This window comes from Scatophagus argus, chromosome 11 (genome assembly GCF_020382885.2).
Source record: "Scatophagus argus isolate fScaArg1 chromosome 11, fScaArg1.pri, whole genome shotgun sequence".
Lineage (NCBI taxonomy): Eukaryota > Metazoa > Chordata > Actinopteri > Scatophagidae > Scatophagus > Scatophagus argus.
This window is the reverse complement of record NC_058503.1, coordinates 7,736,952-7,860,401: the sequence shown is the minus strand read 5'-3', so window position 1 is coordinate 7,860,401 and position 123,450 is coordinate 7,736,952. Positions and strand designations below refer to the sequence as shown.

The window sequence follows — 123,450 nt, the reverse complement described above, 5'->3', positions numbered from 1 at the left end:
AGTGGGGATGGAGACGCAGATGGACCAACATTGACGTAGTTTGTTTCTTTGAAAACCACCTTTGTGGTAAGTAACCTTTGATTGCATAAATTAATTTGCATGCAGTACAAAGTATGTGCATTTTCCTATCATCAGCTGTGTTTTTCTAATGTAGCGACGAGCACTATGGTGGAGGACTGGTGTAGGAACGCGCACACACATACACATGCACAGGCACTTAACAGCGTGAGTCAGTCAGTGTGATAAGTTACATTGAGGAAGACATCAGGTATGTGTCCAAATTATAAACATATTGCACATATTCATATTCATTTTATACTGATGTTGATGAACTGTAGAAATTGTTTTCATTATTTTACAAGTAGGGTCTATCTATGTTAGAATAATTTAGCTGCTCAAAATGTGTCAACTAGCTGTTGTTACTACTGATACTTTTTTCTAGTAATGTGGTCAAGTTCTCTGCATGTCCCTTGTTTGTTGTTAACATGCCACTGAGCTCAATCTGAACTACAAATCTGACATTTTCCCGCACTTGGTTGCTAATAAAAATTATCTCTACAGCCAGGCCCCCATCCATTTTATGCCACTTATCTGAGATCTGAGGGTATTCCAGATGTCCCTCTCACTTATTGTACATGCCCAGAAAAAAAAGCTCAATCCCAATCCCGTTTTCTGAGATCTTCACCATATCTCTAAGGCTGTACATGGACACCCTGCAGTGGAAACTCATTTGAGTAGCTTGCATCCATGACCCCAGTTTATACAAGTCCTTCAAAGCTTCAAGAACCTTTATGAATGCTTTTGGAGAAGGATGAAGGATTTCAAACCGAATATGCACTTTAATAAAATACTGTGAGATAGTCTTATGTGTTTTTAACAATCTTCAAGAGCTGGTTGAACCATAAATCTAAATTCATTGATGTGAATTCTATTTCTGAGCTGTACTTTATCATGTCTATTCTAGTCCTTGACATGTATAAGACAGGGTTTGACAGCGTTTGCTGAGGCCAGATGAGGAGAAAATAGCAAAGACATCCAGGTCTAATTGTGAGCAGGTGACCAGCAGGCAAACAGTGGACAGATTGAGAAAACTGTCCCATCCTCCAAATGCCAAAGTCACCCCAACTGGCCCTTTTCCCTCACAGGCCCTTTTAATTTTCCATAACATTCCTTAATCCACCTGGCAGGCTCACATACAGTACCAAGACAGATGCAAACATACACACATTTTGCCTCATACTTTCATTATATTACCAGCAGATGGACATGTGTGGGCAGCTTCCACTGAAACATGATGCATACTACCCACAGCCAGTGTCAACAAACAATGGACAAAGATCAGCAACAATGAGAGAGTGAAGGACAACCAGACTACAAGTTCTAAGTAACTTTGTGCTACGCTATGCATGATAGAGCATACAAGACAATGTTGTTTATCTTCCACTGGAGGGTTGGTGTGTAAATCACAATCTCTTGATTCCAGTCACTGCTCAAAGCTTGGAAGATTTGTTTGGGCAAAGACCGTCTGGTTTCCAGATGTCTGTCAGAAATAGCCCTTACTATTGGCTGAAAACCAGAAAATATGAGAGATCCCAAAATCAGCAATTGGCTGAGGGATTTGTCACTTCCTGAAGAGAACAGAGAGCTCTCTGATTTATCAAAAACACAGCGCTGGGCTTAAAAATTATACATTTTGCAATATATGTTTTTACAGGTAACTTCTAGTGAATATGGTAACCCTGTGCAACATCTCGAATGAAAAGCATATAGGGAAAATGATCCTTTTCCTGTATTTATTACATTCTTGAGGGGTTTTTTTTACCGAGAGAATTATTGCATCTCTCATATCTGTCCATCTAACAAGAAGCTACAGCCAGCAGCCAGTCTGCATGGCTTAGAAGACAGAAGCAAAGGGAAAACTGCTAGCCTACAATCCACCTTTCAACACCTCTAATGCCCATTAATATTAATTAATGGATGTTGTTTACTTACTTCATATAAAAAATAAAGTCTACCAAGAGCACATTCTGGTTTTAAGGGGGATTATGTGCTGTTGTGTGTCATGTATTGGAGGCTGTGCTGGTTTCCTGGCGAACCAGGAAGTCACTGCACCCAGCCAAGAAAGTCTGACACATAATTCCTAGTGAAACCACTTTTCTACATTTCGATGGGTGGATTTTGACTTTATTTCCAAAAAATGTCCAAAAATGTCAGACTACTCCTTTAAATATGTCAAAAATTATGTGTCTTAATGGTGATATAATCTGAACTGCAAATTAAAGCTGCTTCAACGAAAATGATAGTTTTGACAGTTGAGAGGTCTTATTAAGTTCTGTGACGGAAATTATTTTAATGTATTATGCCTCATTTCAATATATCTCTTAAAATAAAAGATTAATTGAAACCAGGTAACTAATAAAATCACCAAAGGGTAAGACCTAGCCAGATCTGCCCTTTAAGTTATCTCGGGGCCCATCAGCTTAGAGATTTCAATTCACTGTGCCAGTTGGACTCGAATACAGTGAGGAATGTGCCAAGCTACAATATCCTCTCAGATTTTTAATCCACTGGAGGAAATTAAGCAGATAGAGAGGTTACAACAAAAATATGAGGTAGAAAAATAGAGGGATCAGGTTAGACAGAGTGAAAAGAAAACATGGGGATCTGGGAGGAAACAGCTAAGTGGATCAAGAGCTTCTTTAATCAGAGATGATTTAATACATCATCTCCTGTTAAAGCTCAGAGTGTTTTTCCTGCTTAGACTGGTTGGCAAGCAAAGCTTTCCTCCTCACAGCACCACGTATCTAAAACATTATCACACAGATATGATGAGAAATACCTCATGAGAAGGGTCAAATAAACCAAGTGACGGAAACACAGTAGGACGGATACAGAAACAGTTGTACAAAATCTGATCTCTGCTTGCTTCAGGATGCTTCCTTCGCTTGGCCTTCTGCTCCGCATCCTAACAGACATCAAACCCTTCCTCACCTTATAGGAGAGATTGCTGTGATCAATCACCTGAAAGTCTGAATGTCTTCTCATTGTTCAATACGCTGCTGTGTAATGCTCAGCACTTTTGGAAAGAGGATTATTCAATTTCTCATTGATAAGACCACTCTGGCTGTGTAGTAGTTATGCTGGAGCCAGCAGGATTCATAGGATATACTGGCACTGGCATGTATGTCAGCTATTAAGTTACAAGAAATCTTAGTATGTATGGCCTTTTTTTCTGTGTCTTCTGTGAATTGTTTGTAACAAGATAAGAGTGTATGGGGCTATGGGGTTTCAACCAAAAAGTTGCAGCCTTTTTTCAGAGCGCTCCACCGTTTTAAGCACTTTGACATGAAAGCATCTTAACTTTTCAGAAAGGCACGGGATTGTCACTGTTGTTCCTTTTCAGACAATGTACATTGGCTTGCAAAAATATTCATACCCCTGGAAGATGTTCAAAGAGTGGGAAATCTTTTTATAACCTAACCCTGCTTTAAACTTCTCCACAACTTTAGCCCTGACCTGTCTGGTGTGATCCTTGAACCTCATAACGCTGTAGCCTTCACAGAATAGCTTTTTTTATTTTCTCACCACACAAGCACTTCATTCCAGCGCTCACCAGATCCTTGTGAACATTTCTCTGCCAGAATAGAATGCTTTGAGGAGATAGTGCCTAATGTGTTTATTTAAAAACCAATCACATCAGATTTTTCCCAGGCATCGCTATCATTTTCGTCTCAAAAATCCTGAATCAGTTGAATTTGTGGTGTCTCTTCTGTTTTCCAAAAACTTTATGGCTCCATATTGATGTATATAGCAAGAAAAAATGTTTCCTTTTTGTAAGAATACTTCATACATTTTAAAATAATCTGTTTGAATCTCCATTAGCATAAATAAAGTAAGACATGCCACAATATTTTACTCCAGAAAGTTTCATGGTGGTATTAGCCAGCATCACTGCAGTAGCCCATGTTGGTTGTTTCCATGTGATCTTTGACTGCATTTTACAGACGGCCCCACAGGTTTTATGGCTCTGAGGGCCGGGAAAGCAGCTTGTCCCAAGAGGAAGAGAGAGGAGCACGATGTGACTGACAGAACTGAACTGTCTGCTCCTCATCTGTTAAACAACACAGTATTTCAACATGACACACACTGAGCAGTCCTTTCCCCATCTTTTATGTCCAGGAAAAGTGGCATAGATGTTCAGAAAAGATAATAATTGTCATGCCGGATGTCCAACCTTAGTTACGTTCTTATAGTTGATTGAATTTAGAAAAACCAAGCAGGATCATTAGTAATGGCACAGTTGAACAGCCTGGGGGATGTAGGATCAGACTTCAGCCAAACATTAAAGTTGCATGAAGAGTAGTTTTGTTGCTCTTTTGTTCCTGCTGTTTTTAGTGAACATACCAGTGGTTTTCTTGTTTTCGTCCACTAAGAGTTGTGTATATTTTACTCTAAATTCATCCAAGTTTTTGATTGACTTCCTGTCTTCAGGCACCCACTGTTGTCCATTAATTTCAGCATGAAAAGTTTAGCTGAGATAGCCAATCGATCAGAGTGAACATTTAACTGGCTTCATATTTTGCCAAAGTTTCATTGCAAGCTAAGAGTGCTTTGGAAAATCTTTCTTAAAGGTGCGTTCAACACCACATTCACAAACACCAACCTTTTTTAATGCAAAAAAAAGCACCAAGCTCACATTATCCTTTACCTGACATCCATGTTTGGCCAAGTATGAATTTTCAAATAAATCACTAATGCAAGCTGCAGTATTGTGGCTTAAAAAATTGGACTCCATTTTCACTGTGATGGATTATGTTGTGCAAGATTCTGCTCTCCACAAGTTAATTATCATCCTGTAGTCAAATTTCCAGAAACCCATGGCTAGCGCTCAGGCAGGAAAGAAGCAAAAAACAAAGCACACTTTAAATGCACTGTCATACATCAAGCTGTATAATTATAGCACTGAGATTACAGAGCAATTCATAAATAATAATTTTTCCCAACGGGAATACCATTAATACCACGCACGCAGAACCAATGTTGTAAACATATTGAGGCTCTGACCTGAAAGGATATGTGCTTGGTTCAGCTTGATGATGACTTGATGAACAGTGTGATGCTTCTGCTATTGTCTGCTGTTTACAGACTTGAGTTAGACACTCCAGATTCTCTGAGGGCTTTTGGTCTTCTCTGGTTTCTATACCCACACACTGCCTAAAACTAATTTCCTTTTCCACAGTGTCTTTCTTTTGCTGCCTTGACGCTCCTGCCAGCAGGTCAAGAGTCTCTCTCTCTCTCTCTCTCTCTCTCTCACACACACACACACACACACACACACACACACACACACACACTAGACACATGTGTAAATGAACAGAGCAGCAGACAATCACAACTGCCAATTTTGACATTATTCAGGGGCCTCATGAAATAGAGCAGAGGTGAAACTGGAACTGCTGGGTTTTGTTCCTAAAGCAAGCAAACCTCATTCAAAATCAAAGAGACAATAACTAAAAGTCCAGCCTTAGTGCACCACCTTCAACAACACTGTTTCAATATAGATCTAGATATATATGATGATAATAAAAGAAAACTATCTATGATCATTGTCTGTTCTCACTTTAACAAACACTATTTCCCATGAGTCCAAAGACAACTGCAGGTTAAATCTTATAGCTATAGACAAAAGAAGCAAGTCAAGGGGCAGCTCTTAGCTCAGACAGGTCTGTAACAACAGCAGGACAGATAGGACAGATTAGTGTAAAATTTTGTAGATGGCAGATATTATAACTAAAAAGTTGGTTACTTTGAGAGTGTTGTGACTTTTATATGGATAACATCAAGCTACTGCCACACTTTGCTACTGCCAATTTGGCTACTGCCAAATTTTCAGGGGAGCTGTATTTTTTTTATGGTAAGTTCACAAATGATTTAACTTAGCATCACAACATTTCCAGTTTCTATCAGCAAGAGCTGCAGTGGTTGACACTTTGTCGTAGAAGGTGGAAAGTAAACCCCAGAAACACAATTCATTTTTCTTACATGGTGTTTCGTTATGTTAAAGGGACCCTTTGAGGTCAAGAGGTGGATATAGTAGTAGATTTCTGTTTTGCATGAGAAGTGTTAAGCAGACAGAAACACGTGTCCAATACAGCTGAGGAATCAAACTCACGTACGTCAGAGAAATTCATACCTCACAGAAAGATGACCAAAGAAAATAATAAAGATCTCACAAGAGCAGTACTGTAAAATGATGAGTCTCATAAACAGGGAGCATTTATTTATCAAGTTATTAATGTGACTGTGAGCCCAGGGGCATATGAGCAGCTTGTTCCCAATCCAGGAAAGAAATACCTGTGCCTCACTATAAGCTGATGTTTTGATGGGCCAGAAGTGATTTTCCCTGCAATAGCCATTCACTGTGATTGTTTGTTCCCACCCTCCCTTGCTGAGGTCTCTGCTGACAGAAAGTCTGGAACAAAACAGCTGAGATCATGTTCTTTACACTCTTGATTTAGCAGTTCCAGTACAGTTATAAATAACGGACTAAATGTTCCATTACGCCCATAGAATTGCAAAGGGAAATAATTGGAAAGGGGAAGAAAACAGATATTCATTTTGGAATTTTAATATCAGAGGGGACAAATGCCTCATCGCATCAAAGGAGTGTTTTACACAGGCTGTCCCAGCATGTTACTGTGGGTGATTGTTTGTACGACACAACAGCTAAACAGACGGCTAACCGGTATCAAAGATCCAGCTGATACTCGATGATAAATAGCCATCTAGTGAGTGTTGCTGCCAAAGGACCTGTTCTGAATCGACCCTATGCTGTTTTTGACTTAAAGTCGCAATTTGTAGTAAAGAAGCTCACATTTTATCTTAAAACATGCGTTCCTGCATGGAAATTTAAAATATCAATCAATTTGATGAAGGACAGAACTTCATGCAAGGTAATATATATCATATATGTGGCTGCTTATTGTCTGTATACACATAGAGGTTATTCCCAACCAGCAGTGAACTTGAAACAAACCCCACCTAACATTGAGTGTTCAACTGTATTAGTATAAATTTGTGTGTAATTAATGTATTTGCATACTTTTGGAACGTGGTCTTGAGTTCATCTGAGACTATGGAGTGTACGTCAGACAGAAAAAAAGCTTCGCCAATCTTCCTGTTCTGACTGTGATAACTAAGTGGTGAACCTCGCCCCATCCATGCTTGTGAACGACTGAACCTTTTGTCTGTGCCTCTTTCATCCCAGTCATGATACTATCACCTGTTACCAGATGATCATATTCTGTTTTAATTATGTTTTACACAGCATCTCAACTTGATAGGAATCAGGGTAGCAGACAAGCCTTTTTCATTGCAGTGCTATAAGTGTTTGCCCTTAAGGCTACCACAGCTCTGTATCACAGCTAAGGGCGTTAAACTCATCACACAGACACGCACACTCGGGTTCCCAACAGGATAACAGCTCATCCCAGAACATCTGTGTGGTGTAAATCACACTCAGAGAGGTTACCTCACATACCAACAGGCCTCAGAGTGAAAAAGAGAAAACCCCTTGGCAGCAACCACCAAGCAAGAAAAAAGGAATTTAACTTTCACAAACTGCAATGCATCATTTTTTTCATTGCCAAAATACTGAAATTATGCATGAAGTGGGATTTGGGATGTGAAATAGAAACAGGCTGAAAAATGGGGTGATGCAATAGCAGATTGAAATCAACACCCCATCATGCTGAATGTATCTCCAGAGGTTCCGATTGCTGTGTAGATGTTAATCTATCTGCCTTGGAAGCTACTATACTACTATGAATTGTATGACATACAATAGGAAGTTCAAGTACTCAGATTTACTGGGAACTGGGTTAAACTCATCTATACCATATGATTTGGGGCCAAAATTATTAAACCTTACAAGAACTACACTTTAGAATTCTCTAAAAAGGTGATGGGATTGAGAAAACTTTTCTCTCTCTTAAGAGAGAATAGACAACGACCAATACATTTCTTTGCTAGATTCTTTAGTTTAATGATTCCCCTTATTTTTTGTATACATTCATCACGATACCAAGTTCTTCATCAATGCAGATGGAGAATTTGTTTAAATACAGCCAACCACATGTTGCTGAGAGTAGTAAGACCATCATTCTATCATAGGCTCAACAGACAAGAGCCTGCTACACAACAAGAGTCACAGACTTTGAACAACAACCCACGTTAGCTTTGCTGCTGAAGTCTTCTTATCTTATTCCTCTTTCACACTGGACGAAAAACCCACTAACACCCACTCACATCTGGCTTTTGTCTTCAGTGGAAAAAAGTGCAATTGGCATTCATTTCTGGGTCAAATGACTCTGCTGTAGTCTATTTACTGGCTCCAGTGCTGATCGGCAGTGATGGAATCATGAAAGGCAGGTGGATGTGCTCATTTTTTCTGTCCTTCTACTCCTTGATGCTGTGAAGTTCTGGTGAAGTTCCTGATGTTGGAACACAAATAGATTTCCATCCTTCTCTGTTCCAACAGTGTTCGAACATGCTGATGTTGTCCTTATTCTTCAGCCTCTTTGCGAAAACAACCTACTGTTTTCCTATGACTGGTTAGCGACAGCCCATGTTTTTTACATTGTCTCTTGTTTGTTGCCGGAGCTCAGCCTGCCAATTGTCAATCAGACATGAACAACATGTTCCTCCAGTCACAGAGACAAAAAGGAGCATTTACGATATTTCCCCATTCCAAAAAACATCCTTTTTACTGGGAAATGTAATATGATTTCAGCTTTAGATTTAAAGAGCATCTCTCAGACCAAAGAATTTACCCGACATCTGCCATATTGTTCAGGTTTGCATTTAATTGCACTTCACTCAGCGCCACAACACATTTCATTGTGTGACATTGTTAAACCTACGTCAATTGAGTTTTTTGGTTGCTCAGTGACACTACATGAAGCTGTATACATGACACAGACATATCATCACCACCACCTTAAAAAGTAGATGTGTTAGCTAACAGTTTCATATTTACAGGTAAGAGCAACTTTAGCATTTATTTGGAGTTTGTATCCACCCAAGGAATATAAGAACAATATTAACTCCCCCTCTGTCCCTGTCTCTGGTTCCTGTGCTAAATGCTCCACTGTGTTCACCAGGTCATCTCTAACTTTGTCAGTTGTATGGCGTTGAGCAGGTTTCGCACACAGTGGGTGGCTGAAGCTCTCCCAGAGCTTCTGAAGTTTCTGTCCAGAAAAACAAAACAAAACAGAGACTCATAATTGCTAATTCATTTAAAGTAATTTGATAAATAGGGGCCATGGTCTGAGTGTTTAATAATGGGTAGATTTGGCCCATGGCAATGACCAGTAGGATTTGGGAAAAGCTAATGATGACTTGTGTACTCCTATGAGCAAGTGAACTCTTGGTCACCTATTACATGCACTACACTGCTGGTGAGGCACGTGGGCTAAAAAGAGAGCAGTAATCCAGCCACGTGCCTTTTCGGATTCTTTCTCCGGATTTGTTCTCCTCCCCTGTCCATCTCCCTCTGACACACACCCACAGAAAACATACTGGAGACATTAATAGGTCAACACCAAACTAGAAAAGAAAACACACAATCATAAGATATAAAAGGAAATGACAAGATGAGGAACTGCAGCAACAACAGAGTGAAGGAGAAAGGAGAAAACGTTTTTAAATTACAGAAAGACGTGATATTGATCATAATGGTCCTTAGACAGTCTTAGATGATTTCCATTTTTTTTAAAAAAACTGCCAAAAAACTGTATTTATTAAACCAGATTTGACAAAGTCTCAAAAACCTTCCTGTGTACAAAGGCTCATATTCAGAGGTACCAGCTTGTCAGTAGCAAATGACTGCAACGATGGAAAACTCCATAGTTTCTGTGCTGGGTTTCACACTCAGCTGGGGAGGGCCAGCGCTGCACTTCCCACTAACTCTGTCATTTATCTGCTCATAAATCAGCAGACTTTTATAAGACACTTCACAAGAGTCCACACAGACACGGGGGAATGGGCTGAAGACTTATTGAGATATCAAATAACACCTCTGCAGGCTTATCAGGACAATTACAGGCAGGAGGCAGGAGGACAGGACAAGATGTGCTCACTTACAGAATCCTGATGGATTACTCAAAGTGCCTGTTCAAAAAGTGGGATTACACAGTCAGGTGTCAGGTATCACATCTAAAGCTAATTCATCTCCATACCACAGTGGGACATAGTTCTCTTTTATCTTTAAATAACACTTTCACACACATTCACAATCTCTGGTATACATTGTACAGTATATTTAAACCAAAATTTAAAAAAGATGTATTTTATGAAGTTAAGACAAATGCAGCTGTCATCTTAGTGTAAAAAAGCACATATATGGCCCCCTTGTGGTTGCAAAGGGTTGGGGAAATCCAAACACCACAGACCCTAACTTCCTGTGAGTAGATTTCACAACCAACTTATGTTTTAAGTATAAAAGCATCCTTATTGTTAAACGCTGAGCCCGAGCTTCCTCCTGATAGTCAGGTAAGCACAATTTGTGGTAGCTTGCTGCATGAGCAGCAAAAGTCTTGTAGAGTACACTGATTGTAGCCATCCTCACTGTGACAGACATCAGTAATCGCTGTAGTAGTTGTAGTTTCAACATCTGTGTCTGACCACAGACACTGCCTTACTTCTACCAGCTGTTATAATCCAGAGGAGCTGTTCCACTCATTTGAGAAAACTCAATGAAAATAGCAAGACATGGCTGTCAGTTATGTGAGGATAATGTTTAGTTTCTTTCCTTTTTTCAATTCACCAGAAAAAAGGATTGGCAACAATTTTGATAGCTAATTGAAAGTTTCAGAGGCCATGTGGGGGTGGGAGGCTTGTTGTAACATGGGTACCGCCACCCACCTGGCACTGACCAAGAACCACCAGAAAAGAAAAGCAATATTCAGATATAAAAACGGTTTATTTTGTTATTTTGATTAATAGTTCTTAACTTAACTTTTTCCCAGGCACTGGCTGCACATGATTATGTTGTCATAAATTACACACCTAGCAACTTGAGTGAGCATCTGATGCAGGAGCCTTTTTTCACAAAGCCAAACATCGACCCACCTTGTCAGAAACATCCTCCACCAATGGAACGTTTCACGTGTTGCTCACTCCTCTTCCCAAACTATCCTTCAGCATGAAAAGATTACACATCAGTCTGTCAGCACTTAGTAATGACTTCCACCAGCACTTAATGTTTTTCATTTTTCACCTCCTAACCAGCACTGTGGTGACACTGACTTCATGCAGGTGAAACATCCAAACTGAGCCAATACAGAGATACTTGTTGCTGACGTGACTCTTTGTCTATCACTAAATTTCAGCATGAAAAGACATAAAGCAGACATACCCTTCTGCTCCATCACCATGGTGATTTTGATTTTCTAATATTTAATCAAATTCAGTGATGACATCACTGGCCACCAACACACCCACTGACCTCACCAAACCACACCAAATAAAATCCAAACCTCTGGAACAATGCTCATACTAAAACATACAAAAACAGCAGCTGGATCCAATTGTTTCTCCATGCAGCACAATGACACACAGTTCAGAGGTTGTATTGTTTCACCAGGCCAATGCTATGTTTATACAATGTCCTTTACTTGTGCATAGGCATGAAATTCCACAGCCAAATCCTGGCACATGCGTATAAGTGTGTGGCCCAGCCTGATTACTGCTATACGCTCTTTTAGAAACTGTCATGGCCACAGAGAAGCACATAATCCATACCTGCTGAGGCTAATCTTCTCTTCGGATTATCCAAAAGCAGCTAAACACCTGGTCCAACGGCCTAGTGGAAAAGGTCAATATATCAGCGACTCAGAGAAAGACTTTTCTCTCTTTTTTGTTTGCTAGACAATGACAAGAGCAATAGTAGAAGTACTCACATCCTGTGAGTAAAAGTATCAGTGCCGCAGTTTAAACTTACTCTGTTAAGAAATGGCCATATGTTCAGAATTTTTTAAAGGAATAGTTATGGACATTTATACGCATTTTGGGAAATACATATATTTTTTTTAGCTGCTGAAAGTTAGATGTTGAAGATTGATAAAAGTCCCATGTCTGTGTGGAATATGAAACTGCTAGCAGGAGACAATTAGTTTCGCCCAGCATAAAGACTGAAGCTAAGTGGAAAAGCTATGTCATGATGCCCTCCTGGTGTCCTGACATGAGGGTGCCTGCCAGGCAACTCAGCTGAGACTCCAGAAGGTCACCACCTCTGATCAAGAACTAGTCCCACACATAATTCCCCATAAAGATGCATGGTAATCAATGCATTTTAGAGGATGCTGGTAGGAAGATTTTGCTACAAGAAAGCCTATTTCTTTAATTGAGCATAAATATTATAATATTATCAGTAACATTCTCTTAGAGGGAAAAAACTTGACTTGTTTTGTAGAAAAGCTTCTTGAAATGCTGCGATACGACGGCCATTTTTGATTATTATTGCAGAAGCATTAACATGAAAGCAGCAATTTCATCAAGATGGAGTTACTGCTGGGCAGTTTTTAATTCATTAACTAATTATCATATTTTGCACACTGTGTACATGTTTTGTAAATAAAATCTTAATTTGAAAAGTAACAGCTGAGTTGTATAGTTACATAGTTACAAAGTCGCATAAAATGGAAGTACCTCAAAATTGTGCATAAGTAAGCACAGTAAGTAAATATACCACATTCCAGCATTGGACCTGAGTCTGCATTTTATATAAAACATTTTATTTTTATATATGATACAATTTGTTATCAGTAATTTACACAGCTGCACAGGATGATAACACTGTTAAAATGGTGAAACGGTTATCAGTATAAAAAGAAGATGTTCATATATTGAAACACTTGAGACACACGTGATTTACAGCCTACAATTGTTAATAGTATCTTCGGTGTTATTGACATGACAGAACATTGTGTGGGATGATTGGCTGTTTGTCCAGGTGGCAGATTCACACAAAAAGTACGCATACAAAAAAATTCAATATGCTGATTGCAAAAGGCATGACACTGTCAAAAGAGTCTGCTTCACCAGTGTTTTTTGCTTGTGTGGACCTCTGGATGAGAAGCATGTAATGTAAACAAGAACCTAGAACATGATCCAGTCTGATTCAGACCTCGTAACTGATGGTTACTCTAGCCGACAGCTAACGAAAACCTACAGATCATAATGAGCCACAGCTGTGAAGGTCCACTCAAGGGACAACACAGATCAGGCCAACAAGTCCAGGAAGGAAAATCATATGACAATACCTAAGAAAACACTGGAATTAGTCTGTCGGGTGGGTTCACAGGGCAGATCATTTCTGAAGAATTTCTGGTTTTTGGGGGGGTTTTTTCACCAGGAGACACAGCTTGAGGTCGTCTTCACAAAGAACGCATGTCGTTTGTCAGCCTGCTGTTCCTATTCTCTCAGTTGCATTACCTATCAAATCTGAAATCAGACCATTTGATCGAATCCCCGGGCTGCTTGCTCTGCAGCCTTTTTCCACTGAAATGTGTTTTCATTTATTTCTGGATCCCACAGTTGTAGAGGGTTCATGCTCTCTGTCTTTCTCCTATCACCACTGTTTTCACTTTGTCATGTCTACCAGCCATACATTTGCAAACATAACACCAAATCTGTTGATTGACAGTTGAGTTGTTAAAAAAGGCAGAAAAATCACCTGCCAGAAGAAAAATAGGTCGAATAAGACTCCACTCAACATTCAGTGAAAAGCTCCTTTTACACTGAACAGTACAAGTCACAAGACTAAATTTGGCCACCTTAAGGGAATAGTTTGACATTTTAGGAAAAACACTTATCTGCTTTCTGGCAGAGATTGAGATGGGAAGATCAATACCACTTTCATATTTGTCCATTATATGTAAGGCTACAACAAGCAGCCATTTAGCTTAGTTCAGCTTTGAGAATGGAACCACTGAGAAAGAGCCAGCCCAGCTCCATCCATAGGTGACAAAATCCACCTATCAGCACCTCTAAAGTTTCATTAATACATTAACTCATTTGTTTATATTTTACACTCTTACATGGGCAGATTTTGTTACCTTTGAACAGCGTCAGTCCAGCCATCCCCTCGTGTTTCCAGTCCCCTTATAGCTAAGCTAAAAGCTGCTGGCTTTAGCTTCATATTTAACAGACAGATATGAGAGTTCAGTTGATGTACACATCTAACGTTGTGTCAGAAGGGGAATATATATATTTTCCAAAATGTCAAAATATTCCTTCAACGTACAGTTGTATATACAGAGTTGACCCATTGGTGTTTCTTTTAAATTGTAAAAGTTAGTCATCACAGAGTATTTTAAAGTAAGATAGCACCATCGACTAAAAAAAGATCAGCTCTGACTGTGTCTCAGTAAGAAGACCTAAAGAGTATATTTGAGCTTCAAAAAATATAGAAAGCTTTTTAGAATAATATTTTAACTAGCAAACAACAGTCACACTAAATACAAATTCATAGTTTCATGTTCTTCCGTTTAAGAATATGTAGATATGCCATTACGAAACAAAACTGATTATTCCACTAATCAGAAGTAGTACTGTAGACAGTATTGTGATGTGTCTGACAACATTTCAAGTAAAAGGATGTGGTCCAGTTTTTCCAAAAGGGAAACGTCCAGTAGATGAGCAGCAAACACATCCCTTGATGTCGCAGCTAGCTCACTCAGTCAAGAGAAGGCACCAAGGAAGAAGGAAAAACAGTCAGCATCGTCTGCCCACACAAGCAGGCAGACACAGAGCAGTCGCTGGTCGGGAAACAACCCAAATTCTGTGCCACGGTGAGCAAGTGGAGAGTCTTGACTGGGAGCTTTGCTTTTCTACCATAGAAGCGTCTTTCTGTATCACAGATGTAGAAGGTCAGTATGCAGGATCCACATTTTTTTCTTTTTAAACATTAAACACTACCTAATATACATATTACACATTCTTCTGCTATCATGTTTTTTTGTCAATATCATCTTGATTTATGAGGTTGCAATATGCTGTAAGCCCACTAATGATCCAGCCTTTTAAAGAAAAACTTGACATTTTGGGAAATATGCTAATTTGCTTCCTTGCTGAGAGTTAAGAGAGACTGATGTTTGTACTGTAAATATGAAACTGCAGTCAGCAGCCGTTTAGCTTAGCTTAGCCTAAATAGTGGACACAGGATGAAACAGCCTGCCCGGCTTTGTCCAAAGGTAACAAAATTTGTGTAAAAACAGTGAGATGTCGTTTCAACAGCGTTGTTTTTCTATTGAGCGCAGGTATCGACTGCAAAATGTGTAGGACCCTTTTATTCATTAGCCTTATATTTTAAAAATCTGAGATGCTTTCCTTATTAAGAGCTCCATATTAACTTCTGCTCATCTTGCTAAATCTCTGGGATATACATATCCTCACTTAATATTTGACAAGGATTTTGAGAGGAATCATAACTGAAACTAACATTCTTCAAATGTAGAAAAAAAAAAGAAATACCTTGTTGTTCACAGGAGAGTTTCATGTCTACGTAGTGGAGCTCTCTCTGCGGGTATCCAGGACACTATAGTGCATACAAACATACACAAATACATTAGCTTCTACCCTTGTAGGTGAATTAGTCACTTCCTAGAGTTTATAAACAAGTACCCACAATTTAACTCAAGTTTACATGGCACGAAGGATCTCCATGGCACACAGAGTGGTGATCTACAGCCAGTAACGACTTAAAAACAATCACCACTGTTTAACACAGACATAGCTACTGGCAGACTGTTATCAGACAAGGGAATATCTGGTGTTAAAATGGTTTCTGTCTCGCTGTATCAGCTCCGGGCCTGAGTGGTGAAGATTTAAGAATGATAAATCTGTTTCCACACTGGTTTGGCTTGGCTTGGACTACTCATCTCTTCCAGTGAACAGACTAATCCTTTTGCAGTACAATCTTGCCAGACCTCTGTATCTCAAACTCATTTCCCCTTTCTCTCATATCCTGGCTTGTTGGCCCATGTGTTTATCTCATTGCAGTATAAAAGGGAAAACAAGAGGGGCACTCACGCTTGATGCTGCCGTACAAAATCTGCAAACTGCCGGTCCTTAGCATAGAGCTCAATAATGCGTATCCTGTCTTGGATTTCCTGCAGGCACACATGATATCAGTTGAGAAGGAACATGACGTCATAGGCAGATAAAGAGTAAACTGAACAGGCTCTGGCTCAATCAAAACTAGACATTTTATGCAAAAAGAATCCAGTGATGTCTCCCTTCAGACCGCTGGCAGGTAAGATTTGGATCTGGATCTAGGTCATTATCCAGCATCTCCCACATGCACTTCAGTCCAGCTGTGTGAATTTTTGTATGAGAAATGTGTGAAATTTTCAAAAAGGCACTCAGACTACCTACACATCAGGTTGGTTAAATTAAAAAATGTTTCTTTTTTTCTAACTTTCAGCCATACATGCATAAGTCAGGTCCTCACAATGTGACTGTGTAAATAGACTTTTGTCCCCATAACTACTCTACTGGAATACACATCCACACACACACACCTCCTTCGTCAGTTCACTGTTCTCATAGATGTGTCGCATCTCCTCACTGCTGAAGTCAGTGGAGGCCTCAGCACTGGCACTGCTGTACACAGGAGCTTCAGGATAGCGGCGGTAGTAGTGGCTGTAGCCTGTGGTGGCCTCACTCTCATACATGGGGTTGTACTTAGTCGCCCTCTCCAGAGACGGGAGGCTCTCCGCCCGCCTGTCAAGCAACGTGCAAACCAAGAAATCAGTCACAATGTAAAGGCAAGTTGATAAACAAAGAAGAAACACTTGGGAAGCCTAAAAAAAGAACATCAAGCAGCAGTGAATAAGATTTGAGCCTTAATGAAGCTTTATTAACCGTAGATAAGTCCTTTCATTTGTGCCCGAGTCTGACTCCAGACTGTCAGAAAGCCTATTGTGTTAGGTGGTTAAGGCTTTTTGGAAACAGATCAGCAACATATCTGATCAGTTAATTGGCTAAGGTGAACACAGTGTTTTTTTGCATGCTTCTCTGGAAGGCATGCCAAACACACACACACACACACACACACACACACACATACACACAGGTAGTGAACAAATACTCTGTGTCTTTGCATTTGCTGCAAAGAGAGAATAAAGGAAGCATAAAAGTAGGACAGGGAGAGGGATGACCTCACTGCTGTAAATCGAGGAGTAAATGAATGGTTGCAGTGGATAATTTTGGCTGCCTTAAATGAGGATACAAGCAAGAGATGTCACAACTTATTCAACTTATTCTGCCCCCTCAAGAACGTAACCAGGCTCTCTTACTCTAAAGAGGATTATGGACAGAAGACTTCATATGCAACAAATTTAAGTGTTTCTGTTCACTAACAAGCACAAGTAAGGTTTGTTCATCAGAGTCAAGCTAACCTCTTTTGCAGGCTGAAAAACTCCGACTGGTTAGTTTGTCATATACCGTTCATGTTACTAAGCATTGAAAGAAATTTAATATCAATAGCATAAGAAATATTTTGTGTATTAGCATTAAACACATACATTTTAATTTCAGCCATTTAAGATGTCCACTCCAGTGTGGATACACAAGATGAAGGGAAAAGAAGGGGAATTTCAGTGTCCTTATTTGTTTCTTAAAATCACCTTTACACCCCTTTTTGCTCACCATTGTGTCACTGTCTCACTGATAACTAAACATACAAAATCTAAATCTAAAACCTATGGATCTAATTCATGTTGCATCATTCACAAGCAAGGACGACTGCTGAAAAGTTTGGCCATCCAGTGTGTGTGAGTGGTTTTCCTCACCGTATGGGGTCCTCTGACTCATCCTTGTCATACTGATCACGTAACGTCCTGGCGAGGAAGAAGATGATTCCAGAGGCTACCAATAGGAATCCAGCTACAGAGGCAATTGCTATGCCAACCACCAGAGGCTCAGATACGTACTCCTCACAGTGCTCTCCTCTGTACCACCAGTTCTCCCCAACACGACACCTGAGATGACGACAGGAATTTATGAGCAATGAATTCCAATCAGAACTGGTACAATGAACAAAAACAGACGTTCCTTTTCCGAAACTCTTTAAGGATTCAACAGAGGAACAAAATGTTACAGAGCATACCCTTTTTTAATTCTGTGTTGAATTATTTAAAAAAAATCACAAATGAATGACTTGACGTCATTAATAACAATCTACAATAAGAACAATCTGTGTGTGCCATTGAATTATTAATGCTATGCTTTGAAACATTTTCTAAATGTTTGTTTCCTGTCTCCATGGAGCAATGCAATACTTTTGGTTGGACAGCAGAGCTAAACAACAGTCCAAAAGCATCTGGAGCCGCCTGTATGTTTAATGCTGTAGTGGTGGGTGTGCAACAAAGGTTAAGAGTCACCTTGGCGCACAGTCTCCTGTCTGTCTGTTCACAATCACAGAGCCGGAGTACATGTTTCTGTCACTGATTTGGATCACTGGTGTGTCATCTTACTCACATTAATCCATGTGAATGTGTGTTTGCACATGAGAAACACACGAGCAAACATGCTGCGACACCAACACACACAGCAAAATTGTGTTCAAATAACCCTTAGAAATGTTGAATATAATAAATAGAGTAAAATAGGCCTGTAATACCATGCAATGAACAATATTTCACTGAATAAAAATGTGATAACTTGAACTCTGGGGCTTAAAAAATGAATCAGAATATTGATTCAGTTTCAGCAATTATGCTTCACCCACATGGTACTTATTGTTTTCATTTAAGTATGGTACGTTTAATGCCAGACAGCACAATTACATTTGAGTAAACTGCCAAAGGTTTAAGTGCTGACTAAAAAAGTTGATTTTCCTTAAAAAAATCATGATCTAGGCCACCAATATAAATGTTTGAAGATTGTGTTTGAAGCCAGCGAGGTTGTAAAATAAGATCTTTACTCCACATAGCTGGTTATGATTATAATTCATTAGCCTAGCGCACATGTTTACCAAATATGAGGAGCCAAATAACAAGAAAATCTTTAAACAAATGTTTGGAGTGCATTGGATGTCTCTTGTCTGCACATGATCAACACCTAGCCAAGCAAAGCAACTTTAAACCTAGAACCAAAGAATCAGGCCTCCCACAGCTGCAACTGTGATAACGTCTTTGAAAAGTTGTTTTGTTTCTGTGATGAAGCACTGGCCTCACAAACCTGTCAACTCAGATCACTTCCCCTAATCCCAGCCTACCTGCAGATGGCTCCCTGGCCGGGAATGATGTCACACTTGCCATCATTGAGGCAAAAGTCAGTCTGTAGCTCACAGATACTCTGACAGGGCAGGCCGTCCACGCTGAAGTAGCCAGCATTGCAGACACACTCCGCTTCCCCAGACCACTTGTTTACCTTACACTCTGCATACTCGTTACATGCTTGGAACTTACAGGGGTCAGCCTGGTCTCCTGGAAATGAAAGAACCATGAGTGTTGACTCTATGGTATTAAGAAAAACTGTAACAAGCAGGTTTGCTACAGGTTGTCCCACCTTTCTAATGCAGCACTATAATGTACGCTGGGATTTAGCATTGTGTGTTGGCTGTGACTTAGACAGATTATGACACCTGAGTCATGATTATAAACACAGGCACGGATCACTGATATTATAAATGGCCAATGACAAGTTGATCGATGGTGTCAGATACAAACACCTGGAGGTCAATGCCACATGAGGAAAAATAAAGAGCACAGTCAGTCCCAACTGACATTGGTCATCATATGTGCTAACTTGGCTACTGTCCAGGGAAGCCCTGATTATCTCATCCCAGCTGACAGGATCATGATATTTGCCTCTTGAGATCAAAAGGTATCACGACACAGACTCAACACCTGCTTTCCCAGGCCTTTTTCACACACTAACAAATTTTCTAATACTGACTCACTGTGGTTATTTTTACAAAACAATGTTCTGAGATCACACACTTTAAGGGAATATATCAGAACTTTGGGAAATATGATTTCTTGCAGAGAGTTAGAGCAGATGAACGAAGCCACTTTCATATCTGTACTTTCAATATGAAGTTGGATACAGCAGCTGTTTAGCTTGGACTGGAAACAGAAGAAAACAGCTAGCATCACTAGAACTGTGGTCAAATTTGCCCACCAACACCTTTGAAACTCACTAATTAACAAGTCATATCAACAGTTTATCTGTGGTACAATTTCTAAGGCAGCCCTAAGGCAGCCTGATCAGCAGATGCTGTTAACTCCAGCTTTATGTTTTATGCACTGATACGTGAATGGTATCAATCCAGCGAATAAGCAATTATCATAAAATGTTCAACAAATCCTTTAAGAAACCTCTGAAACACTCAGAAAAACATAAATGAGAACCTACCTGACTCAACGTCCAGTGAGTACTTATCAATGGCCAGGTTCATGGTCTGGTAAGCTGTGTTGCAGAAGTCCTCGAGGATCAGATAGACTGTGGTGGTTACACCTTGTTGTACAGGCTTGCCAAATTTCATCCGGCTATTGACCACAATGCTGCCATTCCTGAAGTTCAGGATCTCCAGGTTCTCAAAGTTACTAAGGTTGGACTGGAGGTAGGGCACAAGCTGGTGAAAGTTTGAAAAATGTACAGTTTGATGTTAGAAAACAGAATCGTCTGGAATCAGTACTGACAACCACAAGTCCAATAAATGTGACGAGTACCAGCTCTAGGAAGCGTTGCTCCAAAGCCTTGTACTCTGGGGAGCTCTTGTTAAAGAGGTCATCTGAGAAGATCATGTTGGTCACTCTCAGGCTGAAGAACACCATCAGAGCTCGTCCAGGGTTCACAGGCATGGCAATACTTGCTTGATCTGTCCCATGTGCCACACTAAATGGAAAGCCAGTGCTGCCCTCCTCTGAGTGGTTAATGAGACCAAAACCATAATTGATCACATCAAAGCCCTGGTCTCCAATGGTGGCATCATCCAAGCCCTCATTTGTGTTCTGGATCTGAGAAAAAAGAATTGACTGATTTTACAGTTTTTATTTCTAACTGGGGGAGTACATCACAGTGGTGCAGTGATTAGCACTGTCGCCTCACAACAAGAGAGTTCCAGATTCGAATCCTGGGAGTTTGTACATTCTCCCTGTGTCTGCATGGATTTTTTTCCAGGTACTCTGGCTTCCTCCCACAGTTCAAAAACATGCACATTAAGTTAATTGGCTATAGGTTCCTAGGTGTGAGGGTGTGTGTGTGTGTGTGTGTGGTTGTCTTTCTTTGTGTGTCAGCTCTGCAATTGACTGGCGACCTGTATAGGGTGTACCCCACCTCTCGCCTGTAGTCAGTTGGGAATAGGCTCAAGACCCCGACAGATAAGTGGTATATAAATTTCTAACTGGGTTAAAGCAATGTTTACTTTGCCTATAGGTCAATTCCTTAGAAATTCAAAGTCAAACTAACAGAAATCAATATATATCATGTTGTTTGTACTGTACTTAATGAAAACTATCAAAACTGTCATTACCAAAAAGAACAAATTAGTTTGTCATATATTGTCTGCTATCACCACATCTGGAGCAGCAATACACAAATACATCCCTTCTTCTGCATAATGCAGGACCAATACAACATTGAGAGTGCCGATGACTCAACAGTAATATACAGTAGGAATCAATTATAAAATTGGCAAATTAAGCTAACTAGTTTCCACTTGTCATATGGAAGACAAACTTATCTTGTTATTAAGTGTGAATGTTGTGAGATCCCAGACAGGTTAAATCACAGTACATAATCAGCACTATGTGGATTTGAAAATGGAAAAAAAAAGCCTTCCTGTATTAACATTCGCTTCATGCTGTAGGTCAGGCATGTCAAACCGGTCCACAGGAGGGCCGGTGTGGCTGCAGGTTTTCTTTCCAACCAAGTAGCAGCACACCAGACTTGACTCATTTAATCAACTGATCTCCGTCTTCAGACAGTTGATTGGTCAAACGGTGTGCTCTTGGTTGGTTGGCACAAAAACCTGCAGCCACACCGGCCCTCCTGTGGACCGGTTTGACACATGTGCTGTAGGTAGTGCATACACAGCTTTTGCTTTACCTCCAACAGTGTAGGGTTGATGATGTGAGGTTGCCCCTCAGTGGTAGGGTTAACATCAGAGATAAGGGTAAAAGGTGACTCCCTCTCTGGAAATAGAACAGTTGGTTGGACAGGGCTCAGGAAATCTGTCACTGGTGGCTCTGGTGCATCTTTGTTGACCAAAAAAATCTTATCTTCTGTAAGATCCTCAGTTGAGATCTCAGGAGTTTCTGGGTCTTTCTCTGCAGCCGGAGTTTCCACACTACCTTCTTCAAGTACAGATTCCTCGGGGTAGGTCAACACTACATTAACGTCTGTGCCTTCTGCAGGCTGCTCAACATTAACTTCCTCATCTGTACCTGTGAGGTTGGACTCTTCTTCTGTGCCTTCCTCCAAATCTTCACCAACAGGAAGCAGACCTGTTTCTGTTGCCGGCTTTGGTGCTTCACTAGCTACATCCACAGCCTCAGGAGGTGAGACTATGGCAGACAGGCCCTCCTCTTCTATGACTTCAGTTGCAATTGTGGAGATCTCAAGCTCCTCTGCAATCACAGCAGCCTCATCCAGATGCTCCTCTTCCAGGGTAACACTAGTAGGTTCTTCTCCCACTGCAGTAACCTCAACAGCCTCTGTTTCAGCTTCAGAGATGGCATCTGCATTTATGGTGACATCCTCTGTTATGATCCTGTCTTCTGATCCAGTCCCCTCATGAGAAACTTCATCTGCTTCAGTGGGTGTAGTCGGACTGAGCAGGTCCTCCATATCATCTGTGCTTGAACCAGAGGCCTCGACCTCCACTGGTGGTTCAGGCAGTGTGACACCCTCTGGAAGCTCAGGTGAGGGAAGCTCAGCTGGGAGCTCCTCTGGTAGGGAGGTTTCTACAAGAGTCTGCTCAGTGTCTTCTAGCAACAGACCCTCCTCCTCAAAGCCTGGAAAAACAAACATAAGAAGAAAATGCTCTCTGCTGATCTACTTCCATAAAACCTGGTTACTGTTTTTAGAGCCCCACAGATCTAACCTTCAAACCAGACATAACATTTTATTTAAGTCTGACAAAATTGGATCTGTAACATACAACAAATCATCCATCCCCTTCCTGATAAGTAAGTTTTTATGTTATGTGCTGGTATGTGTACTTTCATACAGCCATTTCTATAAATTCCCATGCAAACTGCAAATAATAATATAAAATGTAGATGGCACCACAGGGGGATGAATTGCATGAGTAAATGTATGCTTGTGTTTAGCATTAACACTCACTTCCAGCTTCAGGAGCACCAGTGGTTGGGACTGGAGCTGGAGACACAACTACACTCTCCTCCAGAACAATGACGTCATTTTCCTCTGGTTTTTCTTCTGGACTTCTGGTTTCAAAGACTTCATTCGGGATGTCATCTTTATTGACACCTTCAGCATCCTCTTCTAGGATTGTGACTTCTGGTAGCTCATCTGCAATCTGTACCAAAACAGCCTTTATTATCTAATCCTTTTGACACTTGTTTTTGTAACAGGAGTACATCTGTACTTCTAATGTCAACTTAAAGAAATCAGTTGAATCTAAAAATTTCCCAAATGCAAATCAGGGAAGCAATGTGTTTCAGTGGCACAGTAGCTGTGTGCTCTCTGCCTGTAAATCAATTACTGCTGAGAAGTTTGCCAAACTTTCCCAACTCATGTCATGAGTCAAATTAATCACTTAGTGAGCAGAGGTATAAAGCGAACCAGCAGACACATATAGTGCAACTCAAACTCTGATTACCATCAAGCAAAGCAAAGGAAGACAGCACAAATAAAGACAGACTTTAGATGACATTACTTGTCTGAATAAACTAATGAAACTGTCTCATCTATCCTTGCAGTGCTGTGGTATACTGTAGCCTTTGCCCCAAAATAGCAGTGGATTATTGTAGGAAGAGCCAAGCTAATCCTCAAAGCCTCACTTGATCCTTGCTGGTGAGCTCATCCCCTACCTGCACTGGTGTGGTCTGGACAACATCACAAGCCAGTCAGAGGTTATCGCAACGTCAGTCATACTACAGCTGTCAGCTTCCTTAAACAAAGGTGATTTATCAATTTTGTGGAGTTCTAAGCAGCTGGATGGCCCAGAGGGAGATTGCTGTCATGACAGCTGTGGAGGTAACGTGTTACTCACCGTTTCTCCATCTGCAGCATCAACAGACTCAGGGACCTCAGACACTGTGGAACCAGTGGTGAAACAAATATTAATACTAACTGACACAAAAAAGGCAAACGTGCCAAATAGCTAAAATATAAAATAATCATGCCTGCAGGAGTCTACAACATCTTTTTAACTGTAATCATTTCAGCATAGCCTTCATTTTGACAGCATTACCTTCAGGGATAAATATCTACAAATCAGTGGTAAAATCTGGAGTGAATATCAGACACTGTGGGCCAAGGCTATTACTGCATCACCACCAAGGCAGGAAAAACAACACCATGCTGTGCCTTAAAGTACCCCAGCCACACATGTCAGCCATATGAATGAGTTTAACCATCACCTCACATGTCCAAGGATATAATTAATGTGTGCATCAGACATTCATCTCCAGGGGAGCTCGCTAACACAGTAAACAAATGACATGCATTCTCTCAAAAACATGAGCAGGGAGAAATCTTACATGGGGGGAAATGCTATCAGCATACTTCTGGAGAAGGGATCTCATTAGAAGAAGCAGATAGCTAACCTACTTACTGACTGACTGTATCTAAGAGATGCAGAGGTTTAGATCTCGCTGTGTGAGCAACTGCATATGTGAAAAACATAAAGCCTTTTGTTGTTCCAGAGAGAACAGACTCAAGTGGTGTCACTTGAGTCAGCATCGAGGCTGAAGAATAAAAGTCTGAAAATGTAAAAATTCTGGGCCTGTGGAGTGAGACATGAGCTTAGCAGAACTCTGTGGCCTGCTTCCCATCTCTGCAATGCTGTTAGATACTTAGAGACTACAGCAGTATGGGCATTAAACTGGGTGTGAGCACCAATTGTGGTAGCTGGAACTCTGATTAAGTGGTGGAAACCGAATCAGATAGTAGAATTAAGCATCAATAACTGACCTGAAATGCTTACGTTCATCACAAACATGCAGACAACGTCCTCACAACTTTACTGCTTGTAGCTGACAGCAACTAGCGGAATAGCAGAATCTCTCAAATAGCATTTGGCACTGAGATAATTGAGGTAACTGTCAGCAGCTCTTCCTACTGTTCACACAGTGGACAGTATATGTATGGGTGTCTGAGGGATTTCTCAACGGAGCTACTGGATGTAAAACTAAAATAAAGGACTGAAGTAAAGCAAAAAAGAGAGTTCAGATTTCAAAAATCCTGTTTGCTTAGTTCTGTTCTGCAGAGCATTTAATGACAATGATTTAACTGTAGCACAGAATAAATACACAGCTGCTATAACTGATGACTCTGTTATTTGTTCATTAAAAATGGCCCACTTTTGAGCTGAAAACTTTTATAAGTGTGTCTCCGTCGCCTTTGACAGAAAGAGCAGACAAATAAGAAACAGATGAGACTATTAAAACCCTGGAATGTTTTCTCAAGTGGTGTAGCGTATGTTGTAATATCGATGCTGGGTCTACTATGTCTCTATTTGATATGACATTTGGAGGTTTGCCCTGCACTGCATGCACTACTTCTGCCAGTGTATTCCCAGTGATTTCACTTCCATGCCAATTAAATAGCCATAATGGTGGCATGTGTGTTCTGTTTGAGTGCAGGGAATATCTTTATGGAGCTCAGCAGTCATGCATTGGCAGTCATCTCACCACTCTCCAGCTCGTCGTTATGCAGGGCTTCAGTGACAAAGTTTTTGACTTCACTGATGGTGTGGACCACCGTAGGGTGCTCCATGACCTCACGGTATGAGTTCTCCACCAGGTTTGACTGCAAGGTTAGGTAGTCCAGTTGTTCAGTGCTCACTCCTGCTCCGTCCACCACCACTGTGACAGCGTAGTCCACCACCACGCCATCCAGCCTGATGACACAAATATGTAGTATGATGTAAATGTTTATTGCATTAAACATCTAAGTCTTTAACATGTACTTTTGCAAATATTTTGCAGATAGGTCAGGATTTTTCATATCATATGATAATTATAATTAACACATATAATTAATACATTAGTAACAACACACACATTTCTCTCCTCTAAAGCCCTTATCATGTCAGCTTTCAATACTCTTTTTCCTGGCTACATCTTCTGCTTGGGGCCATTGTGCAGCTCCACAAGACAACAATACACTCATATTGGTACCAATACACCAATACAATAGCAACTAAACCCCATTTTCCACTCATCTTATGCACACATTGCAATAAGAAAGCATAAAATAATGTCTCTTGGATGAGAGAGCAGCTCTCTAAGAGGATGAAAATCACTGAGGCATTAGCGTGATTTAACTTCAAACCTGTTAAAAGAGTTGTAGAGTGCTCACAGATGACTGATGACTGAAGTGATTTACTCATGCTTGGAATGCAGGAGAGCCACAGTATAGGCCAAAAAACAGCATATTCAGCAAAATGATCAATATCATCATAACAAACATGGAAACCTCACAAGAGATTCCAGTCCCTGGAAAAAGTCATCTATCAGCCTTCATTTGACTACAGAAAGGCCTCCACTCTGACCTAGTTTATTGGGTTTCTGGCAGACAGCTGAGCACGTGCCAGCCCACAGTCGGCCACATTTAGAAGAAGGTCCAGTTATTCCCTTTTTAGTTTCACATATACACACAGAGGAAGGCAGACAGAGCTGTACTCCTGCCGTGCCACATGTCACATACTGCATATATACTTATTGTATATGTGTTTGCACTATTTTGGCACCGTTTTAAGTACAATTAGCAAGGAAACAAGAGGGAGACGTGTATAAAAGTCTTTACTTTTTGTTTGTAGCATGCAGTAGTTGTAACTAACACTGAGTACATTTACTCAAGAACTGTATTTGAGTATGTATATAATGTACTTTACTTTAGTATTTCAGTTGCCTTACATTTCTATGCACTATATATTTCAGGGAAAAGATCTTGTACTTTTAATCCTACAACATTTACCTGATGGCCGTGGGTACCAGTAACTTCTCAAACTGAGAAGTTACATAGAAAACAGCTGCAATCATCTAATAAAATATGATAAAAAGTTAAGATTTAGTTGCTCAGTAGTATATAAAGCTAGTCAAATTGGCCCCGTCTGGATCATCCACAACATTAATTGCTTTAGAGGAGATGGTGGTTGGGTTTTGTTACTTTTGGACAGAGCCAGATTGGGTGCTTCCTTACGTTACCAGTCTTTATGCTAAGCTAAGCTAAGTTAGCAAGCTGGCTGCAGCCTTATTCTACTGTATAAATGTGAGAGTGGCATTTCCCAGCAAGTCAAACTATTTATTTAAATCAAAATTCAATTTTTTTTACACTGCAATATTACTTCTTTTATTTAAGAAAAAGACCTGACTATGTTTTCCAGCCTGGTAAAATAGCAATAGCAAGAAAAACACATCACTGCCCTCTATGAACTCTCCCTCCATTTATTCTGTTATAATTCCCCTCTTTTGCTCTTTTTCCCCTTCACCTTCCTGAAGCATACAATATATTTCCTTTTAACCGTCCTCCTTTACATTCCTCTACCAGAAACTGATTGGAGAGGGCATAAAGCCCTGTTAATCGCCTCTATGGAAGAGCACCTGCTCACTCATTTGGGCCCATCTCGATCCCACTTAACAGGTGAGTGACCCAACTAAGACCATTAACACAGGCAACTAGTGACACATCTCAACACGTGCCCACGCTCACAGGTAAACACAGCGTGAGATGAAGGTGACACCACACACACTCACATAGATCTAGCTAAGGAATGGTTGATTGGGATCTGTGGGCTTAAATACATGACAGGATGGGAAGAACTATTCAAGGTCATGCTACTAGAGTCTGTGCTGATGACTCACCCGTGGGTGTCTTTCTGGGGTCTGCATAAAACAAAAAGAGTAAAACTCTGTTAATGGTACAAGTTGGGGCAATTTTGGCCATATTGTAAGGACAAATCTTTTGGCCAGTCACAGGATTAAACCACAGCAGAGAGACTGACCTGAAGTCCAGCACAGACACGCTCTTAAACCCTGGAAGCCCCTCCAGAGCATCCTCTATCTGCAAGGACAAAAATAATGCAGTGTCATAAACTTGAGTTTGTTGCTTATTTTGATGTGGCTACAATGAACTTTGGAACTTGGAAAAAATCAATTAAACTTAATTTGTTCAAAGTAGTTGAATGTCCTTGAGTCTTTTGTTCTTTGTTTTTGTTTTGCAGTCCACGTTATTATCCTCAGGAGTAAGACTACTGTAATGTGGTCCACCTTTTTTTTATTTGTCTACAAGGTCTTGTTTCTACATCTTAAAAAACACTACACATAGTGAATACATACGCATGTGCAAAAGTTCTATCTATCCACAAGACACATCAAAACTGGAGATTTCCAACACATAGTTGTTCCACCAAAGCCAAATGTGTACCATAACATCTGTGCTTTTGAACACCAGCTTAACAGTTCGGGTTTAACCGCTGGTGCTGTTAAAGGGCATGTTATTAAAACTAACAATGCATCCATCACAGATCATAAACCTGGACATATAGTGAATCCAGTCCAGAGCCAAGATACAGTAGCACTAAGGGGAGTGATAAAGAGAGACAGGCAGAGGGAGTAGGAGCCCGGTACCAACCCTTTCAGCAAGCTGTCTGCTGAGTGTCTGGTACTGGAGGCTGGCTGGATCTTTGAGATTGTCACTGTACACCTCTCCAGTCAGGAGGATACTGAGTTCCACCACCTGCTCCAACGCAGCGGGGGTGGGAGGCTCCAAGGCAATGTCATTGTCCAGCTGTGCCATAGAGAACAATAATATGGTAGTTAAGTGTGCACATTACAACATTATGAATCCCAATCTGTAAGCAGTCTGTGTGAGTACGTATTGGACTCTCCTCTACCTCTTGGCCAGGGACAGCTGTTTCCACCACCTCCTCTCCTTTGGGTGTGTCCACTGGGTGCACAAGAAAAGTGAATGTGAGCTTAAACCTTTAGCATGTGCTGTGATTCGTGATGGCTGTATGGATTAGACAGGCCTGACACAGAGTACTTTGGAAATCAAAAAATAAAAAAACACAGAGAAAGATCCACTAACTTAGTAACTTAGTCCATGCAGGATAGATAGAAGATATGGCAGGATGCTTATATGACAATGGAAACAGCAGGTGATCAAAGACACACGTCACATTGCTAACCTAGCTCAGGAGCCTCAGGAGCCTCAGGTGTGCCTGGTGTGTCTGGTGTTGGAGTGCTGTGGAACAGTACAAGATTGTTTCAACAGTCACATTAAGTCTCACATTACCTAATCAAAAATAAAAAGGACAAACAGTAGAGAGTGATGCACACAATGGGTAGGAGATACAAGTAGGATTTAAGGATAAGGCTAGTGTTATTTTATTTTTTTTTAATCAACAAATCCTCTAAACATGCCAAAATCAATAATTGTTTAGTTTCTTAACAAGTACCGTATAGTCTCAGTCAAGCCTGACATAGTTGCCACCATGTCATTAATGTTTTTCTTAAACTATTATCACACATAATTGAACAGTTAGACATTTTGGGAAACATTTCTTGCCAAGAATTAGATTGATACCACTCTAAAACATGCAGGTTGTTGTGTTCTAGTCAAACTCTAGGCACATGAACAATCACATTTCCCAAGATCAAGCTGCTGCTTCAAGACATCCACACTGTTGCAGTGGATGACATATTATGGCATTACAGTCATCATGGAAACAATTTATTCTGAGCTTCTCCACAACTTCACATCAGTTTGTGGAGAGCAGCATCATGCTGGGCTGTCATCACTGAGCATGCCACTATTCACTATTAACACAATGAAGGAGAACAGACAACACTGACCAATGTGATGGAAGAATGTTTAACCTCAGGCTAAGGGGATAAGCTTCTTTGTGTGTTTTAATAATGACAATGACATGAAGGCATAAACTGTATCAGACTGTGGCTTCACAGACAATAGTTACTAGCAGGATGAATTCATTGTTGTTGTTATTGTTGTTTTAGTTATTGGATTTGTTGAAAATCATAAAAAAGATAAAATAATGCAAGTACATCTTTACAGTAGAGTCATCTGTGCAGTAGAGCTTGGATGTTACTATCCAAGTCAAAGAAAATAGGAAACAAATCAAGCACAAACAAATGAATGTGAGACATCTGAAGTCACGTGTGGTAAATGATGAGTGGGAATATGAACAGGTAAGGTTGAAGAGCTTTGACAACCGTACCTGCACATATGTTGCCAGGACCTGGTGGGCTCACTACACATAATGGGAAGAATAACACATTTACAAAACACAGACTTAATGATGAAATCATGAATTCTTGCTTGAAATGGTGGGCTAACACTGGGGAAAAGAGGAGGCGAGTTTCTCTTACCTATTCACACCTGGCCTTGACATTCTCTGGAAACAGAAAAAAAAATGTTGTAGGCTTCAGTATCAGCCACCTGTTGAGTTTTATATTATGTTCTGTACTGCTCATAGATAATTCTTTATTAAACTATTACTCATGCACAAACCTTTTTCACCAGGGCCTGGTGCTCCTCTGATTGGCTAAAGTAGTTGCCAATATCTTGTGCTGTGACTGTGCCCTCCTGGCATTGGCTCATCCAGATTTGGTACTCTTCTTGTTCTGGGAGGCGATCCCAGAAGATCTTGAACGCCTCCCATATGGTTTCCTGGCACACTGTTCAGAAGAGAGAAAAACACAATCCACTTAAAAAAAAAAAAAAGCTTCTGTAGTGCTGATATATTTATTTCGTAACAAATTACTTTGATTAAGTTGTAGACGCACAAATTCAATTGCAAAGTTGCAATGTTGTCTTCTAAGTAACCAAGACGACTAAATAAGTTTGGTTCATTTGCAGGGAAATAAATAAAATTGTCTTGATTAATTCAAACAATGACAGACATAAATATTATGAGCTAGAAGCTCTGAGACCCAAATGTGTCTCCACTGTCATGTTAACTTCATGACATAACTGGCTAATGTGACTCAGTGATGGCCCAGTGTGACTGGGCACCGATCCAAAGTCAGTGAACAGGCATATGCTCCAATCTTCTTCCCTAATCAATGCTGTCTGTGAGGCCTGAGACATCAGTGGTCACCCCCAAAGCTAAATCTAGCTTACATAACAAACCTCAACTTTTCAGAGTCACAGACTGGCTCTTGGCATCAACAAGCCTGCATTCGTCTAAATCTAGCTGCCCAGTTCACTGACAGGAATTACACCTTGATCTTTACACCCACTGTTCCCACTCAAATGCTTTACAGAACGACCTCAGAGGTATCAATCAGTGGGAGAGGGAGTATTCAGATTCTTTACTTGAGTAAAAGTGATACAGTTGTGGTTTTGTCTGTTAAAAGAGATAAAAGATTTTGTTTTACAGGTAAAGTGTGTAGAATTTAGGGGGATCTACAGGCAGAAATGAAATATAAGATTCAGAATTATTGTCAATAAGTATTGAGTTCTCTTACTTTAGAACACTAACATTTAGAAAGACAGGCGACAAGTCCACACTCCCTCTCACTGTGCACAAGTGAAGCGAAAATATTCTATATATGAGCGCTGCCATCTTGTACTGATGATCAGTTGTAGCCAGAGTGGTGAAGTCCAGTTCTCAATCTCAAGCAGTGCTCAGCTGTTAGCCATGATGCTTCACCCCCTTTTTATTCCATCAAATAACTAATTAAAACCCAAATTATCAGGATAATGAACAACTCAGCAGCATGATAAGAACAGACAGAAACCATCTTTGGGAAAAATTCTACTTGACGTCTACTTTGAGTTTTTAGTTTGGTCAAAGTTCCCTCTGTCAAAATGGAAGTGAAGCAGTTTATGACCTGTACTGGCGTCTGACACCGGAGCACAGTCCAGATGTTTTGGCGTCACATGTTTTCAGGAGCTTCCATTTCCTCCATCTTTATACACAATCAGTGCCTTACAATAAGACTCTCATACCAACAGCGGGAGCAGGTCATTGCACCACCATGAACAGACAAACCAAACAAATTGCTTTTGAAAAGGCCTTTAGCATTTGGAAAGGGAAAGTGAGTGAAGGGAGTGTTTAGTTGGTTGCACTTTGCATCCTCATCGCTAGATGCCACTAAACCCTGCACACAGGACAATCCTATATGAGTAGATATCAAAAAGGTGAGTAAATATTTTTTGTTTGTAATTTGGGAGGTACATCTATCTGAAATAGACCCATCTGTTTGAATGCAAATCCCATAAGGCCTAATTGCAACTGGCGTCAATGCGGATGTCGACTGACATTCCTCTGCTTGACAGTGGGGACAATCTCACAAAATCAGTCAAGGTTTTTTTTTGGTGTTGCAGACAGCACTTCCCATTTGATCCAGTTACATCTGCAGTGTACAGTGATCTATTCTAATTTATACTCAGTCTTACCTCTGAGATGAAAGTAGCTCAGATGGTTTGCGACAACCTGCTGGACTGTCTCTTGTGCACAGAGTTTGACTCCACTTGGGAAAAGGATGTTTCGTTTCCGTCGAGAGATAACTGCATGACTACCATGAGATACCTTGGCATCAGATACACGAACGAGGCCTGGAAACACCGCAGGCTCCTGACTATGACGCAGGCTCAGGTAACCCATAGAGGAACCTTCCAGTGTTGCACCTGAGGTACCATAAAAAAACAGCACATTTATTTTTTTTGACTTATTTTGGGTGAATAGTGAGCAAGAAATTTACAAGTTACCAATAAAGTTAACTATAACACATACCTGTCCTTATGTCCACAAATATGTGCACAGAAATAAACAAAACAAAGCAGAAAACACATCTCCAAGATACGATGTTCATGTTAAATCCGTGAGTGTTCTTAACTCCGTGGGCTTCGAAAAGGATCAAGTAGATATATACTTTTTCTCAAGTCATGGAACAGCAATGTGAACAGCTTCGTACAAGTTTGCATAGTTCAGAAGTCTCCAGATGCAGAAAAATAACAGAATTTCATACAGAAATCTTCTGATGACACTTGACACACTGGTTTTCCTTCGCAGCTGAAGAGAGGTGTGTCCCATGGTACCGGGAGGACAGCTCCTGGATCAAGTAGATAGGCAGATGGCTCTTGGAGAGAGGAGGATTTTTTAATTCTCTCTAATCCTGTTTACTCTAAGCCTTTTAGAGGAGCTCGCCAAGAAGTTACTGGAGCAACACCGGGAAGGGAGGGCACTTGGTGTTGAGGAAACGTAGACAGACACGAGGTAACAAATGCCACAGTATCAACACCAAGTCGAGATGCGTCACTACATACGTATTGCGATAGTTTACTGATTCTTGCAGGAAATTTGTTTGGGGTTTAATGTCAGCAAAAGAATGCAAATGCTTGATCCTAGTTGATGGTTGTTAAAGCTCCCTGCCACCCAACCAAGCAAATGGCTTTAAACAAATCCAGTCTTTGAAGATCAGAATGGCTGTTAGGCATCTGCTACATTAAATATATATATGAAAACCACAATCCAAAGCCAACAGTACAAAGCACTGACCTGGCAGTTGCGGTTTGTAGTTAAAAAGTTGCATAACTTCAGATAACTTTCTATAATCTAGGAATAAGAAGCTCCTAACAAATAATCCCCCACAAAAATAAAATGATTATGTGTCAATTTGGTCTAGCCACTAAGGAGCGGCAACTGAAATCCTCCCAGTATGTATATACTGACAGAAGAGAGAGTCATGGGCTTAATCTGGAGTCGACCTTTAACCCCAAACTCATCCTTTGGAGTTTATCCTGTTTTTAAAAGGGAAATCTTCCTCTCCTAATCTTTTAGCAGCTGATTTACGTATGTGAAAAGAAAAAAAGAAGAAAGGAGAAGGAAACTCAGAAATTCTTGTCTCTCCTCACGGTGGAAGCACCTGGCTAAATACCTGGCCATAGCAGTTGGCTGAACAATGCTTTACTTTGTAAGCTCCAAAGAGTGCTTGATCCTGTATCCTGAGATCATGGACAACTAGCAGGGAAGCCAAGTAGGCCTAGAAGGCAGTGGTATTAGTCCTACTATTCACTTGCAGTACATTCCTGTTGGAGAGATTTCACTTATGCTATGTGAAGCATTCCTCAGCTTCTAATGGTACAATGTCAAAGACTGAGTATAAACATTATTGTGTGCGCACACAGTGGACAGGACTTACTATGCATTTAAATTTGGTAATAAAGTGATAAACCAGCAGTGTGTACGCGTGCACTGGAGTGTAAATGTTGTGCACCATACAAAATGCAAGGGGGATTACACAGACTGAGACAGTAAATACACTTAAGCTGACCATGTAACCCTCTGAACAGATTACACTGCAAAGCATTGCAATGTACTGGACAGGCACTTCCAAATGAAGCCTTATGGCCTGAAAAGAAAAAGTTGGCTTCTCTGGTAAAAAGAAAAAAAAAAAAGAATTATTAACAGTAATAGAAAAAGGGGTTTTCAGAAGAGGAGCCAAAGAAAACTTCTCATACATCAAAAGAAATAAATCATCTGATTACAACACAGACACTGAGTCTCTGTCTCAGTTACCAACCTCTAATCATCTTCTTATTCTAAAAACAATAGAGAGCAAGAGGTCAAGAATCAGGAAAACACCCAAAGTATTGTCCAGTTGGCATTTGGCATGTTATATGTCAGAAAACAAAAACATACTGGGCTTGTGGTTTCAGATAAAAATAAACACAGTTTAAAACACACACAAAACAGGATAAAAGTGTGATTTGGTCTAGGAGTTTTAATACACAAACTGAAACCAGAGACATTTTGAAATCAGCTTCTGTACTTCCAGTCAATGAACTGTCTAAACAAACGTCTTTGAGGACATCACTAAGTGTTAAACGAGACAAACACCTGAATCAAAAGGGGAAAACTACAAGACTATCAAGACTGATGTCTCTGAGAAGAACTTTGGTAACAGTGTTGGACTGCCATGATTTCAGTAGGTTTCCTGTTTGAAAGCTCAACGCTGCACATGCTAATCTATGTGCACCCCTGAACAGTGTGTCAAAGGTGGATAAAAAACACCTTCAATGCCACATGAGTATCTGAACAATGATTTATGTTCTAACATATGATATAGTGTACAGCATATATATACTATACATATGATTTAGATGCAAAAAACCCCAATATGCAGCAGTATGCACTGATAGCCTGACATCACAATCTGGTCTAATTCTGTCAATTTTATTACAGTAAATGCTGGTATCTGCCACCATCACTGTGTTCCAAAATAAGTCATGTGTCCATTATGGATTGCACTGCAGTGTGTCACAGAAAAATGGTAGCATACAACAGTTGAACTCTGCTCCAAAGAAAGGTGTCATCTGCAGACACCGATAACTGAGTGAGGCACTGAGCTGCTGAAACAGATCATTTTTTTGTTTCATGTATCCAACAAGGGGCAAAAGACTGAACTACTGTTTCATGGTGGGTTTCCAGTTCCTGAGGCTTCACTGGCATGTCATCTTAGAATGACACTGAGAAAAGAAACTGCAACATAGTTCATATCCTGACCAATAATCAGGGGAATTCAGATCCAGTAAAAGCATAATTAAAGAGTGCACAGTTAGAAAACCTGTGACTGAAGTAGGAAGTCACACATGAAATCAGCAAAGCAAGTAAACCAAACCGAAACTGCTTACAAATTGCTGCACAAACTAGTTTTTATCATCATTGTATTTCTCAGTTTCTTATTTTATTTTTGAGTCTACAAAGAATAGTCAATAAAAAATGTATTTAAAAAATATCTTACTGCAGCATAAAAACAATCAGAAAAGTCATGTGCTGTTCAATCATCTCTATGTTTAAATGCAATTTAATCTCTTTTTGGTTGTTTATTTTAAATTAAGTGATGCCCTCATGTTCACCCACAGACAGTCAAAGGTTTTTGTTCAAGTTAAAGCATAAAACATTTACACCATCTAATTTAAAGGAAATATTTTCAGTTCACACTAAAATGTCATTCGCTCAGTATGAGCAGTGATAAATAAAGGCTACAGGAATGTGACACACAAAGCAGCAGAGCTGCTTCACATGTTTATCTGATGCTGTCCAAGTTTTGACGTCGGTAAAGATTTAGAACCAAATCTCTGATTTCATCTCGTTTCCTCCAGACCTGCTGCCGTGGAAACCAATGTTCTAGCTGTAGAGGGAGGTCAAAGTGCACCACAGGGTCCTAAGAGCAGATACACAAGCAATTTCCCATTACTGTGTAAATGGCTTTAAAAAGTTTTAAATCTGACAATTTAATGCTTTTGCTGAACCAATATTACAGTCACCATTTTTAAACATGTGTAAACCCTAGACAAAGAGAAGCTGACAAGTTCTTTACCTCCAAAAAACTCTCAACATATTGCAGCAGGTAGAGGCCACAGTCGCTGCTGTTGTCCTGAAGGGGAACTCGGCAGTGTGAGCTTTGCATCTGATCAGGACCAAAGTCCCTTTCTGAACCACGACGGACCTCCCATTCTGACTCCAAGTAGCTGAAGGATCAACACACCTTATCTTACATACATTTATAAACACACATACAGCCACACACAGACTGGTTAAAGGTGACATACTTACTCCCGTAAGAGTTTGAAGACTCGCTCATGGAGAGAACGTTTGAGGGAATCCATGACAAGAATACACGGCCTACAGAGAGGACATGCAGGCGTGTCATTCAATGTTTAAATCCACATCACACACATTTTTTTTCTGAGCATCTTTGAAAATAATGACCACAGTCCTTGTCCTCAGCTACATGGATGAACTTAACTTGGCACTTTATCAGTTTAACAGCAGTTGCAGAGCCCACACATTTAATAAAGTGTGCACACAGAAATGAAATCCAGTCTGAAGCGACCATTCAAGATGACAACCTGAATGTACTCAGTCTGTATTCAAGATATTAAATCTGAACGTGCCTTCAAACTGCGTGTATCCAGTGTCTAAGATAAAAACTTACAGGGTGCCCAGTTGGTCACGCAATTGCATTTGAGGGGTTTACTTAGATCAATATTTAACCAAGAGTCATGACACCTAAATATAGAAGTATACTAAATAATTCTTCTCTTATATTATTCAGTCACTGTTGCACTGTTACTCACTTTTTGCAAACAGTTTTCTTCTGGTAGGTTCGCTCTGTGCAGCTCTACAAACAAAGACAAAATCATGCTGAGCAAACTGGAAGAACAAATAAAGACAAAACTGCCCAATAATATGGTTACAAGATAAAAGAAAAAAAATTCTAAGTGAGTACATCGCAGAATTTGTTCTTACCACTGGACCAGGTTTTGTGTCTTTAGTGGATTCTTCTTGAGCGTCTTCTAAAACAAATGAAAACATCTATTACCTTCAGCTTTACGACAACAACATAAACAAATCTAGTGTTTGAAAAATACACCAGAAGTATCAGACAGTTGCAATGAAAAGCCAACACATGCTGATGTTTGATCTGACAAACGAAGCATCCATCTAGTCAAACATACCTGTGTGTGTGTCCGAATTGTCACTGTGGTTTAATGTGGATGATGTAGGCACTGACTCTGTGTCATCATTTGAGCTTTTAGATCTCTGAATCACCTCTTCAACCTGTAGCTTACTTGTTCCTCTTTGACTGTATCCCATCTGTGATATTGGACCATTCCAGGCCTCATGTTTTTGCTCATGCAGTCCAGGAAAGCAAATGACAACTAAATACCAATGAGCCCTAAACAGACAACAGAGATGTGACATATCAGTGTGTTATACCATAAAAACCTAAAAATGCACCTCTTTACTTGTATACTTAACTCACTCTTGATTGACAGGAACAAAAAGGAAGTCCTTTTTGAAGATGTCCACATGGCGTGTCCATGTCTTCACCCGTTGGTGCCGCCTCTGCCTCTGACAGCTGAGGGCAAAAATAAAAACAGACACACAAGATTATTCACCTGACCTCACAAACACACAAATACCCGTACATGCTTACTGTAAGAGTAGGGCAGGGAAGCTCTGATATATACCAGGACTGTTCATGTAAATATGTCAAACCTTCCAGTTTTAGGAAATCTTGAGTTTTATGCTCTAAGAGCATCGGGCCTAAAGATAAAGAAATAAAGCAATTCATGCTTCAATACATTAAAATCATATGAGGGTCTGGGCAGCAAGTATGCAAAGCAAGGTAAGGCTCTGTAGGTTAAAATGGGCAGTAACTGCAAAACTCCGCGTAAAAGATTTGTTTTACATTCATTTTTTGCTGGCACTACTTACGAATCCTTGGTGCTGCCTTCACTGGCGTTGTCCCTCCTTGTTAGCTGCTTATAGAAGAAGCTGCTGAAGATGTGGGAGCGCTCAGCCACAGCAGCAGAGGCCTTATGGAGGAGGTATCTGGTTAAAAAAAAAAACATCAACACAGTCGTCTTACATGTGGATCTCGATCTCTTCTCCATAAAATTGTGAGGAGCCTTTTGTTTGAATGTATGTGTATGTCTTACTTGAGGTAAAAATCAATGATAACATCATTGAGAAAATGTCCACTGTCAAGGCACTGCAGGTCCTCCATTGTAACTGTTATCCCCCCTTTCAATGGAGGGGGAGGAAACTGGATCAATCTAAGCAGAGGCAGCAGAGAGAAAGATCTGAACCTGATCATCTGCAGGTGTAGGCAGATTGCAATAGTTATAACTTTAAGCAGATCTGGCACTGACGGCCAAATTAAAAGCAGCTGCTTCATTAAGGCCAATAGAAAATTCTGCGTTTGATCATTCAGTCGCACATGGGTGAAGTTTCAGCTTTTAGTGCCAGACTACTCTCTGGTTTCTCAATGAATTCCACACAGTGAGAGATACAAGTTTTGAATTGGGAGCACTCATACCAGATCAATCTAAAGATATGGAATTATCTTGGGTTGAGGTGTCGAAATCCAGACACAAAACTTTGGATCAGATTGGATACTTGCCTGTGAGCCAGGCCCTGATGCTTATATTTAGTCCAGCTGGAGTCAGGTTTACACAGGGACACACAGTAGGATCCCCTGGTTCTCCGATGGCACAGTGTGTATACAGGAATGGGTTCGTCCTTTTTCTGTGGAAGAAATTTATACTATGGGAGCAAAATTTACATTGTAATCGTTTACCTTTAGCAGATCACATAGAGAAAATTAATGGTTCCCATCCACAGGCAAACACAAACTAAATCTGAGGGGTCAGGAGATGATTAAAAGGAGAAGAAAGAAGAAAAAACATTTCTGCCACTCAAAGGTATGCTGATTTTTCCAGACTTCCATTTTGCAAATTAGCAAAAATTTTATTTTTTTGGGACTCAAATAAATAAATTATTTAAATAATGTAATGTAGCTGGATGCTATCATTAAGCATAAGCATCCTCTATGAGGTAGATGCTGTTGCATCATAAGCCATAAAAGTTGGGAATAACTTACCTCAGAGGGATGATCAAGCTCTTGCTCTTTGTGATCATACTCTGGTTTGAGTTGTGTCTCTGTTTCTTGTTCTATCTCTGCCTCCAGCTGCAGTACTGTCTCTTTTTGTGAATCAACATCCAGTTGGATGAGTGGTGCAGCGTTTTTGTCTGTATCAGAATGCAGACCATCATGGTCAGGGGTGAGTCTAGGGTCAGTGCTCTCCAGGCCCAGCAGAGACAGAAGGTGAGAGTCCAGTCTACTTGTTCTAATCATCTCTATGCTATCATCCAGAGAAAGAACAGGAGTTTTGAAATCTTCCAAATAATGAACTCCATCAGCATCACGGGGAACAATGGATTGCTCATCTGCAAGACTGCTGAGACAGTCAATTTCCAGGAGGGAGCGAAATAAAGTCCCCTCCATTCCCTCCAGAGGAGCTCTAAGAGTCATCAGGATGAAGGGGCTCGCCTTACCTGTTGAAACAAAAAGTCACATTATTAAACAATATTGAAATTTAGAAAATTTGCAGTACTTGTAAATTTAAACCACAAAAATATCAACACTTGACAAAGCTGCCAACAGTTCTGTGCAGGTCAAGTCTGCAGCCATTTAAGTTTAGTAACAATCATGTCTGCAATGACTTGACTGTTATCAGAATAGAAGTTCTGTTTTCCATCTTTGCTTTGTTCTTCATAAACAAACTAAATTTCACAAAAATACAGTCAATGGCACAAAAAAACATTTAGAAATGTGAAATTGAACAACTGACTCCAAGTAAACTCTGAACCTCAGATGGGAGAATTCTCACCGGTGTTCGTGGTTTCATCATGTTTGGCACACAGCTTGAGCAGGTCCTTCTGTACAGCAGCTGCAGCAGTTTCTGACACACATAACAGAAGGAACGCAGGAGGGGAGGGCTCCTCATTCCAATTTAAGTGAAGCTCTTGGTCCTCCAGTTCCTGCTGCTCCCATACACTGTACTTCCGCAGCTCTTTGCGCTCAAAGGTCAATATCACCTCCACCTGTTCATTAATGTCTGGAGACAAGAGGTTATCAGCTTAGCTTTGCAGCTCACAGTATTGGTATCGTACTGTGAACACAGGTCCACCTCAGCACCGTGAGAATCGACGGGGCTTACACCTGTCCACATGGCCGTCATCTGTTCATTCCAATTACTTTCTTAATTTAGTATTACAGACAACACAAAAACAAGACAAAGCAACTCATCATGGTACATTTAAGTAGCAAAACTAAAAGTTACAAAGTTTACAAGAAAGAGGTAGCTCCACAGAGGAAACAAAATTAAACTTTCAGTTTCTGATATAAATGTATGTATTTTAGACAGTTCTGATGGAGCTCAGGATTTATCAGAACTGTGGCTGCTTTATTCTGTGCTTCTTCACTGTACTTCACTGTACGTACCTGGGTTGTGTGTGTGTGTGTGTGTGTGTGTGTGTGTATGTGCAATATTCCTGTCAGTGTGTCAGGAGATTTAAGCTGCTGTGCCTCATGCATAAATGCACGCAGCAACGGAGAGATACATATATACTTATTGTATCAGGATGGATATTGATGTCAAACCACCAAACAGTTTTTTGAAATATTACAGTCTGGACCAAAGTGGTGAATTGACCGACCAACCAACCAACGGACAGACACTGTCACCCTTAAAGCCACACTATTAGCAATTTTTAAAAAAAATCTAAATTTTCCTGTATAAAACAGAATTGGATTGCAGAACTCTGCTGACTGCACCCTGAAAATTCTTAGGATGTTTTCTGAAGGCTAGGATCAAAGCCGAAGCTATGCTTTATTTCAAGGTTATTCAGTGGTCATTTGTTTTTCAGAAACTGAATACACAGTATATTGTTACAAGAATGTTGTTCAGTTTGTCCAAAGCTTTTTAAACAACTAATATGCAAAATATTTTGTTTAACAAAATATTTTCTTACACACACAGGGCCAAGATCAAATCTCAAGGAATACACATCTTAGCCCCCTGGAGGGGATAGTTCACAGGCTCAAGTGTGCACGAGAGCCTTGAGGGTCTAATCCAGAGACACACGTATACTTCAGCATCTGAAATAGACCACTAAGCTGTGAGTGGGTGGCGTGCAGACAACACGAACAAAACAAGATGAGATGAGTTCCTCTTCTAGACTAAAGGTCACAGCCAGGCCACATCAGCTACATAAATGCTATGATTATACAGTTAAAAATTAAAAGCTATTCACAACATTACCTGTCAATGGGATGAACATTTTTTGGTCTTCTATCTGTGAAAAGAGAGTAGAAGAGTGTCACACACACTGAATGGGTTTGCTATCAGCAAAATGCATGCATTTGTGGGTTGTGCACGTTACCACAATGTTGCCATTCGATTTCCCTTGGTAACCTCCACAGTGCAGGGTAGAAAAGCCCAAGGCCATGCCGGTGTAGTCCACACTGGGGATGAGAGAAACTGCCATCGGAGGAAGATCTACAACTATACGCAACAGCTGCAACAGACAAAAATACATACACATTTAGGAGAAAACGCAAACAAGGTGGTAGGTAAGATAAATAAGACTGGTACACATAACAATACAAAAACACTACACAAACACTTCAATGGGACTGAGCTATAAGGACAAGTAATATGACTAAAACCAATAATACAACAGCAGTTACATTATTTGACCGGTTTCAACATTTTAAAGCCAATATGCGCAGGATAGGGAAAAGTCCTTACTTTGGCGCCATCTGATGGTGATAAAAAGAATGACATAGCAAGCTGCTGATTTTCTGTACAATATTACAAAGTTTTTTTGTTATCCTGAATTGTTTAACTTGTGGCTAAAATTTGGGGTTTCAGGGGGCACTATCCTGCAAACATGAAGGCAAATGAAAAAATGGAAACTATCTACCATTTTTTAATATAACCAATCACCTTAGTGGTAAATACTAGCAGAGAATAACTTGAATTTTCCTCTTACTACCTCAAAAAATCCCAGTCTGCTCTCATCACACAAGTACAAGCCTAAGTTGTCACACAGGAACACTGATCTTGATCTTTTATGAAACGTGTGTCGTTATTACTTAACCAGTGTGGATCAAATACAATACAGGGACACATTCTGCCAACCTGCAAGTCCTCTGTGTGGGAAGCTTTCTGCTCTTTGGTCACAGCTTCTTGTGGGGACTGTCCCTGTACTGCTGTGTCTTCCACAGTGACCAGCGCTGGGCTGCAGTGCTGAGAGTCGTCACAGCTCTCCTCATCGTCACTGGACAGCACAACTGAAATACAAGCATGAAGAACACATGAGCCCCAGAGTGAATTTGGACAAGCTACATTACTGCTTTTAAAGACATGCACATTTCCAAGCACAGTGCTCCCTTTAGTAGTGGTAATCCTGGAAAAGACATATGGGTTGGATTAAAAAAAAAAACAAAAACACGTTAGCTGATAAAATGCAGGAATGCAGGGCACACACAGGCAACAAAAACGTGAAGTTCAAAACAAAACAAAACAATAACTTATTAAGAACATGCTTGAACCAGGTGACAGAGGAAAATACACTCAGCTGCCAGCTTATTAGGTACACACAACGCAACAATCCTCCGATAAATTCTACCTTCATTGTGTTGTTTGTTTTATTTTGTTTATCGACTGATATAAGGATCAAACACTCAAACTGCTAAGTTATATCAAGCTGCTTGAGAAACCGTTTCCTGCTCTGTTTTAAATAAATTTTAATTAAGCAGAATTCCACGGAGGCATCACTCATCCTGTGTTGGTGGCACTCACTGGGTTCAGAGGGGCTAGCTTTGGTTGTGTTGTCATGGCTAGACAATACACTTTGTTTGGGGGTATCAATAAAGTCTCCAGCCTCCAAATTCGGGTTGATGATTGGGACCAGAGCACCTGCTGGATCATCTGCTCCCACAGTGAACTGTACAATGCTACGATCCAGGCTCTCCAAATCACCATCTTCTCCACTTTCTCCTACACAAATACGTGTTGTAGCCGGTGCTCCATCTCTTTTGTTTTCCCCTGAGAGGCGAAGCACACTCTCACGATGGCGTTTGGGACTGCCAGTTCCATTGCACTGGGACCCTGCATCCTTTCTTTTCCTTTTCTGCTGAGAGAGAGCACAGAATAGATCAAGTCAAAGTTGGTGTGAGACAACTACAGCAAAGAATAGAGCCACGTCCCATGTTCAAGTGCAAGACAAGAAGACTTGAGAGAAAAGTCATCAGAGATCTCATGATGTGACATGAAGTGGTTTATTCAAACCACACACACCATTACACAAAGAGCCACCATGTTCACACAATATTTGCTACTTAGTCCAAGATGGTGCAGAACAACAGTGAGTCTCATACTAATGTTAAGAAATCACATTCTCAGTATAGGGTTTAAAACTTTTTTTAAATTAATGTATATCACCCCGAGAATTTTACTGGTGATCACCCAGATTTTCCTTCATCAGTTTTATCATGAAAAAAGACACAAAGGATAATGGTGCTAAGTGTTCACTATTTTCTCACTAGCTGAATATAAACCTCGTTTCAAACCTTTCTCTTTCTCTGTGACCCTGTATTGAACTCACCAAACTGTGTTGTACTTCTTTTTCTGGATCAGTCCACCTGTCCTTGATGCTCGCTGGAGAGAATTCATCACATCCTCCTCTATCCTCAGTAGGCTCCCAGCTCACTGACAACCCACAGTCTGTATGAGACAGACAAAGTCTGATCAAGCTAATCCAAAAATATGCAAAACAACATCACTACTATTTTTGAAAATAGCAAAAAAACAATATCTGAATCGCAACTTGAAATGTCTTTAAAGGGAAAAGTTTCTGCTGTGTTTTATTTTACAGAACTATAAAGTGCAGCATCTGTTTTAGTCTGGAGAAGAAGTGAAGAGAATCAATAAATGTTTTCATTTGGAAGAATGCTTAAATTAGGAGCACCACATCAGCAACCATGTGTGTCTGAATTTCTTCATGTTTACACACCAACAAAGTCTTCTTCACAGTCCTTGCCTATTATCACCTCCTGGATATCTTTTTCCTTTTTGTCCACGTTGTCTTCAGCATTTTGTAACCTTCTCCGGAGTCGTGATCTGAAGACATCAGGACAACAATTAAAACCGTGTGCTCTATATGCTTTCCCACTTTTAGCATGGCGTTGTGCACTAAAATTGTATCTAACCAGAAAATCTCTCAGATTTAACACAAACAACTGGAGAAACATATTGTGAAATCTTTCTGTGTGGAATTATTGCATATAAAATCACCACATTTTCTGCCTGGAAAAAACACAGAGCCAAGGATGCAGCTGACTGAGCCAAACTCCATTAAAAGGTCATTTCTCTAATAAAGAATACTGAATACTGTTTAATGAGTATTTTTGTATTATTCACCACCACACTATCCTGACTTTTGAAGTATATTTCTTGTACAAATACCAATGCAATATCATAGAGTATAAAAAGAAAATGCACTTTTTAGAAGAAAATGACCACACAAGCTTTTCATGCAAATGGGTCCCATTTTCTGATTGATCATTCACAGTCAGGTCCTTAAGATGCGAGTCTCCCTTTCTCTTCTGCAACTATGGTGTTATTATCATTAGTGTTATTATTGTTATTGTTACTGCCAAAATGCTGCAAAATCCCAGGAATAACAGTGTGCTGTGCAGAAGCCACAGGAGGAACTGGCAGGCACTTGACACCCAGGGACCCACAGAGATTCTATGCCTTCTTCATAAGAGAGGATTGCAAAGATTCCCGAGCACCACTGACATTCAAAAAGACTCTGCAGTCAGTAATGACAATTTAAAACAAAAACAGCAATAGTAAAATTATCAAAACATTTTGTGTTATTCGTGTATGCAGATGTTTATTATCACTCTAGTACAATGTGGGAGAAAAATGTTTTTCCAATCTACTGCGTGAGCAGCTACCACTGGAGTGAACAGGCTGCAACAATGAAGGGTGTGGGAGGAAAATGCAGGAGGAGACTTATGTGTTGGTCTATCTCCTAGCCGGAAGAAAAAAAAAAGCATGTTTTCCTGAGATGCCTAACCTTTTCTTTGACAGTGACTTCCTACCTTTGAGAGGGAGAGAAGGTGGTCTTCTGGTTGCATGTAGGAGTTACACTCTGGTTTTTATCATTCCTAGCTACCCTCTGACTGGACCTCCTGTCTCTGCAGACTGGGCGTTCCTCTTGGTGTTGACCACATTCCCTCCGCGCACTTAAAACTTGTCCCCCATTTCCCATGGTACAATTCTGTTTTATCCTTTCCATATAAGCCTTGCCCAGTTCTGTCTTTAGGATGTCTGTCAGGATCAGACAGGGCTTCCTCCTACAGGATGAAACAGAGAAGGAGTTATTCACAGCCTTCCTAGAGCAGCATCTTCTCTGCAACATTGTGCCCCCTTGAAGTATCCTAACTTTTAGACCATCTACCATTGCAGGTCAGGCTTTATGCATATCAGATGATGAAGAGGGAGGGGTAGGCAATTTGACTGGCACAGATAAGCCATGTGCACATTCATGATAAGCTGGGCCTTGACTCATGGTGCTTATAAGCAATGTTTGCTTTGAACAGTATAACTTGGAGTGCAAAATTAATAACGTACACAGAAGAGAAAGATCCCTGACAATCTTGAAAATTTTGAATGTTAACATTAAAAGTAATACCATCTTAACTCAAAAGGCCAAAAAGGTTGTAACTGCTTAATCACTGACCCACTTATATAAAACATAGAAAAAGGTTTCTGTATAATCTGTTGAAACAGCAAGCTGCATCTTAAACAAATATCAATTATGTGTAAAAACTATTAAACTACTAACAATATTGCTTTGATTAAACATAAATGCTATAAGTTCAACAGATAATTGGGATAGGACAATTACACTGCAGATTCTAAAAACAAATGCAGCATTACAAAAGTGTTATGTCACAGTACAAGGAATAATATCAATCCCAAATACTTTCCCATATAACACTGACAAAAAGATAATGTCAGTGTTGCTTAAAAATGACTAGCTTCTGCTGCAATACATCTACCTGAGTTTCAAACATTTGTACAGTTCTGAATAAAGCTAGCCAATTAAAATCATACCAGTCAAAGGAAAATCAGCACATTTACATATACAAAGCATGCATGCACACAGTCATATTTGAAATTTATTATTTGAATCAATGACTATAGGCTGGACTACAGGATTACAGTTGCAGTTACTACAGACAAAGTTGTAGCCTATAGTCCTGCTTTAGATGTTCAACTGCTTCCGAAATAACACTGCTGGAAATAACCTGTATACGGCTCTTTAATATTTAGGGTGAGTGCTCCATCTTGTGGAAGTTTAAAAAAATTGCAATGAATTCCACAAGCAAGTCAAGTTTATTTGTATAGTACCTCTAAAAACATAATATGATTAAACAAATGATGAAATTAAATAAATAAATTGAAGTGAGAGAGCAACCCTGAGGTGGCTGTCAACACGCTGACATCGAGGATCTGATGTTTTGTCTTTGTGGCACAGAGAGGCTGCTGCTGTGTGTCAGGATGCGTCATGCTAGATTTGGTTCTTGAGTACTTTAACTCCAGATCTGCTTGGGTGAAGGCCTGAAAACACTGAAGTTGTCACTGTAATTGATCCCTCTCAGACTGCAGCTTTTGATGAGCCATGTGCTGAGTCTTGAGAGTCTGCTGACCACTGGCTGTCTCTGTGACGTCACCCACAACAAGAGCTCAGTTATCTCATTTGAGATTTTTTTTTTTGCTGTTGTTGTTGTTGTCATTGTTGTCCTTTTGCTCCAGGAGACTGTTCTGCTTCTAGCATAGGCTGGCACTCTTCATAACCCACCATGAAAGTTGTTGTTTACAGATAGCTTTCCATTAAAATGCTGCCCAGTGGAACTCTGATGAACTAAATCACTTTTAGAAAACACTGGCAGAGTGTTGTGTAGTTCAGATGACTTCCCCAGTGAAAAATATCACTGTGGGAATATACTTGTCCAGGATGGCCTTGGCCCAAACCCTGGAAGAGTTTGTTTGTGGTATGTAAGCAAATGAATCAACCATTGGATTTTATGATAGCAGATATGAGACTTTAGCACAATTTCAAAAGATGAACTACGGGTAGATCGATCTGCTGATCGTGAAATCTGTTCAGGAGGTGATCTTGAAATTTATATGTATAAGCTATGTGTATATTTATGCAAATCATTTGGTAATCATGTCAACATATATGCATGTCAGCACAGGTATACTCATGATTAACAGGTCAAACGCTGTTAACACTGCTGTGCTTGTATCCTACATGGTGTACTTTGTGAACAGCGTATGACAGACAATCCTACAGTACTAAGCCATAAATCATTATTTGTAAAAGAAAACTGTTTTTTGACCTATCTCTGTATGAACAAATTCCAAAATCAGTCACTGTTCGTCACCACATGAGTTTGATTTCCCCTGATGCTGATGATGCAGGATGACAACCTGTCTAAAAACTGTCCAGTCAACGGGTTATCTGTCTGTAATGTGTCATATTTAGCCGTCTTGGTTTGTTTCTTAAAAGTCAACAGGAACAGGAACCATACCAAAAGTAAAATGAATAAATGTGTAAGTTTGTACCTTAGTCTGCAACAAAACATTTGAAAACACCCTAAACCTGAATTAGCTTGAGACGAGGCAAAAAATATGAAAAGTAACAGCTTAGAAGAGTCTTACCCGGCCATTTCCAATGGACCCTTGGCTGCATGGTTGGGACCGAACAGCACAGATCCGTTTTTATGCTGTGAATCACAATGTATGCTTTTGCAACCTGCAATTTCTGTCCAAGAAACCTATCCAACAGACAGAAACAGTATGAGTTTCAAGAACAATCCACAATAGCCATGTCACCAACATTTGTTAACATGGACAGACAGAGAGCAAAGATATGAATGTACCTGTTTTTCAGGCTTCCCACACTCTGATGAAACACATGTCATGGGGATTCTGAATGGGTTTTCCATCTAAAAATTACAGGTCTTTTAGTTAACATGCTTGCATAAAATGAATGACATATAACAGCTTGAAACTTGTGAAAATTTCCCTCTATGTGTAAACACAGCAAGTGCAAATGAATGAAGCTTGTGACTTTGATCTGTTATCCATTATTCTGGTAATTATTTTTCTATGTTGCAAGCCTCTGGTCACAGCCAATAAGCCAAGCTGGTAATAAGCAACTTACATAAATTGCCACCATATTCTAAATGTGCCCATGGGTAGGGCAGGTTAGAGCCTAAAAAATAGTCATTTAATTGATTTGTCCATTAACAGGTGATAAATTGGCTGGCTTTGGGTTTCCAAGAGTTTTCAATAACACGTTAACTACAAATGTTTCACAATAAAAGCCTTGTTAAGAACTTAAGTGTTTGTGTCCACTAAAATGCTAGAAGGCTTTTATTATGAAATGGACACAGGAAGTGATGAGTTTGTATTACAAGTAACATAATGCAATAAAAATTGAAGAAGATCAAAATGAGGCTCCAAATACCCACTTTTATAATCCTAAAAACAACCAAAATCAGAACAGAACAAGAGGACATTGAGTTCGGCTGCTGCACAAGTGTGCCACACCTGCTCCATCTGATTAATCTTCAAGTCATTTATCAATTATTACAACTTGCTGCTTCTCTCTTGTGCGATGGTAAATTGACTTTATAATTTTGGACAAGCAAATTAAAAACATAAACTTTGCCTTACGTCTTAACAAGCATCACTTCCTGGTACTTTAGAGACTGCACGATTAACCAGGTAATCAGGAAAAAAAATAGGCAGAGAAAATCATAATAACAATAACTTAAATGCAGTCATAGAACAGCTTATTGTGGAGGCTGTAGGCTAGCGGCAGGATGGTTCCACTTTACTAGCAGCTTAGGTTAGGCAAAATTATGCTGATTGCAGCTGGTCATTGTTGAGCTGTCAAGTGTTATGCCCTCACTGTGATTCAGATGACAGAATTTGGCAATATGGCAATGAAGAGCCATCACAGAGTAGAGCAATTAAACATTCCCAGATCAGACAGTGAGCTTGTAATCAACAGGTAATTAGCATAATTTATGATGGCAGTAATAAAACAGGCATCATTTTAGTATCTTGCTAGGATGAAGCTATTTAAGTTGTGCTCTAAAAGCTCACAAGTTATCATGTATGTCATGAAAACTGGATATTTCAAAAACATGACTCATCATACCAATTTGTCCTTGTCAATAGTGAATGGTATTGTTAAGGCTTTTCTTCGCTCCATCATGGTCCACAGTTTGGTAAGGCACAGCAAGAACACTGCAAGAAACATATGCAAAAACAAATATAAGTCTGTTTCTGTCACAACAGGCTAATCCAGAACTGTAACATGTAAAATCTAAAAAAAGATCTATTCACCAAGGTAAAAGTGCTGCACCCACAGTGTAAGAAAGAGCGCTACTGAAGGTCCTTTGTCCCCACAGCAGGCAGAGTGTAAAACAGCAGCATATCCTAGGACTGCTGCTGTCATTCTTCCACTCCTGCAGGACCACCTACATCCTTAGGATAACATCTTTCACTCATTATTTTTTTATTGTAAATGTTTGCATTACTACACAAAATGTCAGACACTTTATTTTCCCATCTGTGAAATATTTTCCCCCAACAATGCAAAACCCCTATTTGATGACATTCGTGATGGTTATACAACTTCAACCACCATCCCCTCTACCTCAGTTGTGTATATCTTACAGTACATACCATACATTTTCTGTACTTTTTTGTACTATCTTGTCTTCCTGTAATGACTGAATTTCCCCTCTCGGATCAATAAGTTCTCATCTTATCTAAAACTTTTTGCCAACTAAAAAGGTAGTTTTTTAGGTGACTCAATCAGTAACCAACATGGATTCATATGTTGATGTTCTTCTTGAGCTCTATGGAAAGAGACAAAATGTTTAAAAAAACACTTGCAGGACTAACTGTATGTAAATTGAAAATTCCCTAAAGATCAATTCTTCTCTCCTCACCCTGTCAAATTTTCATAAAGTAAACAGAAACTCTGCATGTCTGTATTGCCCTGCAGCAGAGACATTGTAAGCACAAGCAAATGTACATGATTACAGAAGTGCATTCAATTGCTTCACATACACAACTGTGTATGGCAGTGGTACCTCTTATTGATCTTAGCAGACTGATTTCAGACAAAGCTCCGCTGCATCTGAGCTTCAAAAGAACTTAAAAAAGTAGTCTGTGTGTACGCTACCACACCAAAAGATCAATAAAAGAGTTGAGCTACTGAAAAACTGGCACAACCAACATGCTACTGAGAAATGTAGTTAAACTAGTGACACAAAACTGGCCGGTGACTATTTGGCAACCTGGAAGAGAGACTGGTGTGTTTAAAAACAGCAAGTGTCAAATGCTGCATATTATTCCTTTAAGAAATGTATTTTATAACATTTTAAGTTTTAAAGGATAACCTGTGTTCTAAAGCAAGGTGGATTAGATTCATTATGATACATGAAGGCACAAGGTAAGAGTAGGTAAGAGTTTGAGGTAAGCAGTATACATGGAAGGCATGTATAGGTGGCTGATGGGGATATCCTGGACAAAGGGCTCTCAAAATGAAAAAGCCAACATTAAAGTCTGCACTCAAGGCTTAGTAACTTCTAGTTAACCTTTAACTAATCTGAATACTAAAATTGGCTGCACTAATACAGACGTCCATCATCACAGTTACCCCACACATTGGCCTTCTGGCTGACATGAGCCACTTGGCATTGTAGCATATCATCAGTACTGACATACGATATCAAAGAATTAGGTCTGGTTAGGGTGATATCACCAAATTCTGAAAACGCCCAGTGCAATGACTCCAAACAGGAGACCTGCTGTTACTTGGGGATACATGAAGAGTAGGATTGTGGAGTAGTTCAACTAATGTGACAAAATTCAATGGGATAAATAATTGGAATAGTTAATGGACAACTGCTGAAATAAGTAATAAGGCAATGACTAAAAGTCATTACTAAATGACTGGAACGTCCAACCTTTGTCGCTGAAGCAATGCAAAATTAACGAAACCACCAGTTCCATTATATTAAAATATTGCAACATCCACTATTACATGATTAACAGTTTAATAACACCGAGCTTAAAAATAATTATAATGGACACATTTGGAGCATAACCGCTGGTGTTGACGAAGGGGTAGTTGAAGCTCTAAGGGTACGTCTAAAACAAAAGGTTGGCAAACACCGGCCTAGGCACAAAAATGGCAAGAGCCAATATTGATAAAATCCCTTAAACACATGCATTCGTGCAGAGAGGGGAAACTGAGGGTAAAAAAACTGGGTGGTTCAGTAAGGCTGACAACTGAATTGAAACCATTTAGTTTCTTTGTTGAAAAATAAACTACTCATTGACACTTTATGAAGATAGCATTGCAAAGATAGCACGTGTAACGCTACTTAATAACAATAGACTATCCTATTATAGTTATTTTCATGCAAACCCCCGCAACAACCACGCGTTTATTTTAAAGTTGTTTTTCTCCAAAAGCCTGGACACAAAGTGAAAGTTAACACTACTAGCAAGCGATAGTGTTAGTCCACAGAGGTAGGCAAATTATTGCTACCTTGTGCAATATGGTAGCTAAAAGTAAGAGAGTTATAGCTTACCCTAAGCCAGGGCTTCATTTGATGTTAACAGAGAATATAAAGAGAATGTAAACAACTATTTTTCGAACAGCGTTTCCACCTGCACCTTGTAAACACAGTAGGTACACATCTTGCTGGGTTTGTTTCTGTAACGCTAGCTGCTTCACAGTCATTACAGTGTTCCTTAGCAACATCCGGTGAACACCGGAAGTGAATCGGGGGGGGGGAAAAGGCGAGGAGCACGAACAGAGATATAATAAAGAGTAGACGCCATAGACGCCGCATCGACCGCTACTGCCTATTGGCGCTGATGAGCCGTGGGGCCGCCATCTTGGACCGGTCACTCGCTTCAGTCAGTGTAATGTGTTTTGCAGGCGCAGTGAAGTATCAGCGTGTGCATTCAATCATAACTCGCTGAATACTTGACTGATTTTCACTAGTTTTTTTTTTTTTTCTGCAAACCTCATACATTACATGTAGCTATGATACAGGACACATGGTTTGGCCTTTATTAATATTCATACTGGCCTTAACAGTAATAGAATATTCTTTAAAAATCACATTTATTTATAAAAATAACATTTATTTATTGGACTTTTATTCCACTATGCACCTTACCTTATATTGTTTTGCACAATCAACCTGCACTTTCTGAGTAGCAATCCGTTTACATATGTTCACACTGTGGCTCTTTGTCTCTTGTTTTATATACAGAGTTAATCTTGTCGACCTGCTTTCTCTGCACTCTATTGTACTTTATGTAGTATATGTTAGTTTATTTAGTATGTTTAGTCTGTTTTTCCCACTAACAGTTAGGCCTTGTTTGGTTGTTTGCTTACTTTTCACTAACCTATACTGCTGTATTGGGCTACTGGATGCTTGAATTGTCCTCGGGATCAATAAAGTATCTATCTATCTATCTATCTATCTATTCTGATATATGTGATGTATGATAGGTATTTTGCAAAATTCAATTTTCAAGAGTCTTTATTGTCATTATGCAAGCATAACGAAATTTTGTGCAGATTCTTGGCTTAAAAACACACTTATAAATAGTCAGCAGAAAATTAAAATTGCACACTTAAGAAAAAATATAAAAATATAAAATACAAAATACAAAATGAGGTAGATAAAGTGCACTTAGTGCCAGTCTATGGTATGCTGTGTGTGTGTATGCAGATAGACGGGGCAGGGTGTATGTGTGAAGTCCTGTAGGGGGGTGGGATGTGAATGTGTCACTGTATGGGGGTTATTGCTTTAACAGCTCTGGGGAAGAAGCTGTCCCTGAGTCTGTTGGTGCTGGTTTTAATGTTCCTGTACCGCTTTCCTGATGGAAGCGGTACAAACAGTTCGTTGCCCGGGTGGGTGGGGTCTGTGGCAATGCGTCTTGCCTTCTTCTGGACTCGGGCAGTGTAAACTGAGTCCAGATCTGGTAGACTGCAGCCCACAATCCCCTGTGCTGTCCTCACCACCCGGGCTAAGTCCTTCCTGTCCTGTGCTGTGCAACTGCCATACCACAAAGTCACACTGAGACACACAATGCAGAAGCAGATAGTGGCAGTAAAAGTACTACTCAGCAAGGAAGTGGAAATGCCTCTACACACTCTTATCTTGCGTTTCAGACTTGCATAACAAAGCAGAGATAGAATCAAAATGTAGCTTCTCAAGTTAAACACAACAAATTGACACTGCCTCACCCCAAACCATATTTACATATGTACAAAGTTGCTAATGAAAGTTTTCGTTTTTAATTTTTTAAATCATTTTTTAATTTTTCAAAAATTTTCCACAAATCCCCCAAAAGACTCTTTACTGAGGTCTTTGCCCACTTTTCTCTTGCCATTGAAATAACAGTTTTCTGTCATTGTTTAAAAAAAAGGAAGAAAGCAGACACACACACCACCTCAGACAGCTTGTTGAAAAGGCTTCTTTTTTGAGAGGTTGATGTCATACTGATGTCACTGTATACTGAATGTCATTGAACAGGGAGGACAAGAGCAAGACGCAGCATTTGCCCGTTACACTTACAGCAGCAGTTATTGGTCAAGAACACCAACAAATTACACCAAGGTTTGCTTGAAAACAGTCAAGTAAATACAAAAGGAACCTGTCCTGTTCTCATGTCATCATGTTGGCAAATGACCACCAGTCTCACTGCTGTCAGTATGCATGCAAAATTTATTTGTGTTACATAATTTGCACTCTTTTATCGTATTACAAATCTTGCCCCCCCTGCAAATGCCCTTTGTGCAATGCAGAGCCCCAAAGCCAAGTTTTTATGGACTGGATGACATCTGCAGTATCATCAAACCTTTTGCCATAGCAGCAACGGTTCATCATCCTGTAAAATATGTTTAAGCCAAATCAAGAGCACAAATAATTATATTGTGTGCAAAATTTAAATTTTATATTCTTTTCTCCTGGGTTAGTGCCCTTTTTATTTGACATTGTCTAGTGGGCATGAATTTTTGGTACCAGCCAGTGTTAATGTTGTAATGTGACTGGTGCAATATCAGTGCGAGCAGACACTAAAATAGTTTGTTACATCACTGTTGGGAGCACAATACTGCCCCATCTGTGACCTGCGCACTGCACACGCTATTCAAATCACAGAGTAAGGATCAGGGTGCTGAGGCCACAGCACCACTCACTGCTGCAAGTTCGCCATCTGCACATTTGGACCCACGTAAAAGAGACTAGACCCCCTCTTTAAAATAAAAGTATAAAGAAGGACAAACACTGTGCTGAGTGTGCGAGAGCTGCCAATGACTCAGCAGACAAATACAAACAGACAAATAATAATGAATTAAGATTAACATCTAGTGGGAAGTCAGAGGAGGCACAGACACAAATCTTGGTAACCGCGTTGGCACCATGGAAGCTTCACCTGCTTGGATGAACGAATGGCATGCTGGGAAGGCGGAGATGGCGTTAGGCGTACATTAGGAGTATTCTTATCCAAACTGATTATTTTACAGTTGATCGTCATCGGAGCATTCAGAGACATGAATGTCAATAATTCTAGCAAATAACTTCAGTATTTTACATTTGTGGGTCACTTTTGGAAGGAAATTTGTGGAATTGCACGGCACAAAAAAACAGTTAGAGGACGCTGTTCTTCCAAAGCGAGCGATGGTAAAGTTCTCACAGCTTCTGCTGAACTGAGTGAGAGATCATCATATCACATCAAACATGGCTATCCTCTTTCAAGAAGGGTAAGCAGTGAGGCTGATGGGAAATGTGGTCTTAATATAAAGAAACACCATCAGTATCAGTACTGCTGCACTGAGGGAAAAGCAACCAGGCAATGGCTTTCCTGCTTCGGATCAGTGGAATCAGTAGTTTCAGTGAAAATGAATCAGTAGCCCTTCGTTGACGAACTTCATTAAGGCTGCTCAGTTTAACGTCAGTGATCCATTAGCAGTCCTGTGTAGCCCTCTCTAAGTCTTCATCCTGTTGCGCCGCTTCCTCTTCGTCCTCCTCATCTTGCTCCTCTTTCTCGCTCAGTTCCTCTCCAATCATGTCCAGTCGTGCCTCCTGCCCATTTATCACCTCCTCCTCATCCTTATTATGAAGTCTCGCCTTTGATACCCTCTGCTGCTGTTGTTGTTTCACTCAGACTCCCAAAGTACTGCTCACTCCTGAGACAACATCAATTCAAGTTAGAAGTTTTTGTGTATATGTGTGTTTGTGTGCGCGTTGTACAGCGCGGAGACAAATCTGTCCGTTATTCTTCTGTTTTCAGAATGATTTCATCCTTTGTTGTTTCTTGAAGCTCATAGTTTTTTAATTAACTGTACCTGTGGTACAGACTTAGATACCACTGAGGACAGTTTAATGTTTATATGTAGTCATTTCTCGCACTCATTATCCAGAAGTAAAATGGTGTTGATGTGAAATGCTATTTAAAGCTACTCTTATCAGCATTTTGACATTAACAATAAATCAAATTACTCTGAGTCATATTACAGTGTCTCACCTGAGCAACGTCCACAAACTTCCTGTGTTTGTCCAACATGTTCCTGGTCTCCTGAGCATTGTCGCCCAGTCTGACATGAGTCTTCAACAGGGTGTCCAACAACTCACCAGGTCACTTTACTGCCTGAACACACACACACACACACACAGATCATCATCTCATAAATGCAGGAAGTATTGCTATGTGTGTTTTCTGTGTTGTTTCTGTTGTGTGTCCTACCTGTAAAGCATCTTCTTCACATTTGAACAACTGAACCATCTGCAGCATCTTCAGCCTCCTCACATCCACCATGTCCTCACACCTGCAGCACACACACACACACACACAGACTTCATCCACATAACCCTCAGCATCACTGTCAGAAAGACTGATAAAAGAAACCTGAGGCGGCTCCCTGCTGAAGCCTGCAGTGAAAAGACAGAGAAGAAGAGGGTCACCTCTGCTTGCGGAGCTGCATCTCCTCCATCACACCCTGGATGTGCTGAACATTGTCCTGCTGTTCTCCGGCTGGACTCTCGGTTTCCTCCAGAGACCATGACGGCTGGCTGCACATCTGCTCAAGCAACAGCCCCCCCTTCTGACGCAGAGAAGCCAGACCTGCCTCTGTGTGGAGTGGAGACGGTTAATGACACAGAGGAACTTTACTACCCCCATCACTTAACAATGTTTCACCGTAGATGCACCCACTTAATAAACATCACAATAAGTGCTATCATTTTAGAGGAAAAGATTTATCTTTCAGAGCACAAACCAACAGTCTGCAGCTTCTCCTCCAACAGTTTGAGGTTTTGTTGAATTGAAGCGCCATCAGCTGGAGCCACGTCAGCACAGAGCATGCCCAGTAGACCGTCCAACTGCTGGGACAACTGCAGAGATGGACACAGAGCTTTTTATTTTTCCACAATAAATCACAGACACTTTCACACTTTTATTTTCTTGCCACGTGCCCATTTAGGCTTCATCCTGGAAACTTCTGGTTTTAATTTTTAGACCAGACCAACAGTTCATCCATAAGTTTACCTCCTGAAGAGCTGCTAAAATTACGAGAAACTGTTTATGGGCAAAGCTAGCAGTTTCCCCCTGCCTGCAGTCTTTGTGCTAAGCTAACCCTTTACAGGACACACAAAGATGAAACTTCCAGTCTGAACATTCAGCACAAACATCAGCTGATACGGTGTGTGTGTGTGTGTGTGTGTGTGTGTGTTACCTCCTGTGTGGTGCTGTGGAAGCTGTGTGCTGCCTGAAGGATGTTCTGTCGGCCCTCCAGCTGAGCCGCCTGCCGGCAGCAGACATCACTCAGCTGCTGCTGCAGCGCCTTCAGCTCCACTACTTCCTCCTCCTCCCCGGCACTGAGCAGGGCAGCAATCTGCTGGTTCAGCTCCACGTACACTGCAAACCACTCCTGCACGCACATACACACACCATCAGTCCAATGCTCACATTTACCATCAGTGTAACTAAAATGGCTTTACCTTGCGTAGTGCACTGACACAAAATTTGTAAAATGTAATTTTCCATTGACACAGAAGCTGAGATAATAGTTATTAATCCTTCATAAACCCATAGTTCTTTTCAAAACAGATCAGATGTGGCCCCCGTTGCCCTGTGTGATGCTCTGAGTGTGATCACAACATTTAAGTGTCATGTGAAATGCCGTAAGAGTTCATTAGTTTCTGCGATCTTCCAATCTTTTCACAGTAAAGCTACAAACAGCAGAATGGTGGCATCAAAAGACAAACTTCACTGTGATCTGTTTTTAACTTCACATCTGTTCATCAGTTTGTCTTTGTGACACGATCATGTGTACGTGTGTGTGTGTGTGTGTTCAGCGTGTTGCATTACACTGTGCTGGCTCTCAATCTCCTCGTGTTTCTGCTGCAGGGACTGAGCAGCTCGCATTGAGTCTCTGATCTCGTGTTGGGTCTTCAACAGCTCTGAAACTGGACCCTGAAGCCAGGTGACCACCTGAGATACAGACAGATAAATCCAAAAAAATAGTGATCACATGCAGAGGGAAAAGTGGGGAGTACTGGTTCTACGAGTGGAAAGTCCCCATTCATCTTCTCTCCAGACGGTGTTACAGATTAGACAACAAGAATTTATTCAGCCATAATTAACTTCATTTTTGTACACTCTCGCTTCTCCTTCTGTGGCTTGCCAAATGTCTGCTGTGAAATATGCCTTCTGGGAGACACTTTGTGGCTTTTTAGGACCTTCATCACTACAGATTAAGTTTCTGAGTTGCAGTGCAGTTGAGCCACCAATAGGAGGCTCCAAGACTCTACTTGCCTCTCATGGAGGTCTCACGTCCATCAATATTTTCTTTCACAGTTACAATCCATAAATCTTTAACTACAGAATAAATAAATCTCTTTTACTTTTTATTTTCCTTGGTATGCTTTGGCAACACAAATATATTTACAACTAATATAGAAAAAATGAAACTGAAAATTGATGTCTAAAATCAGAATCAGGTACAGTACATTGTACTACATCCTCATCAGCCACTGCAATGAAAACACAACACATTCATTTACTGTGTGGGTAGTGTGTTTAGGCTGCGGCTCTGTGAACCAAAGGGGTTACAGAAAAGAAAACACATAGCCCAGCAGTGAAAAGTTAAAACAGAATGGACTCAAGAGAAACACAACCCAGCATCACGCTGCAACGCCCAATCACACAAGGCAGCAACACCGGCTGGTCATCAGCAATGTTGTTCAAGTCAGGTACACTAAACTAGTGAACTGACACTAGAACACTGGTTCCTACATTTCCCACACACACATCAGAGGAGTGTCGCTCTGAGGAAGAATTCCCTTCACTTTTATGATCACTTATTTTATCAAAATACTTGTTGGTACCAGTAACAACTCACAGTTAATTAAACAATTTCAACTCATTCTATGTCAAAAGTCCTATCTCTCATAGTATATATTAAAGCTGCAAAGGACTGCAAAGCCCTGACCCTGTGGATGTGCGACTCTTCACATCACTTATATCATGCCACAGCTACAATATAAACAAGAAAGAACATATCAGCTCATAGAACATAGCAACGAATGTGTTCTATCGAAAACAACTAGTAGCATCAGAATGTTGGTGTTTGGTTCTGGTCAAACTGAAAAATCACAGAATTCTCGCCTCATTCCCTTGGCAGTCCTTGGAGAGGTAAGACCTTTTTACTGCTCTGAGGAGACTTATTTCACTTTTCCTGTTTAGTAGGAACTGGTTTATGTTTAAGAAGAAGTCATTTAGTTTCTCTGCAATGTTTTCTATCAGTTAAATTGCTTTTTAGATGAATTTACGATCCAAATAGCACCACAGTAACGTGCACTCTTTGGTGCAGGAGAGGAGTTGCAAACATACATTTTGTCTTACAAAACACAATTTAAACATGTCAACTTTGCTTGCTGGTTGCCTCAATTGATTGTGTGCGAAATGGACTGCATTTGTAGTGTTCCTCTGCACCACAGGAAATTTCATGCTGTCTGAAAGGTTTGCAGTCCTTGAACTTGTATCTTGCTGTAGTTTCATTTGCAGATGTCATGCAAATTAAAGACTGTTCAGTGGATATTTCATTATATATATATCTGTTCCAGTCTTTAGTTAGTACTGTGTGCAGTTTACTGATAAAAAGAGGATTTCTTGTCACGTTACCCAAAGAGATTGTCTTTAAGTTTGGGAATAGTGCTTTCATTGCATTATGATTTATGTTCTCCTTTGAATTTTCAAATCATAATCACCACAACTGGTTTCATAATTATTATTATTATTGAGTTCAGTGTGATTTGTTGCATTAACTGCCTGATTTGCAGCAGCTATTATTTTACTATTGTAATGAATATATGAATTAAGCTATGATATTTGATATATCAAACAATAGATAATGTGTCCATTACAAATGTACATCTTGCATAGTTGAATTTACTTTAAAACTGCATTGCAAGTCTTTAGTCATTTCATGGCACTGGAATGATATTTTTACATGCCTTTATTCTAAAACTGAGCTATCACTTTCTTATCTGTATGCACCGACAAGTAGTGACCAGAGATACACCGCTTAGTCAATTTCAGTTCGGAGAGAAAATGTAGTGAAGTTAGACAGTCAGTTAAATAAGAAATAATTTGCTCAGTGTGTTAATGTGTGAAAATATACTCTGATTACCAGTGAAATCACTGCTGTGTGTGTTTGTGTCTGCAGTTCAGCAAGTAAAAACTTACGGAAACAAAGCACTGAGAGAATGTCTGCATCCATGTTAGGAAAAACTTTCTTTAAAAGTCCTCGGACTTCAGGAGATAAACCAAGGGGTTTGGGACCTTCATCACCTGAAGGCTTTGACCCTCCTACGATCTGGAAGGAGCCCAGAAGAAGAGGTGAGAGACCTTCATTTTGTGGCGACACTGACTTTCCCAGAAACGGGGACAAGCATGGACGAAAGGGTCAGAGACCTGCGTCACGTGGAGGCTCCAACCTTTCAAAAATCCTGACGGAGACCAGACGAAGGGGTGAGGGTCCGTCATTCTGTGAAGACACGAGGCCCTCTACAAGCCGGAAAGATCACAGACAAAAGGGTAAGAGACCTTTGTCATGTGAAGACACAAAGACAGATGAACTGGAGGATGAGGAGACAGAGATGGACGAGACAGATTGAAAGAGACTGGCAAAATTAATTGTGAAGAAATGGCAGAGGAGAATGGAGAAAAGGGAAGAACAGTATAAGAAAGAGAAAGAAATACAGGAGCTAGAGGAAAGAGAGAGGCAGATAAAGGAGAGAGAAAAGCAAGAGTGGCTGGAAAAACAGTGGAAGGAGTGGGAGTTGATGGAGAGAAAAATATGGGAGAAGGAGCAGAAGAAAAGAGAGAAGCTGGAGAAAAAGGAGCGAGAAAAACTGGTGAAGGAGGAGAAGGAGGAACTGAAGAGGCAGAAAAAGGAGAGAGAAAAGCAGGAGAAGGAGGAGAAGAAACGAGAGCAAAGGGAAATGAAGGAGAGAAAAAAACAAGAGAAAGAGGAAAAAGGAAAAGAAAGAGAGGGAGAAGCAGGAAAAGGAGGAGGAAAAAAGACACAAGAAGGAAGAGAAAGAAATGCTGAAGAGAGAGAAAAAATAGAGAGAAAGACAAGTGAAGGAAGAGAAGGAAGAACATAAGAGGCAGAAAAAGGAGAGAGAAAAGGAGAAGGAAGAGAAGAAACGAGAGGAAAGGGAAAGGAAGGAGAGAAAAAACAAGAAAAAGAGGAAAGAGAAAAAGAGGAAAAGGAAAAGAAAGAGAGGAAAAGGCAGGAAAAAGAAGAGGAAAAAGGACAGAAGGAGAGGAAGAATGAGAAAAAACAGGAAAAGGAGGAGAGGAAAACAAAGTAAATGAAAGAGACTCAGGAGAGTGATGGAGTAAGTGAGGAGACAGAAGTACATGTGTTGGACAAGAAGGAGGGGAAAAGACAGGAGAAGGAGGAAAAAGAACAAAAGAAAAAGGAGAAGATGGAGAGGAGAAATCAGGCAAAAGAGGAGAATGAACAGAAAGAAACAAGAAAGAGAAAGGAGAGAGAGAAAGAGAGAGAAAGGAGACAGACAGAGAAATTCGGGAGAAAGAAAAGGAGGATGAGAAAGAGAACAGAATAAGTCAAAGGACAAAGAGGAGACAGACAGAAAGGAGGCCTCCTCAAAAGGTGGACTGTATTACAGACTCCTCCGCCGTCATCAAAGCCATCAACAGGAGCTACGAGGCCGAGTGGTTCATCACACTAGACAGTAAGAAAATCAATATTCCTGCTTTCACATTATGTTTCATAGAAATATTCACTGCCTCCCAGAGACACACGCTCAGTTTCAGTTGTTAACAATCATGTCTGATATGTTCGAACAATTGGCAGTTTGTTTTAAATAATATAATTGATTCACACTGTTTATATGACTCCTATACACTGCAAAATTCACAAACTTACAGAAACACTTAAACATGTTGAAAAATGCTCTCTTTCTTGCCACAAATGACATTTTAAGACCAATACCACTCTCATATCTATGCATTAAAGGACAGGTTGAGGTTGACATTTTTAAAGATGGAAAGTAACTAAATACATTTACTCAAGTACTACACTTAAGTGCAAAACTCATGTACTTGTAAGCCTGTTTTACTTGAATATTTCCATTTTGTGCTATTCTGTATTTCCAATATAATTTCATATAATTTTCACTTCAAATATTTATCTACTACATTTAGCCTTTAGTAACCTTTGGTCACTTGTTATGAATAAATTATAATAATAATACAAAATATAATCAACAAAAAATAAAAGATTGTGTATTATGATAAATTCTGTCATTATTATAGTAGTTCAAATTGCCCATACTGCAACATTTATGTGAATTTTGCACATTTACAAAGAAATCATTAGAATCCACTTGTATCATATGTATGTAAAAAAAAACTGCATTTATAATATAATAGTGTCTAGTGTACAATAACTGGATAATCCACTAACCTCACTGCATGTATTCTGTGACAACACAACAAATGATACTGATGGGATCTGTTGGGAAGGGTGCAGGTGAACAGTTGAACCGCAGACTCAACCTTTTATGTGTTGTCAGTTTCAGGAGATACGGCACAGCAGAAAGAGCTGAAAATAAGGAGGGAGAATTACAGAAGGAGGCACCTGTACTCGCTACAGGGACTCATAGAACAGGACATGGAGAGACTAGAGGAGAGGCGAAGATGGAAGGCAGCGAGAAAGGCCAAGAGGAAGTGTCTGGAGGAAGGCCATCAAACCAGCGGCCCAGGGGGAAGGTCCAGCACTCGTAAGTCCCAAAAGAGGACACGTAACATACTGAGGTCACACAAACGCATCCATACAGAACACAATTTTGAATTTCAAGTGACTAAAATAAAATAAAACAATTAAAATGTAACAAAAAAGAAATGCAACCCTTAACAAAATAATAATAAGTAACAATGACGCAAGCAACCTAACCTAACCTAAAATAACCTAAGCTAACTAAACTAACTAGTAATGTGAAACCTCTTCACTTACATGGCAATAAAGTCTTTTCTGATTCTGATTCTGATTCTGATTCTAAAATAACTTAACCTAACCAAAAAGTAGTGTCTGGAAGGGGAAGAACATGTAATAAACATGTAAAATGCATTCCCGAGCACACAGCTGTAACACAGTGTTCAGAAGAAAGTGAATGAGTCATTTGGGGAGAAGTCCCATAAGTCTTCACCAGTCATGAAAACAGGATCATGTCACACATGAGAAAGGGTCAAGTATGGAAGACTGTTAACCTATGACAGGTAAGATCCCCCTGTGAAACCTTGGGACAACCTAAGACAGGTACAGCCACGAGTACTTGACCCCAGCGCCACTGTGAGCAGGCACAGTGTGCGAGGACATTGTGTTGAGGACACTTGTGTTTCTGTACCATGCGCAGGAACACAGGACCTGGTCTGACAACACATTAAATAAAAAAAAAAAACAGGCAAGTATGGAAGGCTGGTTCGCCAATGACGGGTAAGATCCCCCTGCAGAACCCTGGGACAACCTAAGGCAGGCACAGTCACGATTACTTGGCCTATTTGCCACTGTGAGCAGGCACAGTGTGCAACGCCACATCTCGTCTAGACTCAACTCATGTTTCGTAGTGTTGAAGAGGTGTGTGCTTTGTCCTTGATACCTGGGACTGGAAGGGACACCCAAACAATGATCTCAAACACACTTTCTTTGTGGTCTAATGTCCCCCTGAATGGAGGGGATAAGGATATTGATAAAGACTGGACCCGAGACTGAACAACTGAGCAAATACAGGCTGTGTTGCAAAGGCATGTGCATCTACAAATCGCAATAGCAGAGGAGCTATATTTGAACAACATATCATTCCCCCTGAAATAACAACATGCGGCCATTCCTCAAAACTCCATTCAAGTTGATTGGCTTTTTTTTTTTTAATAATTAAAAAAAAAAAAAAAAAAAACATTTAAGCAGCGTCATAAGGGAGACATCCTGAAAACAACAATTTGAATCAGGTTAGAGTTAAAAGAAGCCAGTGCTGACTGTTTTCAGGAGATGAATTATAATAACAATCACTCTGGCATCAAAGCCAGACATTTTGTATGCTCAACCACCATTCATCCCAACATCCCCCCAAAGAGGCTTTAGGGTTGATTTGAAAATGTCAGACTACAGGTTGCTTGTCAGGAAAACACACAAATGGGTTGTTTTACACTACATGTATGTATGCATGCTGACGGAGTAAAAGCAACTTTTCAGTTGTGCGATTCAGCCAGGGGGGTTCAAGTGGTTGCCATGTAGTTGTTAGGTTGTTTCTACATTCAGGTCTTGGACATACTGCTACATACATACTTCTACATACAGGTATTGGAAATAATCGTTTAAAGTTGTTGGTTGGTTTCTAAGGTAGCGGTAGCTGTATGGCTTGTAAAACACTCAGCTTCTGTGCACTACCTCAGTGTCCTCTGCGGGACGAAGGGTAAAGCCTCCCCTGAGTCCTCCAGCATTTCCACCTCCCCAGAGAGCATATTGATTGTGAAAGTCTGTGATGAATCTCAGCATAGACAGAGCTCTGCCTCTCCTGCCTCTCCGCTCTATCATCCTGCTGTCCGCCAGTTCAAGTCCATCCCCTTCTTCCTCTGTTACCACAAGAGCTCCAGCACCTCAAGTCTGCCGATTCCTAATTCATCCTCACAGCTAACCTGTGACTCAGCGTGGTCTAATATGCTCAACATGTCTCCATTGCACCTGAAAGTCAGTGCTGATCAATCAAGTCCTGATTATCAACTTCCTTCTCCTTCTCTTAAAAATCTGCAAATTATTATATTTAAGTGAAATGATCATCCACAGACAGGTAACAAATAATAACTAAAAAAACCCAAGAAACTCAAAGATATATATTTAGATGCTTCCATGCAGGTTTGACAAATATCAACATGATATGAATTACATGTTGAGGCCTTTACAGATGATCAGGGGGTGAGTTCAGGGATGGAAAAGGACATGGGGATTTAGTAGGGGAGACAGTCATTGAATCTGAGACCGCAGCTGTCCTGTTCCCCTGAGAAGATGTCGAGGGCATAGGGCACTGACGAGGACGTTCATCACCTCTGTATGAGGCCAACCTGTCTCTGTGAAGGACCACCCGTCTCCCCTTAGGCGGCAGCTGGACCCTATACACCACCTCACCCAGCTTCTCCAAAACCCTACGAGGCCCCACCCAGTGGCTGTCTAACTTGGGGCATCGGCCCTTCTTCCTCTTTGGGCTATACACCCACACCAGGTCCCTAGCCACAAAGTCCACTGATGAGGACGTGCATCACCTCTGTATGAGGCCAACCTGTCTCTGTGAAGGACCACCCGTCTCCCCTTAGGCGGCAGCTGGACCCTATACACCACCTCACCCAGCTTCTCCAAAACCCTACGAGGCCCCACCCAGTGGCTGTCTAACTTGGGGCATCGGCCCTTCTTCCTCTTTGGGCTATACACCCACACCAGGTCCCTAGCCACAAAGTCCCTCCCTCTGGCCCTCATGTCATAGTTTATTTTCTGTCTCATGCTCACTTTCTGCAGCTGGTCACGTGCAAAGACATGTCCTGACTCCATTCGGTCCTGGAGCATTCTGCCGTATTCTGGTGCCGGTGGCACAGCTGGAGCATCTGGGGGTCTCCCAAACGCCATTTCTGCCGGCCCCACACCCCAACATGAGCAGGGCAGGTGTGCATGAGGTAGAATCTTGCACAGCTGATCTGTAGACCAATAACACGAGAGGGAAGTGCATGTCCCAATCACAATGATGTTCTGCAGTGAGGATGGCAAGTTGTTTTGCCAGGGTTCTGTTGAATCGCTCGACGAGGCTATCACTCTGTGGATGTAAAGGAGTAGTTCCAGTCTTTTTCATGCACATGCACTCGCACATAGCAGAAAACTTGCCTGACTCGAAGTTCCTCCCTAGTCGCTGTGAATGACCTTGGCTGCTTCAAACATGCCCTCCTGACCCAGTAGCACCATGAGAGGCGTTTAACACCATCTCTCTCAGTGCTCTGGGAACCACCACCTGCCACCTCTCTTCTCCTGTAGCTGGCTCCTTCCAGGCTCTCTGTAGCACCTCATAGAGCCCCAAACTTTGCAAAGTTTCCTTTAGTGGCAGGAGAGCATCCAGCAACCTGTGGCTGTTGTCCCGACTTCACCCACTGCAAAACTGGATGCAGATCAGCATCCTGTCCTTGCTGCGCTCTCCATTCAGGTGCATCGACAACCTGTATCTCTCTGTAGACAGGCCCTTCTCTTTCATGCATGGAGCACGGAGCTCTTTCTCTCTGACCAATGTACAGGGGAGGAAGGGGGACATGTCTTCCCCTTCTGAAGTCCACGATCATCTCCTTGGACTTTTTCACATTGATGCAGAGGTTGTTCTCACTGCACCAACCCTCCAGGCGCTCCACCTCCTGCCTGTAGTCAGACTCATCGCTGTTGGCGATGCGGGCAACCACAGCTGTATCATCCGCAAACTTCACCATCAGGCAGCTCGGATGTTGCGCTGAGCAGTCATGTGTTAGCAGGGTGAACAGAAGGGGGCTCAGCACACAGCCCTGGGGAGAGCCGGTGCTGAGGGTGATGGGGGAGGAGGAGTTGTCGTGGATCTTCATGGCCTGCAGCCTGACCGTCAGTCCAGGACCCAGTTGCAGAGGGTGGAGCTCAGTCCAAGAGTGCTGAGTTTGTGGATCAGTGTCTGCGGAATGATTGTATTGAAGGCCGATGTAAAATCCACGAAGAGCAGGCGGACATAAGAGTCCTTATTTTCTAGGTGGGTGAGAGCTGTGCGGACCACAGAAGATATGGCATCCTCTGTGGATCGGTTCTTCCTATAAGCGTACTGGTGTGGGTCCACAGTGACGTCTATGCAGTCTCTGATGCAGGCCATGACCAGTCTCTCAAAGCACTTCATGACTATCGGGGTGAGGGCTACTGGCCGATAGTCATTCAGGCTTGTCACTGTGGAGGTCTTGGGGAGGGGGATGATCATGGCGGTCTTCAGACAGGTGGGGACCGCCGCCTGTTGGAGAGAGGTGTTGAAGAAGTCCGTCAGCACCTCTGTGAGCTGATGTGCACAGCCCCTCAGCACCCACCCCGGGATGTTATCGGGACCAGCAGCTTTGTGTGGGTTTATCCTCTGGAGGGTCCTCCTCACTTCTGCTGGGGTCACACTGAGGGGCTCTTCACCAGGTGGGGGGGTGAGTCTGGTGCTGAGGGGGGCGTCCAGGTCCTCAAAACGGGCAAAGAAGTTGTTGAGAGCATCAGGCAAAGAGGGGTCCGTGGGGCATTGTGTATCTTTGGTGTTATAGTCTGTGATGCACCTTATGCTCCTCCACATGCTCCGTGGATCGTTGGATGTAAAGTGTCCCTGGATCCTCTGGGCGTATGCAGTCTTGGCCCTCTTCACTCCTGCAGTCAGCTCTGTTCTTGCCGCCCTGAGTGCCAGTCTGTCACCTGACCTAAACACAGCATCCCTGGCTTTCAGCTGAGACCGGACCTCTGCGTTCAGCCAGGGTTTCTGGTTTGGGTGGGTGGTTACTGTCCTGGTACTGGTGACATCCTCTGTACACTTGTGGATGTAACTGAGGACAGCAGATGTATAGTCCTCCAGGTCCACCTCTCCCTCACGGACAGCTGCTTCCCTGAAGACCTGCTAATGCACCGGAAACAGTCCTGTAGTACGGGGACTGCATCGCTGGACCACACGGTGATGGTCCTGTGTTGGCGTGTGGCGTTTGAGCAGCGGACGGTAGGACAAAGCACCGCACAGTTCCTCATCTCACGTGAAACCCCCAGCCTCAGCACTGTTAAAGTAGCACTGTTTAAGGGCTTCCTTAAACTAATTTCTAGCACCAACAAAGTTAGAACCTTGTTCGCAGTGTAGTTGTTGGACAGCTCCTCTGAGACTGATAAAGCATCTCAATGCGTTAATGAATGAATCTGTCGACAAATCTTCGAGCATCTCAATATGAACAGCTCTAGAATACAGACATGTAAAAATGAGGCCATATCGTTTGTGTTCTTTGCGAGCCTTCTTTACAATGAACAGACCAAAATAGTCCATGCCGCTATATGTGAAAGGTGCTGAGGCTTCAAGGTGTTCTTCAGGAAGTTGAGCCATTCACTGTCGGCCGGCGAAGTTTGCTGCAAAGCACACAGGTGTGTATCAGCTTAGCAACCAGCTCCCACCAACGACCCAGAATCCATTGGTTCTAAGCTCCATTTGTGTCTGACTTCTACCCTGATGGCATGTCTTAGCGTGGTAGTGGGACACAATCAGCTTAGTAATATGACTGTTGTTTGGTAAGATGACAGGGTGCTTGACTGTGTGACAGAGAGAAGATTGTTTTAATCTCCCACCAACACGGAGTAGTCCTTCAGACCAGATGGGATCGAGACTAAAGAGAGAGCTCAAGTTAGGAAGGTCTTTATCACCTTCAAGTATCTTTATCTCACGGTGGAAGGCTTGCTGATGTACAATCACTTCATCAGCAGCCTTCTCACGCTCCTCGACAGTCACGTGTTCACTGTGTTGTTTTTGTTTAGACTTTAGTCTTTTAATTCTTGCAACCACCTTTACAAGTGTTGTCCAAGAGGAAAACTGACTCAGACGCACAATGAGGTCATTGCAGTTATTGGTTTCGGTTGCATGTACCTGAATTGTCTTGACTTCAGGATCACCAACGAGCAATTCTGTTGGAGTGCTGGGTGTTAGATGTAATTCACGCTCCCAGAGAAACTTTGGTCCTTCAAGCTGATGTTAAAGCTGAAAGCGTCATCTTTTATCGACCATTTAATGCAAAGAGCACGTTCTGATGGGGCTGAATCAAAACCTAGAGGATCAATGTTTGCTGCTCTTTCAGAGTCTAGGGGGTTGGGTGGACTGTTGCCTTTGAAAGGAAGAGGCATCTCATAATGCCCATTCTCCTTCTGTGTGATGTGGTTACTGAGGAGTTGTATGAAATGGACATCGTCTTGGGACACTCATAAGTTCTCTCAGTGAAATCCGATTCCAGGGCCTTTAGAACATCTGTTGCTGATGGAATTGGCAGTTCTCTTACTGTTAGCTGTTGCACAAAGCTTTGATTTCCTTGTCTGTCTAGGTGGTGGTTTCTGTGCAAATGGTTGATTTTTGTCACCTAAGATAACTTCAAGCGGAGCTAGTGCTGATGGAGAGTCATATCCTATTAGGAGCCCTACATCACAATCTTGAAGGGGTTGTAACTTGTCTGCCAAGTTTCGGAGATGAGGCCACAGTAATGCTGTTTCCTTAGTTGGAATGTAAGACTTGTCCACCGGGATAAAGTCACAGCTGTAGGCCTGCTGTAGCTGAATGCATTTCTCAGAATGGAGTTATCGAACCTGCAGACCATGAACACTCTTGCTTGATATGATTGTGTCAATGGCTGTCATAGCAAGTTTCAGTTTTACCGGTTGGACATCCACATTCAGTTTGTCAAGTACATTTTCTAACACAAATGTTGAGTCACTCTGTGTGTCCAGTATTGCGTATGTAAGTATTTCCCTGTGTGGTTCTTGTGCTGAAGGCACAAAGGCTGGGACAATACTTTAGGTAGCAGAAGCGCTTCGTGTTGATGTATGGGACACAACCTTGTGTGTTTCCTGACTTGCATGTTCTTCTGCGACAGTGGAGTTATTCTTTATTGCTTCCACAGGTCTTTGCGTCCTGTCTTTGTGCAAGCAGGTTGGGTGATGATGGTTGCATATGTTGCATGTGTGTCGCCTCTTACAATCCTTGGTCATATGACCCTTTCCCAAGCATCCAAAGCAGAGCCGATTTTGATGGATGAATGCCTTTTTATCCTCACCACTCTTTTCTGTGAAGGTGGGACACTTTGTTATGCCATGAGCTTCACTTTTACAGACAGAACAAGGAGATTTGGGTTTACTGCTGTTTGTCTCTTGTTTCTCCTGAGCGAAACTCTTTGGTTGTGTATTTGTGTTGAAAGCTTTGGCTCTCTTTGGGGTTCTATCATCTGCTGGTTTAAAATTTATCAACAGCGGAGAAGCAATAGGGTTACAAGCTATGCGTGCTTCCTTGCTCGGAACTCTGTGAAGCATGCAAGATCTGATGTGTCAAGTTCATCCACAACAATTCGACTCCATTTGCCCACAATCCATTCTGGCAGTTTTTTGAGCAGCTTATGGTTTTCCTCACAGTCGTTAAGGATAGCTAGTTCCTTTGACATGTGGGATCACCTCAGTGCAGCTCTGGAGGAAGTCAGCAAACTCTCTTAGTGCTGATCTTTGAAAATTTCATTTTGAAACCTTCTACGGCATTGCATGCCTCTCTAGCAAGATAATTTTTGAGATAAAACACCTTCTCACTCGCTGAGAGTGGTTTTGTGTCAAAGTCATAAATGATATCTTCCAATCTGTAAACCTTAAAGGGTCACCACTAAACATGGTGAGCTCAGGGACTGGCAAGCGATTCATACTTAATGAGCTGGCGATTGCTTGAGCTAGACTGACAGAATCTTGGGTCATTGTCACTTCAGAAGCTGCTTGGTGAGGTCGGAATGGAGCAGCGTCTCGATTCAGTTGAGGTTCAGTTTGTATTCTGTAGCAAGCAGAGCTAGTTTTGTCACTAATTTCTTCATTGTGGTTCTCAAAACCTTCAAAACTGTCATATGCTCTCACGCGAGCTGCTGCTATAGCGACCTCTTTTGATGCTCGTAACTGCTGCAGTTTTGCTCTCTCCTGCTCCAACCATTGTTGCATTTCCACCTCCTTTTGTTTCATTTCTGGAAGGATTGTAGCCTCCTTCCATTCACTTTCCAACTTGTGAAGAAGTGCTTGCTGTGCTTGAATTTCTTCGATGGCCTTTGATTGTTCCAGCTTAGCAGCAAGCTCTGCCTTTGCGTCTACTCTACTGCCATGGGTACTGGCTGAGCCGGAGTGCTCGATCTCTCTCTCTGATGAGCTTACAGTTTCAGTTTTGGTGTGGCCAAAGACAGACCCATATTCATTTTTGTTTAACATTTCTCTTACTCTTTTCTTTTCAAGTTGATCATTATAATTTTCATTAATAGTCTCTAGATGGTTGCTTATGAGGTCACGAATTTCCTTTGTCAGCATAACACAGGCGTCCATTTTTTTGACAATTTTTGGTGTAGTGCTACTGTTACGCAGAATAGGTTCATACTGCAGATTTTGTCAGGATCAGCGGCATCGCTGACACAGAAATGAGCTGAACCCCAATGCAGAGTCAAAAAGGTTGGCAGGCGAGGCAGAGGTCCAATACCAATAGTCTTTATTTAATTAAGCAAAGAAACTCAAAAAGCTCACCTACTGTGACAAAACTGTGGCAAAATTCCTGGCAAAAACAAGGCAAAATGATCCTGGCATGAAACAGACATTCGTAGAAAGACGCTAACGCTCTGACAAACAGTGACTGGGAAGACAAGGACTAAATAGACATGATAACGAGACACAGGTGACACACATCAGGAGGGAGAAAGTAATCAAGAAAACCAAAAGCAAAGTCACATGGAAACAGGGCACACAGGCTTTTCAAAATAAAACAGGACACACACGGAACATGACACATAGACTCAAAAATAAAACATGGAAACACAAGAAACGTGACTGAATCCTGAACTTAAAACATGAAAAAACACATGGGAGACAAACATGGAACATGGCACATGACCGGAAATGAAAAGACAAAGCATAACAAAAAACCAGGCATGACAGATTTACAGAATCATACTTTGCTTGAATATATTTATGTAATTTATTGAGGTCTTCCAATGAACAGAGGGTTTTTACTTTTGTCCGAGTTTCTCTTGCTACTAGCTTCCAAGAGTCATAGACCTTGTTAAATGCTTTTTCACGTTTTTTGATGTCTCGGTCATGCATTTCTTGGCCTCTCTCTGTTAGCTTTCTCTCACGTGAGCTGGACCTGAATGGTGTGTCTGTATGATCGTCTGTGTTCTCTGTTGGGAGTGACATCTTGTTTGTTTGTGCAACTGCTTTAAGTCTGGAACCCAATGTCTCTTTCAGCATCCGTAGTTGTACCATATACTCTATCCCTTTTTAATCTTGCCTGTGCAGGATGCGGTTGCAAGCGAAGTCAGTTGACTTGTATCAAGTTGGTAGCTGGATCTTGGTGTGGTGTGAGATGGTGTCAACTTCTCTGCAGAGAACGGCATACCGGCATAAGCAGTGTCTATCCACTCCTCTTTGACCTTTGGATGAGTGTCGCCATGCTGCGCACTGAATTAGCCAGGTCTGGGTTAGTCACAGCAACGGAAATCGGCAGGTCAAACTTAAGTAGTCTTACTTCTGGCACCAATGTAACGTCTGACCGGACGTGTAAAGAATGATGAGGAGTTGTTCTCTCTCTCTCTCTCTCTCCCTCTCTCTGAACCCAACCGGTCAAGGCAGATGGCCGCCCATCTTGAGCCGGGGTCTGCTCCGAGGTTTCTGCCTTCTAAAAGGCAGTTTTTCCTCGCCACTGTCGCCAAGTGCTTGGCGACAGTGGCGAGGAAAGTGTCATGAGATAACTTTTGTTGTGAATTGACTCTATATAAATAAACTGAATTGAATTGAATTGAAAATTCAGCAAACGTTCATTTATTGAAGAACATTTTGGTTACTGTCGCCCGTAACCACGCCATACAACAAACACAGAGTCCCAAAAAACAACAGTCTGTCTCTCTCATCTCTTTTTCCTACACCTCCCGCACACCGGCACACTCTCTCTCTCTCAGCTCCCCTGCCCCCTCGCTCTCACATCCAACCACACATGCATTCACAGACCGTAGGAAACCACAAAACTCCTAGCTCTCAACTCCAATTGATCTGACTCTAACATTAACATCAACATTCATTAACATTAACTTAAGTTAACTGGTCAGTGTTTCGAGGGAATATAGGATATATAAGACATTGTAGAGGGCTTGAAGCTTAAAATTCTATACCAGAATGTCCTGACATTGTTCCAATGACATCTCTGAGGTGGTTTTTGGAGAACTATTCTTTATTATAAAGTTTGACTAATTATTTTCACAATTTGAAGGACAAAATTTGTTTATTAATATTATTTAATATTGATTATTGTGTATTTATTGTTTATTTTTAACTGATTTATTGAGTGAATGTGAAATCACACTCTCATCCTACCACATTTATAGGACTATTTATTTTGATATAAGATCTAATACCCTTTTGTCGTAAATGCCGTCTATGTACATGTGCTTGAAAACAATGTGGGGCATAGTTAAACCTTGTATTTTTAAGTAGATGCTAGCTTGGTTAGAGTAGAAATATTCAGTGGGTTCTCATGGAATTTTGCACAGACGTTCATGGTCAGTCCTCAGACATTGTCCTCAGGGCATGAATTCTACTGGTTTTGGAAAGCTGTGTGCTGCAGTCCAGCCCACCCAAGTAACACCTTCATCAAATTTGCTGTTGACACAACCCATGGTGAGACTGATTTCAGGGAGACACGAGTCTGCCTACACAGATGGGATCCTGAGACTAACAACATGGCGTTCAAAACACAACCTGACACTGAACACAAAAACGACTCAGGAGATCATCATTGATTTCAGGAAAAACACAGCAGCCCCACCCCCCTATACATCAATAGCGTCTGTGCAGAGAGAGTACACACCTTGGCACTCTCATATCAACTGGCCTCTGGCAGCGACTCCACTTCCTGAGGGTTCTAAGGAAGACCCATTTGGACAGGAAGCCGCTGGTGACCTACAGATCTTCCATTGAGAGCCTGCTAACATACTGCTTCACAGTGTGATACGCCAGCTGCATTGAAACCGACAGGAAGAGGATCCAGAAAGTCATTCACACTGCACAGAGGATCTGAGGCTGCCCTCTACAATCCCTGAAGGACATCTACACCTTCCGCTCCTTCAGATGAGCAAAAAACACTGTGATGGACAGTTCTCACCCTGAATCCCACCTGTTTGACTTGTTACCCTCCGGAAGACCCCCGACAACACAGACCTGCACTAAAAACACTTTACACCTACAAGTGCAATACCACAAGTGCAATACGGACTTCTTTCCTGGATTACCTCACACTAGCACACACTTGCACATGCATATTTATGCTGCACATGCTAAAACTGGCTTCTTTATTTATTTATTTCTCAGAATGTTTAGTTTTTTATATTGTATTTGTCCTTAGCTTATATATTCTATTATTTATTCAACTTTTCATTTCATATTTTTTTATATTCTACCTATTGCTCCCGGGACCTGAGTCCTAATTTCGTACCATAAGCATGTAAATGTGAGCAGGTATGACAATAAAAGTTCCTTGATCCTTGATACATCAGTCACGGGAACATTTTTCTGCAGAACAAACACTTCTTATTCGCTTTCTATTTATATTCTTCTTATTTATACATACGGTATATTGACAGTGTTACACTGCTAATAACCATTTCTATGACATTGCAAATAGCTTCACCCTTGTATTTTTTCAGTTTTCCTGAATGTTTTGATAAGAAAGGGGAAGAAACTCAACGGACAGCTGCTTCAGAACTTTGTGTATTATTTGCTACGAGGATCAAAAAATGGGGCTACATTTGGTCGGTGGGAAAATTCCTCTATGACATGATGACAAAATTACGGACCAGTAAATGTGACCAAACCATTATGATTAACTGTGAGCCCACTGCAGAACGATTCTGACCGTCTTAATCATAGACATACACAATTATTATTAATAACATTCATTATTATCATTAATTAGTATTATTAATAATTATTATTGTCGTCAATTATTATTATTATTATTACCAATTATTATCATGTATTATTATTACTATTATTATTTATTAAATTAGTATGTCTATGGTCTCGATCCTCTTTTCAGTGGATATTTTCCATGCATCACATTATGACATCATCCTTTGCCAGTTCAACCAATCAGCATACAGGTGGAAAGGCTGTAAGTCCTGCCCCCGGTATTATCTCCTATATGTAACTTCCGGTGTGCTTTTGTAACAATTCGGCTATTAATATTGGAAGGCGCAGAGCAGCGTATACCTGCAACCGACGAGCTTAAAACAGGGACAGGAGAAGCCATTAAAACAGGAAACAAACATGGTCTGACTGCTAATAAAAGGTAGGGTTTGTTCATCTGGTCTTTAGCTAATTATTTGCATAGTTTTGTTTTCCTGTGTAATGCCATACGAAAACATCGCAAACATATACGGTGGTGAAATGTAATTGTGAGGCGACTGTATTTTGATTTATTAATACCATTTTATGTTACTTGATATTTTTATATTTTAACTTTAGGTAGATAATTTACATTTCAAATTTTCAGATTACAAACGGAAAATATCAAATTTATATACATAATAAACATTATATACATTATATACAAATACATAAGCGTGTGATATGATACAGAGATTAATGAATAAGTAATTATAATCCAATAATCTTATATATTATGCTGAAATTGTATATTCTGCATAGTTTTGTTTTCAAATGTTTATGAAATGCAACAGCCTTGCTTATATGCAAAACATCATAATGATCCTCTGAATCTTTAGTGCTGTTATTTTTTTTTTACTTATTTACAATATATCTTCCTTTTTTTTATTTCACATCCCAGCAAGCATCTACGTGGTTAGGAAGATTCGGGCTTCCATTGCTGAGGGAGAGCAAGTGGAAAAACCCATTATAACACCATGTAGTGCTATTGGTAAGATAATGACATCAGGAGGAAGTCAGAGTTCAAAGAAGAAGAAAAAGTAGAAAAGAATTATCACTGCATGTAGACTCAGAAGAACATAATTAACTGTTTTCTTAAACTGCATGATCCCTAAAGCTGTTTTGGCTATTTTAATGTCTACTCTTCTGAGAACATCAGACTTTTGTTCCCCGTGTTACTCAGTGTGACATTATAATGAGTCTCTGTTTTCTGTCAAACAATCCAAATTGAATTTTTTTTGATAATATATGCTAATCTTGAACAGCTCATTCTGTAACCTGCTCAGATATCATTGTTCTTAATTTGTCTTCCCATTATGTCATGCTGCATGTCCATGAGATTATAAGGGTATTACAGTTAGGGAAAGAGAGTGCACATAGGCTTATGGAGGAGCTTTATACTGTACATGTCACTGACTCACATAGGTTTCTCTTTTCTACTTAGCTGAAATGAGAGCGGGATGTGTGTCGAGAGGAAATGCTCCGGCGACCATGCTGAACTCTGGACCTGATGAGGGTGTCAGTAGAGCAGCAGGTTCGGGGACGTCCTCAGAGACAACTGTGCAGAAGTGTGGCTCCTGACGTTAAACATCACCCTGGACGTGGAGACTGCGGTCACCTCAGCTGGAAAATACCATTTGTCGTCTTTGTATTTTTGCATCACAGTACAATAATACACTACTCTGCTGGATGATCTCATGCATACATAGAACCATCTACATACAACGGTCAACATCAATTTTGTTAAAGCAAAAAGTTTATGGAATACAATACAAAGAACATTATTTCACTTCTTTCAAGTGTCCATGCTGTACTCAGTGGCCAATGTCCAGCTCCTAGTGATACACATGTAGGCCTTTTTCATCTGAGACATTTTGACTTACCATAGGGAAGAAATTTAGAAAGTTTGCTTGTGAACTACACACAATGTTATAGGCACCTGAAGATAACGGAGACATTTACGTTATTAAATATGCTTGGTTAGTCAACATATCATCTGTGAGAAAGGTCTGTATTTTTGTACTGCAGTGTTTGAAGGCCAACTCACCAACCTCTCTCCAGGGGCTGAGCAGGCTTGATGTTTCTGCTGCTGTATCAATAAAATAGAAGAAATAAAACGCTACTTGTGTTCGTGCATAAGGTCATGTTTATTAAGCTGACTGTGAATTTAACCCTGTGTTTATAATGACATTTTGTCTTGTCATAATAGGAAAGGCACAGGAGGAACTGTAATCATCAATGATGGCAATAGCGGGAGACACCTAAATGCCATTCAGCCATCATTAATGTTTTGCTGCTATAATAAGTCAAATTATCCACTGACAAAACAAATAGTATATTGGTGCCGATGCTGACCACTTAGTTATTTAAAAATATCGGTATATATATCAATATAAAATATGATATTTACAATATGGATATGTGTGCAAAACAGGTAAAGGTTTTCAGACATGCCTATTCAATAGCAATAGACCCTGATATTTAAAAATTGTGAATAACTTAACAGATATACAGACCCTCACGAACTACTATGTTGTTTAAGTCTATGCTTCCTACATAACTATTAAAAATCTGTAATTGTACATTTATGCAAAGAACATTGCAAGTATTTGGTATATTGGTATCTTCTCCCAAGATAGTGTGAAGTTTAGTTCTGAACAATATCATCTGTTATCTGACTATCATACTAGTCTATATCGTAGTTTAATATGTTAGCATGCTAACACTTGTAAATAAGCACTACAAATAAAGCATGGCTGGATAAACCTGTTCGAGGCACACTGCTCCCTCCAAATTCCCATGAAGTACCACACATACAACTACATACAGAAAGCAGATACAGGCAGGACAGCTGCTTTGCCTAGTAATCCAACCGACCCAAAATACAGCTGAGGCTGAAAATGAAACGCTATTAATTTTTGTGTACAAGCAAGCCATCTATAGACTGTACATACTAGAGACTTAAATAATAACAAATTGGGGTGATCCATGTAATAATTTATTGTCAGGCATTTTATTGCAATTTACAGAGCTTCATTTATCCTTATTTAATCCTAACAAACAACATTATGATCAAGTATTTGTGTAATCCAGTATGCATTTACCATTTGCAATTGAAGCTGGATGAAACCCACCCTGAATAAACACTGCAAATATTTTCACAATAAGGGTACAGCAGTTTCTCATACATTTGTATATTCAATATATACACATAGATTTCATTTAACTTAAAACAGTTTCACACAGTGAGACAAGCACAACTTCACACAGAAACCAGACAAATCTCATTCTTCCATAACAACAATTGGGTTTTTTTACAATACAAAAAATACAATTGCAATCACAATGGGAACAAAAGAAACAGTTAGTGAGGAGTTAAAGTCATAAGGAATGATGATGTGAGATTGAAAGGAGGAAGCCTGAATTAGTTCAGTGCATACAACAGCGGAGTAAGATATTAAACGGCTTTGTGTAGGCAAGAACCTTTAACAACCACTACTCTTATGTTGATTTTTTTGTCTGATATCATACTAGTGTTGTAAACAAAGAGGTGATTCAGCATTTTGCCCTTCCTCCATTCATACGATTTTTTTCCACTAAACAAGATCTCTCACAAAACACAAATATTCACTAGAGGGATCTAAGAGGACAGCAGTGCCCATGGTCAGGACTTAGTCCATCCTGATCTTCTGATTGGTCATCCTGTAGATGATGCTGTCATATCCTGGGTCCATGTTCCACAGGTTGTAAGCGATGGCGATGACCGCAAGGGCCAGAGCGATCATCAGCCACAGCACAATGTTAAAGACCACAGCATACTGAAAGTTGTACTTGTAGGCCAGGTTGTAAGGACTGCCAGGATTACTCTGCAAAAAGGATTCAAATCCATGTGTCAAATCCAGTGCATTAGTTAAAAAATTCTTGTAGCATAGGCCTGCTTTTCCCTGCTCCCAAAGCCAGGCCTCTGATCTTTTCACATCTATCAGTATGCATGATTTGAGTACCCAACAGGATGCCAGGGTCATGGAAGGAGGGCAACATCTGATAAAATGCATTATCAGGACTATTAGGACAGTCTGTATACGACGCTCCACCCCCACACACACCGGAAATTCTCCCTCATCTCATTTTTATTAAGAGTGGGTGATCAAAGCATTCACTGGCTCCAGATCCAAGTCATAAAAACAAGGAGCATGGACCGGAAAGTGGTTTACTGGCCTACTTCACACGAGGGGTTACTGTAAGTACCAAGGCGTAGGTTTTGATTTTTAGTTCAGTGTCAGACTTCACTCGGGATACCACCACCACAACACTGCACATGTATATTGTGCCTGATCAGGCCATATTATACTTTTAACAGTAATTCTGTTTACATTCTCTCAGCTACTGCGTGATACAGAGGGTACTTAATGTAGAATTGGAGTTACATGTTGGTAACTTCTATTTTGTCATGTCTCATTACTGAGTAGGAGACTACTAGAGCTTTTGCATGCATTTGTGCTGGTTTGACTTGATTCAGTTTGACTCTGTGCATCAGTTTGGCACAGCAGGGGCATCTCTATTGCAACTGGGCTAAGCGATAATGGGCTGCAGCTCCTCTACAGTGCTAAAATGACATGCCAAAATTCCTGCTGTGTAAAGTAAAAAGGTACATAAAGGCATATAGTTTTTTTCTGTAAAAGGGGAAATGAATTTTACTAAAGTGTCATTCACCAAAGGGGTGGCTCACAAGATACTACTTACATTATATACAGAAGCAGTTTAGAAAGGATGCAAGCAATATAAGTATAATAAGTATAATATAACAGCCCTGGAATAAACTTTGTTTTAATGATGGTTATACTTTTCAGTGTTTGTTGAAACTATTATAGAGGGGTGCTGATTAAGTTTCATTTTTCATCCTGCAACTTGCGGTGCTGTGAAATGTATTGCACTATATTGAGGTGTTTCTAATATTGAACTAACTCATTTATAATGCACTGCAATTTACAGTTAAAGCCTGAACTGCATAATAATTTTTCACACTGCACACTTAAGTAACCATTAAAGTTAAAGTTTGACAACAACAGTCAACAAATGGGTCTGCTTCAGACTTACAATCTGTTTGGATTCCAGGATTGAACGGGACTTCCTGGTCAAAGGAGCCTCAAAGGTCTTAACTGTAACAACTTCTACCACAGCACTGTTGCCATAGAGACCATACACATCCTCTCCAAACTATAAAGAAAAAGACACAAGTATTATTATATACAGAAGTTCAATTAAAAACTGAGGAGATTCTGTTAATAAGGCCAATTAAGACCGTCTCCTTACTTTCTGCAGGACAGAGGCAAGAATGGCAGTGGCATCGCGGTACTGGGGAGAATCCTTGCCATAGAGCCTGCTGAGCTCCTCCAGGCCAGACAGCTCCAAGGAGTACATGTCAGGAGAGTGGTCTTTTGCCAAATGTCTGTGTCTCTGCAGCTACAAGAGGGGCATAAAGACAAAGACATCTGAGCCATAATGCAAAGACGACTTTCACGTTCAGGAGGGAGTTTCAGCACACCCAAATTACTTACCAGAGCTGTGATATCATGCAGTACTTGTACCTCAGACAGGAAGAGCAAATCAGCCTAGAAAGCAAAAAAAGTAAAGAGGTAAGAAAGGGGAAAAATGACTTCTCACTTAATGAATATCAAGAAATCAAGTTGACTAGGGATCCAGGGTATATATTTTTTAAGGGTACAAACACCATATGGTAAATACTATGCGTTACCTACACAGGATTATGCATTTTAACGCCCTATATTGGAAATAAAGCAACGGTGCCACAAGGAAGTATTGTCTCACAGTTCAAATCAGCCATCATGTCATGTTACTCATCACACGTTTGTCATTCACAACTACATCTAATAGAATGGCAGATGGGTGGAAGTTCGGCTATGCCATCGTATTGCTCTCTAAATATGTCATATTTAAAGCCACAAGTGTTGGTGGGTACAATGTTGCTGTTTAAAACTTACCTCTGCATTTCTGCTGAGGGAGTTGAGCGGCAGTGAAGCCAGCACAGAGCCATCCTGGGACAGACGGGCACGAATCTGCTGCAAGGTGACTGGTAGGTCTTCAAACACAGCATTGGCCTTTCCCAGCATATACAACCTCTGAGAGAGACAACAGATGAGCCTCTGAAGAGTGATGTCACAGATGGTATAAATGACCTGTTCAGTCTCAGTAAACTTTCAGTACCTCCTCACTGGGGGCCAGCTGCAGCACTACAGGCGTGTCCTCAGCAAACAGAGAGTGGACTGTCTCTGCAACACTGTCCAGGGTGAAGGGTACTGGCTGCAAAGAGGATGATGACCCACTGACTAACTATGCCAAATTACACTGCATGCAGACTTCAGTAATATTTACACCAAGAAATTTTACTTGATGTGTAAAACATCACCATAATGCCACAGACCAGCCTGACTCACATTCTCCAAAGGGTAAGAGGCCACACTCTGAGGCAGGGCCAGGCTATCGACCCCTCTCACCACCACCAGTACGTTTGCCCGGGGACGCTGGAACAACGGACCAGCTTGCAGACCTGGCCAGGACAGATCCTGTACAAAGGGATACCACTTTAAAAGGCTAGGCTAGCAAATTGTAAGGTTAGAACTGTAAAAAATATTTTTGTCCACTTTGTGGGCAGTAGAAAAAGTTATGGACACAACATTGACATATATTCACCCTTAAGATGATATGGCTAGATAACAATTGATTATTCAACCCATCCAGCAGTTACAGAGCTACATTTGTTGTGTTTCTTGTGTTTCTTGCCACCTGGCAATACTAGTCTAATACTAGTTGGTTTCTACCAAATACTGGGGAACAAGTCTGGTTCTTTAGCTGATAACTGCTCTCTCTGTTCACCAGCTATTTTTAATTTTTAAAACACTATTTTTTCACCAGCTTGCCATACAGCACTACACACTCTGTAGACTGTAGAGTGTCTGTGTGTGGGCCCTGAGACCTTTATAGCTGAAAAAAAAATCATCTGCTTGTTGCAAAAATATATTATCCTATGAGAGCAATCTAAGTGAACCAAAATAGTAAAATTGTGGCCCTGACAATTAAATAAACTCACTGTTAAGTTTTGTAAAGCTAAACAGAGCTGTAAATTCAGGTGATAATTCTCTGCGGTACAGGTGACACCTGTCACTTTGTCACATTGTTTTCACATCATCATTTTATCCATTGTTATAATAAAAATATTGATCAAAACTGCTTTAAGATGTCTGTAAAAATGAAACAGCTAAAATTCTAAAGCTTTCTATGAAATAACAAAGCACCTCTTGAACAGAGAAGCCCATTGTTACAGCCACCAGGTCAGGGATCTTCTCTCCAGAAACAGGCCAGTCTCCTTTCTGGAAGGACACAAACTCTGGAGCCTGCAGCACTGTTAAGCTGTCTCCATGTACACCTGTGGGGGAAAAATAATAAACCACATGTTTACCATAGTCTTTTTCCTGGCTTTTTTGTCCTCCTATAAATTCTGTGTTTTAAATCATTGTACCTGCCTCAATCTATTTTTTGACTTTTCTGGCTAGTCAATTTTTTTGACTGGGAAATGAATTGCTTATATTGTCACCTAAAAAATCCCCACGAAAACAATGAAAAAGTAATAACAACATACAGTAAGTAATAGTAACAGTGAGTAACAACATGTGAAGTAGTTTTTTTTTTGTTTTTACTAACAATCCCACAGCAATGTGGGAAATAGAATATATATATAAATATATATGTATAGAATATTATACTTTCACAGAAAACTTTACCTGTCTATGATGGTGTAAAACAACTTTGAGCCACAAGAGTCCAAAATCATCTGTGACTCCTCACTGCAGAGTCAAAAATGACTGTTTATCATGTGGGTAATGAATATGTGAAGAGGAGGAAGATGTATACTTGACTTTTGACATGACGGTAACACTACACATAAAGTGACCGTAAACAGCAGTAACTGGCTTTACACACCAGTATGATGAAACTGTATGACTACAAACTGAATATTCATACAGTTCTTCATCTGCAACACTGGGGAAGACCATCCACTGAGAGTTACCAATTAATAATAATGCTCTTCACTTCCTCAGCTGCTGTTTTATCATAACAGAAAGGACCACTGAAAGGAGAAGCTATGCCACTTCTGTCCGTGCAGTGCTCTAATTTTCACTCACATGTTAATTGGGGGGTTACAACAAACACCAACAACAGCTCTCTCAAAAGCCTGGTGGGTCAGAGTAAGATGAACATGCAGGCGCCGCGGATGGAGGCATCAACTCGTGACAGAGAGCTGATGATGAATGCTAAAGAGGAACTACCAGTACACAGCCTGTCACATGACAGGACAGTCTTGAGTAAATTAGTAACCAGCTACAAGGAGGCAAATAAACGTAAAAATTCATCCTGATTAATAGGACCACTAAGAATTGTGATTTTTTTTTCACAGGCAAACGGTACAGATTCTCACGCTTCCTGCTAACGTTTACAGTTCGCTATGGCATTAAGTGTTAGCAACAAGCTAATACTGTGGTCTTCAGTTTTTAACCCGATTGTTGGTGCTCCGAGCACTTCCAATGATCTACAACTATGCGTATAGGAGTGTACAGATATAACGAGGTTATTCCACACATCCTCATGCATTGACGTAAAGCGGCACATTTCACAGCGTAAGATTTTATCAGTAATGTTTAGCTAAACGGCGACGCTAGCTAACGATGTACCAAGCTACGGTAGTGAGTTGTCATTTGCAAATACGGTGGACAAATGACGCCATCAAGGTTAGATTTACCCGTATGTAGAAAAAAATCACAACACGTGAATCGTGACTGTCTATCACTACACATTTCTCACCTCCTGAGACAAGGAAACAGAAGACAATCGCAGCCGAGAAAACAGCCTCCATCCTTCCACAGTTTGTCAGCGACATCTTTCTCCTTGGCAGACCACAGAGATCAGCTGACCTGACGTCACAGTACTGCAATGAACGACGGGACAAATTCTGACCGGCAACACCAGCAGTTTGCCTGCACACACTGAGACTTTTGTAGATACAAACACTCACGGGTAAGTGAAATCAATCGAGTTAGCGCTTACAAATAGTATTTGATTAATTTTACGTGTTGGCAGAAGTAGCACAATTGTGTCATGTCTTCATGGGTTGTGGAAGCAATGTGGCTGGAGCTGGAGTAAAGGAGTTCAAAAGTTGTTTTCATGAGAAATTAATCATTTGTGTTAATGTAATGCTTTATGTTAAAGCAAGCACATGATCCACTCACATTCAGTGTTTGCCGGTTTTCACTTGTATACAAACACATTAAGTTTCACAGGTAAAGCAGTTTCATTTATTCATTTATTAACCTTAAATTGGGCCAAAATCTGTTTCAACAAAGACAGTAAAATAATAACAATCGGAAAAAATCCCCAAAAGTTGTGACTTGCCCACTGGCTCAGCTGTACAGTGGTACACTGATATAGCTGGATATACAATTTTGACTAATTTCAAAGAGCCAAATACTCATAGTTGAGTGTGCCATGATAATCCTGTGTAATACGTATGCCTCACAGAAATTTACAGCCATTTTTTCTCCTACATGATCCTACATTTACAAGCGTATTAGCCAGTTATTAGAGTCTTATGTTTCGAGCCATGCCTTTATTGCTAAAATTACATCCTGCTGTTCACTAAATATGGTAAATGTGACCCTCCTGCACCTTCTGCCTCAGGATATGACACTTTGACTTCAGTGTTTGAGCTGAGAAAGTAAGGTCTGTGAGGCTGAACTCTTTTCATCAGCCGTTCAATTAGCCATCTGACAGCCTTTTGTCACTCCATGACCTTTACCTCGATGTGTGAAACGGGCCAACTCCTCTCTGCCTGGAGACAGTCACTGAAGCTCCCACTTTACTCCATCAACCTCCCTGAATTTAGCTGCACAATTAAAAAAAAGAAAAAGCATGTTATACATTCTCAATTATCTTTTCAGCATAAAAACAAGGCTTAAGATCACCCTGGCGCCTGATGGTGCTTTCAGTCTGCTTTATCTCTTTCTTCGGAGGATTTCTCCAGGGGGTTATTTATGGCCCGAGGGGCTGGACTGCCCATGTCCCTCTGTAAAGCTTCATTGTCATCAGCTAAACCCCTGCTGAATTATGTTTTGGCTCTTGGCAGCCTGCCAGGGATCTCTTTGCACCCACTCTGCAGAAAGAGGACAGTTGGGAATTTAGTTTTAGAGTCTGTGTGCCTTGTGTGGCTCCCTCCTTTTACTTCAGGGGTCATTTTTGTTGAGTCTCAGCCAGACTGTCATACTGACACACGGCTGTTCATTTAGTTCATTCCCCAGAACCTCCCAGACTGATGTGTTTTTCTCTGCAGCAGTCCTTTCCAGCCACTGAAGCTTCAGTGCCTGATTGCACATGTTCATGTGAGCAAAGATCAAACAATGTATACATGCAAAGCATATTCAGGATGTGAACCTCACATTACTTCAACTCTCTGTACACCATGAATGTACACAGCAACCCTCGAGATATCTGGGATGGCCCAGAATATTAACCAGTACCTCTGCAACTCAAAGTTTATACCTGTCCACAGGTTTTTCCTGTCTCATCTTAGGGTGTGGTATTGGACTCTTATGAGTCTGTTGATATTCATAGAACATAATCAAAAAAATTCTCCCAGTTTTCTTCCCTGTCTATGGCTCTCAGACCCAAGCCTATTTCTTCCACATTAAACCCTTAAAAATGGGTCATGAATCTAAACTTCCCTTTTTAAAGAATTGGTTTTTTAAAAAGAGCTTGGCATAATAGCTTTTAAGAGACAGTATTCAGACTGCAGGAAATAGTGAATTTGTTGGGGACTTTTGTAAGCTCTTAATTTTATGTCTTAGTGAGTATTTCTGGCTGCATGATGGTTCATGTGAGGGTGACTCAAAACACGGGGTCCTCGTGGTTATCACAGTGAAGAAAGGTCACTCAGTGCAACAGTGTGGCTCATTCACATGTTTTTCATAGTTTTTGAACACAAATGAAGGTCAGTAGCATAAATCTGGTTACACGGTAACTGGATCAGTTCATTCTGGATTTTGGTTGCACTTTGACAAACAGAAAATGAAACAGACTTACAGCACATGGCCAAGAGACCCTGTAATAATCACTGTTTCACTTGATGTTGTGATTGAGAGGTGCGTTTTCCCAAACTACTTTGGTCTTAATCAAATTACCAAAGACCGGTCGTGAACATGAGGTCCGATCAACTCTTACTCAAGACCCGTTAAATTCACCACCCAATTACAGTTTTTGCGCACTTGGGGGCGCTGCAGACCACAAACTCTTAAGCAGAATGGCAGGAAGTGGGAGGTTGGCAAGTTGCTCAGTCGTGGCTGCAGCAATATAGTGCATGACTTCGACAATACAAAAATATTCCAAGAGATGGCAATATAGGATTGAGTTGCTGTTCACACCTCAGTGACACATGGGAGGAGCATGCAATAATTAGGCAAGAGGATTCAATTTGACAGGGCAGCCGGCAAAGCTTTAATTCTTGCAGCCTGGTTTAATCCAACACCGACAAAAAAAGGCACACGTTTCTTCTTGCAGTTTGTATATTTATTTTAAAGCAACTTCTTTTGTAAAATATAAATACAAATTATGAGATATTTTAATTACAAAGTTAAAACAAAAAATGAACACACCAAAAATTACTTTACTGCAGTAGCCTCCCTGTTATATACAAGCTCTGTGCCAAAGGGTGAATATCAACACCCCTAAAACTTTATTATACAAACAATTTTGTAGTTTTGCATGTTAAATTACAGACTAAACAGAAAGCAAAATTTGAGCATTTAAAAAAAAAAAGATACAACAGAATAGCCCCTGAGGCTCAAGCGAGCGCTAAAGTCTGAGGAGAAAAAAAAAAACAGGACATCATGTGCTTCCTATAAACACAAATACCACATTCAATAGCACAGTCTCAGTACTATCCCGTGCAGCTACACACAGGCACAATGTGCTGCGCACTCACGCACTCCATCTAATTGCAGACAACACGACAACAATCTGTTGCCATATAAAATCTTTCAGAGGAGTCATGAACATCTGAACCAAAAAAAAAAATCTTGATATTTTATATATTTATATATATATTTATTTATTTATACATATATTAATTTATAAAAATAAGACCATTATTAAGTCTATTGAGTCACAAATGTATGATCCTCAGTTAACAGAGGGTAATGTTTCAGCAGCCCAGTCAGCCAGCAGGTCATTCCATCTGTACAGTGCACCAGTGCTGGTCCAGACCAGGGCCAAAGCATGGGAACTAAGGGTCAGGCTAAGGCATATCATAACCTCTGGTTGTTTCTAAAGCAAACTGCAGTCCGTATGGATCAAGGTCCGCATTTAGTGGCTTCAGGGGTCAGGATGAGCCCAACTTGCCAACAGTCTTGATTTTGTCCTTCAATTTGTCCGCTGGGTGGTCCCAGTGGTCGTCCAGACACTCCAGTGTGGAGCCCAGAAGAGCGGCCAGCTCAGCGCTGTCTTCCACCAGGTCCAACAAGTCTTTGCTGTCCGGTTGAAAGCCCTCCAGCTCCTCCGGGCAGGAGAAGAGCTGCGAAAGAGAGGCCTGCCGGTAAAACTCTGCCTCTGCCACTGTCACCACCTCCATGTGGGGGAAGGTCTGTCGGAAACCTCGAGCAGACATCCGCAGTCGACGAAGCACGTCAGACAGCAGCAGCCAGTTTCTTGGCCTGAAAGAGGAGATCAACCGGTGTTTAGGAATGAGGGACAGCACAGATGCAAAAAAAGTGTACAAGGTTAAAAAAGTATGTGTCTGTTCTTGACATCAAAGCTCACCCTTGGGACAGAGACACCTGGATATTGTAGCAAGGCAGCAGAGGTCGGTCAGAGAACTCAAACTCAAACACCTCCTTTTTATCCTCTTCTTCATCCTCTGGGCCCGGCGGGTCGGCCAGGATGTCATAGACACCACCCTCTTCGCTTGACTCTGACACACGCAAAAACATAGGCATGAATAATTGTGAGTATCTGAACTATCATAAAACACTGTGAGCAGTAAAAACAAACACATAGCACTGATCAGTACTCACCACACACAGCACTGCCATAGAATTCCCAATAAAGCCCTGGGTCGTCATCTGAGCGGCCCTGAAGGTCAGCAAAATAATCTATGGAGAGAGCAGAGGAGCGAAGCCTGTTATTCAAGAGCTGCAGCCCTGGGGACAGGCAACGAGGCAAATACAACTGCCCTTTAAGGCTACGGCAGAAAAATGGATAAAGAGCACAGTAAAATAGAAAAGGAGGAGGAGGAGGGGCAGTGTCAAGAGAGAAAAGAGAAACAAACAGAGCAAATGTTTTGTGGGAGGAGGAGGGGTTGGGGGGGGTTGGGGGCTGATGGTCAGGGGCCAGCGGCTGTACCACGGGGGAGGAGAGCGACTGTCTGCGCTGGGTTAGAACTGGCTCAGTTCAGAGCAGGGCTACAGAAGGCTGCCAGGAATCAAACAAGAACCACACACAGTCACTGAGTGCGCACACACACATGCACACGGACGAGAGAGAGAGAGAGGGAGCGCTGGAAACAAACAAGCAGAGGGAGCTGGGTAAGCACACACAGCGAGAGCAAAGTGTGTATTCAGCACGCACACACATTCACAGAGTGAGAGCTGGGCTTTGTGCCAGTGCTGAGGCGTGGGGCGTCTGGCGTGTGTTTGGAGGGATTAACGGCCTCCAGATGAGTGGGACCAGGTGGAGGGAGGGCAGCAATTGCTCGCTCTCGCTCATTTTCTCCGGTGCTCCACCTCTCTCTCTCTCTCTCTCTCTCTCGCTCTCGCTCTCTCTGCCGTCACTCTATCAGCCATCGATCCATCCATCAACGCACTTTTCAGAATTCAACACCATTCAACACCAGCAATCTTTCCTTCTTTGTATAAATCTACCTTTTTTTGCACTAAACCTGTTCACCTCTCAGCAGAGGTGCGACCTTACATTTGTTCCTTTTATTATCCTGATCTACCATCTTAACTCCTGTGTTTCACCTCTTTTACGAGAGCCTCTGGTGCATCTCAGAGGCTAACGCTTTTAACTAGGCTAGATCTCCATGTAACATTAAGCGGCTTCCTACGGAGGAGCGTGTGGATGTGTGTCCTTTCATTTCCTCTTCATGTACACAAACTTGCGTTGTCTCAACTTAACTGCAAACATTCGGACGAGCGCTATCAACATACACGCCCCAAAGACCAGACCACGTCAGAGTCTAGCGTGGCAGCCTGGTGAAAAGACACTCAGCCGCTCACATGCACGCATACAAAAGCAGAGTCTGCAGCCAGAGCAAAGCCCATTTCCGCACGTACGCTGAGCAAACACAGTTGGCGTTGCTAAGTAACCAGATAGAGGAGCTCAGAGGCAGCAGCACGCACCCCGGCAGGCTGAGACTCCCTGTCTAACAGGTGGTCAAGGGAGGAGAGGGGGTTGGGGGGGGGCACCAGGAGGAGGAGGCGTGCCGGAGGGGGAAACAGGATGACAGAGACAGACACGTCTAGCAGCAGCGGTTGGGAAGTGGAGGGTGAGGATTTACAGAGAGGGACTCACACCAACAGGTTGCACAGAGGTCAGAGCACTGAAAGAACAGCAAACAGTGAACGAGCCAAGGCCGGGGCATTTGGATACTGGTTTGCTGCCGAGTCCTACAATTCACCCTTGCCCCTCCTCGATATCCATGCTCTGGTGTACCTGCTGTCTATAAAACTGCTTTTAATTCATTCTCTAGCATTACGGATTACTATTGCACTTGTGGCAAAACAGTAAAATGTAAAACACTGATTATAAATTGAAATAATTTACAGCAATTTCAGACAGGGAAAACCAAGGTCATGTCCCCTGTATCGTGTGCATGCTGTGTGCCGTGCAGTTGCTGCCTCTGACCATGTGGATGCATAATATCCTATTTTATGTATATTTAAAGATCAACACTATTTCACTTGCAAGGGAACTCCTGACTTAAACAGAAGTCCTCACATCTATTGTTTTGGCCAGGAAATGACATGATTCAAAAGATCAAACCAGCCTAATCCAGGCAGATCTAGATGAGTTGAAAGACTGAAGGTGGGGAAAAAACTGTCCTCTGAGTACAACCAATTACCTGGCTAAATAACTGGGCTGAAAAGCCAGTTGGGATCTTACCAGTGAGGAAGCGCTCCATGCTGTCGCTGTGGGTCATTTTCAGGAGGCCACGGCCAGAATATGTGGCCAGGGTTGGATCAGCGCCATAAGACAGCAGGACTCGCACCACATCCAGGTGGTCATTCTCCACAGCGTCATGAATCGGTCTAGGCGCAAACAAAAGTACACTACATCAAAAACCTTAAGCAAACCTTGTTTGAGCTTCTATTTCTTTTCAAATTTAAGTTAGATGTTCCTTAATTTCGCTCCATGAGACTCAGCCATGCAGCAAACTTAAAAAAACACCCGCTTGTGCCATAAAACACTTTTCCCCTTTTATATTTCCCCTAAACTCTGACCTAGTGGGACATAAAGGGAAATGCAATGTTTAAGTTTATAAGATGGCCATTCTTCTTAGCTATGGTCACCTGTGTACCATTATACTATGAATGTCACAAATCTGGGATTGGTTTAATAAAAGCTAAACTGCTACTCAATGCAACTTTAAGGCCTGAGCCTAGTTTCCAAGAACAGACCCCCTACTGTAAATTTTAATAACATGGCAATGAAAGCACTAGCCTTTTTTTGTTTAACTGCAGCTAATCTGTCAAATCACTGCTCTTGCCAAGCAAATATAGGGAAAAAGTAAATCCCCCCCCAAATTTGTTATTATTGTTATGAACAAAAGTGAAATATTTTAACTAATGAATAAGCCCTGGTTCATCCTATTGGGACATGCATTTGAATAAGCACGTTTGTCTACCTGGTGCCATCCTGTGCGCTGCAGTTGATGTCGGCCCCATAGTCCAGCAGGTGTTGGACTATGCTGAGCCAGCCACGGGCACATGCTTCATGGAGAGCGCAGTAACCAGCGTAGTCTCTGTGATTCACCTCACATACTCTGTTCTCCAGACAGTACAGCACCACCTCCTAAAGAGAGCCGAGGGAGAGAGAGAGAGAGAGAGAGAGAGAGAGAGAGAAGGATTTAGTGTGTGTGCATGTATATGTAAAGGCAAGCCAAGCAATACAAGACCAAATGCACGAGTCAGACAGAGGAGACACATACGCAAACAGTCCTTCCCCCAACAGTTCCTGTGGGAAACAAATTAGGGAAAGGAGGAACTGAGCGTGTTCCTGTGCCGAACAAACACACACATGCGTGTGTGCACACAAATGCGCCATAATACTAGAGCTGGCGCCAAAACACAACGAGGAGACTAAGTGTGACTCAACTGTATTTAGCTTGCCAGATTCTGCTTGTGCATGTATGAGTGTGTGTGTGTGTGTGTGTCCATGGTTGGGCCTGGACACCACTGTGGCAGCCAGTGACGACGGTGGGGCTCTGAACACAGCATAATGGAAGCGGAACAAAGAGATTTGATGGAGGCGCTCAAGAGCTGGAAGCGTTTCCTCTGGTCTAGGGCTGTGACAGTTGGGCATCCAGCACTAAGTAGTCAGACTGGTTTTTATTGGACTGGAGCAGAGTCTGCCGCTACTAAAGAGACAGGGGACAGAGAGAGGGAGCAGGACTGCAATGTGTTTTAATATGGGGCCTGTTCGGGTCAGACAAATGTCTATTTCAGTACTGTGGCTATGTGTTTGTATTTGTGTCAAATCGAAACTTGGTGTGGGACTAGACGGTGTATTTGCAAATCCCTGGGAAAAAAACAAAGAAGATGCCTAATTTTTACATATTTTATTTAATGTATTTTTATATATGCGAAAGTAAGCCTCATGCATCCAGACACACACTGACTCTGTCCTGCTAACAGTCCTGTGCCGAGGGGAGGAAAGCTGCTCATCTGAACCTGGGGAATGACTCCAAACTTCCATTTCTATGCTAATTCTGGCCTGCCGTCTCAGCCAAGTGTTTATCTCTCTCTTCCACTCTCTCTCTTCTAGCACAGGGCAAATGGAGGGAGGAAGAGGAAGGGAAAGGCAGGCAATGGAGAGAAGACAGACAGATGAAGGCATGAGAAGAGGGCTAGAGAGGGTGGAAGAATGGGAGAGATGAGAGGCAACACCCCAACAGATGACAGATTAATGAATCTGTGGATGAAATCTGCTGGGGCTGTCCTCTGGGCTGCAGCTGATAATAACAAGAGATGAGTGGTAGTGGTAGTGTGAAGAGTGGGGGTGGGGTGGGATGGGGTGGGGGTGAACGGAGGACCCTCCAGCTGGGGAGGAAGGAGCAATGATGAGGAAAAGTGAAAGAAGTGGAGAGCGGAACAGAGAGAAAAGAAGTGAGCAAGCGTGAGCAAGCGTGAGCAAGGAAAAGTGCGAGAGGAAGAGAGAAACCAGAGGGGAGTGGGACAACGCTCCAACTGGTTTTCGCTTCCTGCCAACACTCTGTTTGCCTGCTGGAGAGAGATTCAGGAGCACTGCGCCGAAGCTCCCCTCTGGGGGATTCCACTCGCTCTCTGTGTGTGCATGCATGAGATTGTCTGTGTGAGTGAATGAGACCAAGTGTTAGAGAGACTGACGGGTAGAGGGTGTTGATATGCAGCTTGCCTAAGCGTGTGCGCATGTGTATTTTCGTGCTGCTGACAAGTATGTGCATGTGCGTGTGTGTGTGTGTGTGTGTGTGGCTGTGGAGGAGGCGTCGCGCTAAACCTCTGAAGCCGTGTTTAATATCGCTGGGAGAGAGCGAGGAGCTTAGCACGAGAGCCCCAGCTTCCCGCCACCCACACATATACACACACACACACACACACACACACACACACACTCCTCCGCAGTAAAATGAGACACCCCCCCCTTTCCCTCCGTCCTCTAATCTCCCTCTCTAGAATGCTTCCCTGCGCTCGCCTGCAATCAATGCATCACTCAGACATTTAACCCCTTGCAGAGCTGCCTTGTATGTTCCTCACATACAGCAGATGTGTTTGTGCTTATATATAAATGTGTTTTACATGTAGCAGGTGATGCATGAGTGGCTCTCTCAGCAAGATGAGGAGCCAACAGACTAAAAAATAAAGTTTGCTCTGTGCACGGTAAAACACGTGGAAATTTGTTTGTGTGTGAGTGTGTGTAAGAGCCTACCTGTTGTTGAATGATTATCGGTAACAGAGGAGGCCTGAGAATGTAGGCACTGATGAGCTTAGGGTTAGTTAATCGCACATACACTGTTAGCTAACTGAGCAATAACACAGGAATAACACCTGTTACCTATTTGTTCACAATGCCCCCAGTTTCTACCAATAAACTGCTCTGCATATTAACGCTCATCAGCTCTAAACAAACAAAATGATAAAACGGGCATCTTTTCATTTTTGAGACACAACAGTCGCTGACTTGTTTTGGTGTTAGAACGTGACATTGTAGAATAAATGTCCTTGTGCATAGCCGTTGCTGAAGGTCTAGAGACATAGCGACTAGTTAATGAGCTACTATAGTTGGAGAGCTAACCGCTAATAAACTACATGCTGCGGTACCTAACATGATGAAAACATGAGGGCACCAGCGAGCCAAAATAGCTAAACAGACTTGCCAACAGTTAACTAAAGACCGGTTGGAAAACTAGCTAGCTCAGTCACTAACATTAATAATTGGATGTAAGCAATTAACTGGGTCATTAATCAGCTATCAGCTTTTTTCTGCTACAAATTATCATTATTATATCAGCCCATGAACATCCACTACTGGTCAACCTCTACTAATAAGTTAAAACAGTTAATTCAGGGGAAAATATTTGCACCATCCAGTGAGATCAAGCCATGCTGCCTTTTTATTTAACAGTGTAACATGTACTGACAGAGCTAATATCATAGCTCCCCTATATTTTGGACTCAATGAGTCTTTGTTCCCTTAAAGGTCAAGTCACCATTTGCTAATGGTCAAAAGTGCAAATTTGAGAGTCAAAGTTTACTAAAGTCAAACTTAAAAAGTCAGTGTAGATTCACTTTTGTCTTTACAATCGAATCTGTTAATTGCTCCAATTACAGTCAAAGTTTTTTCCATCATAGACTCTGGTCTGACTGGGTTCTTAAAATGCAGTCTAGTTTTTCTCTTTGCTTGGATCATACATGGATTTGAGAAGGGAAATCAGAAGTGATTCATGTGGGGAGAATAAATGACAGATTGCACCTTTATCTGAGCTTTCAATGGGCAGAGCTGAGAGGGCCCCAAGCCCCGGCACGAGGGAGAGCGGGATGAAGACATCCGCAGAATCTCTCCTCATTACCATTTCAAATGCTCAGAGAGCGAGGCAGACGAGGGAGAGCGAGAGAATAAAAGGGGAGCGAGGGAGGGAGGAAGAAAGAGAAAGTGGGCTTTCGTGTGCAGAGGCACGGATCGCGAAACTAAACGAACATGAAATATGCACAGTATCGGCTGGGCATCGAGAACAGCACAGAATAGCTCCCTGTGTGCTGAATTACATACATGTGTGCATGACGTGATTCTGCATCCTGCACGTGCAGGCCTGCACACGAAAGGATGCCTATGCATGTGCTTGCAGGGTGACAAACTGAGCTGCTCTGTACGTGTATGCTTGTAGTGTGCATGTAGGCTCTGTGTGTGTGTGTGTGTGAGCTTGTGCGCATATGAGGTGATTCGCAATTTGCATGAGCAGGTCTGTGTGGGTGTGCGACAGCAGCGAGTGTGGAGAGCCGTCGCTCCGTGCAGCATATGGAGAGGAACACGTCAGGATGCCTGTGCATGTGCTTATTGGGTCATGACGGGTGTTTCACTGTGCATATTTCTGTGTGTGCGTGTGTGCTCGTAATCAGCATGTGAGCTCTGTGTGTACGTGTGTGTGCCTGTGTCTCTCAGGCCCTCATATCTCTCTGCCTGTGTGTGATAAGCCCAGAGCTTGCGGCGCTAAAACACCAGCGTGAGACAAGTGCTCTGTACGTCTACAGGCTTGTATGCAGGCTTGCTTGTGTGTGTGTGTGTGTGTGGGGGGCGGTATGCATAAATTGGTGTGTCTCTCTGCACACGTCCATGTGTGTGTGTGTGTGTGTGCGTGTGTGTGCAGGAGCCCCTGGGGTCTGCCCCAGGCTTATCACACACAGGCAGTGAGAGACGAGCTTCCTGAGAGAGAGAGAGAGAGAGAGAGAGAGAGAGAGAGAGAGAGAGCGAAGGAGGGAGGGAAGGGGGAAGGGGAAGGCGGGGGTGTTGTTTGCGCAGCGGTCAGCGCCTTGTTTGTGTAGTCTCAGGTTTTCTCCTCCCTCCTCCCTATTTCCCTCTCCGCACGCGGAGCGCAGGAAGGGAAAAATGCGAAGGGGGATAAAAAAAAAGGAGAGGGAGGGGAAAAAAAACGTTCGAGAGAGACGCATAAATCAGAGAGACGAGCCGGCTTCTCTCCAGCACGGCTGACTGAACCCTGCTGCTGCTGCGCTGCACTCTGTGTGTGTGTGCGTGTGTGTGTGTGTGAGAGAGAGAGAGAGAGAGAGAGCGAGGGAGAAAAACAGCCGCCGCCACTGCTAACCACAGTCACCACGGCACATTAGAGGGCCATTAGAACGCGATTATACTCCCAGTGCTTACCTCTCATTCACACTCTTGCTCTCTCCCACTCCAACTCGCTCGCTCTCTCTCTCTCACACTCACACACACACACCTCATCATCATAAATGTGTACAACAAACACACACAACCATAAAGCAACTGGTTAATGAGCAACAAAAGATACCCACACCTATTTACACTTCTGTGAAGATGCCTCTGCTGGTGATCAAAATTATCGCCTTCACACACACACACACACACACACACACACACACACACACACACACAAAGATAGCGTTAAAGGCGAGTGAGAGACAAAGTGGACACACACGCTGCACAATGTGCAGCTCAAGTGGCATTAAAACCACCTGGATCAATAAATCAATCTGTGAAATCTGTCAACATGGGGGGAGAAACGTTTAGGCTCACGAACAGAAACACAAGGGATGAGGGAGAACGAGACAGCGGGCCATCCAACTTTAATTAAAAGCTTTCACAGCAATGGGAGTTGAGAGATTTAGTAGAATATACACGAGTCTCATTCTTTCTTGTGTGCACAGGGAGTGAGAGGATCTGGTTTAGGAGCAAACGATCGGCAGCTACACAAGAAAGAAAGAAAGAAAGAAAGAAAAACTTCCGATGCTAGAGAGGCATCGAGCATCAGTTTCCGTATAATGATCCCCACGATCCCTCATGCTGTCCGTGTGTGTGCATGTGTGTGTGTGCCCATGTGTCTGAGTGTGTGTCACACTTCGCCTCACGGAAAATTAATGAGATGTGAGTGCGGAGCGAGGCAAGAGGCGAGGGGGGTGCGTGTGTGTGTGTGTGTGTGTGTGTGTGCTCGCGGGGAGGAGGAGGAGGGGTGCCAACGACAATCTGAGTCACAAAGAGAGGAAGAGAAAGAGCGCTGAAAGGAAAGAGGGGGGAGGGAGAGAGCGGAAACCTGAGAGAGAACGAGAGTAGCGGGCAAGAGAAGCAAAAAAAAAAAAAGATGGAGCATGGCGAGAACAAAGCGTGAGTAAGGGTGAAATAGAAGGAAATGATACAAAAAGCAAAAGAGGGAGCAAGAAACAGATGACAGATGCAAGAGAAGAATCAGATGGAGAAAGACAATTTTCGAAGAAAAAAAAAAAAAAAGTCGACCTATGTCGGTAGAGTCACCGACAGGAACAAAGTGGGGGGGGAGAAAATGAGCTCAATTTACGAAGAAAGAGCAAAGATTTAGAAGAGACGAAGTGTAAGAGTGTAAAATACGAAGAGAGAAAGCGATAAGGAGTGAGGATGAGCGAAGCCTGTTACCTCGTAGCCCAGCCGTGCAGCTCTCTGCAGCAAAGTCTCTCCGGCGTTTTTGTTCACGATCAGTCGACGAGCTTCTGGCGGGATCGGACGCACCGCAGGAGGCTCAGCAGGAGGGGTCCTGTGCACCCCCACCGCCTCCGGTGGGCCACCGCTCGCTCTGCTGTTCGCCTGGGGCTGCAGACACGGCGGACAGAGCGCGGCGGGGGAACAGGGCTTGACTGGAGAGCCGGGATAATGATTAGGAGAGGCGGCTCCCTTCCTCGGAGCGCCACGCTGCTCACTCAGCTGAGGAGAGGGTGAGAGGGAGAGAGTGTTACAGCCACTGCCACATAGCAGACGGGAAACACACATACGCGCACACACACACACACACACAAACTCAAGGGCACATGAAGAATACACACAGACATAGCATACAGAGATACAAACATACAGGCACGGTCACACAAACGTACGACTGTTTTTCTGACAAAACAATGACGCGGCAAATACAAAATCGGTAAAAGTAGGACACTGTGCGAGCGGTCACCTTAAGGCCAAAATCTTGATGTTAATTCTATTCTGAAAAAGTTTCTCTTTTATTCTCATATGATTTTGAATTATTTTGTTTACTACCTACATTTAACTTAAAATATAGATTGTACTGTTCAACTACAACATGTGTGTTTATGTTTGATTGCTGTGCATGGAATCACTGAAAAACACACACACACTCACAGATTTCACACCAACTGTTCACGCCCCAAACACTGCAGGTTGGCACGCCACTTTTTTTTTTTAACCGCTAAACCAACAGAGCCTTTGGAGTGCAGCACACGAGAGAGGGAGTTGCCTGCCTCTGTGTGTGCGTGTGTGCGCGCGTGTGTGTGCGCAAGTGCGTGCCCTCTCAGTGGAATTCCATGTCGAAGCAGCTGTCAGACTGAGGAGGAGCAGGGGAGGAGAGCAGCGCAGGCGGAAAACAACAAGCCTTCTTTTTTCTTTCCCCTCAAATTTTCCCCAAGCTCATTTTTTTTCCCCCCTCTTTTGAACTCAGGCGCTTCGTGCGCTCGACCATGGCTGCCACATTCCTCACTGTGCGAGTGAGGGAGTGTGTGCAGCCTTGTGCTCGGCGCAGAGCACGATGTATAATTGCTCCGGGGTTTTGCTGTTATGTCAGGAATGCTCACAAACACACAGACACTCAGCCCTGGCACGCACCTACACACAAAACAGCGTCGATGACACACGTTCGACAATTAGGGCCAGAGACGAACACACATGCATGCAGGCGCTCTGCAGGGAGTCGCTAAGGGCACGAGGAGGTCAAAGCTCCAGCAGCCCTCTAAACATTGTAAACATACTTCCTTCCTCTCCCTCTCTCTCCCAGCTGCATAATCAGAGGCGCCGACAGCCATACTGAAACAGGCTCCAGTGCTACAAACATCCAGACGCCCGCATCGCAGACAGACACCCTACGAGCGCTCACCTTGTCCTCTTCAGCTGCTCCCAGATCAGCTACACAACGCTGGCCTGGGCTGTTAGGTGTGGCCTCTTTCCTCTTCTCGCGCTCTCGCTCCCTCTGACTTGTGTGTTTGGTCTTGCACGGCCGCTTGCCCTTGGGTTTGTCCGTGTCACTATGGCGACGGGGCTTGAGGGGAGGGGTGCCTCCCACAGACGGCTGTGGGGCCGGAGAAGGGGGGCCCCTCCTGGGCTCCTTGAGGCCACGGTCACCTGAGAAGGGGCCCAGCGCTTGCGCCCTGTCCTTCAGCTGGCCGGGGGGAAGGGAAGAAGCAGCTACTCCTGGAGCAGGAGAAGAGGGAGGCAGAGTGAGCGGCTGACAGTGTGAGAGCTTAGTAGAAGGGGAGGATGGGAAGGTATTGCAAGGCCATCTCTCACCCTCTGTTGGTTTATTAATGAGTGCACAGAGCTGTCTGGGAGCACAGCATGCCTGCTCGCTCAGGAAAAATACAAAAAATAAAACACAAACACTCGCAGGCACACATAAACATAGTGACTTGTGCGCACTCATTCACCGCAGCAAGGACACTGCTATGAGTAATCCCCTTAAACAAATGTGGCACTGTCGTCTTTCCTCCTTTATAATACATATTTACACAAGAAATGAAGACCTGCCCTTGAAACCACAATGTCAAAATGCTCTTTAATAGCTTTAATGGAAATACATGTCCTCCCGAGGATCACAGCAAAGCATTTCTGACTACTCAAGAATGTGGTCTGGGTCTGACTTGTGTGACAATTTACCTGCTAGAATAAACAGTCCATTAAATCAGTCCAATCAGATTCTTGACAAGGATGCAAGAAAAAGAAAGACAGCCCTGACAAACACAGCGGAATAACCCATATCCCCTGGAAAAAAAAAATAAAATTAATAAATAAAATAAAAAACACGGCTGTTGCCGTGGTGATGTTATCTAAAAAGGTGAAAGCACAAAAAAAAGCAGCCAATCAAGGCTTGTGGTTTCAGCAAGAGACATAAAATCACAACGTCCTCTGCTTTATTCACTTCCTTTAATCTCTCTCCTGCCTTTCATTCTCTCTTCATCTGGGCCTCCCTCTGCCTCAGTCAAACCCCCCACAACACACACACAAACACAAACATTCCCCACCCTCCCTTTCCCTGTTACTGGTCTGTTGGGGGGGGGAAATGTGTGATCAATCATTCATTGATCACACATTAGTCACACTACACCTGCCCACGCATATCTTCACCAGCCACTTCCCTCATTCTCACTTTCATCGCTCTCACAGAAACCTGCTGTAGACCAGATGAACCAAAAGGCCAGGACCATGGGGGGGGGGGGAATTTAGGTTTTAGTCCCCAGGTCCTGTTTCTGATTCCCCAGCCTTTTCTCTGGCAGGAGGAAGTATGCCCTACCTCATTTCCTCTGCAACCTCCCCCAAGGCTCGCGGGAAATCCCCCAAAAGACAGACGGCACAAGAAAGTGAAACGTGAGCCAAAGATATATTTCCGTTACCCTAGCTGAACTCAGAGACACAGCAGCGGTTTGCATGGCTGGCGGTTCATTCTTACCATTAAGTAGCTTCTCGCAGCCCCATTTCCTGTTGATGTCAGCTCTTTGCGCTGCGGCTCTGTCCTCTGCCTCCCCAGCCCTGATCTTACGGTCCCGTATGCTCTGAGCGGGGGTTAACAGTCTGGACTGGGGCCATGCCCTCTCCTGTTTGTTTTGGGACTCCTCGGGTGAAACTGCGCCAGCAGCAGGCTTGCTGAGTCTCAGTCCCTTCAGCTCGATGCAGACCTTGAGCTTCCGCACCTCGTCGTCCTCATCTTCATCGGGACTGGCCTGCTCACGCTCATCTGCAGAAAATATAAACACACAATATACATTGTTTGCCATGTCTCATATATGACTAGAACAGTGTTGTCCAGAGAAAAGTTTGTCATTTTCAAGTTTTAACTTCAGTTTAAAGATCAGAAGTTTATTTGTTTGTTGTTTTATTTTTTTTAATTTTTAATCCCTCACTTATAAAGGACATTAAAACTAATGGGTAGAACCTGAAATGCATTGTGTGCAGCTTTAACCATGACAGCTTTTCTACATGTATTTATGATTTGACATTTTGGACATAAAAGGGTTTTCACTCTTTCGAAGACACTGGTCTCAGCTTCTGCTACACACAAAACTATTCTATGTACATGGTAACCAGCAAACAACGGAGGACGAAGAACAAAGGCCATTAATCATGACATTCTTATGGTTTGTAAAACCCCCTCTAAGCCTTACATTTAACACACGCACACACACATACTCAGAGAGGCAGGAGAGGCACGGAGCGGGATGTGAAACAGACAGACTGAAGAGTAAAAGGGGAAGAGAAGTCAAGAATCGGGCGGAGACACAAAGCAATAAAGACAGGAGACGCAGAGGGAGAGTTCTCCCCCCTGAAATTCACGGGGGACGGGTATTTGACTCGTCTGCCAGTGCAGGGGAGAGCAAGCGTGATATCGCATGCCAGAAATAAAAAAAGAGAACCCAAACAGGAGGGAAAAAAGAAAAGAGATGAAAAGAGAAGAAAAGAGCAGCTTTGAAGAGGGTGAGTAAGCGCAGCGGAGGAACCGCAGAGCTGAGAGAAGAGAGAGAGAGAATGGCTGTCCCTCTTCCTCGCTTCTCTCTCGCACTCCGCTCAAAGGCAGGATTAAACACTTCTCTGAGCTGGCTGCCACACAGAGCGAAAGATGGGACAGTGAGTGGTAAGGGAGGGAAAAGCGGGGGTCGTGATGGAGCGGCTTTAAGGTGGAATTGATTGGGAAGGAGGAAGCGAGAAAAAGAATAGAACATTTTTTTTTTATAAAAAGAACAAGAGAGAGCTCAGCGTAATAGGCAGACTTAGAGAGATGCACAGAAAGCAGACGAAGAGAGGGAAAAGGGGTGATTTGCGCAACATGGAAAAGGCGAGTGAGTAAAGAAGCACATTCAAAAAACTCTCACCTGTGGAAATCCTGGCTCTTTTCTCTGGGTGTGACACCCTCTCTCCATCCTCCCTTTCCATGTCCTCCTGTTCAGCCCTGGGGCAGAGCAGGCGTTTCCTGGTAGGTCCAAAGCCAGGGCTGACTTTCTCCCCATTGTACCCTTTCGCCGGTGTCAAAATCGGGGGCACACAATGACCTCCTTCACACTCTCTCATTGCCTTCCTGGCTCCATCCTTAAGTCCTCCATGGCTGGCATTTCTGGCCCCGTCTCGGGCCCCATGCCCTTGGGATGGCTCCTTCTGACCACCACACCTCTGGAGGACTGGAACTCTGTTGTTTGTGTATGCTGGCCGGACACCTGAGCAAAGCAGAGACAGACGGATAGAAACGAGGCAGAGAGGAAGGAGGTGAAAATCAAAGGGAGACAGACACACAGGCAGAGAATGCAGACAGATCACAAACCAGACAGACAGACAGACAGAGAACAGAGAAACAGGGGGCGGGGGTGAGACGGGGTGGGGGATTGACAGAGGGAGAATGCCAGTTAAACACCAGCCAGCTTTTATTCTGCTTTAAAGACAGGCAGTAAAACTTTGATGGGGTAAAGACTTTTTAATCTGATGTGAGCCGAGCCAGCGGGCTGACGGGTTCAGTGCAGCCGCTCGCACTTCCAGCGAGGAGAGGGAAGAAAACATCCTGTGCACTCACTGCACACGGGGTATCCCCCCCCCCCCCCCCATGTCCTCCCCCACGGCATGACCGCACCACGCCCTTCTCACACTGAGCGTGACTCTAGCCTCCCCCCCCCCCCCACCCCCTCCGCGACTCCCTCTGCCTCCCTGTCTCTCTCCATGCCATAATTAGGCTCACACGTCAGCCGCGGCCTCGCTCCAACACACAGCTGGGCTCCCAGCCAATGTAACTAACCCCCCCACCCCCGCCCCCCCCCTTCCTCCCTCCCCCTCACTCTCTTTTTCCGTTGCGCTCTCCCATCCGCTTTCACCCAGTAACTCTCCCCCCGCTTTCACTCTCTCCCCGTCTCTCTCGCACTCTCTCTCATGCAATCTCTGCCCCTCCTTTTCTACTTGCCCTCCCTCTCGATCGTCTCTCCGCGCAGATAAGCACAAAAGACTTCTTGAAAATAAAACTCCTCCTCTCTCCGTTTCTCTCGCTGGCTCGTTTGCTTGCACTGCCTAGCTTGTGAAAGTGTGTTTTGTGTGTGTGTATGTGTGTGTGTGGAGTCTGCATGGAGGACTGTCTTTTTTTAGAGTGACCCGGTCTTGCCTCAGCATTTGCTGCAAGTGCATGTGAGTGTGTCCGCGCACCTATTGTTTGTGTGTGTCCCTTTCTGAGTGTCCATTTGCAGAATGGATGCGTGTGTGTGTGTGTGTGTGTGGTTACTCACCCTCCCTCTCTCCCTGCCTGGTGGTGTGTTGGCAGTGTTCCAGCGCTCGCTCTCTGTGCTGGCCGTCTGCCAGCTCCCGTCCTGCTGCCGCTGCCGAGGCAGACACACACACACCGCCGCCCTCCTTCTCCTTCAGCTCCAGCTCCGAGAACCGCATCATTGCCCGCTGTGCGCACACATACACATGCAAAGAAAACCCATGAAAACCACTCATCGTCTGCCCACGCCGCGCACACACCTCTCTAAGCCTCAATCTGGCCTCAACAGCTACAGAAGCAAAATTTGCGTCAGAAATCACATTGTCTCAAAATCAAAGAAAATGCCAAAGAAATTAAACCCACACGTACACAAACACACACACAGGACAAAAAGGTAAGACAGATAAATCACAAGCATGGCATCAAGACACAGATTAGACTACTGCAGCCACTGTGAGTCCATGCGCTCTGGGGCTTAAGTCCTGGCATCTCCCTTCCTGAAACATAAACATGGCTAAGAAACATATACAACTAAGCCCTGAGGCAGAGAGAGGAGATGAAAAAGAGGAAAGAAGGGAGTTGGGGGGGGAGAGAGAGGAGTGTGCAGCGATACAGAGTACAAAGGAGACAGAGCCCATCAGAGGCAGATGTGATAAAGAAATGTAAAGAACTGACCTCCCAGTTAGCTGCAGGTTGACTTATATTACTCCCCTCTCGTGATATGACTTCCATCTAAGCAATTAGAATGGGGGCTCAATATATCTGTCCATCATTTCATCTTTTTTTTAATGAATTTATATTATGTTTCTCCACATGTTTTTATACACAACAGGCAGCCACAATCCCACAAAATAACACAATCAAATTAAAGTGACTCAACAGGTCAATTAACACTGCATCAAAACCATCAAATAATTTCTGAACTGCATGAATGACAAATTTGGAAAGATAATCCAAACAGTATGTTCATTCTGAGCATGATTGATAACCCTAATTAAGTTTTAGTTGTCTCATTTAGTTTTTTTTCCAAACAGATTTCCACATCTAATTTTTACATGTCCAGAAATAGCGTTTGATAGCTTTGTGTTGCAGCTGTGCATTGACAAGCGTGACACAGACAAAACCACAAAAATCACAACATAGACAGACATGTGCAATCTATTAACATATCTGCCTCAGAGCCAGTGGATAATATGGCATAGGATTTGTTTGAGTTGCTATGCTGAACATTGAGCACAAGGAACCAGGAGATGACAGTCTAAAACGAATAGCTCAGTGTGTGTATATGAATGACAGGGAATGATGGCCGAGTGCAGGGAATGCTGCTGTAATTGTGCATTTACAGATGTAGTGTGATGTGTGTTAGGAGCCAGTGGGGTGAGGAGAATTATCCACTTGGACAGCAACCAGTCAGGGCAGCATAGGCCATCAGGGGGAGGAGGGTTAGGGGAGGATAGCGACTGACGGATGGGGGCATGCAGAAAGCCTAAAAGGAACCCCAAAGAGGGCAGCTGTTGGTTTTTTAAGCACACTGCAAGCCCTCCACTGCCCCTAACCTTGAGGTTAAGCATGGCCAAAGGCAGTGTGAACTGTGTGGCTGCCACACTCATGCTCTGAAACCACAGTATACGCTCTATAGCACAGTCAGCACTAACACATGCTTTTGCCCCAAGGCAGTCACACAAGGACAAGCACGTACGGACACACAAACACGCACGCAGAGAAATAACCTTTACAAAGGCTGCACACTAATCAACATACAGAGATGGCAGCCCTGGTTAACCTTTGAACTGGTCGCCCTGATAGAGGGCCTCAACTGGCCTTGCACCAGCTCACGAAGACAATGATAAACTAAAGGGAAGGTCAAGCCTATGGCCAGAACAGTTACATGACAGCAATATATTATTCTGTACTGTGCTATAAATGCGGAGTGTGCCCATTGCATGCAGGGTTTGTTCTACAGGCAGTTCTGAATATTGCAGCAAGGGAATAAAGACAGTGGTACTTGGTATTTATTAATGCGTGGATGTTAAAAATGAAAGTGTTTAAAATGTCTGCAAATAAGAAATATTCTGCAGTCCACCGCCAACATGAGCCCAATATATCTTGTATTATTGTATATACACACACACACTTACACACTTACATACACAAGTGTTCATGGTCTTACCTGCAGAGCCCTCTGCTCACGGCTCAACTTGCTGGAGTCAGCATACAGTTCAGTGGTGACACATTTAAAGCGGTCGCCAACATAGCCTGAGGAGTTTGCAATCCTCTTGGCCAGACTGGATCTACGAGAGCTTTTAGATGAAGTGTGGCTACCCTCTTCCTCTTCATCCTCGTCCCCTTCTCCTTGAGACTCCCCAAGGTCAACAATAGTGTCTTCCTTTTCAGTCTCCTTCTCGCACATCACACTCTCCTTCACCACATCTGCACAGTGCTGAGTGGGGTGAAGAGCACGATTCTCTCTGTCCCCTTTGACCTTGCCAGAGCTGCGTTCCCCAGATGTGCGAGCACAGCGCAAGGTGCTCTGGTCTTGGTCTACAGGATCTGGACTGGGACTCTGTTCCTCTGGGCTGTCCTCTGCTTGGACGACCTGCCCTGGAGAAGGTGGGGACGTATCAGATGTCACCCCAGGACAGCCTGTGTCCTGAAGAGCCTTTGGTTTCCCTAAGGAGGTTTCTGGCTGTCTATCAGTGTGACTGGGCTTCAGGGTGGGGCTATGTCCAGAATGGAGTGGATAAGGATGGGAAAGGTGGTGTTGGTGTTTTGACTCGTAGTCAGTCTTTGTCAGATTTTGGTTACTATGACAACATTCATTTTGGTTAACCTTGGTGCTGGTTTCAGCAGAGAGCTGTTTGTTGACTGTTGGGGTAGACTCAATATCTGTGTCTGAATGTACAAGGTCAATGCAGACAATCTTTTCTCTGGATGTTACAGAGGAAGATGGGAGTTTGCCTTGACTTCCACCCTGTGTATGTGCTCCTGCTTGCTTATCAGACTTAATTTGGCTTCCGTCACCGATCTCTTTCCCCGCGTTTTGATCTCTGGGGACTCCGCATTCTTCAGCAGCTCCCCGGGATTTCTCCTGTCCCCGGGGCTTCAATGCTGCATCTCCCCTTTCTGGCAGCTTGTTGTCTGAGTGAGTCTGCATCAGGGGATGAGCCATCTCCTGTGAGTTATAAGTGAGGTATTCCCCTCCTGGACCGGCTGGGAGGTTGTGGTAGGGTAAAGGGTGCTTTGCTGCTAAATGGTTTGGGTAAAGGCTGTTGTTGCTCAGCACTACTGGGTGAGGATAGACAGGGCCTTTCCCTGTAATTGACAGGGAATGCAATGTCATGCCATCAGGGACGGGGTAGTGCAGGTATCTATTAGTATAAGCCAAACTGTGGTTCAGGTAAGAATCGTTTTGAGGAAGGTAAAGATGGCCAGGAGGGTGACCATTCTCTAAACAAGGTCTCTTGTATGATGACACCTCTGGAGTTGTTTCACCTCTCTTAGTAGTCTGGGAGGACTTCTCTGTTCCCTCTCTGTGGTGACCCATGACCGATAGATGTTCTGATTGACTGGGACTCTGTTTGACCCAGTCACCATCAGGTTTGGGAGAAAGAGCCCTGGAGGAGACCAGAGAGGAGTGTTGAGTAGAGGAAACATTATGGTTGGGCTCCCCTGTCCTTGGACAGGATGCGTTACGTTGCTGAGGGAGTACTCTCTCCAGACCCTTGTGTTTGATGACAGAGGGTGAGGAGCCTTTGGCTTGTGAAGGGCCCACGTCTGCATTAGGCCTTGGAGAGGGGGGTAAGCCTGGTGTGTGCTGTGTATGAGAGGGAGAAGGGCTAGGTACAACCCAGGATGAGTGTAAAGTGCTGATCATCTCTGACCTCTCTGAAACCTTCGAAGAAGTGCTGCTAACCACAGAGTGAGGATGGGAGGAAGGAGAGAGGGACAGGTTTTCCTTTAGGAGCTCTCGGCTAGAAGGTAGTCCATAACGTGCACCTGATGCCAGAGTGTCCATCTTGACTGGGAATCCATTGGGAGGCAGCCCAAACTCAAGCATTCTCCCAGACAAATCCAAGGGCTTCTCTGCTGAGTCTTTGGTTGCTTGGGGTTGGTGAGCTGGCCTCTCAAAAGTGGGTTTGGAGGGTGACCTGCTGGGTCTCCTCTCAACTCCCACACATCTATGTTCAGGCGCCCCCTCTCTCTGCCTAGGTTTGTGGGGGCTGGGCCGGGCAGGAGAGGGTTGCTCTGATGCCATGCTGCTCACAGAGAATGGATGAGGAATTGACTGTATGGATGAGGATGAGGCAGATATTGAAGAAGTAGAGGAGGTTGGTGGTTGTCCTTTTCTGGGGACTGGCCTTTGTAAATCCAGTGAATTGTCAATGAGAGAGAGCTGGGCAAGGCGAGAAGAATCAGTAGGCTGACTATTATTATTCCCACCACTGGTGCCACTAGTGCTACTGCTAGAGCTATTGGTGTTATTGTTGTTGCTAGAGCCTTTCCTAGAGGGAGGTCTGCTTGGTCTGCTGCTCCTGCTTGGGGAACGGTCCCTGTCTATAGCAGCCTGATGGTGCTGAGGATGAGGGGAAGGTTGGTGAAGCTGCTGTGCAAATGGAGATGCAACCCCTAGCCCCTTGTCTTGGCAGTGTACCAGTGATGTGGGGGCTACTGTGACTGTAGGAATCCTCATAGGAGGCGCCACCATTGGAGAAGAGATCGGAGAGGGAGGATAAGGTGGCATATAGTAGAGCCTCTCAGTTGCAGAGGCGGCTGCAGCAGGGTTGACACTGCCTCCCTGGGCTGCACACAGAGAAGGGTAGGCCAGGTGCTGGGGAAGATAGGGACTGGGTGGGCTGAGCAAGGAGGCTTTGTACATATTTAGAGCTGCATACTTGGATGTGTCCATAAAGGGATACATGCTCGCTTCAGGGTAGGGACTGAGCCATGGCAGGCGAAGGTAGCTGCCACCAGCACTTGCCATGCCCAGTTCAGATGCTTTTTCTCCAGGCCCTACTCTGCGTTCCAAGCCTAAACCTTCAGCTCCAGGAACCAGCAAAGGCTTGTGGAGACTTGGAGGAGTGCCTTTGTAGAGACCCAAGTATCCATTAGTGGGCTTACGACTGTCAAGAGGTCCATCAGGCTTGTAGATGAGCTCTGGGAGACCATCTCTGTTATAAGTGAGGGGTAGGCCGGGCGTGTCTCGGCTCTTCTCGGCTGGTAGTGCACTGATCCCTGGGTATACAATGCCCCCATGGAGACGAAAACCATCACGCATCAGAGTACCTCGGTCCAGCCCCATCGCTGCCAGTGGCGTCAACCTTGCATCCACCTGTAGCAAAAAGGAGATACCAATAATATTGGAAAGTATGACAACAGAAGTATGAATTATCAGACAATTACTGTAAAACAAAGGTTAGTTACATGCACACAGTAAAACAGACATAATGTTCATTTCCAGATAATAGTGACTCATGTGACAAATGAGTAAATGGTACTGAGCACAAGCACAGGGACTTGCCATGTTTTGTGTGATGTGGTTTCCTTGTCTTAGTTCCAGGTTGGTCTGTGTCTCAGCATCGACATCACGAACAGATGTTGCCCTGTGGAGATGAGCAAACAGTTAGCAGTCAGTGTCTTGGCTCTGCCATGCACACAAACACACTGACACAAACAGCTCTGTTGTAATCTCAATGCATTAAAAAATATGACAAGGAAAAAAGAAGTCAGTTTTTTCTCCAAAAGAGAAATTAGATAGATCTCATCACAGACATTTTTTAATTTCTTTGACATAGAAATCTAAATAATAAATCAACATGTTCATTATTGCTAGATTGCAACCAAACATGGTACAGGGATGTGTAAGTGAAAAGGGAGACAGGGAGTAGGTGGAAGGTACAAGGAAAAAGAAAGATAATGGCATTGTTAGCTCCAGTCATCACACCCTTCCTCTCTCTCTCTCTCTCACACACACTCACACACACTGAAGTAGTCACTGGAGATGAAAGCACTGTGTGGGCTCCCCTCTCCTCCCATCCGTCAACACCCCTCAGCAAACCCCCATCCTCCTCTCCCCCTCCCCTGCCCACCCTCTGGGCTAGACGTGCATTGTGGGGCAGCGTCTATTCAGTCACGTTCTTCACACACTGGTTTTTCTGTGCCCTCTTTGACCTGCTCCCTCGGCTGCCTCAGCCAGCGAAGCGAGGAAAGATTATACATCAGAGACCACTTCGGTGGGAGACCATTTACTGCCCGCCAACACAGAGCCACAGATCAACAAACACTCACACCTACGATCGCAAGCAAAAGTATAGCGAGAGAACGAGACAACCATGCAAACATTCACAATAAACCCTTGATTCAGTCTCAGAAAGGCAGAGAAGATAAAGAACACTATGATCATATAAGTGAAAATGGCATTTTATTGACCTTTTTTTGAGGGGGGGGGGGGGGTCAGAGCAGAAAAGACAATAGGCAACTAACGTCAAGATCCCTTTGTATGTGAAACGCCCTTTAATCTGTCAATGTTTTCTATATATTTGAATTTCTTAAAAGCACTGGAGCATAAAAGAACTATTATTTGATGTTAAAAAGATAGGAAATAAGCTACAAGGAGATTGCTATCAATTATTCATTAGTGCAACATTTTAGGAAATGTCAAATGTAATGATTGGTCTTTAACGTTAAAACTGTGTTTCACTTTGTGCTGATGGTGCTGGATTTAAAAACTTTCTTAAAATAAGGGTGCAAAAAGTTTTCCCGGGACCAATTACAATTTTGGGCCAGTAGCTATTACATTTTTTTTTAAATGTATATTTGTGCTGCATCTGTAAATAACATAAAACATGTCTAATGTGAACAGTGTTGAGTTTTACTCCAGCAAAGTGCAGACATGGACAAGAGCTGCCTCTCTCTAAACATGCATTTTATTTTCATAAAAGAAACTCAGCAACAACAATTTAACTGTGATGACAGCAAAATAATGCTATGTCGGTGTCAGGTGTCACTTGAATATAAAAATCTACGGTTAAAGAACTGTGATAAAATCATGCTTATGCATTACTGAGTGTGGGGTTTTTCAGTGTTGTGGGGGGAAAAGAGAAAGAAATCAGGGGAGAAAGAAAGGAAAAAAACCGGACGGCAAAATCGGCACTGACACTGAACACTTATGAGCCTCGGTGACTCAGGTGGCATATTAATAAGCCTGCTAACAGATTGGTTTTACTAATTTCAAAAGGCTGTTTCAAAATCCTCAGATAGGCGAGGCAACAATGAAAGAGGTGAAATTATTGCTCCCACTTGGCAGATTTTATTTAAAAGAAAATCATGAAGTTTGACTATTACTGATGACTGGGTGGGGCGGGCATTTCTGCACGGCAGTTGTTCCGGGAGTCACTGCAGGAACCAGGTGGGAGACAGAGAGACAGACAGGGACAGACAGAGACAGACAGAGAGGAGCGCCTTTAAATAGTAAAACTGAAGCCTTGCCGTGCTCGGCAGTGCTGAGAGCAGCAGAGAGACTCGGCTCCTCGATCATCGTGGAGAAACGCCTCTGAGACTCGCTGCCGCGCCGCTGGCACGCCACTTTATTGCCGTGACCCGGGGGCCATTAATCAGCCTGTTGTGGGCCCCTCGGCACGGCTCCTCCCTTCCCCAGCGCTCCCATCCCCCACAGCCCCAGCTCCCCAGGGCTTCGACAACATCCGCATCTGACGGAACTGAGACGGTGTGTGTGTGTGTGTGTTGGGGGGGGGGGGGGGGGTGTATGCAGCCTGTGTAACGCGTGTACACGTGTATGCGTTTTTGCAAATTACACACACGCCGTTGAGAAATCTCATCACTCCTGTTTCCTGCATTTCCTAGAGCGACACATGCACCTCTCGCTCGATCTCTCACATTCTCTCTCTCTCGCACGCACACACACGCACACACACACACACAAACACTGAAAAGTCGGTGCTCAATGAGACCAGCCGTGCAGCGACCGAACACGAAAAAATAAGCCTCTTATACAAACGCAGATGTTCAATGACATGCTGCCTTTATGGACATTTGCATTCAATCTAAACGTTGCCTCCGCCGCCAGTGTAGTGAAATTATGTCTCCTTAGCATAAATATAACCTACATCTATGTTGTTTTTCCAGAGAAGATCACTGCTGGGAAGACTACCGAGAGAGGAAATGTTCTGCTCTTTTATATGCGAGCACAACAAAAAGGCAGCGTGCTGTCTTATGGCCTGTTATTACTCCACACTGTGCTGATGACCGAGCGGTGTGTGCGGCCACGGCACCTGTCATTTCCCTGAAATTAATAGTAGTCCTGCGAAGATGAGACGCTGCACCGGGCCTCAAGGTCAGGATCAAGCACTTGACGGCTCACTGCCTGCACCGCCGGGGATGAAACTCAGCTTTTAGATGCACGGACCCCTGCAGCATCTGAGCCGCACACTCGAAACTCGTTAAAATCGCGCATGGGACAAAGTGCTCCACGGGTCTCCGTATATCAGCAGTCGGTAATGCTGCCTGTGCGTCCGTTAGAGGGGAAACAAATGCACAGCGACGCTCATGTTGTTAGTTACAATCCCCGAGGAAGCTTCTCGGTCAGACACATCTCATGGCTTTGGTTTTTCCTTTTGAAAAAAAGGGTTTTATGAATTACTAAAAATGTAACGTAAATGTCCACCGTTACATTGCCACCTATCTGCTATATTTTAATTTATGTTGGACTGAACTGATGAAGTTCATTTAACTTCGTCACAGGCTGTTGTTTTCTTAACGCATCTGTACTTTAGCCAATAAAGCACATCACAGTTAGACTCATTCACACTTAAATGAAACGCGGCCCAAACACGCCTCATCTGCGTCAAAACCAAACCTAAGTGACCTAAGTGAAAGCTGCATTTGACCTATAACTTTTTCACGTTGACGAGGCTGTCTGAATCCAGCCCAAGCCTTCCTGCCACAACATGACACGATACAAAATATGACAGGAAACCATCTGGAAAACTCGCGCTGCTCGCGATAATTAAAACCAAAGGCGTTCAAAGCATAGGCAGAAAGCCTGTATGTTTCAAACTGCACAGGCACAAGTGTGTGAGGTGTTAACATAAAAAGTGAGCTTCTTTGTCTGGGTATCGGGTCACCTTGCGTTAGCAGCCTATAAACCAGATGATTTTCTTGCCATAATGTCACACTATGAGTAGAAGGACACGGGGTGAGAGATGTAGGAAACGAGGGAAAATGTCGTATGTTGACATCCCTGCTGCTAAGAATAGTTTGCGCAACAAACAACTCCCGACGGCCGTCCAATCCATCACTGGCAGGCAGACGGGGTGGGGTGGGGGGTGCGCAGCGGTCGGAGCTCCGTTTATAAACCAGACCGCTGGAGCGGAGCCCCGACTCGCACCATTAAACAGAAAACCACCGGGTGTTTTTTAGCGGAACCTCGTCTAGTTCTGTATTTCGGTATCGTGCGCTCGTTGAGGGAGGAGGGGCAATCAAGGACAGAAGGACAGACTGATAAAGAGAGAAGAAAAAAGGCAGAGAAAACAAACTCGCTCCTCCGTCTTTTCCCTCGTTTCCTGTTTCTGACGACGACAATGAGGTGAACTCTCCGTGACCCGTGGTATACCACGCACCAGCACCGCTCATCATTTCCTCCAGGGCTGAGGCCCCACTATTCCCCGAGCAGCGCACTGGTTGCGTGCGTACCGGTAATATGCGTGTGTGTGTCGGGAGGGGGGGTGGTTGTATCAGCACTAGCAGCTTCCTCTCAGTGTACAAGTTGATAAATGACCAATTAGAAACGCAGAGCCACGTTTAACCAACCCAGGACATCAATCATTCACTAACACCTCCTGTGTTTATGATCTGATTGTCGCACCGTCGGCTTTGCAGATCTGCCCGGTAGCAGTGCGACGGGAAACCAGGAATGTGGGTCTTGCTGTATTAACGGGAGTGTAGGCACACTCTCGCGCTTTGTCCCTGGAGCTTTGCCAAGCTCGAAGCGCAGAGCTCCGATCAGCTCTAAAAAAATGCACTGTGACGCAGGATAATCTCCGCAGCGACGGGGGTGGGGTGGGCATAAACATGGATTAAATGCGGGCGCGCACACCATCGCGACGCCGTGTCTGTGTGTGTGTGTGTGTGTGTCTGAAACGAAAGGAATTCCGCACACACTGCCGGAAAACAATATATTAAAAAAAATCAACGGCAACCAACCTTACAAAATGCATAAAGAGCGCGGATCAAAACTACAGCCTGACTACTGAGCACGCACAGCCTCAGGGCCACAGTCGGCAGCGTCAACACCCTGCATCATAAAGGGAGACAGCGCGGAGAACAGAACACGTGCCCAATTTTAATTGATATTGATTATTAGGCTGACGTGAGCCAAATGGTCCAATTGATCATCTAAATGTAGACTCGAGAGTGCGATGTACGGAAAGTTGACAAACTGTTTGTCACTGATACAACAGTAAGGGTAGAACCGAGACAGTGGAGATAAACGCTACGGAGACACACGGAGAGAGCGCTGCTGCTGCTGCTGCTGCTGCTGCTGGAGCGCAGAGCTGCAAAGAGCCAGCGGCGTCTCTTCAGCTGTCACATTATTAGCGACCGAGCTGTAAACAAGGGGCCCCTGCGTCCTCCTGGGCCGCTGCACAGACGCATGCAAGTCGGTGCACGGTTCAGTCCCCCTCCTCAGCAGCACGGCCGTCAACAACGGCGACATTGTGAGGCCCCCCGTGCTGTCACTAGGGCCCGGGCGGCGGCTGCTGAACTGGCTCTATTCATCCTGGGCCAAATGGGGACTAAATGGGCCTTTATGCCACCAAAGGACCCGATTGTAATCGGGATGCGCATGCATGAGTCGGCCCGCATTTACCGGAGGTTTCTTGACTTTCCTTTGAAATGCTGGCGTTGCTTTCATGTGTTGGATGTCTCTAATGAAAGCACATGACCCTCACCAAACGCGCGCGCGCGCACACACACGGCCCCATCCGCCACATAGGATAAATAGTCTGTTTAAGCGGAGGCTTAATTACTGGTGGCGTGTGAAGACGTAAATTAGGCTAAACGAATGCCAGTTTAAACAGGTGCTGAATCAGTGTGAGGTAAACCTTGCGTCCACGCATTTGGTTAGCCTAGATTTTAAAAAGGTCACACGTGCTAAATGGTAATTCTGTGACCTACATCCTTTAAGTTAAAAATACGGATTAATTCTTTACCGAACTTTAGGTGTTTGCTCGGTGCTACAGAGCCTAGTGTTTATCCCCAACTTGAGGTCAAAAGCTTTACAGCCGACATGAAGTCAGTGTTGAGCCATCCAAACGGCAGACACACATTCCTGCTTTGGAGACGGTTGGTGTTATAAACTCTTATTGCCATCACCCTGCTGCGCTGCCAAGCTTCTGTGGGATTTCGTCAGATAGATGGCTGCCCGAGGCACCGACATCTAAAAACAAATGAGGAGGCCTGATCAAGACTGAGCCTGCAGAGAGTCAGAGGAGGGAGGCGAGGTGTGCCATCATTACTCGGCCGTTAAATCAATCTTCCGATAGGCCAGACAGAGGTCAAAACTAAATATAATCCGAGTGGGGTGTAGGTATGACGGTCCCGCACGTCAACACACCAAACCAGTGAATCCAACATTGACAGAGAAAACGTATTTTATATAGAAGAGAAACTTAATATGGAAGAGTTGAGTGGACATAATCATCACTTTATTTACAGTCACTGGTTTTAATATGTCAGGCAGTTGCTGGAGAAGAGAATAACGTGAGCTGAGGTGCTCGTGGTGCGTCTGAGCCGACGAAACAGGACTGGAGACCGACACATCTCTGCGGGGAAGTGATCCCTGCGCTCCAGACCTCGACGAAACAAAAAGCTTTGTGGAGCGCTGAGAGAGGAGGGGGGAGGAGGAGGAGGAGGAGGAGGAGGAGGGAGGGAAGGAGTGGGGAGGAGGGCGGCTCTCCCGTTTCATCGCGAGGTCCCGGGAGGCCAGCACGGAGCATAGCTTCAATCAAACCGTGACGTCTCCTCCGGGAGCTGCGCAGCGCCTGGAAAACCGATCTCTCCTCGGCTCTCTGCCGTGCCTCCGCTTTTGTTCACACGCACCTCGCCTCAGCAGCGAGCGCAGCGCCGGCAGCCACGACACTGTTGTTTTTTTTTAATCCAAGCGTGAGTGAGAACAAAAAACAAGCGAGACAACAAGCCAGACCTCGCAGCTCCGGCTGGATATAAAACAGAACACGGGCTTTTCTTTTGACGAACTGGACCCATTTCCACGCCTATTGTCCAACATGTTAAAGGAGGTTTGGCGGGTAAAAGTGCCCCCGTGATTTTATTGACACGCTCTCTATCTGTGCGTAATATTCCTCCCACGTGGTCCCTATTGATCGGAAAAGCGGACAAACAGCAGACTAATGGGTTTAAAATGGAGGTGGCGAGCTTGTCCCTTTACACGCAGCAGATCTCCTCCTCAGACACCCCACGGAGCACCACGCTGACACATCACACTGTCACAAATCACTCAGCATGACAATAAACCCCAGCAGGCACGGGGCTTGTGCTGCTTTCAGGTGCACCTTCACCCCTAACCATGCACACCATTGAATGTCTCCATATAATGTTGATACGTTGAGATTCTAAGATGTAAAAAAAAAAAAGAAAAGAAAAGAAAAGAAAAAAGAAAAAGCCCACGTCTGTCCACATATTAAGCCTCCACCACTACAGACTGAGAACACAGCAGCCTATATTGTTGATTTGGACTGTGACTAATCTATACATGGCGAGACAGAGGGGAAAGTGAAACCTGTGAAGCCATCTCTGCATATTTCTGATCAAAAGACATTTAACAGTAACTGAGATGAGCGTCAACTGAAAAGCGGATTGTGTCTGGCGGTGGCGGGGGGGCACCCTGTGACAACTAATGGGCCTGAGCAACAGAACACTATTTTTTCGCACGTAAAGAGAGAGAGAACAAAAAAATCAGCATGTCAATCTCTGGTAAGCAGCCCTCCCCCTCTCTGTTCCAACACCTGGAAAACAGCTCAGCCCCACACTGACATCACAGCGCACAGTGGAAAAATGATGCGCAAAACAGTCCGACGGGGTACACTATAAATAAACTCGGCCCACACAAAATGTGAAGTATTTGTTTTATGCTTCTACAACATGCACCACTCGGGGAACAGGCTCCATTACCAAAAGATAAGACATAGCAGCTTGAAAAAGCAGCCGAGTCGTGGGGACATTGCTGCTGCAAAGTTTGCGTGTGACTGAGAAAGAGGCCGAGGACAGACGAAGAGGTTTTGGAAGGCGACACGCTATTCTGATAGTAGAGCTACAAAATGGATGGCCTCCACTTGTGTTTTTAATGATGAAGTCATAGGGCACAACCCAAGAAACGCACAGATGTCAAAGTAAAGTCGTGTCTTTTTACAGCCTTAAAAAAATGTCACATTATTACCAAAACTCTCACTGAATTTCAACTAAAAACAAAGTAAACTCGAGTGAGGAAAGGAAACAATCTGTCACAACAGCACGACAGCGTGTTATTTGGACAGTTTGGTCAATTGGCAGCCACGTGGTCTTATGGATTATTGATCCACAGCCTGTGATATACATATATATATATATATATATATTTATTTTTTTTAATGACACTGTTTTGTTTGTTTTCGCTAAAAAAAAAAACGGATGAACTTTAACTTGTATGACAAGAATCCTTTATCTTGCCACATCAGAGGCCAAGTCTCATTTACATACAATTTAACTGTAATTCTCCACCCCCCATCCCCCACCCGCTCGCAAAGTGCCCTCCGCCCCCCTCGCCAGTTAACCCCCCCGCTCTGCGCCCTCGAAAGGTCCCAACACGGTGTCCTGCTCTCCCATCTCACACTCTTGCGCTATGAGCGATTCTCCACAGCACATCCACATCCTGCGCGGATTGGCTGTCGGACCTGAAGTGATCTTTTAGTAGCTGCTTCCCTCACTAAGCTCGTCAATGAGCTGGAGCCAGCCAATATGAGGCACATCGATCGTCCTAAGAGAGCGTCCCCTAATTAGTGTCTGTGTGGCTCCAGGACAGGCAAGCAACCGCGGCGACACGGGAGGAAAAACTCCCGCGATGCGCCGCTCTCCTGCGCTGGAGAGTGTCGTCCTGACAAAGTTATGTTGAGAAAAACGTCTCAGGTTAAATGCTGATTTGCTGGTCGTTAAAATGCTGGCTGCGTAGCCCGCAGAGGAGCTTTACAGGAATCGTTAGGAAAGACGATTAAGTTTGGAACGCATCCAGCACGCTTTGCAGCTTATTTCATTTAAACAGCAACTTTATAAGAAGTGGTTCGTGCTGATCGCTGCCGCCTACGACAGTGCAAAGGAGGGGGGGGGGGGGCATGACGATGGGAGAAACAAGAAATATTGTTTTATAGATGATAACAGCAGGGTAGGAATTAGGGGATTAAATTACAGGCGGGTTGCTAAGTGTGTTTTTTTTAATTCGTAAAAGCTCACCGAGCTATTGAAGCATGAAAGAAATCATAAGTGGCACCTTTAAAAACTATTAATATTATCACAGAGTCTGGGGTGGCACTTTCTCTCGGTAAGAAAGCAGCGCGTATCGCAGCTGCGGGGAGGGGGCATCCTCAGTGCGCAATCCCCCCGCAATGAAAAGACTAGGCTCATAGCAATGCGCGAAAGAGTGGAGGACAAAGTCATATCGGAGAACACCTGCAAGACAAGAAGAGAAAGTGTGTGTGTGTGTGTGTGTGTGTGTGTGTGTGGCGCGGTGCCAGAGCGGTTTCCATCAACTGGACAGGAAGGTGAGCGCCCCACCACCACCCCTCCTCCCAGCACTACCTTTGGGACTGATGAGACGACTGATCAACGTCCACTCTGTCCAAACAAAGTCCCCCACACCCCCCCCACGAGCACACACTCAGCTGTCACACCAACACACACACCGCGGGGATGCCCTCCAACTGAACTGAACCGTGTATAAGGCAGGGCGAGGCTGAATTCCGTAACCTTGTTTAGCGCAGAAGCTCCGTGTGCGCGCACGCACACGCGTACATACACACTCCCATCCTCGCCCCACAGGCACTCACACACTTCGTCACTCAGCAGAGTGCGAAAAGCCTGAATATTCAGCATAGAGGACGGCGCCACTTTCAAGTCCGCTAATCTCTGGGACGTCCTTTTCACCTTGTAAAAAAGGCCAAGCTCACGGTCGGATCATTATATGTGTGTGCGCGCGTGTGTGTGTGTGTTATTTATCAACCACATGCCACTGCCCCGCCGAAAAGCACAAAGACCACCCTATGCGCTATTCTTAGAAGTGGCCGATCCGCTCCCAGTCTCTGCGCACAAACACCGGGCAATCGCGTTTAGATTCAACTCCACAAGGAGACTGCCTTTGATCTAAAAACACACGAACTGAAAAACCCAGCGTCCTTTAAAAGCATCTCTACTGTTTGAGCGGTGTTCAAACAGAGCGCTGTGCGTTTTTTGTCCTCATACAGGAGATTTCACATCAAAGACACATGCGAAAGAAATGACGTTTTGATTTGCCATTGATTGCCTCACCTGGTTAATTGGTGCCTGTTCCAGCCGTCGTCAGTGCTCCTCAACTCACGCCTTTTTCCTGTTTTTCCCAAGTTAACGAGGAGGACAGCGATCCGTGCGTACGTAGACTAGCCCGGTTACGGTCCTGTCTGCTGGAGACAGACAATCCCGGCCAAAGAAAAAAAAGCAACCAAAAGTGTCTAACAGGTTATCCACTTGTCACAAAACAAAACAAGTCTTACTTCTAAAGCTCTGGGTCCTTATTCTATTGTCTACAGACAACTCTCATCCATTACCCTATATTTCAAGCGGACTTTTTGCTGCTGCAAATGTCACTTGGGTAGCCATAAACCAACAAAAAGATCCTGCGCGGAGGAAAAACAAAAGCCAGGATGTAAAGAAATCCACAAAAAAAGCTTCTTTAAGTCGAAGAGCTAATGCTGCCCGGGCCCCAAAGGATACAGGTGGCGAGGTCGGCGGACTCGCGGAGAAATTAATTCAGCTCGACCGTACCTCGCAGCAGCGCCATGTTGGGTTTCAGCGGAGCACGCCGTCCTCGGAAAAAGCCCCTTTCTCCCGCTCTCCGTCACGATATGTCCTCTCCGACACCAGAATCCGTGTCTCAAAGGGTTTGCTGAAGGTTATTCCGTATAGCTTTCCGTCCCGCGTTTTCTTCGAGGAGCGTAGAGAAGACCCCGGTCCGCACCGAGGACGCACGGAGCTGTACGGGGAGTGCCGCACAGAATGGATGAACGCTGCCGAGACCGAGCGACTCGCTCCACTCCCACTCGCGCAGACTCTACCCAGAAGGCCAGTCGGGAGACCGCAATTACCATAAGCCTCCAGCGCACGGCACTGGCTGCGCGCGCACGCACACACAGAGAGACACACACACATGGCGAAGCACACACACATTCAGGCTCCGCTGAAACTCCAAAACAGGAATGGACGAGGTTTTACCAGCGGAAACAAGGCAGAAAATAAAATAGAAGCATCAATACTAATAATACAGACAATGAAGGAAACGTTTAAAAGGTTTTGCAAAATAACGTAGATAAGACAAAAATTATGTTTGACGAAAGGGAAAATACACAAATTAAACCCAGTTAAGTTATGTTGATAGAGAGAGACAAAGAAACACACAGTGTTTTGTATTATAGGCATATACATAAAGTATCTGTAGGAGGACGGCCAGGATGTATAATGTGACCAACTGGATGTCCATCTTATTAACGCTGGTGACAGTTTAAGACATTTTAAAAATATTGCTCATGTTTTGTATACAGAATTTATGGACAGCGAGGAAATTAAATTAAGTGTCAGTTTAGTTTTTTCCAGACCAACAGATGAGGTAAATCTGTGAGGCACGAGGCAATGGGGGGGGGGGGGGGGGGGGGGGGGCAGAGAGGGGGGGTAAGGAGGGGGGGAGGCAGCTCAAGGCTGGGGCACATCTGTTAAGGCTCCCATGTCAAGTGAAGGAGGAGAAGGCTATGAATATCAAGCCTGAGGTGTGTGTGCATCATGTGCCTGCATGTGTGCATGCGTGCATGTGGGAGAGAGAGAGAAAGAGAGAGAGAGAGAAAGAGAGAGAGAGAGAGAAAAGCCAGCAGACAGACACACAGAAGCAGAGTAGGAGTAGGAAGAAGAGGGGGAAATGGAAGGTCTGGCTGCATTTGCCACAGCTGTCTTAAAGTAGGAGTTAAACCAGACGGTCTCTCTCTCTCTCACACACACACACACACACACACACCAAGCACTCACACATGGACGCGTTAAAAAGAGTTCATCTTCAAGGGCGAATTGTCCAACATTTTGGAGACAGAGGCATGAAGAAAGAGTGCAGAGAGAAGAGGAAGAGGGTCTGTGAGATGAAAAGAAATGGCAGAAGGGTGGGTGTATTCATGCATGGCGCACAACAAAAACTCTGCTTTCTCTCTCTGGACAAAACTCCTGAATCAGTTTCTGCAACATGCATTATTTAAAAAAAAACTTTCTTCAAACCTTAATAAATTCAGGCTAGATTTCCAGGCATATTTGCTCCCATGAGCCTCACCCTCTACCTCTCATACGTGAGAGGTGCTACTATGCCACAGCCACTAAGCCACAAGGCAACCGAGCCCCCGTCCGCAGTAAGCTGGCTACATGTGAAAACCCTGTTTACGTGTGAAAAGGACACGCATCCACAGCAGCACTCTCTGCTAAACACCATCCACAATAACATGCCAAATCACACGAGAAAGCGGTTAGATCTCTTCTTCCTTTCTTTTTTTGTCCAACAGCCAACAAGCAGTGGGACCGACTGAGCCCTGGCTGCTCTGCTGAGTCCCAGCTGGTTCAAGCTCCGCTCAGCTCTCTGCTCTTTAAGATCTGCCGGGTTTTAATTCAAACTCACTATTTAATTGTTCTTATTCACGTACTCCTGTTTATTTCAGACAACAGAGCATGAAATACTGAGTTATCAGCTGGTTTGACATTTGGGTTAAAGTCAACAAAAAGTTTCCCTTCTTGATTTTACTGCTGCTCAGTCCTGACCCATCCTGAGGTTGTTGTTCTTCAAAAGCTGTGCTTTCATTGTTCACACCAAAAGGCCAGCACTTTCAGATTCGTCTGGAGTTTTCAGAAAGCTCAGTTTAAAAGAGGGGAAAAAAGCTTAATAAGTACAGAGGGTCCAAACTGAGAGAAAAGGATGCTTTGTCAAATATTCAACAATCTTGTCTGACAGTGACACACGTCGTTCAGTGGACTATTAGGTTACAAGATGGTGACAGTGGCATCCTTGACACTAGCAGAAACCTTCTGCCACATCTAATTTCGCATAAACATATTGTGATATGCTGCAGTTTGGTTTATTTCCACTCCACTGTAATGGATATGAATCCTTAAGGCAGCAGTTTACTAATGAAATACAATTCAGAGCAGCCATCGAGTGCCTCAGAGCATATTAAGTTTTAGTTTCAGTCGTTCATGTCAAACAACCTCAGCAAGCTGAGATGCCAAACTGTTCATTCTTTAGAAGCTGACCACAAGAAGAGAAGTCAACAATGGGCACATGAAGGGAGAAAAAGCAACAAAACCAAGTTCCAGTTTCTAATGTGGCCACACAATGGCAGCCGGCATGTGACAAGCTGCACTCACCCGACCAGCGTACCCGCACTCTGTGCAGTGACAGCAGCTCTGCGTTTGCTTCTGCTAACATGTCCTATTGTCTGTAGAAACATGACAACACACATTTCCCCAGGAAGCATAACACCATCTTTAGCCTTGGCCAAGTTGGCAACGTTTACCACGTTACACCATATGTCCCATTTGCTTCCTCTGCCCACATTTGTGCAGGTAAGATCCAGTCTGGAATCCCTTCTGCCCCCCCTCCCCCCAAAAGCCCTCACAGTCTGCATTGTTGGTGTAAATACAGGGCGGGTCTGATGTGCCCCTTTCAGAGCTGTCAGCAAGGAGGTTTTCAAACACACCCTGGTCCAAATCCGATTCTGGTTACCAAGTAGTCAATCAGAAGGATAGTTCAGAAATGCTGAAACTCCTATAATACTGAAGTCTTACGCAGTCGACGTCATACACGACTACTAATCGCGTTAAAAGGTCGGGTGGGTGAAATCACTGCACACAGCACCGGGTCTGACTCAGAAGGCAAACGGCTCCCTCCATCACTCGCTGGAAAACTGGATTAGGATGAATATTGCTTTGAGGAACCGCAGGGCAAACTGAGTTTCTGACGCTCAACACAAAAACACACAGGGGGAGAAAACACCTTTGCCGAGAGTCTGCGGGAGACACAAAAACACGGCTGGAGAGTGGGCGCAGGCCTTTTTATGGCTGCACTTTTACGACTGTGTGTGAACTTTGCGGTTTGAGAAGTCAGCCTGAGAACAGCATGTGCCTTTGAAAACGCTCGTGTTGGCTAATGGTGACGAAAGAAGCGTTCAGATCTGTGATCCCGTCCTCTAACTGTCATTTTGCGTCTTTGTCAGGGGGTTCGTGTGTGCGTCGTATAAACCAAAACACACATGCGTGCGACTCGGTGTGGAAGGAGCCGCGCTCTGGGAGGCCACGGTGATTCAGCCATCTGCTGTTGCAATCAGACACTGAAGCGGTGGCCTGACAAACACACACACACACACGCTCACACACGCGCTCACGTAGTCGTGGCAAGTTCAAACGTGCGCACGAACACCTTCAGCACACGTTTAGCCAGATATATACATGCGAGTGCTGTCCTCGATGCACACACACACACACACACACACACGCAGCGCTGACACATTTCGAAAGGGCTGACTGCCAATAAAAGCCAGCACGACGTTGCATTCAGACACGCGCGCGCGCACTCTCAGTCGGCAGGCTCAGATTGCAGGAAGCTCTTTGCACGCAGCTCAGTCCACAGCAGCCGGTCCTAATCAGCACAATCCACCTGCAGATCGTTATGGATCGCTTACTGCAACTCACACAGTCACAAACACACACGCCCGCACTCGCACGGAAACTCGCCTGGACGCTCACTAGCACGCACCGGCTCGGACAATCAATAGATCCATACTTGAACACGCGGTCCGCACTCACGATGCCGATCTTTGTTCGTGTTAGTGTGAGCATCACAGTGCATAACGTTGCAGTAATATGTTTATGGGGACTCGTTGTGTATTTATTCATGAAGTCAACGGCGCCGTTATGGTGGTCGTATGATTTGGTTTCAATCAGTTTCCTAATCTGAAATCAATTTCCAAAGCGCTAAGGTTCACGTAAGGACTTGGGAATGTTCTGATACAGGCTGCTGAAATATCAACACAGCACCATTTTCTCCCTCTGTTACACACACACACAAACTCACACGCACGCACGTTCATACACCCCCACCGGTGTTGTAGGGCTAACCGGTTCCCCACAGGCGCGCCACGCTGCTTTAGCGCGGCCTCACCGGGGATAATTACAGCCTGGCGCGGCAGGGCGAGCGTGGCTCCGAGCCAAACACTGCTGCTGCTGCTGCTGCTGCTGCCGCCGCCGCTGAGAGGAAGAGGGAGAGAGATTATTGGAGCAGCGAGAGACACGGACCTATAGATTAAGCCCTAATCAATAGGCTGCTAAATTCATCGATGCAATCAAT

At 43.0% G+C, this 123,450-nt stretch overlaps 6 protein-coding genes and 1 long non-coding RNA gene across 15 annotated transcripts; 1 reads left to right on the top strand and 6 right to left on the bottom strand.

Moving 5' to 3' along the window:
- Positions 1 to 12,699: 12,699 nt before the first annotated feature.
- On the bottom strand, positions 12,700 to 29,688 carry impg2a (interphotoreceptor matrix proteoglycan 2a). Its single transcript, XM_046403530.1, has 18 exons — positions 29,663 to 29,688; positions 29,393 to 29,448; positions 29,099 to 29,151; positions 28,837 to 28,992; positions 28,208 to 28,266; positions 28,068 to 28,088; positions 25,893 to 26,101; positions 24,251 to 24,294; positions 23,359 to 23,554; positions 22,120 to 23,027; positions 20,742 to 21,029; positions 20,425 to 20,644; positions 19,283 to 19,493; positions 17,856 to 18,044; positions 16,584 to 16,785; positions 16,093 to 16,172; positions 15,535 to 15,598; positions 12,700 to 14,910 (listed from the first exon to the last, which is right to left on the bottom strand). Exons 1-17 carry the CDS (start codon positions 29,686 to 29,688, stop codon positions 15,562 to 15,564), a joined length of 2,955 nt encoding a protein of 984 aa, XP_046259486.1. The 3' UTR covers positions 12,700 to 14,910; positions 15,535 to 15,561.
- Positions 29,685 to 33,659, bottom strand: LOC124067497 (interphotoreceptor matrix proteoglycan 2-like). Its single transcript, XM_046404888.1, has 3 exons — positions 32,629 to 33,659; positions 30,736 to 30,902; positions 29,685 to 30,619 (listed from the first exon to the last, which is right to left on the bottom strand). The coding sequence occupies exons 1-3, from the start codon at positions 32,834 to 32,836 to the stop codon at positions 30,590 to 30,592; spliced, it is 405 nt and encodes a 134-aa protein (XP_046260844.1). The 5' UTR covers positions 32,837 to 33,659; the 3' UTR covers positions 29,685 to 30,589.
- A 1,276-nt stretch (positions 33,660 to 34,935) lies between these two features.
- senp7 (SUMO specific peptidase 7) lies at positions 34,936 to 52,499 on the bottom strand. Of its 7 annotated transcripts, none has more exons than XM_046404247.1 (24): positions 52,299 to 52,499; positions 50,035 to 50,175; positions 49,847 to 49,935; positions 48,558 to 48,623; positions 48,337 to 48,452; positions 45,705 to 45,959; positions 44,609 to 44,715; positions 44,201 to 44,319; positions 43,396 to 43,729; positions 42,733 to 42,884; positions 41,972 to 42,106; positions 41,851 to 41,884; positions 40,417 to 40,644; positions 39,627 to 40,081; positions 39,147 to 39,271; positions 38,683 to 38,799; positions 38,459 to 38,575; positions 38,004 to 38,099; positions 37,696 to 37,916; positions 37,487 to 37,533; positions 37,315 to 37,358; positions 36,791 to 36,859; positions 36,555 to 36,705; positions 34,936 to 36,398 (listed from the first exon to the last, which is right to left on the bottom strand). In XM_046404247.1, exons 2-24 carry the CDS (start codon positions 50,144 to 50,146, stop codon positions 36,261 to 36,263), a joined length of 3,327 nt encoding a protein of 1,108 aa, XP_046260203.1. In that variant the 5' UTR covers positions 50,147 to 50,175; positions 52,299 to 52,499; the 3' UTR covers positions 34,936 to 36,260. The 7 variants fall into 7 exon arrangements, with proteins under 7 accessions (XP_046260203.1, XP_046260207.1, XP_046260204.1 ...); XM_046404251.1 differs by having other exon boundaries at positions 37,487 to 37,530; XM_046404248.1 differs by having other exon boundaries at positions 50,035 to 50,168.
- Positions 52,500 to 56,281: 3,782 nt separating this feature from the next.
- On the bottom strand, positions 56,282 to 61,173 carry LOC124067604 (SEC14 domain and spectrin repeat-containing protein 1-like). 2 transcript variants are annotated; one of them, XM_046405115.1, is made up of 5 exons: positions 60,706 to 61,173; positions 57,464 to 57,658; positions 56,694 to 57,122; positions 56,476 to 56,557; positions 56,282 to 56,379 (listed from the first exon to the last, which is right to left on the bottom strand). In XM_046405115.1, the coding sequence occupies exons 1-3, from the start codon at positions 60,775 to 60,777 to the stop codon at positions 56,988 to 56,990; spliced, it is 402 nt and encodes a 133-aa protein (XP_046261071.1). In that variant the 5' UTR covers positions 60,778 to 61,173; the 3' UTR covers positions 56,282 to 56,379; positions 56,476 to 56,557; positions 56,694 to 56,987. The 2 variants fall into 2 exon arrangements, with proteins under 2 accessions (XP_046261071.1, XP_046261072.1); XM_046405116.1 differs by lacking the exon at positions 60,706 to 61,173 and adding an exon at positions 58,099 to 59,261.
- Positions 61,174 to 75,253: 14,080 nt separating this feature from the next.
- LOC124067386 lies at positions 75,254 to 77,132 on the top strand. Its single transcript, XR_006844747.1, has 3 exons — positions 75,254 to 75,413; positions 75,912 to 76,001; positions 76,455 to 77,132. It is a non-coding gene; the product is annotated as an uncharacterized LOC124067386 (long non-coding RNA).
- An 858-nt stretch (positions 77,133 to 77,990) lies between these two features.
- Positions 77,991 to 84,042, bottom strand: atp6ap2 (ATPase H+ transporting accessory protein 2). The gene is made up of 9 exons (XM_046404699.1): positions 83,888 to 84,042; positions 82,324 to 82,454; positions 81,466 to 81,594; positions 81,236 to 81,331; positions 81,013 to 81,150; positions 80,569 to 80,622; positions 80,324 to 80,473; positions 80,108 to 80,227; positions 77,991 to 78,876 (listed from the first exon to the last, which is right to left on the bottom strand). The coding sequence occupies exons 1-9, from the start codon at positions 83,961 to 83,963 to the stop codon at positions 78,682 to 78,684; spliced, it is 1,089 nt and encodes a 362-aa protein (XP_046260655.1). The 5' UTR covers positions 83,964 to 84,042; the 3' UTR covers positions 77,991 to 78,681.
- A 2,581-nt stretch (positions 84,043 to 86,623) lies between these two features.
- Positions 86,624 to 119,171, bottom strand: bcor (BCL6 corepressor). 2 transcript variants are annotated; one of them, XM_046403806.1, is made up of 14 exons: positions 118,359 to 119,171; positions 108,292 to 108,373; positions 104,944 to 108,102; positions 103,449 to 103,505; positions 102,796 to 102,961; positions 101,410 to 101,748; positions 99,993 to 100,277; positions 98,427 to 98,740; positions 96,962 to 97,246; positions 90,975 to 91,141; positions 90,233 to 90,378; positions 88,144 to 88,221; positions 87,890 to 88,040; positions 86,624 to 87,783 (listed from the first exon to the last, which is right to left on the bottom strand). In XM_046403806.1, exons 2-14 carry the CDS (start codon positions 108,292 to 108,294, stop codon positions 87,453 to 87,455), a joined length of 5,481 nt encoding a protein of 1,826 aa, XP_046259762.1. In that variant the 5' UTR covers positions 108,295 to 108,373; positions 118,359 to 119,171; the 3' UTR covers positions 86,624 to 87,452. The 2 variants fall into 2 exon arrangements, with proteins under 2 accessions (XP_046259762.1, XP_046259763.1); XM_046403807.1 differs by lacking the exon at positions 103,449 to 103,505.
- Positions 119,172 to 123,450: the final 4,279 nt, after the last annotated feature.

What these genes read in the sequence shown, in the direction of transcription:
- impg2a (XM_046403530.1), bottom strand. Translation starts at nt 29,688, where the DNA reads ATGTCAGGCTTGACTGAGACTATACG. An exon ending in CCCCAGAAAGACACCCACGG is followed by an intron (nt 26,102 to 28,067) that starts GTGAGTCATCAG and finishes TTGTGTCATCAG; the next exon opens with GCTGGATGGCGTGGTGGTGG. An exon ending in AGCAACGCTTCCTAGAGCTG is followed by an intron (nt 20,645 to 20,741) that starts GTACTCGTCACA and finishes AACTTTCACCAG; the next exon opens with CTTGTGCCCTACCTCCAGTC.
- LOC124067497 (XM_046404888.1), bottom strand. Translation starts at nt 32,836, where the DNA reads ATGGGTTACCTGAGCCTGCGTCATAGTCAGGAGCCTGCGGTGTTTCCA. An exon ending in GAGCTACTTTCATCTCAGAG is followed by an intron (nt 30,903 to 32,628) that starts GTAAGACTGAGT and finishes TCTTCTGAACAG; the next exon opens with TGTGCCAGGAAACCATATGG. An exon ending in ACCAGGCCCTGGTGAAAAAG is followed by an intron (nt 30,620 to 30,735) that starts GTTTGTGCATGA and finishes TTCTGTTTCCAG; the next exon opens with AGAATGTCAAGGCCAGGTGT.
- senp7 (XM_046404247.1), bottom strand. Translation starts at nt 50,146, where the DNA reads ATGACAGCAGCAGTCCTAGGATATGCTGCTGTTTTACACTCTGCCTGC. An exon ending in TGATGAAACCACGAACACCG is followed by an intron (nt 40,082 to 40,416) that starts GTGAGAATTCTC and finishes TTGTTTCAACAG; the next exon opens with GTAAGGCGAGCCCCTTCATC. An exon ending in ACACAAAACCTGGTCCAGTG is followed by an intron (nt 37,359 to 37,486) that starts GTAAGAACAAAT and finishes CTTTGTTTGTAG; the next exon opens with AGCTGCACAGAGCGAACCTA.
- LOC124067604 (XM_046405115.1), bottom strand. Translation starts at nt 60,777, where the DNA reads ATGACGGACCCTCACCCCTTCGTCTGGTCTCCGTCAGGATTTTTGAAA. An exon ending in GGAGCCTCCACGTGACGCAG is followed by an intron (nt 57,659 to 60,705) that starts GTCTCTGACCCT and finishes ATGTGCGTGCAG; the next exon opens with GAGTGGTTTGCAGTGTACGT. An exon ending in TCCACAGCACCACACAGGAG is followed by an intron (nt 57,123 to 57,463) that starts GTAACACACACA and finishes CCATCTCTGCAG; the next exon opens with TTGTCCCAGCAGTTGGACGG.
- atp6ap2 (XM_046404699.1), bottom strand. Translation starts at nt 83,963, where the DNA reads ATGTCGCTGACAAACTGTGGAAGGATGGAGGCTGTTTTCTCGGCTGCG. An exon ending in TGCATGATATCACAGCTCTG is followed by an intron (nt 80,474 to 80,568) that starts GTAAGTAATTTG and finishes CCCCTCTTGTAG; the next exon opens with CTGCAGAGACACAGACATTT. An exon ending in TTGCCTCTGTCCTGCAGAAA is followed by an intron (nt 80,228 to 80,323) that starts GTAAGGAGACGG and finishes TTTTCTTTATAG; the next exon opens with TTTGGAGAGGATGTGTATGG.
- bcor (XM_046403806.1), bottom strand. An exon ending in GAGCAGCTGAAGAGGACAAG is followed by an intron (nt 97,247 to 98,426) that starts GTGAGCGCTCGT and finishes CCCTCTCCTCAG; the next exon opens with CTGAGTGAGCAGCGTGGCGC. An exon ending in AGCGCACAGGATGGCACCAG is followed by an intron (nt 90,379 to 90,974) that starts GTAGACAAACGT and finishes GTTTGCGCCTAG; the next exon opens with ACCGATTCATGACGCTGTGG.